Genomic DNA, 116,610 nt, shown 5'->3' with positions numbered 1-116,610 from the left:
CTCTGGGCTGCTGTCGGAACTCACCTTGATAATTTCCTCTTCTCAGAAATATCTTGAAGTGGATGACAATTTGGTCACCTTGTAAGAAAACACACTTAAGACCCAAGGACAAGAAAATGCAGAATAATGGATCAAAAAGTTGTATTCAATGTGGTAGAAAGCTGATACAGCGAGCTTACTAGCAAACAAAGGTGAACGTTAGAGGGACAAGAGAGAATGCTCAGAGGTTAAGAGCACCCAGCCGCTCTTCGCGGAGGCCTCAGGCTGGATTCCCAGCATCCACACGGCAGTCTGCAGCCCTCCGTAACTCCAGTCCCGGGGATGTGACACCCTTGCGTGGCTTCTGTGGGCACTGCACACGTGTCACACATGGCACACAGAGGTGTGCAAAGACATACATGCAGGCAAAACACTCGTTTACATAATATGAACATCTTTGGGGGAAAATGTCAATTTTAGTGTCACTGGAAATAGAGAGAGGTTTACTATCTAAAGATTAAAGTTTCAGTATATATTAAAAAAAAAAAAGGAAATTCTTAAAATACTGAGCCTTAGCCAGGCAGTGGTGGCACATGCCTTTGATTCCAGCACTCAGGAAGCAGAGGCAGGATGGAACCCTCAGTTCCAGCCAGCCTGGTCTACAGAGTGAGCTCCAGGACAGTCAATGCTACACAGAGAAACCCTGACTCCAAAAACAAAACAGAACAAAATTTCTGAGCCTACTGAAAGCCTTCAAATGCTTCAAACACTAGTGAGGAAACAGAAAAAAAGCAACAGCTCCTATATATGATAAAATTCAATTCTTCCAATTGGTCTTTGATTATGCATATGCACGTGCCTCTGTGTGTGAGTATGTTCGTGTAAGTGCAGGGGCCCTCAGAGGCCAGAGCAGGCGAGAGATGCCCCCGGAGCTGGCTGTGATTGGATCCTCTTCCAGCGGCACACTCTCATTAGCCGCTGAGCTGCTGCCGCAGGCCCTAACGAGACTCCTCTGAGGGGCAAAATAGACACGCACTGAGCAATAACAGAGACTGACATCACTGAGGAGCCTTATCTAGCCACCTGTGCTGGGATAGGCCGGTCACCCCACAACCTGAAAGTGGGAAGGCCCCAAGTTTAAGGCTACCCTTGGCTATGTAACAAGATTCTACCTCAAAAAATGGGGTGAAGAGGACAACGCTGGAAAGCCTCCATGGTTGAGAGCCCTTGCTGCTCAGTCACAAGGACTGCAGTTCTGAGCCTGCACCCACATACCAGGCCAGGCAGGAATGCATGCTTGCACCCCAAATACAAGAGGGGTGGAGACAGGAGGATTGCTGTGCTCCAGTCTAGCCGAAGGAAAAAAATGAGAGCCACAGATGCAGAGTGACTCTGACTCAGAAATAAATAAACAAAAATTAGTGGACAACACTGAGGAGGACTGTCTGATATCTTCTGCCCTTCAGATGCACACGCCTGAGCGCACACACACACACACACACACTCACACACACACACACACACACACGCCTGAGCGCACACACACACACACACACACACACACCTGAGCACACACCTGAGCGCGCACACACACACACACACACACACACACACCTGAGCACACACACACACACACACACACACACACACACACCTGAGCACACACACACACACACACACACACACACACACCTGAGCGCACACACACACACACACACACACACACACACACACACTCAAATGTTGTTTAAAGCTGAGGATCTTTTTTTTTTCTTTTTTCTTTTTGAGACAGGATTTCTTCAGGTAGCTCTACCTGTCCTGGAAGTCACCTGGAGCTCACAGATCTGCCTGTCTCTGCTTCCCAAGAGCCACCACATCTGGCCCCTGAAGATCTTTTATCTATTGTCATTTATAAAATTCTGCAACTATCAAACTACAGAATATGTGTTTTCCTCAAACCTGCTTAGAGGACTCATGAAATGTAATCATTGTATCAGGCCATAAATTAAGCTTCAGAAAATGTCAAGGTATAGACATATAGAATTTTTTTCCTTTTTAAGATTATTGTATTTAGGGCCTGGAGAGATGGCCCCACAGTTGAGAGTATGTGTGCTCTTGTAGAGAACCACATTTGCCCATTAAGCAGCTTGCCAGGGCCAATCGCTCCAACTCCAGGGGTCTGGTGCCCTCGTCCACCTCCATAGGACATATTATTATTATATATATGGATATATATTTATACGTATACACACACATAAATAAAAATTAGTAATGTTATGTTCATTGTATAAAATGACAGGGCTCTTTATGGCATTTTTATACATATGTATAATATACTCTGATCAGTCGCCATTACCCTCTATCTTCTGTCTCTTGTCTTCTTTCTATGCCCAGGGGTCCTTCCTCTTCCCAAACAGTCCTTTTACTTTTTTATTTTATATATATATACACACACAAATACACACACAGTCCACATTCAAGAGAAAACATGCAATATATACTTTCTAATTCAGTGCAAACACATTAAGAACAATTTAATAGTGGAATTTAAAAGGTGAATGTATATTCATACATTGGTAGCAGTTAAATTCATTTGTCACATCCTACCCCAGGCTCCCTTTGTATCCTAAGTGACTTTTAGGCTTTGTCTGGTTTACTCTCTGTGCTATGCAGTTCTCTGGGCTTTAGCTAACACTGAAAATAGTCACCGCTCCAAAGTACAAACGTTCCTCCACGCAAGGGCACGTGCCACATCTGACACTCCTCCGTCCTCACAAGCCCTTCTGAGCCACTCATCATCTTGCTTTAGTGAGTTTGCCTTTCCCAGAACATAAGCTGAAACCACACAGCAGCCTGCCCTCCTCTCACTTTCAGGAATATTCATATGTAATGTTCACCCATGTCTCTTTGATGTTTAACAGCGCTTTTTAAATTAATCTATAATTCCATCATTCCCCCATCCCTTTCTTCCCTCCAGTGCTTCCCATGTGCCCCCTTGCTCGCTCTAACATTCATGGCTCTATTTCCTTAGTTGTTACACACACACATACACACACGCACACACACTCGCACCTAAATATATTAATACAATCTACTCGGCCAATACAGTGTTACTTGTATGTGCATGTACATGGTTTCAGGGCTGACCACTGGGTGCTGGATAACCAATTTGGGGGCTCTTCCTCAGGGAAGACCTGTATTTCCCCCAGCTCAGCATTCTTTACTTGCCTGTAGTTCTTTGCGGGCCCCATGAGATTACTCTCTTAGCACACCTATAGGTGTCTTTTACAGAAAACCACAACTGACAGTCAGCGAGGCTCCTGAGCACCCCCTCTCCACTGAACACCCACAGGTCTAGCAGGCAGCGAGGCTCCTGAGCACCCCCTCTCCACTGAACACCCACAGGTCTAGCAGGCAGCGAGGCTCCTGAGCACCCCCTCTCCACTGAACACCCACAGGTCTAGGAGGCAGCGAGGCTCCTGAGCATCCCTCTTCCACTGGACTCAAAAGTCCTGCTGGAAGAACAGGGTCCACCACTCCACCTGCATGCAGGAAATGAGCAGGTGCCACAGCTAAGAACTCACACTTCCTGTGAGGACAGCCTGCTCTTCCCACAGAGTTCCCACAGCGGAACTGGCTCAGGGGCGTTCCTGTCCACACTTGTGCTGAGCGTGCAGCCCCACAGTCACCAGGTGCCATCACACACCCCCTTCCCCGCGCACCCTCGGTCCCGCCTACCTGGAGACAGGGCCACAAGCCGAAGCCAGGACCCACCTGACTGTTGCCCAGACCCAACCATAGCCTTGGAAGCAGAACGCTGAGGGTTCCGTTGGTAGCTGGGGAGACGGTGTCACAATGGGACGGAGAGGGTGGGTTGGCGATGATGAGGGCCAGCTCCTGGCACACAAGTGGCCAGTCTTGGGGCCAGAATTGGCTAAGTGTAACCACATGAACTGGTGTTTTGTATTTGATTGTTAATTTGTTCCCCAATGTCTGCTTGCTGTCTTTTATGAGCAGACACTCTTGTACCCCAAAATGATGTTTGTAACCTTGCCTAAAAACTTATTCATGTTTGACCAATAAAAAGCTGACACACCTGAGCAGGGCGAATGGACAGCATGTCTAAGGTTCAAAGGCTTGGGGGGCCAGAGGAGAAGCACAGGAAGGAGGAGAAGGTGAAGGAGTAAGGAGAAAGCATAGTGTTATGGGAATTAAAAAAAGAATCACATGTGCAGGGAGGAAAGACTCTGAGAATCATGTGGAAAGGAATGGCCCAGATGAAGAATGCAAGCAATTATTTTGGAATTGTGGATGGAAAGTAGTCCAGATAGAAATGGTTAAAGCAGAAGGCATGGGAGGGAGGCTAAGAGATAAGGAGATGGCATAGATGGATTATTTCAGCCCAAGCTGAAATAAGACAAATCTAAAATCTAACAGCTATCTGTGTCTTTTATTGGTTGTAAGAACAGGTTAAATAATATCACCAGAATAATCATAGGGATAATAATAAGCATTATTAGGCCAATATCGTTTATTCTCTACGACAGTTAAGGCAGGAAGGCGAACTGCCACAACGAGGCAAACTGCCTTGTGCCTTTGCCCGAACTGCCTTCTAGACTGACAGCAAATAAAGCCACACTCTACAGCTGTCCTTCTAGCCTTCCCGACCCTATGCCTGGGTTCTGCGCTATACCTCTCTGCCTCTGGGATACCTCCCCATCCGCCAGCTTGAACTGCCTTTGTCTGACCCACCTCCCTCACATTCAGAACCCTCTTCCGCTAGTGGAAACGGGTCCCCAGTCTTTTTTCTTGGAGTAGCAGTGGGGAATCAACACAGGACCAGAAGCCAAGCCAAACCGATCATGGGGAAGCAGGGGATCTAAAGGATCCTGACTCTAGCCCAACGACATGGCTCAAAGATATCCAGCAAGAAGCAGGGATGACAGCAAAGGAGGCTGGGCCCACACTTGCCCAATTTCTCCATCGGCTCATGACACTGGCAAAACTGGTTGAGAAAAATTAGGAGGCAGGACTTAGGAGACAATGCAGCAGGCTAAGGGCTCATCATATAAGCATAGAGGACCCACGTGAAAAGCTGGAAGGGGTGGCTTGTGTTTGCAGAGTCAGGTGGACCCCTGAAGCCAGCTGGCCAGCCTGCCTGCTTTATTGTCACATCTCGGGTTCCAGCGACAGATCCTATCTCATAAAACAAGATGGAGGGGTTGGGGAGATGGCTCAGTTGGTAAGGTGCTGGTCACATAAGCATGAGGACCTGAATTCAAATCTAAAAGCACAGCCCCCTATGCCTGCATTCCGAGCACTACAGGAGTGGGAGGGAGGTTAGAATGAAAACAGGTCCCAGAGGTTCACTGGTCAGTCCAACTATCTGAATCAAAGGGCTTCAGGTTCAGTAAGAGACCACATCTCAAACCAAGGTGGAAAGTGGTTGAAAAGACACCTAATGTTGACCCTGATTCCTGCATGTACAGAGAGAGAGAGAGAGAGAGAGAGAGACAAAAAGAAGACAGAGAAATGACAGTGTTAATGTTAATTTTCATAAAACTATGTTTGCCTCTTAACCTGGCCATTACACAGATACTTGAGACTCTGTTTTATTTGTTTAATAATAAGCTTCACAATATAATAACTGAGCAGTCATCACTCTATTCTTAATCCTTTAAGCTACTTTGGCTTCCTCCCAGTTTACATCCCAGAGATACTTGCACTTTGTATCTTTCCTGCCCCAGCTCCTCTCCAGATGTCTCCTGGACCTCTCCCCTGACTGAATCCCCTACTTCCTCTTCTAACTCCTCCTCCCCTGGCTGGCAGGAAGTACAGCCTTATTCTCTCCCCTGCTCACCCATTGGCTGTCAGCTGTTTTATTGACATGTTAGGAGACAATTAGAAGGCAGTGTTTACACAACATTGAGACAGGAGATTCTCAGAACAAAGATTGCAACCAGATACAGGTGGTACAGAAATCAGCGTTTGAATTACATAATAACTTTCTGCCTACAGGACAGAGACAGACAGTGAGAAGGTGCATGGCTCCAAATGACACCCAAGGCTGACCTCTGGCTTCTACAAATGTGCATAGGAACACATGTGCACCTACATATATACAAACAGACACACACAGAGAGAGAATGAGAATCTGAATTTGCTATTAGATAAAAGCTAGCATCACAAAGAACCGTTCTTACAGCTATTCTTCAGTTCATGGTAGGCTCAAGTCTCCACTTACTGGGGAAGGGACAGAAATCCTCTTGGGGTCTCAGACATAGAACCTTTCTTCTTCACAAGGCCTCCCAGGTGTTCATGGGAAAAGGACCAAGTAACATATAAAGGTAGACCTATCAGAATCACACCTGACTTCTCAATAGAGACTATGAAAGCCAGAAGGGCCTAGGCAGATGTCATGCAGACCCTAAGAGACCACAGATGTCAGCCCAGACTATTATACCCAGTGAAGCTTTCAATCACCATAGATGGAGAAAACAAGATGTTCCATGGGGGGGGGGAACCAATACTTATGCACAAACCCAGCAAGGAGATCTTGCTGCTCTTCCAGAGAACATCAGTTCCCATCCAGCACCTACTTTGGGCAGCTTACGTACATCTGTAACTCTAGCTCAGGGGATCTGATGCGCTCTTCTGCTCTATTCAAGTACAGTATCCACATGCCATGCAATAGACACAAAAGCATCTAGAATAGATGCTATAGTAAGAAAACGAGGTATCTGGACAAGATTCACTCATCTATTCATTATATGCCAGATGCTTTTGAGATCTGGATAGAAAAGGGTTTTCTCCAAAGGATGTCAGCAACTGGGATAGAAGGAGTGGCTGCCATTCACCTAGATAAGTTGTGAAAGAATGGGTACATAATCTGGAGTTACAGAGGTGAGACCAGGGAACAAGAAAGCATGCACACACACAAGAGAGAGATGAGTTTGACAAGTGAAAGGACATGATGGCCAAGAAGGACCACTATGAGAGGCAAGGGACAGAGTCCTGGGAACATGCGGGGTCTGCTGGTGTTAGGCAACAGTTCCCAGGACACAGGTTTACACTTGTGGGAGGAACTGGATGAGCTAAGGCACAGGCTCCTGAGGACCATGTCGAGGTAAAGAAACAGTAATCAAAAGAAGAAGAAGAGGAGGAGGAGGAGGAAGAGGAGGAGGAAGAAGAAACAGTGATCAAAGGACAGGAACGGTGTGGACATGAAAAGCCAAGAATTCAAGATGTATAGTACAGTGATCTTAGTCCCAGAAGTCACCTGAAGACAGCAGACTGCCAGATTTTTGCTTGCCTAAGCAGAGTGTGAGGTTTGGTATCACTCATTTTGTGCAAGTATGTGGGTCGGTGAGAGTAACGTGAATCAAATTCATGGCCTCCTGCATGCTGGGCAAAAGCACCCGTTATAAAATAGGAAGGCTGGGGACCAGATCTGGAAGACCCCTGATGCCAGTGCTTGAGATGGAGATGTTGAACCAGCCCCAGCCAAGAGAACCTCGGCACTGAGTACCAGGATACTGTGTACCAGCTAGTCTCTATTCAACAGCACCCCTAAAGGACAGGTGTGGAATGGCATATGCCAGCCGCCATGATCCCCAAGATTTCTCCCTTCTGTTGTGATCTCATCCTCAAGACACAGAGGAGACCTGAGCTGGGAAGTATCTCCTCTGGGCTCCCAGAAGTCTTAGCTTCTAAACTGCTGGTGGGCAATCACTAATGAGAGCCTAACGGAATGAGCCATAGTACATTTTTAAATGCACACACCAGCTTGTCCCCAGCTACTCACAGTCTGTAAACAAGGGTGGGAGATGGTACACACACTGGCAGACAACACAGAGAACCTCTAAACGAACCCATGAAAGTGCCATGGTAGCAGAGCCACCGCGTGGCTGCTGTCAAATGCAGACTGCTACTGAGCGGGGGCATGCTGGGATATAGCAAGTAGCAGCAGCGAAGTGAAAGGAGCTCTGTTTTCTTCCTCCCCTACTTGGGCAGCAGAGCACAGCGATGTGGAGGAAGAGCTGATCAGTCCCTTCCCCTAGTCAGCCTCACATAAGCAAGGCACAACCTGGCCACTAGCCAGGAAAAAAGGATCTTCAAAGTAAATGCGAAATATTTTTTTTCTTTGTTAGCCTACTCCCACAGTTGGTCTGCCTGCTGCCCTGCTCTGGGTTTGAGCTGAAGTTGTTTGGGAGGGGGGTTGGTTTTGTTTTGTCTTTGTGGAAGTGCAGTATTCCAGACTGAGGGGAACAGTGAGGCCATAACCATGGAGACTGTCAGAGAAGACCAAGGAAGACCCAAGCCCTAACTCAGTCACGCCGCTGGGGTGCAGTCTGTGTGTGAGCGATGTGGAAGAGAGAGGGGACTGTGTCTGATGCTTCCGTCAGCCTCTGCAGGGGCGAGCTTGGGGCTATGGCCAAGGCTGGACGGATCCTGTGTGCTATGCATCCTGATCAAACAAGAAAATGGCGTGGGAAGTCCTCTGTTTTTGATGGGCTGGATCTCAGCGACCACAGTCAGAAGTATGAGCTGCTCACAACAGCCACCCGCATCCTGGACATCTGCTCCGTGGCCTCCATTCCATTTCTCTGGGGTGACGTTTTGAGGGACCTACAGGGGACAGAGGACAGTCAGTGATTGCCCAACACATAGTGCTCAGAACAGCCCAGGACATGACCACTCCCTGCTTAGAGTGGGGGAAATGTGCTCTAAAGCCAGTCAGATCTGTTATGCCAAAGGAGCACCATGGTTCCTAGTAAGCAATGATGGAGAGGCCAGACCCTAGGGAGAAGGCCCTTGATGGGAGGCCCAGCAAGTCCATGCTCACCGTGGGGGGTGCCTCAGCTCGAGGTCCTGGAGGGTGTCCTTCAGGGTCTGGCCCCGTGTCTCAGGCAGCAGAGCACACAGAAGGCCTGCCCCGATGGGGAGGCTGCCAAAGATGAGCATGGGGACCGCCTTGTGGTACTGCTCCAGCAGCATCACCAGCGGCGAGATGATGCCACCGACCCTGGAGAAGATGCTCACCAAGCCCATGCCTGTTTGCCTGGGGAAAGCAGCACACACTGAGCCTCTGGCCACTGAGGAGGCTGCACTCACTCCACAGACGCAGGACCCAGGGCTCTGCCATCTTTGGCCTGGCTGGGTACCTGCTTCCTGGACCAGCAAGCCCTCCCAGTCTCTCTCCTGTCACCTCTGGGAACCCAAACTCCTTTTCCACTTGTGAGTGCTCCTCTCCTGGGCCACGTCTTCACTCTCACTTTTGTCCCACATTCTGGCCCTGACAAGGCCAGGGCATGCCTGTGTTCACATCTGCCCCCAACATCCTGTGCCAGCTTGCTGAGTGGCAGCAGACTGCCAAGGGCCTAGGGTCTGTATGCAGCTCACGGGCTCTCTGGGGCTGGTGGCAGAAGACAGAGGGATTGAGTGATGTGAGATCTCCAGGAAAAAGACCAGAACTCACTCCGACGGCTTTTACCTGATGATGGTGGGGAAGAGCTCAGCAGTGTACACGTAGGATGTGGTGAAGGCAGCAGATGAGGCAAACTTCCCCACCACGGCCAGCACGGTGACCACCATGGGAAGATCTGCAGGAAATGTAGCCAGCCACACACAGGGAAGGACACCCATCACCTCCCTGTCACTCAAAGCCTCACCCTCCACCCCATGCCCCGGGGAAGCCCTTAGTCCTGAAGGGGGTGTGGGCAATGGGCCTAGCCCTGGCAGAGAGGAAGAGGGTGAGAAAAATCCTGGTACCTCCTGGGATGAAGATGACAATGATGCACATGGTACCCGCCAGTGTCAGAGAACCCAACTGGCTCCACTTGCGACCCAGCTTCTCCATCAAGAGGATGCTGGAAAGACGGGCAGGCATTTCCACTGCTCCAAATATCAGCTGTGTCAGGTAAATATCCAGGCCAAAGTCTCCCACTTGGAAGCTGAGGCCATAATATATCAGACTGTCCACAAACCTAGAAAGTACCCAAGTATCCTAGTCACTGCTGAGTGTAGGTCAAGTCACACCCAAAGGAGCACCCTGACTTAATGAGCTCCCCCCAGGAGACACAGGCCCACCTGGGGACAGACCGTCACAGCCACAGCCTCTGTGGACCCCTCCAGTGACACACGGCAGAACGTGAGTGGCCCTCTGGCTGTCCTCATGGAGGGACAAGGCCCTGACTTACCAGACAGCAATGAGAATCAGAGTCACCTTCCTGAGATGAGGGTGTCTGAAGAGATCCAAGGCGTTCCCCGAGGGGCCTGTCTTCTCAGGGACGAGCTAGAGTGAGGGGCAGAGTGAGTGGCAGGGACACAGGCACGGAGACTGGCCTGAGGTGGGGGTGGGCCCGAGCCTGCTTGCAGATACCTGGTTCAGGAGCTCTGGAGGAAGTGGCCGCCTGTTCACAGAGGCTGCCTTCTGGACCAGTTGCTTGGCCTCCTCTGTCCTTCCTTGGGAGAGGAGCCACCTTGGAGATTCTGGCAGAACCCTGTCAGCCACACATGGCTGTGATGCTTGGGGCCTTGAGCTCCGTGCAGCCACCCAGAATTCCAGGCCACACTCAGCCTCCCACCCACAGGCTCTCCTCTGTGCCCAGCACCCTGCCATAGCACTTCCGACTAGGGCGGCCCCGTCCCTGGCAAGGGTCCCCTTACCAGAAGTAGAAGAAGAGCAGGAAGATTGGTGTGGTGCCAATTATCTGAAGGAGTCTCCAGTTGTGGACGCCATAGGCCAGGCCTGCTAATAGCATCAGCCCAAGGGCAAAGCTGCTCTGGGCCAGCACCATGGCTCGTGTTCTCCAGGATGGCCCCACCCACTCTGAAACTGTGAAGACAAAGGCAGAGACTGAGCCCAAATGTCCTTGCTCCTCTTCTGGTGTTTCCTAAATGCCAGCCTCTCAGAGACGTGACTCAGTCTCACCACAGAAAAGTTTGCTGAGGCCTTTTTAGGTGCAATCCCCACCAGTGGTTTCAGGGATCTGACTCTGAGCAAGAAGGCTCCCGGGCCCAGATACTCACGCAGGGCATTGGTGCTTAGTAAATACCCAGCGGCAGCAGTCGCCAAGACAAAGCGCAGGGTCAGGTAGAGCTCAAAGCTGGGCACGAAGGCTGTGGCAAGGCCTGTGCTACCTACCAGAAGCAGCTGCACCAGGAGGGACAGTCTGCGGCCAATCCTGACATAACAGGGAGACAAGTCTGTGAGGAGAAGGGCCTTCCCAGGACTCAATCAAGGGAGACCCAGGCCAGCCTGTCCTGGGGGGTCTGTCAGGGTGAGGAGGTAGGACCTGCCCTGGGAGTCCCATTGGAAGGGAGGCATGAGGACTTATCTTGAGGCCCCCTGGGAAGGCTCCAGGGGATAACTGAGTCAGCACTAACTGCCTGAAATGATGGTAGGTCAGCAGCACATACCAGTCACAGATGGGCCCAAAGATGAGGGCCCCAACGAGGAGTCCAGCCATGAACACCGACTGGGAGGCCCCCTTCAGGCTCTTCCTGTCACACACCAGGTCGAACTGCGGCAGAACATATTCATGTAAGACCAGGTGCAGCATCCAGGGGCAACTTTACCATCCAGGCACCCATGCCTCACACACCGTGTGCCAAGGCAGCTCACAGCAGCACAGTGTACGCGACGTCATCAGAAATAAAAAATGAGCGTTGGGCTATATAATGTTTATTGTCAGCCCCAAGACTGTCACGGCGGTATTCTTTAACCCCCTATCACAAATAATAGGACACAGACACCTGTTAGATTTATAATTACCTTATTTACCTTGGGCCAGGCAGACATTTCACTTACACTGTCTCAGTATCCTCACCATCCATCTCCTAGCCTCCATCCAATGCCTTTACCTTAACCTTCCTCATCTGGACTTTCACCCCTAATCTCATGGTTCTTGCTTGTATTCTTCATCTGGGCTCTTTTAACGCCAATGTGTTTTTTTCTTCACACTAACCCATCGTGGCATCCTCCCTCCTCCTCTCTTCCTGTCCTCTGCCTGTGCCCTGTAATTCTCCTTTCCCCTAAGCCCGGGGAAACTTAGCCATGCCTACCCCATCCTGCCCTACCCAGGTACAGGCTGTTTAATCATCCAAGCAGGTATGTTTTAGGCAGGGTCACAGGACAAGGGTAGGTGTAACCAGATTTTGAGGGCCAGCACTAGGCCAACCCCCAACCACATGTGCTAGTTAAGATCTAGATATCATAGGGAATCTCTGGGTTCTGTCAGATATCACAACTTGCCTAAGAATTCACAATTCAACACAGGGTACACTCTTTTCTCTCCAATGATGTTAGATTTACCCAGTATCTTGTTTGACAGTTGCTTCTGTAAAAAGCAAGTAACATGTGTAATTCTACATGAAACCAAAACTGAGAGCAGCGGGGCCGCACCAGGAGAGACAGTCTGGTGGGACCAGGAAGCGGTGCATCTGCTGTGTGGCAGAGTCCTGTGAGTATGTTTCCGTCTACTGGAACACCTGCTCTTCCTGTTCACTCTTATTTTTCTGTCTCTGTGATAAAAACCATGACTAAAAGCAAGAAGGATTTATTCCGTTTACATATCCAGGTCAGTGAGGAAAGTCAGAGAGGAGCTCAAGGCGGAAGCAGAGGCAGGAACCCCGGAGGGAGGCTGATTACCAGTGTACTCACTGGCTCGTCCTCAGTCTGAGACCATCTGCCCAGGAGCAGGCCCACCCGCCATGGGCTGGGCTCCCCCACACCAATCACCAGCACAGGTCCGGCCGCAGGGTGATCTGCTCTGGGAAATTCCTCAGCTGCGGCTGCCTCTTCCCTGGACTCCACGTTAGAAGCTCACCCGCACACCGTGTACGGGACTCTAGTGGGGGGGGGGGGCAGGGTGTCGTGTAGTGCAGGCTGTGTATTCACTTTGTAAGCAAGATGACCTGCAGCTCCTCGTCCTCCCGCCTCTACCTCCTGAGCGCCGGGATTGTAGGCATGTGTCACAATGCCAAGCTCTTTGTGTATTAATTTCTAAAACAGCTACTTGTTAGGGCAAAAATACCATTAAAATATTTGGATTTAATTACTTAACACCTAGAACTGTTGAGTATTTTTCTGGCATAGAGAAAACCATGTAAAATTATGGATACAGTAAGGATGTAAAATTTGAGAACTTCTGAAAAACTCTAACAGCTGCTTCCTGACAAACAGCCCATTTCCTGTGTAAGCTTCTTGGCCTTTCCCAAGATTTCGCATATGGCTTTCCAGTCAACCTCAAATGCCCACACTTTTATCAGGATTCTTCAGAGTGCTGACACAGGGATTCCAAGTGTGGGAGTGCGCGGGCCCACGTGTCCCTGCATGGAGGGTGACTGCATACGCCGGCCCCACCCTGCCAGGCTGTGGCTCCGAGGGGGAGCTCCGTGTCCTGTATGGAGCAGTCCCGTGCATCAATGCTTAGGTGGGAGCCACCCTGTGGGGGCCCCCTTTCAGCAGCACAACTATACATCTGCACCAGCAGAGTGGAGCCTACCAGAGCATCCGTGTGAGGGACCGGGATGCAGGTGTACACCACCATGCCTGGCTATTTTTTACCCTGTGATTAGATTCACGAGTGTGAACTCTGCAGACAATAATGTGTTACGATGTCAAAAGTGAGACATGCCTGCTGGGTGTTTCTTAAGCGACTCAAGCTGTCAATCACAAAAACCACACATGACGCTGAAGACACTGAAATGAGTTGTCCTTTGCCTTTTCATTAGCAATATCCCAAATTGACCAAAAGCATTCCGTCTGGTTGGAAAGACCTGGTTTAAACTCAGAAGGCAGTAGGCAGAGATGAGACATGTCTACTGCTGTAAGCACGAAATTAAACCAAGCAAAGGCAAAGAGAATGTTCACTGAACTGGGTTAATGAATAAGTGGACTAAAGCCCACTTCTAGCCAGTTGGCCATCGGTTAAACAACTTAGCAAGAAATTAACCAGTACAGGAGTTGCTGTATTCATGCTTCTCAAGGACAACAGTTCATTCTGAAGGACTTGCGGGGTGTGTGGGATGGCGAACTAGCTGCCTGCGTGGAGCAAGGCAGGACAGGCAGCGTACCTGCTGGGCTTCCCATTCTCTCCAGCTTGGGTTTTGTCTAGCAACTAGAGATGGCTTCAGTGTGAGATATCACTTAAAATGAATGAAAATAAACGGGGGCCTGCTGCTGCCAGGCCCCATAGTCAGGGCGGAATAGCCTTGTCTGCCCTGGAGCCTGTTAGCCAATTTGCCTGTGTCTTGGTCTCCATTCGCTCAGAAGTGGGAATAAGGCCAAGCACACTGTGACCTGATGTGATCGGGTCATCAGAACGTGTCTCTACCCTGTGGCTGCTCCACAGAATGCCAGGGCAGTGGCCTGTGGCCACAAGGCTGTTGGGGACGGGTACAGAGCTTTGTGCAGGAAAGGCGAGCCTCACACCCTCCCAAGTCTGGCAGCCTCAGTCCTGGGGACGCTTCCCACTGTTCAGGAGCAGCACCTGAGGCTTGCAGGAAGGGGTGCTCAGTCTCAGGTTCGGGTGCCATGTGACAGACAGCAAGGGATGGAGGGTTCCAACTTGCTATGCCAGTCACGACCCTTCCCGGCTTTTAACAGGTACAGTGAGTGATTCTGCCTTAGACCCATCATAGCGGCCTATAGCACAGGCCGCCACATCTCCCTCCCCTCCCCCTAACCTTTAATAGCCCTCTTGGGTTTCTAGGAGAAAGCTTCAACTCCTTGGCACTTCACCTAAGACCTCTAAGAGCTGGCTCTTTCCTATTTCCCAGACCCTTTTATGCCGGCATGCCTCAACTGTGCTAGGCATTGCATGCCTCCAGACCCTTGAAAAGGGCCCTCTCTTTCTTTCCTTCCCTCCCGTTCAGATAGCTAAGGTCCCTGGACAGTTCACACAGCTGTGGCTCATTGGCCGAGCATCCATCTCTACTTATTGGCCCTGCGGACAGCATGGCCAGCATGTTCCCTTTTTATTGCGATTAGGTACGCAGGTGACGTTGCAAAGGCACACTAAGGAGGGGAACATCCTCAAGGGTGCCCCATCTGTCCTAAAACATGCTCCCTTCCGATTAGCGTGCTTTGAGTTTGCATTTGAATATGAAGCCACGGGTCATGGTGTGGAAGGCATCGCTCAAGGGTGCCCCATCTGTCCTAAAACATGCTCCCTTCCGATTAGCGTGCTTTGAGTTTGCATTTGAATATGAAGCCACGGGTCATGGTGTGGAAGGCATCGCTCAAGGGTGCCCCATCTGTCCTAAAACATGCTCCCTTCCGATTAGCGTGCTTTGAGTTTGCATTTGAATATGAAGCCACGGGTCATGGTGTGGAAGGCATCGCTCAAGGGTGCCCCATCTGTCCTAAAACATGCTCCCTTCCGATTAGCGTGCTTTGAGTTTGCATTTGAATATGAAGCCACGGGTCATGGTGTGGAAGGCATCGCTCAAGGGTGCCCCATCTGTCCTAAAACATGCTCCCTTCCGATTAGCGTGCTTTGAGTTTGCATTTGAATATGAAGCCACGGGTCATGGTGTGGAAGGCATCGCTCAAGGGTGCCCCATCTGTCCTAAAACATGCTCCCTTCCGATTAGCGTGCTTTGAGTTTGCATTTGAATATGAAGCCACGGGTCATGGTGTGGAAGGCATCGCTCAAGGGTGCCCCATCTGTCCTAAAACATGCTCCCTTCCGATTAGCGTGCTTTGAGTTTGCATTTGAATATGAAGCCACGGGTCATGGTGTGGAAGGCATCGCTCAAGGGTGCCCCATCTGTCCTAAAACATGCTCCCTTCCAATTAGTGTGCTTTGAGTTTGCATTTGAATATGAAGCCACGGGTCATGGTGTGGAAGGCATCGCTCAGAGCACCCTTGGGTTGGGAGACAGGGCCCTTCCTTGTACATGGGAGCTCACATCAGGAGTGCTGCTCTGCCACAGAGCTGAGCATTACCACGTGGAACAGGACACAAAGGTGACCAATGGCTACTTTGGTCTGAGGTAGGAGTAGCATGTGAGGTAGCCAAGCACCCAAGGCCTAGCCTGGTTACTGACTAAGGATGAAAAGAGGCCTCAGCATGGCTAATACCACGGTGAAGAAGCCAGGGTCGGAGTCCAATCTGAAACATATAAATGGGCAAGAAAATTCCAGGAAAGTGGAATGCCTTCGTTTGCCTTCTCCTGCTGTGATAAAAACACTTAGGGGACGCTGCAGGGTTTGTCTCAGCTCCCGGGTTATAGTCCATTGTTGGGGGGAGCAAGTCGGGCAGCACTTTGAAGCAGAAAAGGATCAGAGCTGCTTTCTCGCCAGCTCCCGGGCTCTAGCTACCTTTCTTACACAGCTCAGGTCTACCTGCCTAGAGGTGGTATTGTCTACAGTGGGCTGGGCCCTCCTACATCAATTAGCAATTTCCACAAACATGGCCACAGTCCAATCCGACCTGGGCAGTTCCTCAACTAAGGCTTCCTATTCCCAGATGAATCTCATATGTATCAAGTTGACAGTAAAACTAGCCAGGATTTCACTCCTTGTCAATTTAATGCATAAACGCATCACCTGTTAAACTATAACTTTCCTTTCTTATTTGTCGCCAAGATCTTACATCAAAACCACAGTATTAAATACAGTACAACTTTAAAACTCCCACAACTTTAAAAATCCCAGGGTTTTAAAAGTCCAATGTCTCTTTAAAACTCTAAAGTCTCTCAACTATAATTTTTTTTTTAAGTTATATACTTCCTTACTCCCCAAATAGAAGAATAGTAATAATCCAGCAAAGCAAAGCCTAAACCCAACACTATAAAGAACTCAGGATCCAACATCTGGAACTCACTCATGAACTCCTGGGCTCCAAGTGGCTTGGGAAGCCCCTCTTCTCTGGCTCCAACATCCAAAATACACACAGCTGATCTTGTAGGCTCAGGCTGCCTCCACCCCTTATGTGCTGCTATTCTAAGTAGTCATCCTGGCACTGTCAGTATTCTGAGGTGTCCTCTGCAACTGAAGGCTGTCCCCTCACCAATGTCTTCTCTTGGCCTTTCTGCCAGGGCTCCAAATGTATCTCATGGGGCCAAGTGTCAGCTTTGGTCCTGGGCCTCTTCAGTCCTGGGTTCCGCACTGTAAGGAGGCTGAGCTGAACTAAGGGCCTCTCCTGAACTCGCTTTAGGGACTCCAGCACTCCCATGTGGTCTCGGGCTTGAGCTGCTCCTCATGACCCCCTCAATCTTGCATCTCTCATGCCCTCAAAGTCAGAACCACATGGGAGACTCTTACCATCGTCAAGTTCAGTTCCTAGCTGGAGCTGAGGCCACACAGTGCCCACTCCACCCCACCCACCCTGGACCACAGCTTCCCTGTGCTAACTCTGATGGTCTCTGTTGATCATGGCTGATTTTTCAGTCCCAGATGACCAGCATCCATTATCCAGTAAAGCAAAGGTTTCATTTCTACAGTCTTAATCCAACATGTGACACAACCCTAATAGTTTTCCCTTCCCTCTGAAACCTCACAGGCCGCACATCCGCCATCTGTATTTCTCTCAACATTTTTATCTTCCGAGATCCCAAGCCCACTAAGCTCTGAGCACTTGGCTGCTTTTCTACTCAAAGGTCCAACATCTTCCACAATCCCCCAAACAACGCATTCAGGTCCAGCATGGTAACAGTCCTATCACGGCACCAACTCTGCTTGCTCTCGGGCTACCTTCCTCAGACAGCTGGAGCCAACCTGCCTAGAAATGGCTTTTCTCAAAGAGAGCTGGGTCCTCTCACATAAATAAGCAATCCAGAAAATGCCTCCGAGTCGTGTCCACAGCCTGATCTGACCTAGACAACCCCTCGACTATGGTGTCACTATTCCCGGGGACCAGGACACAGACTGTCAAACCAGCTGTTTGGAGCACTGGAACCACCTTCTGACATCCACACAAGAGACAAGTCTCCACGTGAGGGCGCCGTGTTTATGGTCTTCTTCGCATTTCTTTATTGTATGTGTGCGCCTGTTCGTGTGTGCACGTTTGCACTCGCGCGCCATAGCGTGTTTGTGGAGGCCAGAGGACTTCTGGAATTGGTTCTGTCTATCAAGTGGGTTCCAGGAATTGAACTCAAGTCATCAGGCTTGCCAGCAGCACCTTTTCTGCTCAGCCATCTTGCTGGCCCAGTGGTGACTGCTTTCTGACATCTTTGCAGCCAAGCATTGCTGGAGAGTCATAGAATCTTGCTTTTTTTTTTTTTTTTTTTTGGTGTGTGTGTGGGGTGGGGGTTGAGACAGAGTTTCTTTGTGTAGCCCTGGCTGTCCTGAAACTCACTTTGTAGACCAGGCTGGCCTTGAACTCACAGTGCCTGCCACTACCACTCAAACGCTTGGGATACTATTGAACAAGAGGGTGATGAGCAATTGTGGTGGCTGAGTACCTAAAGACAGGAGTATTTCTATATATCATTGTGCTCATTCACAAGTGTAAAAAAAAAAAAAAAAAAAAAAAAAAAAAAAAAAAAAAAAACAGTGTCCAGTTGTTTTCTTGGTTGCGAGGACCCAGACTGACCTCTGGTGGAGAAGCATGTCAAGAAGACACAGAAGGCCATCATGTCAGAGCTGCTGCCTCCAGAGCTGGTGCTGCCAGACCAGTGCTGAGCACACAGAGACCTTCCGAGGCCCATGAAAGGGCCCAGAACGTGCATCTATCCTAAGCGAGCAGGGAAACCTCAGGGGGGAAGAAGAACATCCGGTGGGCGCTGTCATTTAATAACACATGCCATTTAGACTGTGCCTTCTGGCCCACCCATGAGCAGAGCAGTGTTTGATGGACTCATTAAAGTATTGGCCCCCATCCTGCCCCTCCTGTTCCCGAGAGGTTCCGTGTGGTTACCTTTCAAGGAAATCTGCTGGCTCCTAGATGTTGGAAAATGAAGTTAATTTCTAACTTCTTTCACTGATAAACGAAGAAAAGGATTGAACTTTTCAAACACCAAATGTGGGCTGACAAGACAGCTCAGGAGTAAGGACTCTTGCCACCAGACTTGAAGACCTGCGTTCAGCCCTCAAGACTCATGTGGTAGAAGGACAGACCTGGTCCCTTCAAGCTGTTTTCTGACCACACATATGCTTCGACCACCCCCAACACACACACACACACACACTCACATGCACACCCAGCACCTACATGGCAGTTCAAAACTACCTGTAACTCCAGCTCCAGAGACACTGACAACCTCCTCTGGCCTCTACAGGCACCAGGCACGTGAGCAGGCAACACACCCATACATATAAAATAATAATACCTTAAAAACAAAAACATACCAAACTGACTGAGCTCATAATTTCAGCAATGGTTCCCTCTCAGTTTAACGTGGAGTTGGAACCTGACAGTGAGGACGTGGTCCTTCCAAAACCCAGCTGAAGGTTCCCCAAGCTTTGGAGGAAAACTGAGGAATGGTGCTGGATGAGGGGTCTATAGGAGACTCTTGTCTGATTTGGGGCAATGGGTATGCAGGCCTGCCCCCTGAAGGAGCCACCCACTGGCTGGTGAGTGGTAATGGAGGGAACCAGTCAGGGGGACCCCAGATGTCTGTTTAGCACATGGAGAAGCACCAGGCACCTCTATGGGGCTTTCTAGTGTCATAAAAATCATGGCAGGAGTTGTATGAAACCTCTTACTGAAATTGTTGCGGTTTCCAGCTTATAAAAAGATTCAGATAATCTTTCCCTCGTTCCCCAAATTCCAATTTTTAATGATTGGCTGGTGTTAAACCCAGGATTTCTCTCTTGTAAGTTTTAAATTCGCACATTTTTATCAAGAACGTTAAAGGACATACAAAAAGAGGTGCCAACTCTTTGCAAACATACCATCCTGACTCTGAGCCCTTGACCCTCCCTTCTTGAGGCTCCCAGACACACGCCTGCTGCCCTTGGTCAGGCTTTCTTCTGTGTTTGTCTGTAAAGGACTTCGTATTCTCTGTCAGCATTTGGGGGAACATTTGGGAGAATATTCTGGCACCACCAGCCTCAACTCCTTTCTTCAAGAAGGTGGAAGCAAATGGCTCGAGTCCATTGACTCTGTATTTCTATACGAGGGACCCACATGTTTCCTGACCATTGGGATCCTGGAAGATGAAGAACAGGGTACCTCTCTCCTTTGACTGCTCCCCCGCCATTTGGGCTGGATGAAATTACATAATAGCCCAGCACACCCTGTGGACCAAGCTTACAGTCATGCCGGAGCAACCAGGAAGGTCCACTGGCCTTACAGATGCTGCTGTTTGGCCAACGGAACAGAGTAGTTCTGTACAATTACAAACTTTTGAGGGAAGGACAAGGCCAGAACCCAGCACAGGGTGATGCCAGGGAGTCATGGAGAGGCCTAGAACAGGGGTTCTCAATCTGTGGGCCTCAGCCCCTTTAGGAGGAGTCAAATGATGCTTTCACAGGGGTTACATGTCAAATATTTGCATTTCAATTCAGAATGGTAGCACAATTATTGAAGTATCAACAAAAATGATTTTAAACACAGGAGGAAGATTCAGTGATTAGGAGTATCCCTGAGCCACCTAGTTCCCTGGGTGAGGGGGCAGGATGACCAAGTGAGGAGAATCCCAGGCAGGAAGGACACATCCTCAGACCTGGAAGGATTACAGTCCCACCCAAAACGTGAATGTTTCACTTTGGTTAAAACATTGTCTGCAAAGGCTTCGAAAAATGAACTTTTTTTTTTTTTCAAATGTGTGAAGGGAGTGAATGTTTAATCTGTGGGATCGAGATCTGCAATCAGAAAAGTTAAGAGAGTGCCTCAAGAACCCACTCCCTCAGGTCTCTAGACTCTCCATATATGCTCCTCTGCTGACAAGAAAGGCAGGGCGGACAGAGGGGACCCAGCATAGCAGTCCCGGTTCCATGACCAGCTTCCTATATGGCTTGGGCTAAGGAACCTCCAACTCTGTGTGCCTCACTCTTCCCTCCTGGAAAGGGCAGCAGCTGGCACAAGATGCTCTTGGAGGCCCCTGGGACTTGGAGGCAGCTGGAAGAGAAACTGATTTATCTGCTTGCATTTTTAAGAGACTGAGCTAATAGAAGCAAATGTTTGGTTATCCACACAACAGTCACAGGGTCTGAAGTATTCTACAGAATCCCAGATGCAGGGAGAAAAAGACCTAAAAAGCAGCTGAGAAGTAGGAAGCCACGTTGGGCATGGAGGAAGACAGAGCAAAGGACGTGGAAGGAGAAGACGCTAGACAGGAGGAGACCAGTAGGTACTTCTCTGATCAAGAGGCTTGGAAGTCTCTAGACTAGGTTAACTTACAGCCACGCAGACTTGCAGAGGCTCTCTGAAAGATAAAGGGAGCAGTGGGCACAGGTTAAGTGGGGCAAAAATAAAGGCAAGTGGCTGGGCACACGACATAAACTTTTTTTCATAGGTGGTGTGGGTCCAAAGCAAGTACTTTACCCACTGAGCCAGCTCCCAAACTCTTGCTAATTTTTATTCATTCCTTATTTTCAAAGGTATTAAACAACAACAGAAAGAGGTTATGAATCACAGAATACTTCGCATCTGGCCTCTGTGGCCCAGGTCCCGTTTTAATATAACAGAGTTAGATTCAGCTCCCAGACATACCATCTATTGCCTGAACCAGGCTCCCCCCTCCCCTTTTTTTTTCTTCTCTGTAAAAGATTTCCTCTTCTCTGTCAACAGTTCATGGGTATCTTAGTACCAGCATATTCACAAAAGGACAGACAAAATAAAGAAACATTGATGGACAAAGCAAAGCAGAGAAAATGAGAGAATGAGAGATAGGCCAACAAACAGAGGACAGAAAGAAACACAGGATAACCAGGAAATGGGGAAATAGCAACAGATAGCTATGAACAAGCATAAAGACAGAGACAGAGCTACAGAAGGTGATCAAAGGCACGAGGTCAGACACAGGGACTGGCAGAACCACACAAGTGGACACACAGACAGCAGACTATCTTACCTCATTCTTTAGGGACAAAGGCCTGTTCTCAGGGTACTCCCAGCCTGAGTCGCAGGCCTGTGTCTCATTGAAGCGGTGGCTGAGGATGTCTTCCAGGCTGGCACTGTCAGGAGGTGGCCGGAACATGAGGCAGGACTCGGGCCTGCCTGATGTGTCATTGGGTATGCTTATGGCCAGCTGCTCAGCTGCACTCAGGTTTAGAGTGTGGTTCTTGACCCAGGACACTGAACAGTGGTGGGCTTCATCAAGGACCATGAAGACCTGACCAAACACGAAGAACCCAGACAGGAAATTGGGGATGGCCATCAGGATAGTCAACTGTATCTGGAAGCGACCAAAGTCGCCCACTTCAGCCATGACCTGTGCAAACTGAGCCATGTCTGCTTGTCACTCCTTAGTCTAGGAACACCAGGCAGGTCTGAATCCTGGCTTTGGGGCGCTTGTGTCTCTGGGCTGTGGTGACAGCTACATTAATGTTTAACCCAGCCTTGCTGAGCTCTGCGTATCACACCTCTCCTACTAGCTGCAGCCAAGAAGGTGCTACGGTTTGACACTTAAATGCACCCCCCCCCAACAAAGGTCTATCTGTTGAAGGCTTGGTACTCACCTGGTGGTACTGCTGAGAGGCAGTGCAACCTTGAGGAGGTGGGGCTTATCTGAAGGAAGCGGAGGTTGCAGGCATGCCTTTGGAGGAGCTACTGCACCCCCCCCCCATCTTTCTTCATCCTGTACTTCCAGAATACTATCGGGCTGGCAGCCTTGCGCCAACATGCTCTTCTGTCATATTGTCTGCTGTCACCTCCAGATGACAAAAAACAGAGCCTAGAGACCAGGAAGCCTCTGAAACTATGAACCAAAATAAATCTTTTGTCCTTTTAGTGATTGCTGTCAAGTCTGTTGTCACAGTACAGGAATCTTACTAGAGCCAACAGCATTAAGAAGCAGGGTGCTTGTTTGGAATGGGTTTGCTGAGGGTGGTGGGAAGGGCTCGTCTTTCTGTAAGCAGAGCTCTGTGAATGGTTCTAGCAAGGGTACCAAAAACTAGCATGCTGAAAGGAGTGCAGGGTACGGCTGTGCTCACGAGGCTCCTGATGGAAAAGGAGCACTAGGAACCAGACTAGATTCCATGTCTGTCACATTCCAGAAAACAAATACAATGCTGTGTAGATTTAATCTGTGACTTTTTATATTTTAACCTATATTTTATATTTTAGTCTACATTTTTATATTTTAGTCTATATTTTAATCTGTGATTAGTTCTGTGACTCTGTGATGCCGAGTTCAAAGATAATAAATTGATGAATCTGGTAGAGGAAATTTCATGGCTGTAAGTATCTAGGCGATGGCAGAGGTATTTGCTGGCTGCTTTCAAGTAGGTTTACTATTAAAATTAGGAATAAAAACTGGTATAAAGGTCTTAAAAACTTGCCGAATAAAGGGGAACATTTAATGTCGGGCCATGCTTTAAATGGTGTGGTTGGTGAAGAGATTCATGCCATTAAGGAAGCCAGGTTCTTTTCACTGGGAAAATAAGAAAGATGTCTTGAAAGCAGCTTTAAGAATTGGCCTGTCCCACTCCAGGCTCAATGGTAGAAATTTGTAAATTCATTTGAGAGGCTTTGTTTTGAAAAGAGGGTGAGTGTTAGGATGCCCTGCACATGCGGAGCAATCTAAGAAAATGTTTTGTTGGGCTCAGACATTCAAGACGTGAAAGGTTACTTCAGCCACAGTCAACGGAGAGCCAACTACTTCTACAGTTGGTGGCAGAGCTGGCAATCATTTATATGGGGCTGGTTTTGTAGTGATTCAGAATTGAAACGTTACGGGATCATGGGGTCAAGGAAGCCTGTGAGGCCAGACTATGTATTTTGGGGTTGAAGTCTGTTCAGGCAGCTGTTGAATAAACAAGGCTGTAATGTAATGAAGGCTGTAATGGAGAGCCCAGGAATTTAAAAATGGCCAGAACACGAAATGTCAAGGAAAAAGACACACACACACACACACCAAGCACACACACACACACACACACACACACACACACCAAGCACACACACACACACACACACACACACACACACCAAGCACACACACACCAAGCACACACACACACACCAAGCACGCACACACACACCAAGCACACACACACACACACACACACACACCAAGCACACACACACACACACACACCAAGCACATTCATCCTAGATTTTGGTATTGTTAATGTTAAGGCTGTGCAGCAAAGTTACATGTCCGGTTCACAAATCACACCACGTGACCGGTTCACAAATCACACCACGTGACCGGTTCACAAATCACACCACGTGACCGGTTCACAAATCACACCGCGTGACCAGTTCACAAATCACACCGAGTGACCGGTTCACAAACCACACCGCGTGACCGGTTCACAAATCACACCGCGTGACCGGTTCACAAATCACACCGCGTGACTGGTTCACAAATCACACCACGTGACTGGCAGATAAATTAAGGGAAGGGGGAAGGGGTCACAGAGACCATCTCTGGGTAGGACAAGAGAGAGAAGGGGGTGATGCCAGTTCTCTTATAAGGTGACTCAGAGTCTGTGCAGGTGGTTTCAGGTGGTCTGTAGGTGGCCTTATAGATGCCTGATGTCCCATTTGTCAGGTCCCTTGGGGCTGGCAGTAGCGATGCCTGCTTATGCATTTCAACATTCCTCCCTTTTTGTTTTATAAAAAGTGAGGTGCTAGGAAGGGGTGATGGTGGGGAGGGCATAAGGACGACCTTTGCTCTTCAAGCTACTTCCTGCTGATTAGGGGCATTGTCATTCCCAGAGTACAGCTGGTCCCCACCATCAGGGTCGAGTGGAAGGTCATTGTCATCTGGTCCTGTGGGCAGAGGTTGATAATCCTGATTAATGGTTTGGTTAGAGAATTTTTGCATTTGTTGGAGGAAGTTAATAAAGCAGAGCGCAAAAAGCAAAAGCATAAAGACAAACAGAAGAGGTGTGAGGAAGGGCAGAATCCATTTCCATATTAGGTTCTCAAAGGCCTAAGAGCTAGAGGTCTGGACCTGTTCCCTTCACTTTTGTAGATTTGTCTGGAGTTATGGGATTTTGTCTTTTACTATACCCAACTTGTGGACATAAAAACAGCATTTCTCCTGGAGGAAGATGCAAAGGCCACCTTCTTTAGCTGTGAGGAGATCTAATCCAGCTGACTGCTGCCAGCGAGTCGATCTGCCATTGGAGAGTTAGTATTGTCTGAGGTCCTGCTGGAGGTCCTGGATGAACTGGAAAGAAAGCTGATAATACAAAGTTAGTGAGGTGGCTAGTCCTGCTGTCCCGGTCCCAACAGCTGCAGTGATTCCTGCAACAGCCAAGAGGGGCAGGATTTGAACTGCCCTGCTGGGCAGCTATTGAATCCACAACTGGGATTGGTAGGGGACCCTTTTCATTTACCACCCCCAGCTCGGGGAAGAGGAGCACCAGTGTGCGAACTCCTGACCAACCAGCAGGCAGACGATGGTGGACCTGAGTGCCACAAAGAATCAAGGTTTTATTAGCAGTAGGACATTGGGCTTCAGATGAGGTATCAAGGATTACAGTTTCATTACAGTCTAAAGAATTTAGCATTCCTACAGAGTGTGTCCCTGATGCCTTGAAACAGCTTGTCATGACAAAGAGTGATATGAAAAAGGTAGGGGGTTGTGGCAACATCAGAGTCAGGGCAGTTAGTGAATGGTGAAGTAAGGTTACTTGACAGAGTCACCGGAGAAGCTGTCAGCAGTGGTTCTGAGTTGGTCCCAGGTGGGACACACAGCCAGCACACTTTAAAGCAGCCCAGCTGGGTCACATTAAGAAGCTTGTATGCCAAGGTCAGAGTCTGAAGTAGGAGACAAAATGACAGGTTTGTATTATTTAGGAGGGGGGGATGTCAGAGAGGCAATGACCATAGAGGAGTGTTTAATTGCCTTCTCTACTTCTCCCATCCCCAGGGATTGGTAATATAACAGGTGGGATCCTGTAGCTGAATGACCACAGGGGAATGGTGCCTATCGACAGAGGGGTTTTGGACATTGGGGGTCCACTTGAGAGGCTGGTAAAGGAAGCAAAATGTCACAACTGGTAGGTAGGGTAGCTAGGAGGAGGAAAGAGGATGCTGGTGAGCTTGGGGTCAGATGAATGGGTGGAGTAAAGGAGATAGAGGCTCCTACTTTGGCTAAAAAGTCCCTTGCCAGTAAGGGAACTGGACAGGTTGGCATCACTAAAAAGGAAAGAGTCAAGGGATCACCCCTGAAAATTCAATTAAGTGGCAGAGTACAGCAAGGCTGGCAAGGCCCCCTACCCCAACAATAGAGGAACTACAAGGAGAGGTTGGTCCCCAATACTCTGTCAGGACCGAGTAAGTAGCTCTGGTGTCTACAAGGAAGGAGATGGGCTGCATAGATACCATGATAAGTACCCATGGCTCCCTGCTAGTGATGGTAGTAGTCGGGTCAAGGGAACCTGGGCACCTTCAGTCATCTATAGCCAGGCCTAGGATATCAGCCGGAGGGTGATCTGGGAGTGATGTCACTGTATCATGGGAGAAACGGTTGCAGTCAACACCCCAATGTCCCTCTTGGTGGCATTTTGGACATGAGCCCCGGTGCCTTGCAGGGGTTAGGACAAAACCGGGTCCAACGACCTTCTTGACCACATTTGAAACAGACACCCCATAGTCCTTGTGCCTTAGGAGGCAAGGGAGCCTCAGTAGTGGCTGAGGCTAGTTGGATAGCCTTGGCCAGCATTTGGTATTTTTGTCTGCAGGCTTTCTCATCTCTCCCGTGGAACACCTTAAAGGCCAGCGCTAAGACTTCTGCCTGTGGAGTCAGAGGTCCTCTCTCTAAGCATTTAAGCTTAGCTCTGATGTTGGGGTAACTCTGGGAGAAAAAAACAGGTCATCAGAAGTTGCCTATCCTCTGTACTTTCGGAGTCTAGATTAGTATGTTGTAAGAGGCCTTTGTAAGGTGCTCTAGGAATTGAGACACTTTTTCATTCTTGTCCTCAATGACCTCCTAGAGCTTCTCATAATTAACTGGCTTAAGGGCAGCCTTTCAGAGACCAGCCAGGAGGCAGGTCATGAAATGTCTCTAGCTAAAATGCCTTCCAGGGTATTATAATCCCATTGTGGATCCTGGTCAGACACCGCCTCAGCCCCAACCAGGTGTGCTGCATTTGTTTGGTGAACCTCATCTGTATGTGTTCTAGCCTGTTCCCAAACTCGCCTGCACTCCTCAGGTAATAGGTTATTGGTAAGACTCATAGATAGATAGATAGATAGATAGATAGATAGATAGATAGATAGATATCATATCTATATAGCATATATATAAGCTTATATATGCATATATAAGATTGAGTGAGATATTGAAATTCTTTAATGAAAGAAGAAGGATTAGAGGTTTTAGGATCCTAGTCTCTTTTCTACTTGAGAAAGTTCAGTTAATGAGAAGGGAACATGCACCCCAACTAAGCCATCCATCCACACTGGCCACTTTCCTCAAGGGAAGAATTGAGGCTGGTTTATGCTGAGTAGAAGAAGAAGGGGGCTTTGATATAGAGTGAGAGCAGGTAGCAGGGGGCCTAACAACTGTTGATGCCAATGTAGGACAACTAGGACAGCCTGTTTCTGGGGAGTCTCTTTGGCTTCTGGAGAAGCCAAAGAGGAAGAGGGGGAAGCAGAGGAGGAGGAAGAAGCCAGAGGTTGAGAATGGTGAGGTGTAGGTTCATCTGCGGGGTCAAAGGTAGAGAACTCTTGAGGTTGAGACTTTATAGCTAGAAGAAGTTGGGTAGGAAAACAGGAAAAACAGAGAGGGGGTTTAGAGCAGAGAAAAAAGAAAGTTTGAACATAGGATACCTTCTTCCATTTACCAGATCATTGACAGTAATTAAAAAGATCCCACAAAATATTGGGATTTATGTTCCGTTAATCAGCCAATTTGAACCATTATCTAAGGAATATGTAGGCCAAGTTTTATTACAGAGACATATGAGCTTAGAGGCCCTTAACTCAGGCTCCATGAGTAGGGTTTTAAAATTCTCCAGAAGACATCCCAGTGGGGACACTGGAGGAATGGATGAATGGGCAGTTCCCATTGGGAGGGTAGGAGTCAATGACCTGCCAGAGGCATTCCAAAGACAAGGGTTGACTCAGTAGAGTATGGCCTTACCTGATCCAACAGCTCATCAGCGTTGGTCAGAGACCAAGGGCACAGCTGCCTGTAGGAGACACGGTTTGCCTAACGCTAGGATTTTCATAGCGAAACCGAGCATGTAGAAGAGGAAAAAAATATATCACCCAAGGGAAAGAGGAAGCCCAAAATGAAGGTCAGCAAAAAAGATCAACTGTAGCCAGTGAAGACCGTGGTTGGGGGTTCCTTAGTCTCAAAAGGTAGTAGGAAGTTGCCAGATGCTCAAAGGTCAATCTTCCCCTACCAAGAGAGACATTTCTGCTGACCAGTGAGGGGAATTGACCAATCCAGCCAATGTTGCATGCAGGAGAGAGTGATCTGCCAAAAAGTGGGTCATGGGTGGATTTGAAATGAAATAGGTTTCCAGAAGCTCCAGTAGGATGCTGAAGCCAAAGAAACCACCATCCAGTGTGACCGCTGAAAGCACCTCTTCCCGGCCAACACACCAACGTTAGGGTTGTGGAGTTAAATTACACAGCGGGTTCACAAATCATGCCATTCCACTTGTTCCATGTGGGAGGCTTATTAAGGGGAAGGGGTTACAGAGACCATCTCTGAGTAGAGCAAGAGAGGGAGTGATGGTGCCAGTTCTCTTATAAGGTGACCCAGAGCATGCGCAGGTGGTTTCAGGTGGTCCGTAGGTAGCCTCACAGATGCCTAATGTCCCATTTGTCAAGTCTCTCCGAGCTGGCCAAAGATATGCCTGTTTAGGAATCCCAACAGTTCTTCTTATGGATTATCACCTGCCTCATATTTTGTAAACTGTTGGAAGCCACTTTTCTACCAGCTGCTTTGATATTTAAATCTCAGTGAAAAGACTGCTTTTACCAGGCCTTCACTGGAGTCAGTGAAGAATTTCCAAGTCTATCTCCTTTTGTTTGAGACAGCAGGTGGGATAGCTTGTCAAAATCACACCTATTGTTTCACCTCCTTGGGAATTTTACTCATTGTAGTACAGCTGCTTTTACTCTGGCTTAAAAGAAGTCTGAAATAGGGGTTGGAGAGATGGCTCAGAGGTTAAGAACACTCACCGTCCTTTCTAAAGGTCCTGAGTTCAATCCCCAGAAACCACATGGTGGCTAATAACCATCTATAGTAAGATCTGGTGTGTAGGTAGAATGTTGTATAAATAATAAAAACTTAAAAAAAGCAGTCTGAAATAAAGCCAGATGTCTAGTCTCTACTAGAGCCTCTCAGAAATGCCCCATATGTTGTGTGTTGGTTTATTAATTTTAATCCTCACTCCCGACTCAAGAACTGTTCCACTCTGCTGGTGGGCACTGGCAGTAAACATTCTTTCTCCCTCACTTGTTGATTGGTTTAATAAAGATCTGACAGCCAATAGCTAGGCAGGAAAGTGAAGGTGGGGGTTTCTGGGCTGAGAAAGGGTCTCTGAGAGAAGAATCAGATGCAGAAAGATTCACCAGCTGACAGACTTACCTAAGCTGTGAGAGAGAGGTAAAGAGTGAGCCACCCACATGGTGGGATGCAAACCAGGATTATTTGGGTTAATTTGTATGAGCTAGCTGAGAATCTGCCCAGCTATAGTGCCTAAGCTCTTATAAATATGTCTCTGTGTTATTATTTATACCACAGGCAAGTCCAGAAAGTCCGACTATAATCTCCAGTCAGGGAATCCAATATTAGAGTCTGAGAGGATTAGTGTAAAGTGACCTACAAAGTCACCCATTACTATATGTGTATGCTAGAAATAATTGTTGGGAGTTGGTCTGCTGCTTATATTTGGATGCTAATTACGGGCTCTCAAGATCTGATTACTGCCTAGATAAAACCTATCCTTGCTGTATGAACCTGCCTAAGACATTATAACTGACTGGTTGATTAACTGGCCTAAAACCTGGGCAGGGCAGGATGGGGTAGGCATGTCTAAGGTTCCCATGCTTTGGTTTCAAGAGAATCACAAAGACGAACAGGAAGAAAGGAGAAAGAAAGATACTGTGATGGGTTATCGTGGATAAGAAACCATGTGGGCCGGGAGGAAGGACTCCAATAATGCGTGGAGAGACCCATAAGTATACAAGCAAGTATTTTTAAGGTTATGGATGAAAGGTAGCCCAGATAATGACAGTTAAAGAGGATGGCATTGGATGGGGGCTGGGAGGTGGGTGGTGAGGTTATTGAGATGGCGTAGGTAAAATATATGCCCAGCTCAAGGTAAATAAGGTAATTATAAAATCTAACAGGTGTGATAGCAGGTAAAATAATACCACCATGAGAATAAACATTATTGGGTAAATAAAACATTATTTAGCCCAACACCATTTTTTATTCACAACAACAAATAATACCCAGGATCTCATGCATGCTACCTATCTTAGGTCCTGTTCTATTGCTATGAAGACATGCTATGACCAGGGCAACACTATAAAAGAAAGCATTGGGGGCTTGCTTATAGTTTCAAAACATTAGTCCATTATCATCATGACAGGAAGCACGGTAGCAGGCAACCAGGCATGGAGCTAGGTGTCTACATTCTGATCTACAGGCAGGCAGGCAGGCAAGCAGACAGACAGACAGACAGATATGGACAGGCATGGACTTTTGAAAATTCAAAGCCAGCAACATACTTCTTCCAAAGAGGCCACACCTCAACCCTTCCCCAGCAGTTCTACTCCCTGAATATATGAGCCTCTGGGATTGGTCTTATTCAAACCAATACACTAGGTGGAAGTGTCCACTATTAAATAGTGAATCTGTGGTCTGGACTAGGGAACTCCTGCTGGCTGTGTCTGAGATCTGAATCCTGTACCAGCTTCAACAATGACAACCATAGACCTGAGTGGTAGGTGCCCTGCTAGCATGTCCCCAGTGCCTATTCTCTGTCCAATAGCACCCTCCCAAGGACAGGTATGGCTTAGCCCCTTTTGTAATGCTCATTAAGACAAAGACAAGAGAACACTATAGCATTCCTTTCCTAGGGAGACTTGCATAAACATCTATTCACACTATAGATCGCTATGCCCAGAACTGAGAAATGATCTATTCAAATCCGCCTTGATAAACTAATGAGTGTATTGGGTTTACTGACCAAGTCTGTGTAAGGAGTTACTTACAGAAGTGTGGACAGCCTTCAACATTTGCACTGAAAAGTCCAATCCTACATGAATGAGAACCTCCTAAAAGGTGTGTAAACAAACTCCCCACTTGTGTAACCTTTCACATTTCTGTATACTCTAACAATTGCCCAGGCCACACACATCAGGAAAGATTACATAAAATTAGCATGGAGGGAAGAGGCATGCAGATGCTGTGATCTCAGGTCAGCATCTGATGACCTCCTCCAGCTTTTTATTTGTGAGGGTCTCACACTGGGGATCAGAGCTTCTCTGATTTCAATGTAGAAATGGCCATGTCATGCCTGGAGGAAATGATTCACAACATAAGCCTGGCATTACCTTCAGTTGACAACTGATAAAGACAGACCTTTACCTGATAACAGAATGAGGACCAGGACACTTTGAATTACACTTGATTGCGTTCCAGTGGCCTTGGGCAACCCCACCCATCTACTCTGAAACTTCTCACTTGGGCTGCCTCCTCTGCTTTCTATTGTGGGTATCTTCCAATATCCCTGGGTCTCCATTGCAACTCAGGCATCACCTTCACAGGGATCTGTGATGGTCTCAAAGCCACCTTGCAGGGAATATGCTACTTGGTTTCAGCAACATTCTGGAACCTTGCTGCAAGCCTCTGTGATCCACCACTTTTTATCTTTTGTGCTCACAAAATCAGTGCCATGTATATCAGTGGTTCTATGTGGGTCACAACCCTTTTGGGAGTTGGACAATCCTTTCAAGGGTTGTACATCCAGATATCCTGCATATCAGATATTTACATTATGGTTCATAACAGTAGCAATATTCTAGTCATGAAGTAGCAACAAAAAAATAATTCTATGGTTGGGGGCCACCACAACATGTGGCACTGCATCCAAGGGTTGCAGCATTAGGAATGTTGAGAACCACAAGTGTATATGATGCTGCCAAGTCCTGTTTCCAGCTTGAGAATCTGCCAGGCTCCCTTGGATGACAGCTGCAGCTCCCAGTGGCCAATGTAAGAAACCTTATTTAGTTGTTTCTGAATGGGGGTGCTTTCTGCGCATTCAGTTCAGGCTGAATGGTGGAATAGGTGGGACTTATTCTTGCACAGGTGGAATTTATCTTTAAGGGTATCTTTTCTACTATCTCGGTAAAGAGAAAGGGATTCTTTTTAGTGGTGTTAGTTCCTTTAACAGTTAATTATGGTGCTTTGCCTGCACTTTCTTTATCTGTGACTTCAAATTGCTCAGACCACATTCCCAACGTTCACATGCCTCTTATCTTTGCGCACTCTCACACTGTAGACCTGAATGCACAATGGCCTACCACAGCCTGAATAGTGTACAGTCTAGATTCTCTCAAACAAAACAAAACAAAAAACCTCAGTGTTTTGAATTCAGCTTCAACCAATTTCTTGGAAAATAGGATACAGCCAATATTTTTGCCAGAATGTATCATCAAAGGCTTCCAGCCCAATTCCCACTACTGTCCTTGTTTCCCTCTTAAACCTAATAAGCTGAATGAGTCTGACTATATTTCTCTTGGCCTTCTGATCTTACATGTTCCCAACAGAATGGCCGAATAAGCTCTGCTTACAGTATTTTATAGATCCACTGGCCCAAAGATCCAAGCTTATGTACTCTTCTAGCAAACCTTTCCCAAAGGCCTAAGCACCACATGATTGGGTTGATCACGGAAAGCTCTAACCTTTGGTACCAATATTCTCATTGCTGTGACAAAATATCAACAAAGCAAAGGAAGGAAGAAAACATAATTCTGGTTTACAGTTTGAGGGGACAGGCCATCAGTGTGGTCATGGTGGCAAGAAGTAGATGCTTGAACTCCAGTGCTCAGCTCCCTTCATTTATTTTTTTATTTATTTCATCTAGGATCTTAGACAATGGAATAACTGTCCACATTCAGGAAGGGACTTCCCTTCTCAGTTACACTTCTGAAAACACCTTCACAGACACCACCCAGAGATGTTCTTCCATGGTGATGCAAGTCCAGTCAAGTTGACAATGAACATTAAGCATTACAGAATGAAAACACTTCTCCCCAGACATATATAACCTCTAAGAAATGGAAGAGATAATGTCTACAGAGACTCTAAAGGCCAGTCTGGGAATACAGATCATACAACAAAAACAAAAGCAACAGGCCAACCCTTATAATAATATTGTGTCAATAAAGGGTACCTTTAAGTCTTTCACCAGGGATGACAATCACTGTCAAAGGAGGCACACACATAATCACATCACTCAGAGACAGAAATGGCCTCAGCCCTGAAATGCACTATCCTAATCTTGTAGGGTCTCTTTTGATTGGAGGAACATACAGTATGAAACTCCAGATGGTCCTTGTACAAAGCTAAAGAGCACATTTGTACATGACTTTAAAAAAGAACAGGAAGAAATATCCATGACTGGAGGACCAAGGAGGGAACTGCTTCTAGCTCTGCCCCATGTTCTGCTATATGATGCATGTCCTTCCTCTGCGATTCTAACTATGTCACACATAGCCACAAATACAACTCAAACATGGCACTGCGCAGTAACTCAGAGAGGTGAGCAGGGAGGATGGTCCTGTCAAACAGGAACCTGGCTTTGTCCCTCCCTCAAAGCAGGAGCCACTGATGGCCTCTATGTAACCTATTGCTGTACATAACCCAGCTGTGAACAACCACAATCAGAACAAGAAGAACTACCAACAGCAGTGGTAGAGGAAGAACTTTATTTAGCCAGCATTTATTTTTCAGGGAATTTTGCCATTGAGGACCTGCAAAGGAAAAAGGCAGTCAGTAGCTGCCCAGGATATAGTCCCATCATGATTCCCCTTACCATGTGTAGGAGTAAAGTGATTTATAACAATTATCTGTGGAATCAAGGTGGTGTCATGTTGCCTACAGTGAGTTAGCAAGATGGAGTAACGATGATGGGAAAGCCGGACCCTAGGGAGAGGGCCCTTGATGGGAGGCCCAGCAAGTCTGTGCTCACCGTGGATGGCGCCCCAGCTCCAGGTCCTGAAGGGTGTCCTTCAGGGTCTGGCCCTGTGTCTCAGGCAGCAGAGCACACAGAAGGCCTGCCCCGATGGGGAGGCTGCCAAAGATGAGCATGGGGACCGCCTTGTGGTACTGCTCCAGCAGCATCACCAGCGGCGAGATGATGCCGCCAACCCTGGAGAAGATGCTCACCAAGCCCATGCCTGTTTGCCTGGGGAAAGCAGCACACACTGAGCCTCTGGCCACTGAGGAGGCTGCACTCACTCCACAGACGCAGGACCCAGGGCTCTGCCATCTTTGGCCTAGCTGGGTACCTGCTTCCTGGACCAGCAAGCCCTCCCAGTCTCTCTCCTGTCACCTCTGGGAACCCAAACTCCTTTTCCACTTGTGAGTGCTCCTCTCCTGGGCCACGTCTTCACTCTCACTTTTGTCCCACATTCTGGCCCTGACAAGGCCAGGGCATGCCTGTGTTCACATCTGCCCCCAACATCCTGTGCCAGCTTGCTGAGTGGCAGCAGACTGCCAAGGGCCTAGGGTCTGTATGCAGCTCACGGGCTCTCTGGGGCTGGTGGCAGAAGACAGAGGGATTGAGTGATGTGAGATCTCCAGGAAAAAGACCAGAACTCACTCCGACGGCTTTTACCTGATGATGGTGGGGAAGAGCTCAGCAGTGTACACGTAGGATGTGGTGAAGGCAGCAGATGAGGCAAACTTCCCCACCACAGCCAGCACGGTGACCACCATGGGAAGATCTGCAGGAAATGTAGCCAGCCACACACAGGGAAGGACACCCATCACCTCCCTGTCACTCAAAGCCTCACCCTCCACCCCATGCCCCGGGGAAGCCCTTAGTCCTGAAGGGGGTGTGGGCAATGGGCCTAGCCCTGGCAGAGAGGAAGAGGGTGAGAAAAATCCTGGTACCTCCTGGGATGAAGATGACAATGATGCACATGGTACCCGCCAGTGTCAGAGAACCCAACTGGCTCCACTTGCGACCCAGCTTCTCCATCAAGAGGATGCTGGAAAAACGGGCAGGCACTTCCACTGCTCCAAATATTAGCTGTGTCAGGTAAATATCCAGGCCAAAGTCTCCCACTTGGAGGCTGAGGCCATAATACACCAGACTGTCCACAAACCTAGAAAGTACCCAAGTATCCTAGTCACTTCTGAGTGTAGGTCAAGTTACACCCAAAGGAGCACCCTGACTTAATGAGCTCCCCCCAGGAGACACAGGCCCACCTGGGGACAGACTGTCACAGCCACAGCCTCTGTGGACCCCTCCAGTGACACACTGCAGAACGTGAGCGGCCCTCTGGCTGTCCTCATGGAGGGACAAGGCCCTGACTTACCAGACAGCAATGAGAATCAGAGTCACCTTCCTGAGATGAGGGTGTCTGAAGAGATCCAAGGCGTTCCCCGAGGGGCCTGTCTTCTCTGGGACTAGCTAGAGTGAGGGGCAGAGTGAGTGGCAGGGACACAGGCACGGAGACTGGCCTGAGGCGGGGGTGGGCCCGAGCCTGCTTGCAGATACCTGGTTCAGGAGCTCTGGAGGAAGTGGCCGCCTGTTCACAGAGGCTGCCTTCTGGACCAGTTGCTTGGCCTCCTCTGTCCTTCCTTGGGAGAGGAGCCACCTTGGAGATTCTGGCAGAACCCTGTCAGCCACACATGGCTGTGATGCTTGGGGCCTTGAGCTCCGTGCAGCCACCCAGAATTCCAGGCCACACTCAGCCTCCCACCCACAGGCTCTCTCTCCTCTGTGCCCAGCACCCTGCCATAGCACTTCCGACTAGGGCGGCCCCGTCCCTGGCAAGGGTCCCCTTACCAGAAGTAGAAGAAGAGCAGGAAGATTGGTGTGGTGCCGATTATCTGAAGGAGTCTCCAGTTGCGGACGCCATAGGCCAGGCCTGCTAATAGCATCAGCCCAAGGGCAAAGCTGCTCTGGGCCAGCACCATGGCTCGTGTTCTCCAGGATGGCCCCACCCACTCTGAAACTGTGAAGACAAAGGCTGAGACTGGGCCCAAATCTCCTCCCTCTCTGTTTCTATCCATATATCGTGTCAGGTGCTGTGGCTCACTCACAGCATGGGAAGCTGTGCGCCGACCTTCTCAGGTGCAGACGCCTGACGCTATCCCCACAGGCTGCTCAGGGCTCTCCAGCTCAGCTTCCAGACTGCACTGACAGCCTGGGCTCAGGTACTCACCGATGATCATAGTGCTCATCATATACCCAGCCACGGCAGAAGCTGAGATGAAGCACAGGGCCATGTAGAGCTCAAAGCTGGGCATGAAGGCCGTGGCCACACCTACAACACCCGACAGAAGCAGCTGCACCAGGAGGGACAGTCTGCGGCCAATCCTGACATAACAGGGAGACAAGTCTGTGAGGAGAAGGGCCTTCCCAGGACTCAATCAAGGGAGACCCAGGCCAGCCTGTCCTGGGGGGTCTGTCAGGGTGAGGAGGTAGGCCTCCCCTGGGAGTCCCATTGGAAGGGAGGCATGAGGACTTATCTTGAGGCCCCCTGGGAAGGTTCCAGGGGGATAACTGAGTCAGCACTAACTGCCTGAAATGATGGTAGGTCAGCAGCACATACCAGTCACAAATGGGCCCAAAGACGAGGGCCCCAACGAGGAGTCCAGCCATGAACACCGACTGGGAGGTCCTCTTCAAGTTCTTCCTGTCACACACCAGGTCGAACTTAAATGGAAACAGGGTATGTAAGCCTGGGTATAGCAGCCAGCACCATCTTTATCATCTAAACCCCATGGTTCCACACTGCGTACCAAGGCAATCTTGGCACCACAGTGAATTCAGAGTATTTAAAATTTAAAGAAAACATGATACAATCACAAACTCTGACTGACATCATACAGCTGCTAGCCAGAGGCAGGCATGCAGGCATATACCCTATAAAGAAGACAAAAAGCAGTAAACCACAGCAGGCAGGCAATAAGGCAGGTGAAGGAACACAGGAGACAGAGCAAGTCAGGACAGGAAGGAAGGTCATCAGGCAGATCTTATGAAATGGACCATAGCAACAGCAGGTAGGGAAGAGTGGGGAGAAGAATAAAGGCAGGCAGCTAGGCAGACAGGTGGAAGAACAAGCCAAACGATACAAACTAGAGAACATCCAAAAATGACGAGTCACCCAGACAGCAGAGCAGAAAATGACAGGGGCACATGCAATCAGTTGGCATACAGAGCTCAAGGCTGGGCACAAGGCTGTAGCCTGGCCTGTGATGCCCAAGAGGGGCATGGGACCAGGATGACTGGCAATGGTCAGTCATAAAGATAGAGTCAGAGCAAGTATTGACCAAAGGCATAGGGTCAGATGAGTGGACAGACCTGTGAAAGACAAACAACAGACTATCCTACCTCATTCGTTAGGGACAGAGGCCTGTTCTCAGGGTACTCCCAGCCTGAGTCGCAGGCCTGTGTCTCATTGAAGCGGTGGCTGAGGATGTCTTCCAGGCTGGCACTGTCAGGAGGTGGCCGGAACATGAGGCAGGACTCGGGCCTGCCTGATGTGTCATTGGGTATGCTTATGGCCAGCTGCTCAGCTGCACTCAGGTTGAGAGTGTGGTTCTTGACCCAGGACACTGAACAGTGGTGGGCTTCATCAAGGACCATGAAGACCTGACCAAACACGAAGAACGCAGACAGGAAATTGGGGATGGCCATCAGGATGATCACCTGTATCTGGAAGCGACCAAAGTCGCCCACTTCAGCCATGACCTGTGCAAACTGAGCCATGTCTGCTTGTCACTCCTTAGTCTAGGAACACCAGGCAGGTCTGAATCCTGGCTTTGGGGCGCTTGTGTCTCTGGGCTGCGGTGACAGCTACATTAATGTTTAACCCAGCTTTGAGCAGCTACACCTGTCAGATTATATCTTATCTCCCTAGACTGACAAGACAGAATATGGAAAAAATAAAACAGAAACAAAACCATACTCACCTGAGAATGCTCACCGGATGTAACAGACACAGGCATCCCAACAAAAAGGAAGAACAATGTTTCCAGGCCAAGCTCTTAGCACGATGTAGCTGTCAAGCTCAAGATCTTCCCACCATAACATCTTAAAACAACTCCGTAATCTCTAATTCCCTCCCATCACCAAAAATCTCAGATTCTCGGAGTGTCTACCACACCTGGAGGGCCATGAGCGTCTCATCCAGAGACTAAATCTCACCAGACGTGGGAGATATAACAGGTACACAGGAAAAACTCCTTAGTCAATGGTTTTTATCAAGCATTTAATTCCATATGCTACAATACCAAATATAATGGGCCTACTGGGTAACTGTGGCAAGACTGTTATAGGGCTGACCAATTGTGCTCCTTTGGATTTGTGACCTGTTCCACAAAAGGGAATTTATGCCTAGTACTGTAAACATGATCAAAATCCGTGGCTACTAAAGTCTTATGCCTTAGGAAAGACTCTATGAATGTTGTTTTGTTAAATACCTATACTGTAAAACTGACTTCTCAATTCTTATGTTTTTATATTCATGTGTGATACTTACAATCTTGGTCAAAGAAGCTTCTTGTTGTAGAGGGTAGTGGCTAGCTTTGAAACTTACTACCTGTTCAGATTGTTGAGGGTAAGCTCCCTCTGTGAGTGCTCAGCCTCCCAGCAAGGCTCACAGAACATTCCCGAAGAGAGGGCAGAAAGAATGTTAAGAGCTGCAGGTTGGTGTGGAATGCCAACCTCTGGACAGGACACAGCTGCTGCACACATCAACTCCTTGGACCTGTAGTTAGCTGCACATGACCTACAGAAGATCAAGCCAGCTAAAAATGCCAGCATTTATGAAACGGAAACAACCAAAGCATCCATAAAGGAAATGTAGCACATATGTACAACAGAATATTATCCACCATAGAAAATAACAAAACTCTGTTCTTTCCTGACAACATACTTTAAGCTGGAGATCATTATAGTAACTGAACACAGCCAAGCAAAGAAAGACAAATAGCCTAAGAGCTTGTATGTGAACTCTTTAAAATCTTTCTCTCAAGAAGTGAGCATAGAGGAGTGGTTACCAGAGTCCTGGAGCACAGGGAGGGAAGAGATGAGAAAAGGTTAAGCAATGTCATGAGCCATGAGGAAGAAGCTCTGGTTTGCTGCTGTCTCACTCCACATTCCCCCACCCCAAGCTGGGGTGCTAAAGGTAGCTGATGGTTGCTGATGGAAGAGGCATTCTTCTCTGAAGGAGTGACCACTGATAGGCTGGCCATGTTTCTCTGGATGAACTCATAGCCATCCATGCACATATGGGCTCATACATGTGTTAATTGTATTTACTGGGTTTTTGGCTTTTTTTCTAAACAAGGGGCTGGAAAGATGGTCCAGTGGCTAAGAGCACTTCATGTTCTTGCAGAGGACCTAGATTTGACTCCCAGTGCCCACAGCAGCTTGCCAGCATCTGTAACTCCAGTTTCAGGGTATCCAGTGCCCTCTCTGACCTTTACGGGCACCTGGCATGTACATGGTATACATAATACATACATGCACACGAAACACTCATACATATAAAAGTAAATACATCTTTTAAAACTTTAAAATTTACAGCAACAAAATGAAGACATGAAGTTGAAAAGTAGATGTGTTAGGGAAAACTGGAAAATACTAAGCAGAAGGTGGATATGACTAAGGAAAAAAAAAAGAGCCTGCACGAATTCTGCCAAGAGCCCATTCTTGCCTGTGACCTTGATAGTCTTCTTCTGGTCTTATTTTCTTCTGGCAGTAATACTAGCTAATCCCAGAGTAGCACACACATCAGGGGACACATAAAAGACACACCATACCCTTTCTTTTTAGTACCAAAGACAAATCCAGACCATAGAGTGATTACAAGAATGTGTGTTCTGCATTTTCAGTTCTAATCAAGGAAGAAACGGTTAGTGCTTTTACTAGATTGAGAGCAAATACAGGCTATTGTGGTGTATCCCAATCTCCCAAAGTAATCAATGATAACAAGACACAGGGCAAAGTCCCCCGACACTGCGCTTACCCAAGCACGTTGCGTATGTGCCTGCACATGCGGTGCACAGTGTTTATATATTTACAAGAAGGGCTTCTCCTCTTCTGGATCCTCAACCATTCAAGTTCGACAGGAATGTAAGCAGAATATAGGAAATAAGGCAGTGGAGGGTAGCTCCTCGGCGCGGTGACTGCCCTGGCCCGACAGGCTCAGCTCAGGACGGTGGCAAAGCCGGAAACAGCGTGTAGAGAGCACTTTTGGGCTCGCTTGCCATTCACCGGCTCTAGTTGCCCTCCACCTCTGGCCCGCCACCTAGATAGAGTACTCTTACACTGAACTTAAGGTTAAGAGGTGCTTATGCTGCGGCATGATTCACCCCAAATCTGTTTCTCACTCTATTTACCTTTCTGAGTAAAGGGAAAACTTGGGTTCGTCTCTGAAGATTCTTGTACTTATGAATACAGAATGATGCCAAAGGGTCAAGCCAAGCATGGTGGCTTACACCTTAATTCCCAGCACTGAGGAGGGTGAGGCAGGATCGCTGAAAGCAGGAGACCAATCTGGAATAAACAGCGTGCTCCAGGACAGCCTAGGCTATAGAGCGAGACTTTATTGTCTCAAAGACAGAAACTCAGCAGGTAAAGATACTTACCAAGCAGCGTGCCAACCTGAGTTCAATGCCCAGAACCTACATAAAGGTGGGAGAAAACTGACTCTGTAACAGCATCCTGACATGTTTTTGTGTGCATGGAAGCGTGCATATGTACACGCATGAACACATGTGAATCCCTCTCTCTCTCTCACACAAACACACACGTACACTTACCATTACTCTAAGACCCAGAAAGGTAAGTAATGATTGTTTTCTAACCACCAGGCGACTCTTGCATGGCGTAAATATATTCTCCATTTAGAGTGTCAGGAAACTCCCCTGCAAGCATCTGTCTGTAAAGACAGCTCGTGTGTGGAAGGTTAACACTGAGGTCATCCTCTAGCTTCAGCTAAAGCTTTAGACAGATCAAACTTGGCAGCATTTACTTAGATAAGAAAACATTCATGAGCCAGGCAACACCTATACCAGCAGAAGTGCCGAGAGGTCGCCTATATGGGCAAGGTGGTATGTATACACAGGAAAAGGAAAGAATATATAAAAACTTAAATTGTACTGTAACCTTAAATATAAAACTTTATATTCCACATGACACTGGGTTAAAGTTGGATAATTTTGGACACAGAATTTTTTTAAAAATAAAGTCATAACCCATAAAATAGTTGGTAAGTTGGCCTTTATTGAAACTTAAAATACTTCTACTCTATGAAAGACACTGGTAAAGAGGATAAGATTTTAAGCCAGACTAAAAAGGTTGTTAGCCACCCCCCAATTTTTTTTTGTTTTTTGTTTTTGTTTGTTTGTTTGTTTGAGAGAGGGTTTCTCTGTACAGCCTTGCCTGTCCTGGAACTCACTCTGTGGACCAAGTGGGCCTCACAAAGATCTGCCCGCCTGTGCCTCTGACAGTGCTGGGATTACAGGTGTGCACCACTGTGACCAGCTTTTTTTCAAGACAAGATCTTACCATATCTCCAGGCTAGCCTTGACCTCTTGATTATTCTGCCTTCTTGCAACCAAAGTGCTAAGGTTACAGGCATTTACCATAATGTTTTCCTACAAATAACTCTTAAAATTCAGTAAGAAAAGCAGCTGATTAAACATACACAGTTAACCATTTACATAAAAATGGTCTCAAACAGACAGACAATTCTGCAAAGTAACTACCCACCACTTTGATGAAAGTGTCAAGGTCAAAAGAAACAAAGATCAAATGATCCCTAAAGACAATACAGGATTGTGGAACGAGTCCAGAAATGGCACAATACTGGGGCAACTGAGGCTTTCCGAGTCTCTGCGTTAGTCAGTAGTATCCTATCAAGGCTCATGTCCTGATTTTGAGAGATGTGCACAGTTATGAGAGATATTTACATTTAGATAAGACACAAGGCTGATATAGGTGAATCTTTACTACTATTTTTCTAAGTCTGAGCTTACTTCAAAATAAGACTGAGTAGCCATGTCTCTGGAACACACAGAAAACAAGCTGACATGAAGATGCTCAACAGCATATTCATTAGGAGACTACAAATTAAAATAAGGAACTACAGTACATCTAACAGAATAGCCACATTCATGACAGACATCACCATAAGCAGCCAGGAGTGTAGAGCAACAGGAATGTAAAACAGTACAGCAATGGTTTGGCAATTTAAAAAACTACACACACTCTTACGTCAAAACCAAGCAATTATGCTCAATGGCATTTGTCAAATGAGTTGAAAGCATACATCCACACAAAATCCTGCACAGATCTCAGGAGCTTTGTTCTTAACTATCAAGACATGGAAGCACCAATGCTGGCCTTCAGCGGGTGGATAAGCTGTGGTAGAGACCTGGAATTCGGTGCTAAGCAAACAAGCCAGCCAGCTATTATGAAAAGACATGAAAGAACTTTAGATGGACATTACTAAAAAGAAGCCAGTCTGAATAGACTACATACTGTGTGGTGGAAGCTACTTCTACAAAGACCAATGGATCATGTGGGGATGCAAGTCACTGCAAGAGTGCTTGCCCAGCATGCACGAGATCCTAGGTCCAACCCCCATGTCAGTGACAGGAAAAGAACAAATACAATCCACAACTGACAAAGACACTGGTTCTCAAGGATCAGGGAAGAGATGAACAGGCTAGGCAGAACAGTATTTTGGGGGCACAGATGTAGTTTATTAAGTATACCAAAACTTTAATTCTAGTGTGAAATGTTGGGGGCAAAAAGGCTGTTCAAGTAGAAGGAACACATTCTACTTGATTTTGCTGTGAAACTACCCTATTGTCCTAAAAAACAAACTTGGGATAGGAGGAAGGGCTAAGGACCTAGCCTGAGACATGCCACAAAACAGGTAAGCAGAGACCCACCTTAGCCTAACCCTTGCACACAGCATAGGCACATATGAGTGGCTGGCCCCTACTCTGCGTGTACAACACTCAGAGTTCGCTTCTTTAAGCTTTCATCAGCTTCAAGCTACACAGTCCTCTCAAGTTCTACAGCTCTGTGCTCCCAAAGAAACACTGGGACCTACCGCAGGCCTAGCCTTGGCTACTTGTCAGGAAAGATTATGATCAGAAAGATTAGTCAAGAGTAGGTGAGTGGCTTTAAGGGGCCTAGAATTATCAGTGAAACCACACCATTTCAGGACAAGTTCAGCATGGCTCTCACTTTCAAGAGATTAAATCAAGATGTAACAGAGATGCCTCATAGCCCGCCATGTCCACTTTCCTAGGGCAGTGTTCCCTTTTTCCACTTGGGGCATGTGATTCCCCTACTGGAGCACAACAGTTTTAAACTGGTCTACTAAAAGACTTGAAGGTAAGTATGCTTGTTTTGCTGTTTATATGTGCCTTGGCTTCTCTATACTCAGATGATGAGTAAAAGAAGTAATTTCATGTCCTGCTCCCCAGGGCACTTTACCAACTGCTTAAAAAAAAAAAGCATTCATACACCACTAAGGACAATTTATTCTTTATTGATTAAAAATGAAGAAAACATGCAGTAAAATACAAAGTCAAGAGAAGAGAGAAGGTAGCATTTTACATCTTCGTCATCTAGCATCCATCGTAAGGAGGAACTGACATTTACAGGTATACCATTTCTATCCTCCAGATTATTCAGTCTCAGCTGGCTCTATGATTTGGTTCAAAACAGAAAGGGGGGGGGCAAAGAACCCAACTATTCCTTTAATCATTCAGAAAGATCATACATTTCAATATCTTGGCTATATTGGCACACGGTATCTTGGGCTATAGTTAGTCCCTATTCCAGGGACAGGGTATCTTGAGGACCTAGTGACAGAGGTACACCCTGAATCACTGCTCCTGGGTAGGAGGGAGATGGCTCCCTGGGTTCCACAAAGTCCCACCTCGACAGTTTCCACTGACTGTTTTATCTGCCTCACTGCGTAAGCCAGCAGAAGGAATTCACCACACGTCATGCAAAAGTAACACAATCCTGAGTCTTGGTGCCCACCTCCTAGCTCCTAGAAAAGTAACAACGAAGTGAAAAAGAGCCCAGGGCCACTTTTACTGTCATGCCTGTCCCACACAAAAGGTGGGGCAAAGGTCTAGAGAACTGGACAGGAGAGGGGCTGGGCTGCTCCTTACTTCTACCTCCACATCAAAAGCTAGGATGTCCCACATTCCTTCTTGAGCTCCAAAGTGAATTAAGATAAGCTGCTGAAACCAAAACAAATTCTATGGCAAGCCACTGGTCTTGTGCCAAAGATAACACTGCCTATTTTCCATAGCTCAATCCTACCTGTCCTGGCTTTTTCATAACCCTACCTCTAATAAGGGAGTGTTGGGGTGGGGGAGGAAGAAATGTTTTCCCAGCTAACTGATCAATCTTTTTTCTCCCTCCTGGCTTGGTAGGTATCTCCTTTTACCAATCCTGCTGGGACTTTGGACTATCATCTAACCTATTCTCTTAACTCCACTCTCAAATCCATGTTCTCTTCCTCTCCAACATCCCTTTCCCAACATGCCTTTGCACTGATAACAGGTGAAGAAAGTCCTTGACTGAAACTACAGGCTCAGAATGAATGAAACATAAGGTGACACAGTTAGACATAGGGAAAGCTTTCAGGTGTTCCAAGAGAAAATGTGATAGAGCTGATTGCAATGAGCAATGCAAAGTTTTGATCCTTAGAACTGTGTGGGGCTGGAGTAAGGATGGAAACTCACTACGTACCTAATCTTGTTCATCAGACCAACACAGGCAAGTGCAAAGGAATTCTATAAAAGGCAACTAACTAGTCCCTTTCTAGGGGCCCAACAGCCCATCTTTGTGTGTCTCTTTAAGGCCAGACTGACTACTCCATTCTTATATAAAATTTGGTAACTTGGTAGGCTTCTTAGCAATTAGACAAATGCTATTCAACAGTAGGAAAAAAGAAAACCAACCCCACTGATTCACATATTGCATTGAGTGCTCTTTTTTAAACTACAGAATAATTTACATAATTTCTATAGAAAATCAAATTAACACTGTCTACTCACAAAACCTAGAGGTCACGGCACGTGTGGTTTCATGTTCCATCTTGGGTCAGTTCAGCAAATGAAGACCCCCCCCCTCCAAGGAGTCAGTGCAGGAGAGGAGCAGAAGGCAGGCCTCTAGCCTAGTGTGAGTCTCCTTTATTGCTGTAAAATCTCAGCCGTGTACACCCACTTCCTCATGACTTAGAGGCCAGGAAGATCCATCTTAACAGGAGGATCAAAGTTTCCATTTTTCTTCAGTTTAACTTTTTAAAAATTGAAAATACTTTCCTAATGATATGACTCACAAGTTCTTTTTCCTGTTCAAAGACGACCTCTGGCAAGATAAGATTTAAAAGCCATTGCTTGATGGTTTTTTCACACACAATTCAAGGTTCCACTCTGAAGGAGCAGATGGCTGAAGTCTGACTACAGTCAGATGTTTTGCACCAGCTGAAGTTAAGGCTAGCAACCCTTTCTGTAGGGAGCAGTGAAGGGGGTGCCTGAGAACAGCTCAGCAAACACGGAGGAGACACCATGGACAGGACAGACAAGAGTTTAGGCTGCCTCCATCTGAGGCTGTGCTTTTTTCTAACAAAAGGTTGCTAGAATTCACATCAGGTACAAAGAAAAAAACAGTAATTAAATTCTCTGGGCTCCAGCTGAACAATCAACTTTTAATTGCTACTTCAGTGTTATCAAGCTAGCCCAAGATGCTCAAATCCCGGCAGGTGTGGGAGAACAGGCAAGATGAGGATGCCCGACGCAGCTGCTACTGTCCACTTGGGCCATTGCTGTAGTAAGGCAAGAATGAGCTGAGAGACTTCCGCCCTGGGCCTTGAGTTGCACTGCTGCTTCTGCTTCTCAGATGGACGGAGAAAGGGGACTTGGGCAGCACACCTACTAACAGAACTCTCTGAGGGGATGCTGGCCACTGGTGACCCAACTTTTCTTTCCTTGTGGAAAAAGGGTGGGGGTGGAGTGTCAGGGGAAGAATGGCAAGAAGAACACAAAAGAAAAAACTCTAAAGCTCCAAGCCAGGAAGTTTGTTGCTGGGTTCTTTGGCAGTTGTGGGGTCAGGCCAACAGAAGCAACAGAGATATGCATGTGTGGCATCTCCTCAGGCTGACTCTTCCAGGACTGTGATTTAGCTGATGCTGAGCTGGGCAAATCCTATTAGCTTGCCATCATCAGGAATATCGGAGCCTTCAACACCTGATGCCTAAGAAGCAAACAAAAATGACAAGGTGTGACAATTCATAAATAAAATTTCAGGTAGCAATAAAAGTTGATAAAGGGGCCACAGAAAGGAAGGTAGTAGGTGAAAGGTCCCTGGGATACAAACAGAAAAAGGCCACTGTGTTTCTTCCTGAAATGTTGGGGCTGTTGGTACAACTAGAGGCCTGGGTTGTAGCCTTCCGGGAGGGAGAGGATGTGAGGCCACTCAAATTGAGAGTTCAGCCCGGAGTCTTACAAGAGTAAATGAACACAACTCAGCATATTCTAATAGTCTCAGCATCTAGGGAATAGAAAGGCTGGTCTGCAGATGATTAAGAGGGGTAAATACCAGTTTGAAAGTGACAGATCGATTTGACTGAGGTTCTTCCACAATTTTCTGCAAATTAGCTGCCACTGTAATCATACAAACAAAGAAAATTAATTAAGCAGCTACATAAATACATTTTTCAACATTATTTTAAAATCTTAAAAACGGTGGTTAAGAATCTTCCATGTATGCTGGGCAGTGGTATGAACGTCTTTCATCTCACCACTTTGGAGGCAGAGGCAAGAGATCTCATGAGTTTGAGGCCAGCCTGGACTACAGAATGAGTTCCAGGTCATCCAGTGCTACACAGAGAAACCTTGTCTCAAAAAACCAAAACAAAACCAAAAACCAAAACACACACACACAAAAAAAAAAAAAACCAAAAGCAAAACAAACAAACGAAAAAGTCTATGACTCAGAGGCAAGTAAATATAGGTGGTGATCTGTTTCTATTCTACCTGTAAATAAGAATGATTTTCAAAAGGCATATTATAAAACCCTTGTGTGAGATGTGCAGCTGTAAAATTCTAGCACTGCGGAGGCTGAGGCAGGAGATGGATGGTAAGCTCCAGGCCACCTGGGCTGCAGAGCAAGACTCTATCCTCCCAAAAAACAGCAACAAAAGACATAGACTATACAAGACCACAAAGCCTAAACTGGCCATTAGTAAGTGTGTCAGGGCAGAGTGCTGGCATGCCCGACTGACGGCTCTTCCCATTAGTGTTAGCAGCTGTAGCCTGTCTTTCCTTTGATTTTTCTAGGACTCACTCTGTCCTCCTCACTTCTGTGTTCTAAAAGATTAGTTATGCCAAAACATCAGAAATGCAGAGCCATTACCTTACTAACTAAGGACTCTTCCTGCCATTTGGCCTAGTGTCCCAGAGACATCTACCACCACCCAGGGTCTGAGGAGGACAAGATTCTGAGTGTCTGCTCTGGTAAGAAAGTCTCTTTGATATTGTAACTTTAGGGAAGCCAAGACTATTTCAAGAAGCATCAGGTCCGCTTACTGGAAGATGGTTTTCTAGGTGCCGTGTGTACAGGATGACATGAGGGCTAAGGGCACAAAAGAATATGCTTACCTATTACTAAATCCCTTCCATCGACCAGGCCGGCGGAAATGAGCTCCTGAGAGACACCCTCCGCAGTATCTGCAAGGGCAAAGAACATGGCGCTGTGGTGCTTGTTCACATGTCCCTGTAGCTCTCTCAGTCAGCACAGGTGGGAACACTGCCAGAATCAAGCTGGCTACTGACTCTGCAGAATTAAGAAGGCAGGTGGGGTTGTCCCTCACTCTCAAGTGAAGAATTCTCATAGGTCTGGCTAGGGAGCAGAATCTGTATGAACTCCATGGCAAATATCAGCTCAAAGGAAGAGATAACTTGCTAAATTGTACAATGCAGAGTTCACAACCATATCAGAAGTGTGCCCTACAAGTAATAACAAGACATTCCTGTGTCAAGCATAACTCTGAACTTGAGCTCTCTGAGCCTAAAACATATAAAATTCAGTGAATTTGAATAAATTTCTCCAATTCCAAACTTGAGAATATAAAATCTTTTCTGAGAATCATGGAGTTTACTAAAATCATTATCATTATCTGGCAGTTTGTTTTCTTACCTACTCATCCTAGGTGACACAATGTAAGCAATGGATCTAACAGAAACCCAACAGATGAAGCAAACTATCGCAATCTAATTTCATCTTTAGGCTGGGCAAGGTGGCGCACACCTTTAGTCCAAGGCACCCTGGAGGCAGAGGAAGGCAGATCTCTTATGAGTTCAAGGTCAGCCAACATTGCACAGAGACCCTGTCTCAAATAAGCTAACAAACCCAACTAATTTCAACTTTAACTGATTAGTACTGGAGCCTTGCAGAAGGAACAAGAGAATCAATGCCGAGGTGGCGTGCACACAGGTAACTAGCAATTCAGATTCCTGAAGACATTCCTACAAAGTAAAATGCACAGCCTCTGTATATGTGCATTCAGAAAATTAACTGTGGAGCCTGGCAACAGGCATTTGCTGGCCACTCCTCAACGTTGTTAACAAAGGCAAGAAAAAAGAAGCCTTGTCTTAGGGCAAAGTTCACAACTAGAAACAGTATTGTGACAAGGTTCACCTTCCACGGGAGGAGAAAGGAAGCCTGGAGCCGTGTCTGTTTTTTAATATCAGAGAATGATAAAGCAAGGACTCTGGACTCTAAGCTCAGTGCATCTTTGTAACTTATGAACTTACTCTGCCTTCCTCTAACTCTGGAGATCACCCTCTTAAACAGGAGTCGATTCTCCTTAGCCGGCTGTCTTAAGACCTGACTGGGCCCAATAGTGGCATTTACTAACAGGCCTGTGTTCAGTACCATATGTCTTACTACAGGCAGGTTTCCGAATGAAAGTAGTAGGAAATCCATTGCAGTTTTTCTTCATGCATATTTCCCAAGACCTAAGTCAGGAAGCTTTACTATCCTCTAAAAACAAAACTTACCTAAATGACAAAAATTTTATACCTTAATTAAGCAGCAAATTATCTGTCAGTGTGTTTTCAGCCACATTTTTAACACTCACCTCTCCCAGGAGTAAATTCAAATCTAATATCATTTAGCTCTTTTTTGGAATTCCTATGAAAGAAAACAGAATAAGGAAAATAAGAATTTCATTTATGCTTACAGTCTAACTATATATGTATGTATGTGTCTACATATGCACGCATGTATATGTATACATACAGAGAGATGTATGTTTATATGTGTGAATGTATATGATGACTCTGTTCTGACAGATCACTTGTCCTGATGTACTCACTCTACAGGGCTCTGAGCTAACACGGTTAACATTATCCTATCTGCCTTTAAGTATACTATCCCCCACTGATCAACACAAGACTCTTTTGAGGATGCGTGTGCCCATTCCCACCTTTTTCCCACTAAGATGATGCTCTGACCTGAATGAGGCCCATCAAGTTAGTGTGTTGGAAGTCAGTCGTTAGTGCAGCACTGAGAGGCTGCTATGTCACTGCAGTGAGCGGTGAGCTCACAAAGTGAGCTGAGCCTCCCCGTGCTTCCTTGTGCGCGCTTGCCTTTTTGGTAGATGTACACACAGACCCTACAACTCCGTAGACTTCTGGCTTCCACTGTATGAAAGCAATCTCTGGATTTTGTTGTGGTTTTCTTGCTGCTGCTGCTGCTGTTGTTGTTGTTAAGACAAGATCTTATTCTCCATTGCCTATGCTGACTTAGACTCTCAGCAACTCTTCTGCCTCAGCATCCCAAGTGCCAGGGTTATAGGTGTAAGCTATCACACCTGCCAAAACTCTATTATTTATAAATTACTCAATCTTTGGCATTCTGTTTTGATAACAAAAAATGAACTGCAGGGGCTAGAGAGATGGCTCAGAGGTTAACAACACTGGCTGCTCTTCCAGAGGACCTGAGTTCAATTCCCAGCAACCACATGGTGGCTCACAACCATCTATACTGAGATTTGGTGCCCTCTTCTGACGAGCAGGTAACATGCAGACAGAACATTGTATATATAATAAATAAATCTTTAAAAAAATAAAAATAAATGAACTGGAACATATAAAATTCAAAGAAAAATCACAAGTAGTGACTCAAATGCTAAACGATCCCTTTTCATCCTTATTCCCACTCCCACTTGCCCACTATGACAGACGCATAAAGTTAAGTACACGTTATTCCTTCAGTCTCCACAACCCTCCAGAGAACTCAGGTCAGGGTGAAGAGGAAAGCTTTAAAGGTAGGTTTCTGTCTGTTTATGCCTTTTAGTTAACGTGTGTTCTCCTGCATCTAAGTCTATGCACATAGTGCATGCCCAGTGCCTTCTGAACCCAGAAAAGGGTGTCAAATACCCTGGGATTGGAGTTACTGATGGTTGTGAGGCATATGTGAGCACTGGGAGCCCAACCCTGGTCCTCTGCAAGAGCAGCCAGTGCTCTTAGCCACTGAACTATCTCCTCCGCCCCCAAGACAGTTTTACATGGGACTGAAGATGAGCAGGATTTGAACAGGCAGAGAGGGCAGGAAAAAGAATTGGGCCCACACTGGTAACAGTTAATAGATGACTCCAGAAACGCAAATGTGACTGTTGAGGTACAGCTGTGATCAACATTCAATGTGCTTGCTGAGACTATCCATGTTCTCTGCAAGTTCTAGTTAAGGTAGAGAAATCAGAACATAATGTCTACAGCATAGGACAGGTCACTGTGCAACAGGTTTTTTTTCACAAATAATATACTTGAGGAATTCTCACTGAAATTGTGGAATTTAACTGGCGTTCCAATTACAAATACTAATGTAAACTGACTGAAGGTGTTTCCATCATCTCTTCTGCTCATTTAGCTTCAAAGTCTCCATCAATGGGAATAAGAATCCACCTTTCCATCTCTCTAACCCTGAAACAGTGATCATTAAATAATCACTCTCACCAGGCGTTATGGCACACAACTTTAATCCAGCACTTTGAAGGGAGAGCAGATGGATCTCTGTGAGCTAGAGGCCAGCATGTTCTACATGGTAAGTTCCAGAATAGCCAGAGCTACACAGTGAGACCCTGTCTCAAAAACACCAAACAACAAAACAAAACAAAAATAAGCGAAAAAGTCACTGTCAAGATAAAAGAAAGTTTTCACATACAAGCGTCCTCCCTACTTTCCCGACGCACGTCTACTGCTGTAAGACAGGGCTCTCTGGAGTGCTGCACATGTGCTCTGTGCAGTTACGACAGGCCAGGGCACCAAGCACCCATCCATCTGCAACGCAGTTTCAGAAGCAAAGCAACCAAATCTGCTTCTTCAGCACTGCGACATCACTTCACTGCTCCTGTGGCCTCTCTCTCTCACTTTACAGACAGGATAGCCTGGCATTCCTGTGAGGAATTCTAGTACATAGTATTTCAGTGGCAAACGTTAATACTGAAAGAAGGCCTGGCCTATCGCTGAGCTTTTTTTTTTTCCCAATTTATGGAAATTGGAAATTTCTTTCCATTTATGGCTACAAAGAAACACTGCAATACCCAAAGTCATTCTGACAAGAAAATTATAGAATCTTGAAGCAACTACTGGAGAGGGGATAGGGCTGAAACAAAGACCTGCTACCAGTAACGCTTCTTCCTGGGCAATCTGTGTGGGCCTTTCTGTAGACACATCATGACGCTGCAAACATTATCTACAGGCTGTTCACTCACAGCTGTAGAGCATCTACACCCAGAGTCCATGGCGCCCACAAGCCACATCATCAGATTCATCTTCAGAGAAACAGCTAGTGCTGCCACTACAGCCCTAACTGCCATGTTGCTCACTACGAAGCAGCTATGCACAGCAGTCAAGGAACCTGTCAACAGATGGATTCTCAAACTGCTGTTAGTGTTGCTAAGGAAATTACACCTACAAGCAGCAACTCGCGTTGGAAACACACACGATCCTGTGCAGTTATTCTCAGTCCCAATTACAGTATCTACAGAGTACTCAGCAGCAAATGCCCACTTACCTTAACCTTAACACCAGACTGATGGGGATCTTGGTCTCCTGGGACCGTTCTCCTGAAGACTGAGCCTGAAATGCATTGATAGTGTAAGTCACTGTCGGGAACACTGAGCAAGGATAATGGTCATCTAAGAAAGACACTTGACAGTGGTATCCTTTCTCTCTAGCCCAAGCCCTTCTAGTCCCAAAGACGGGGCCTGCTGTAGGAGCATCAACACCAAAGGAACAACAAGAAGCAACTGTCAGCTAGGTCAAACATAGCTGGAAAGTTAATTCCTAAGGAAAGGCCTAGCTGTCACTCCATTCAACCCAGGGTTCCAGGGCCTTTTGTGGTTAAAGTAAATCTTTCTGACATCTGTAAAGTTATCTTTTCTTGCTGGACAACATAGAATCTATTTGTGTATAAAAAAATAATCTTTTCATCAATTTTTCTAAGACACTTGTATTTTTTTCCCATGTAATAGATGAAGGAAGGGAATTCATCACTATGACACACTAGAAGTAGTCAGAGCAGTGGTCTCCAGGTCAGAACACAAGATGAAGATATATTACAATGCAAAAGGAAACATCAGAAACTTCCATTTCTTTTCTCACGTAGCACTTCTGACAATTAACGTAAGGTCACACAATACAAAATAGCAGAGGTTTCCAGAGGGAGCCACAGAGTTATACAGTATGCAGGGAATCACGGGGAAGCCGTTATTACCCAGACACTTCTACCATACTACAATTTAATAACAATTGTGTGTGCTTAATTAAATATTACCTAGTTTAATAAAATCAATTCTCAGAAAACAGACAACTATCTTCAACAGAATAAATCTGAAAACAGAACCTAAAAAAGAAGTATTAATGAGTGTAAGTGAACAAAAGGAAAACAGGTGGCTAACTCTCCAGTCTCCACATAAACTCTCTTAACTCTACTTAGTTTCATTAAACTTAATGATGGTCTAATGAAGAACTGACAATATTTTTTGTACTTGGTATGTTTTCATAACTAACTTATTTTGTTTCTTAAAAACCTGTGTGATTCTTATAGAACTTCTATTTGTACCTGTAAAACTATGAAGACAAAATTTCTCATTTGTTCCAAACCAAAATATCATCTTGAGAGTACACAGGCTACATTACAGTTTTCTCATCTGCCCACAAGGTGACGGACCAAGAAAGCCCAGGCCCCTTTACCTGTGCTGCTTTTGCTGGCTCTGCAGGGGGCAGGAGAGAGACCTGAGCTGGCTGTGCAGGCATCTGGCCAGCGGGCTGAGGTAGATGGGCAGAAATCTGTTCTGGAACTTGGAGCAAAGTGGCCATGGGATCAGCTGCTGAGAAGAGCTGCAGAAGACACAGGAAGTACCGCGTAAGCAGGAGAGGTCTGCGACCTCTGAGCCAGCTCACAGGGCAGCGTTCCACAGTGTAATTACCACTTCTCTGCACTTGTCTGGGCTACACACAGTCAGTCTTTCTAAGCATTGTAAGATGATTTTAGTTTTGTTCTTTTAGAGGAGGGTGTTTTGTTTTACTAAGCAGGCTGGTCTGGAACTTGCTGGGCAGTCAAAGCTAGTCTCACCCCACATCTCTCCTCCGTTTCCCAAGTGTTGGGACTATAGGTGTGTGCCAGCATACGTAGCTTAGCAACTTTTGAGGTATAACCTTTGAAAGAAGAACCTAGCGGGAGGTGAGTGGGTTGTCATGGCTGACCTCTGGAAGAGCGGACTATTCTGACAGAAAGTCGAGAGTCTCTTCTAGCTATGCGGTCTGCTGCATGTGCTTCACACACCATGCAGCCTGCAGCGTCATGCTGCAGTCAGAACCTACAACAGCCACTAGAGAAGCCGCCACCACTCCTGTGAATTCTGTTTTTCAAAATTGTAAGCTAAGAGAAAAGAAACACGGGAGAACAGACAGCATCTTCAACACATGACACCGGGAAAACTGGACTTTCACTTGCAACCCTGCACAAAAATTAGATCAAAGTGTATCAAAGTCTTCAGTTTGAAACCTGAAACACGAAACTTCTAGAAGCACAGATATTTTTTATGTAGCACTGGGGGTGAGACTCAAGACTTCAGGTATGCTGCCATTCATCCTACCAACAAAGCCACAACCTCCACCCAGGCTGAATTTTTCACTGTTCAAAGAACTGACATGGCCACATGTATTGGCAGCTCTGAGAAGAAGTCCCTATGTACTAGAGTGAGGAATAGGAACACATGGCTAGCCTGTGTACGTACGTCATGTATTTAGTAATACATGTAAACTGCACACTATGTCCACTGATTAAGAGAAATGTATGTTTTAAAATCACATACTGTACTCAAAAGAGAACGTGCTCCCAGGAGGAAGAATACACAACACAAGAATGAAATCCCTTCCCTCGGGTATGAAGAATATGAACGGTCCACTTTACAGGATGCTGCTTGGTGGGATTTCCTATCACACTGGTATAGTCAAGTACAAAAAACAGAAAGCAAAGATAACAAATACAGCAAGTTCCTGGACAGATTAAAGCAAAACAATTGCTTTCCACTTCAAGTAGCCCCAAACTAAAACATAATTCAGCAAGCAAAAAAGAATACTGTGAGTCTTTAAGCCATCTTAAAATCTGGCTGGTGCAATGCCTCATTAACATTTAATCACACAGAGAGACGCTGAGAAAACAACAAAGATAGACAGACTGAAAAAACAACATTAAAAAACAAAACAAATGTCTACTTTAACAAGGGCATGATAATCTCTAGTTACATACCTCAGAATTTGATAACGAATCTTTCACTCGGGGAGACTGAAAGAGACACAGAAAAAGATGCTTATTAACTCAGAATGAAAGATTACTTGTGGTAAGTTTCAAGGATTGAATTCTAAGAACTGTAAGAAAAACTGATTGTAAGTCTCTCCATTCCATTCTGATCCATATATTAACTCAAATCTAAGTTTTCTGAAAATAGAAAGCTGTTTTGATATTATTACAGTCTTTGTTCAAGTAGTCCATAATAAACATATCAATATACTTTCTGAATTACAAGTTAACAGCTTCAGCCAGACATGGTGATTCACGCATGTAATCCCAGTACTCAGGAGGCAGAGGCAGGCAGGTCTGTCTCTGTGAGTTTAAGGCTAGCCTAGTCTACAAATTGAGTTCTAGGCCAGCCAGGGGTACATAGTGAGACACATACCCCTACCCCCCATGACAGAACTCATCTCAAACAAAATAGAATAGAACAGAGCAAAACAAGAAGAAAATTTAACAATATTAGTTTTTATAAGCAAATATCCAGACTGCCTGAATTCCCAGAAAGTAGAGGTCATACTCAAAGCAAATTTCTTTCCACTAATCATAAACATATTATGTACCTATGACCACAGGCTAAATCTAAGCCTTTAAGCTAGTCAACATATTTTCAAAATCCCATTGTAAATTTTCTTGCACACCCATACTTGCATAACCATGCTGCGTTATCCACAACAGTTACATGTCCATTAACAGAAAAGTGGATAAAATAAATGTGGTAAGTACCCAATGGAGTTTTATTCAGCCATAAGGAAAAACAAAAGCATGGCGTTTGCAGGGAAATGGGTGAAACTGGAAATCATTAGGCTGAACGGAAACCAGTCCCCTGGGTAGAAATGTGTTGCCTGGATTACTTCCACTGGTGCCTGTGCGTTCAGTGAGTCTAGAAAGAGAAGCAAAGGAACTGAAGAAGGTATCTTACTGCAGAGGGGAGAAAATAATGTGATGCATGTGCTCTGAAACCAGAACAGGGGGTGCTGTAGGGGAAGAAGGAAAACGAGCAAGAAATGAGCTGGAAACAAAGGAACATGAAGAAAGAACATGAACAGGAAGAAAACATTAAGAACAAATTATAAACAGAAATGCATAACAAAACTCACTACTTTGCATACTAATTTTTAAGTTAATTTTAAAAGTTCTCAAGATAAGTTAACTATGAAGTCAAAAGCTAAAAGAGAACTATAACATGGCCCAGGCCCAGCACATCTGTGTATCCGCATGAAGACATCTGAGCCAGGGTACACAGACATGTGTGCTTCCAGGGTTACAGCTGTCACACTTAGAACAGCCAAGACACAGACCTGGGACGAGGTCCATCAACGAACACTTCATTTCCAAGAGATGACTAAAACCCCAGATAATGTTATATTTCTATACATAATCTGGGGTAAGAATGATGAAGAAAGGGAAAAGAAAGACCCCAAGGCTTCTAACAGACACAGACACAGACACACACACACACACACACACACACACACACGGCAGAACACACAAGATATTCAGTCTATACCAATTAAAGAAGTCCACTGTTCCTCAAGATGCTTCTGGGACACAGTTTTATGTTGCAAGGCTTCCAGTTCACAGTCCTTCTGCAGTGTCTAGCCATTAGTACCGTGCAGTTTCTCTCCAGATCAAGACAGTCTTCACCTCTTGACATGTGACATTTTCATATATCCTAAATGTCATCACACTGAACTAGAAAATCCTGTTTGTAGCACTTGTCTTCTTTCTGTTTTAGATCTTCAAGATGTAACAAGAACCACAGACATCTCTAAAGAATGTATCCAGCTAAATAAAACTTACCCTAAGCTGTGAAATTGCTGCTCTGCCCTCCTCACTCTCCTCGTCAAGTTCATCGTCACTCCACTCCCAGCCCCCGTCCTCTGTCTTATGGAGACGGCCGCTGGATCCTGGCACTCTCCGAACCTGAGCAAGGAAAGCCATGTGATTATGGTAGTGGTTTGTATACACAACAGAAACCTCAACCTTATTTCCCATTCCTTCCATCACCTAAATAAAATACTAACTAGATCATTATTATCCTGGTAAGTCCACCCCTAAAAACTCACACCCTCCAACCCTCAATCTGCTCTACCCAATACTTTAATCACAACCTTCTCATACTCTGAATGAACCCCAGCAATATATTTTAGGTTAAGGCTTTGGGGGAAAACAAATCTAACATTTAATATACCAAGACATTTAAAGGGGAAGAAAAGAGGTTTTAAATACACCATAAACAAACCCAAGGTAAAGAATATATTCTGAGCTGGGCATGGTAGAACACACCTGTGATCCCAGTACTCAGAGAGGCAGAGGCAGGTGGATCACTGTGAGTTCGAGACAGCCAGGAAAGCCAAAGGTGCACAGAGAAACACTGTCTCAAAAAACAAAAAAGAATATATTCTTTTTTCAACTTTTTTTTTCTTTTGTTTTTTTAGGTCAAAGTCTTACAGTGTAGCTCTGGCTAACCTGTACCTTGCAGTTCAGACCAGCCAGGCACTGAACTGACACAGATCCACCTGTCTGTCTCCTGAGTGTGGGGATTAAGTTGAAGCTGTACCACCATGCCCAGCTTCAACTTTTTAATCCAAAATTATAAATTATACTTCACAGAGAGTTCAAGAGCCAGGCAAGTGTTGACAGGAAAACCAGTACTCTCTTAACCTCCACTGGACACTGGACAAAGGATGTAGCTCAGTGGTCAAACACTAGCCAAGGATACAAGATGCTAGGACCAGTGCTCAGTACTGGAGGGGAGAGGTTGCAATGGATATTATGTGCTAGCCAAAGTGGTATATGCCCAGTTCTTTTGGGGAGCAGAAGAACAGGCACTCAAAGCCACCATTGGCAATAAGTGAATTAAGAGGGCAGCCTGGACTACATGAGACCCTGACTCAAAAAAACAAGTCCACTATCTTCTTCCTAATTTAATTTTCTTTGGAAGTTTATATGCATCTCTGTAATATGTGTGTTACTGCCTGGTCCCCCACCCCTTTGGGGGGGGCTATTTTAAGAGTATGGAATTTTCTACAACATAGTTGAAAATGTCACTATAAATCAGTGTCCTACTCCCTTCTTAAAGTCTTTCTTAGTAATCTCTTTTCCCTATACTCAGAAGCAGTAACTATTCCAGCACTGCTGCCTTCTTAAAGAAGCTTTAACAGAGCCAAAGGATACTTCCTGATCTCATCACCTCTGGTCTCCTGTAGTTCCTCCAATACTGGCTTGTACATTTATTAAAGCTAACCATTTTTTTTTCAAATTTTAATTATTAACATGTATGAGCGCTTGCCTGAATGTATATCTATGTACCACAAGATGGAGACCAGGGGAGAATCTTAGATTCTCCTAGAACTGGGATAACAGTCATGAGCCACCATGTGCATGCTGGGAATTGAACTAGGTCTTCTGTAAGAACAGATAGTACTCTTAACCAATGAGCCATCTTCACAGTTCCTAAAGGCAGATGTTTTTACCCTTCCTCAATTCCATCTCAAACTAGTTTCATGACATGGTTAGGAAAAGGGTCCAACCTAGACGAACCCAAGCTAGAACTGACCTGAAAACTTCCTCTCCTAGTTTTTGTGGTACAAAAGGTGCCAAGGAAGCTTCTAAGAGAGAAAAGAACTGATAGCCCTACCCAGCTATAACACCCATGAACCACAGCAACAACCTACCCAGTGCTAACACCCATGAACCACAGGAACAACAACATGTCATGGATAACCAGAGGACACACATAATACTGACTTCCATACCTTGGTAGTAAACAGCAGCTCTCTAATTGGACTTAAGGCCTGCTCAACAAGAGGAAAACTATGCCTAGTACTAGCATGGATCTTGGAGAAGAACCCATAATTGCCACTTTTACTAAGCCAACACAATCTCTAACTAACTTGGAATATCTGTCTCTTGCAGAATCTGAAATTCATCTATTTGGCTTGGCTGGGTGACCAATAAGCTTCAGGAATCCATTAGCCTCCCTTCTCCTCCCTCTCCCCAGGCTAGGGTTATAGGTATGCTCGCCCATGACTGGCTGTGAGCTGTGCTCTCATGCGTTTGCAGCAGACACTCTATCCACCGAGCCATCTCCCATTCCCAGCCCCAGAATTTAATTCTGAGGCAGCATCTCACAAAGTAGCCTAGGTTAGCCTCACGCTTTCAATGCTGTTTCAGCCGCCAAAATACTGTATGTGTATGGCTACAGGTGTACGCCATGAAACCCAGCTTGTGTTCACTGATCTTTAAAAAAAAAAAAAAAGAAAGAAAATCACTATAGACACTATAAACAATTTCAATTAGGATTTACTACCACTACAAGCAGAGATGTTTTAAATTGTATTCAAATTATTTGCAAATGTTTCCTGTGTACAAAGAACTAACACAGGCCTATAAGATGGGTCAATGCAGTTAAGCTTTGTTCAAACAGTGTAGAAAGGCTGTCTTGTGTTAGATGGTGACAGATTGCTCAAAGAAGTAAAGTAGGACATGATGGAATAGAAAGTTATGCGAAGGCACCACTGTAGTTTAGGCAGTCAAAGAAAACTATTTTGAGGAAGTGTTACACTAATGGCCTAAAGTAAAGTGGAGCAATACACAGTGTTTTCCCAAATAACCATTCGGACTTTCCCATTTCCCAGACATTAGACTTCAGCCATCTGGGATGAGGCGATTGTGCTCTGAATCCCTTGTGATTCTGGTGGGTGACAGCAGCTGATAAATATGAGGGCAAAGAACAGCAAGTGAAAATAAGAAGGAATCTCTACAAGGGAAGCAGTGTAACTTTAGGTCTAGGGAAGAAAAAGCCAGCTTCTCAGGAACACTTTAGAAGAAAATGGAGATCTGGTCATAACCAGACTTCAGCGTCCCTAGCTGCAGAATTACAAAGCTCTGAAGAGAAGGCAAACTATTGTGCTATTAGTGACTGTTAGTGAGATATAAACTTAGAATATTTAACGTATCCTTATTCTTTGTTAAGGAAAACCTTCTGAATAGTGACAGAAACCTCAAGAAGTAAAATGTATAGTTAGTCAGCTTCTACCAGATGGTCCTGAGTTCCCAGGGAGGCTTCTACTCTAGCATATTCCAGAATGGCCCCAACATCCAGGAAGGCTTCTACTATAGCACAAGGAACAGAGGTCCTTGGTCTTCTCCCCCTAGTCCATCATCAACAAAATCCAAGGGAGATAATTTCCTTCACATATGCTAAGTCTCCCTTACGGGAAGAAGAGTAAGAAAAATGGTTTGGCTTTGTGTATGTGTGTGTGAAATGGCAAGCATGTATATTGTCCAAACCAGGACTTCAATGCATTCCTTAGGTTCAAAGTGTGAGTAAAAGTCTTAGAAACAACACACACAAAACAACGTGCTTTATTTGTCTTGAGCTAGGAGGTAATACAACTTACACCCTAAGCTCTAAGGGCTATGCAAAAACCTTCATCTCACTCTGGATAGCTACAAACAGAGATTCAACAGGAGGTAGAACTACCTCACCAACTGCCATGCAGCCTGCCTTGATATGCTAGGAGACAGCAGAGTATACAGCTGACAGGTTTTTGCTGACTGGACATATCAAATGCTTTAAAATGCTGAAAATTAATAATCTTCATTTCTATTAACAGAATAACATTCACTTAAAAGCACAAAAGAAACAACAAAATCCCTGAAGTCTATTCTAAGCAACCTAAGAAAATTGAATTAAACACCGCCACTTACCTTCTTAGATCTTTCAGAAATGGTAGGCGCTCTCTGTAGTATTTTTTCTTGAAGAAATTCTTTATTCTGGAAAAGAAAAGTTAGTTTTCAGAAAGGCAGTTACCAGAACTTTTTATTGTACTGAAATCTGACACAGAAATGTCAATCACAGTTAATATGTGATAAGTAAACTATTTTGTGAAGAAATGAGAAAATACTTCCATTTTTTTTTCAGCTGTAGACAAACCTTTAGAGGGTACTAGGAACCATTTCCTATGAAAAGGTCGTCTTTGTTGCCTTTCCAAATGCACTAACACACTATGGTCGGGATCTGGGCACTAACCCTGGAAATGGGAGCTCAACTGCTCACAGGCTGCTTCTACAAGAAAGAGAACGCTCGTGTGTATGAGCGGCGTGTGTGCACTCCGCCCAGCACCACCTGTTTGTAAGGTGAAGCCTCTCACCAAGACTGGAGGTCACCACTAAGCCGTTTTGCCAACAGAGAGCTCTGGGATGGGTCTCGCCTCCCAGTTAGGGGCTGTAAGCCAGGTCTCCACACCTCATCTTTTGTTGTGGGTTCAAGGTTAGGTCCTCATGCTCCTCAGAAACAGCTACCTCACTCACCAAAGACTGCATTTATAACACCTTTAGTAATTATCACGTCTCCAAATGGAAGCATCTGAAGTTCAACTTGTAACAGTGAACACAAGTGTGCAACAGAGGAGCACCATATGAATGTACACACTCAAAGCTGGCATGCCCACCTTTGCTTTCTGGAAAAACTTGTGCCTCAACAGTTCTGCTGCTGTTGGTCTAAAAGCAGAAAGGAGAGTTTAGTTTTCAAGCATAATGTGAATTTCCATCTTCAAAAATAAGAAATTATTTCCTGAGCGGCAAACTGAAAACTCAGTATATTCCAGTTTCCTTCACCTGCCAAAAAACAAAATAATCTTGGCATAGCACACTAGGTAGAACAAACCCGCACAGAAAATGCTAATGACTGGCTGGGTGGTGGCGGCGCACACCTTTAATCCCAGCGCTTTTTGAAAGGCAGAGGCAGGCAGATCTCTGAGTTTGAGGCCAGCCTGGTCTAGAGAGTGAGTTCCAGGACAGCCAGGGCTACACAGAGAAGCTACAGAGGCAGGATGGGAGTTGGGGGAAGCATCCTAATGACAATCGTAGACTCTTTGAAAAGTTCATTACAAAATACTGTTTCTAGAAGAGAATTCTTACGAATTTCCAAAATGTTTGCTACTTAGTGATATCATTTTTCAGGGAGCTATACAATAACCATTCAAAAGTTTTAGCAAAGCATAAAAACTCATTTAAACTGGGGGAGGGGAGCAACATTTGGTTCTTGCTACATAGTAGCCCAACAGGATTCAATTTAAGGCAACTACAGATTCTTAGATTTCTCAATTTCCCTTTATGGAAGAAAAAAAAAAAAGGAAAAAATTTAAATTTTCCAAACTTAACCCAAATTCAGTTGAGTTTAGTTATGCATGATCTTGAATGGAGTAAATTCATTATCAACTTTACTAGCTTTTAAAAGAGGATCACTAGCAGGATACAGCTGGGATACAGAATTAACAAAATGTAACTAATAAGAAAAATAAAATTAAAAAAAAAAAAAGAAGATCACTAAGAATAAAGAATTTACTCTTCAAAGACCACACTTAATTTTACCACATACTTACCATGTAATGCTATTTCTCAGAAATTAAGAGGATGAACACTGCTGAGGATGTATGCTTATACAGAACCTTGCACAAGTCTGGTAAGCATTCACCTCTGAGTACAACTCCAGTGTGAACAGTAGCTCTTACACACTGCTATGCACTAGAACATCTGGGAGGTATTTTCAAATACCCACTCTAGGCTTCATCTCACCAAACAGAGCACAGTGTCTGGCAGGAAGACTCAGTACCAGCACTTCACAGGTAACTCCCACTAAACATTAAGCTTGGCAACACCAAAGCTTCAAAGATTAATGCAGATTAGGAAATGAAAAATGGCAACTGTATATAACATGAAATTAAACAGTGGCATTTTTCATTTGGTAAAGATTTCAATGTTTCAATGTCTTCTTTGCCCAGGATAACATCTTACTATTTCTTTCTTCTATGTCCATTTCCTTTTTTCTGAAGTACAACTTTTGGAAGAGTGAAGTCAAAGAATGTAACTACAAAACTCAATTATTACAAAAATAAAAATAAATAAATCTTAACTTCATGTTCATTCTTGAATAAGAATCTGAGCAGCTGGAGAACTGACAGTTACTCTTGCTCAGTGTTCTGAACCAAGTGCTGGCCTCACCCCTGTGAATACAGGAGGCAGCTGTGGACCTGCAGTTCCTCAGCAGGGAATTAATGAGGTCGCCTACAAGGAATGCACAAGCAGGAGAGAAGGTATACTGTTTGGACGTTGGAACACATATTCTTTAATATGTGTATTCAAGGCTTCAGTAGTAGAAAGTCTTTCCATTATTATTATTATTATTATTATTATTATTATTATTATTTTAAGTCAACATTTGCAAGGCTGGCCTCAAACCTGGCTCAAGAGCCACGATGGTCCATAAACTTCTGATCATCCTATCCACACCAAAGTTCTAAAATGATAGGCCTGTGCTAGCACAGGTTTATTTCAGCGGTTACTCGAATATCATTTCTCCATTCTCGTTAGTCTCTCCTTGATAAGTCTAGACATTTGCATGTAAGCATTGGTGTGATTTTGTAAAACAGAGAAATAAAAAATGCTGTCCTGGTAAGATGATTGTGAAAATTAAATGAGATGGCATAACTGCTTTAAAAGTTATGGCAGTAGCTAGTACTTAATCAGTCAACAGCTTGGTTTTTGTTTTTTCATTTTTTTTCCTATTTAATGGAATTGTGTTTTGTGTTATTTGACCTTAACATGCTTAAACAACACTTAATTCTAAGTTTTAAACTGGAATGTATTTTCTATACTTCCCAGAGATTTAAAAATATATGTTTTTGAAACAGTTTTGACTTATGAAAGAGCTGAATAGTATGCAATTCTTTCATATCCTTCACTAGCTCCGTAAAGTTAATTAACATTTTATATGATCAAATTATAATTATCAAGAAACCAAATCATTAATACTAGTACAACCTTTCTAACTAAAAACTACAGATTTTATTCAAATTTCTTTAGTTTCCCACGGTGCCTTCTCTGTCAAAGCACCTGCAACATACCTTGTTAAATTTATTCTCCATGCCCAATTAATCTCTTCTAAAACTTTGCTTGATGCTTTTTTAAAAACTACTGGTCAGGTATGCTATGGCATATACCTAAACGTGGGCCTCTCTACTACTCTCTCATTACAAACTACAATCATGGAGCAGGGTAAAGAAGGCTTTACAAGGCAACGTGCTGTTCTTCTCATCACTTGCGGAGGTTCACTGCGCTGTGGCCTTGATCACTAGGTAGAGAAGGTGCCTACCAGGCTTCCTCACTGTTAAGGTATTTTTCTTCACAATTTACTCAATCAGGAGCAAATCACAGTCCAGCGCACACAAGAAGGCTCTGTGGTTTTACATGTTAACTGGACCTTTCTGTTCTCAAATGCTTGCTTGATTCTTTGGTCATAAACAGTCTTTCCCTAGGGTTTTGATATATGGTTTTCATAAATTTAAAGATTTGTCATCTTTTCCGCTACCACTGCATCACCCCAACTTCTTGAAGAACAGTGCTGCTGTCTGCCCTCCCTGGCTCACAGTACAGCGCCACCATGTGAGCAGCAGCTTGAGATGGCTGCCTGGAGCTTGAGCTGGGCATGCTGGTCCCAGCAGCCCTGGAACCTGGTTTTGCAGGTGTTTTTCACGTGCACTTCTGAGACCCCTGCAGCCCCAACTGTAGGTGCCTGACAACAGTTTCCACGCTGAAGTCCTGAGAGGTGTTGGGTATGCATTCAGTGTGGGGAGTAGAAACTCAGACTCTCAAGTGTGGAAGTGAGGCCACGTAGTGCGGGCAGACCGTGGAGCCCTGGGAGTGGCGGCAGCGCCCATGCCTGGCCACCTCACTGAGAAGACAGGCTCCGGAATGTATGTGGTGTGCACAACACACAGAGGCCAACACTCATGCACAAACTGAAAATAAACAATTTACGAAAAAGGAGGAAGGTGTTTTCTGATGGTCCTATCTCTAGGTAGAAACTCAGCTGAAGATCCCCTCCAGGTAGACCCACAGTCCCAATCCTGAAAGTCACAGCACTGGAGTCAGAAATCCAACCTAGTAGCTCAACGTGAATAGTGTTCCATGGTGGTAGCCACTGGATCAGTTCACATTTCCTCTGTAATTTACAGATTGTTTCTGGATATTTAAGTCTGATGGATTTTTATCTGTTACTTCTAGATATTCGTAAAAAAAAAAAAAAAAAAAAAGGAACCTGTTCTTTTCGTCAGCTAACTTGGTAAAAACAAAGTCATTCCCTATCAGTTTTAGACACTGCTGAGAAACAAAAAAATTCTAAGAACATACACATGAACTTTGCTGCCTGTTTTTCTTACCCTTTCCAATATTTCCAACAGTAAATTCTGAAGCCCCATTACATATACTAGACACATGATCAAGAATGTCAAAATCTTTTTTGTCAACCTTTACAGAAAACAAAATTAAACAACTTTAGTGCTAAGAAACTTAGTGGAATATACAGTCGCCCCGTGGTATCCCGAACTGGTTCCAGGACCCCTTCACCAATACCAGAACCTCTGATGCGCAATCCCTTGTATTTAAATGGGGCAGGATCTGTGCAGAACCCACACAGCCCTGCCGCTCCACCTCCAGCTTCACTAGAGCGGCTGCTATGTGCCAACTCTGTGTTGACAGCTGATACACTGGGTTGCTCAAGGAGGCTGATAAGCTGAGTGCTACCACAGTCTGACCACAGCACTCGATGCACAGGTGGATGAACCTGTGGATGTGGAGACAGCGCATGTGGGACGGTGATGGACACACACAAGAACAGAGAGCGAGATACAGGGGATGCAGCCCCGCGTCAAGGATGGCACACTTCAGACTCAAGTTTAACACTAGGATATGTGTGATGTAAAAACACAAGGTTCCACTCAGGGATCTCCCCTTCAGTGCTGTTCAGCAGCAACTAAATACCCTTTCTTAAGGACCTGCTGCTTAACAATGTCAAAGCCGACAAAGAAACTATTTGAAACTTTGATTCTTAACATCTTTCCAACGTGAAAAGTAAAATTATTTGACATGAAATAGAAATGAGTTATGTTACAGTTCTTTTGTTATTAAATTGAAAATGTCAGTTATAATTTAAGTACAAGCTGGCATTTGACTAGTACAGAATTCGCAAGATATAATTTTACAGTTTTAAGAAATCAATCAAGAAATATCTGGACAACTTAGATATACTATATACTTATAATAACACAGAAGTTAACTCAATCACTTCCAACCTTGTAAAATGGCCTTTATAAATGCTTCCAAAGTTTGTAATTCATTCATTTTTATACACGCAGACTACTGTGCATACATGTGATTTTTTGGGCTTCCCACACAAGTTCATGTGGCCAAAGAAACATATCACATTTATATAATATTTTACCTTTTTTCTGGATCCTTTTGAAGGCACAATGAAATCATTTTTCTAAATGATTTTCCGTATTTTTTCAGCATTTCTTTATCTTGAACACCAGTTTCCAAAGAAGGAGGATCGTTCTGGAGTGTCAGCATTAAAACCTGGAAAAAATTTCAGTACAATATAAGAGTTTCCAATATGAAAAAAGCTTTCTAATATACAAGCAGATTTTAGTTTCTAGAAGCTGACATCTAAAGGCTGGAGAGATGGCCTAGCAGGCAGGTGCTGTGTAAGGATAAGGACCCGAGTTCAATCCTTCAAAGCTTAAATATAAAAAGCTGGGTGTGGCGGTTCGTACACGCAATCCCTGCCTCCCCAGTAAGCACTGACAGCCCCGCTGCTGTCACCAGAGCCTATGAAGAGCAGATGAATGGAGAAGCCAAGGAGGTTGGAAAACAGACACCCAAATGCAGTAAGACTTAGGAAGAGTCCTGTGGTCACAGTCTAGCAGGACGATTGTAGCTCTGAATTCTGTATGCACTCTGTGAACACCTACATAGAAGAGCTCAGTGGCTCTGAACCCAAGGAAACAAAGAGTCTCAATATGGTCATGGCTCTATGTCATGAACATACTTATCCCTTAAATACACATTCAAAAATGGTTTGTCCTGGGTTTGGTCCCAATACAAGCAAAATTGGTTATGTTGGTAATTTTATTGGAAAGATTCTATTTTGCTACAACACAAACACACACAAGTCTAGGAAAACAAATAACTGTAGGTATGACTGGCAAGTGTAAATGGCTCTAAAAGTAATGGGAACTTGAGCTGGAACAACGCTTTGAATATGAGCCTCACCTTCATTGGTGGGTATTTATGGTAAGGAGCTGCCCCTGTGGCCAGTTCGATCGCTGTGATTCCAAAACTCCAGATATCAGCTTTAAAATCATAACCTCGAACCTGAAAGGAATTGGGGTGGGGTGGCGGGAGTTGGACAACAACACACACACAGAGAGAGAGAGAGATGCAAAATTACTTTAACCAGGCTAAAACACTTTTTACAGAAGTTTCTACTATGTCACGAAAAATTAAAGTGCAGATAAACTTTGATGCTTTTTTGGGAGGCGGGGGAGTGGGGGTCTGAGAAGGCTCCCTTTGCAGCCCAGGCTAGCCTTGAATTTTTTATTCTCCTGCCTCAGCCTCCTAAGTACTAGGACTGTAAGTGTATACTACCACAAACTTTAAACCTGTAAACTGGCAACTATTACACTCATTTACAGTCAATTACTAGCAGTGCTTACTAATTCTATATGAAAATACAGAAAACTGTTCATCATAAAGCACTTATAAAAATGCAAAACTATCATTAAGTTTGATATAATTTGAAGGTGCATGCTGTTTACCAAAAACAAGAACAGAACTTTAAAAAAGAAAAAAACAAAAAAAAACTGGAACCAAGATTTTGCATAACCCCGTCTCTTATTTTCCAAATGTTCTATCACATCTTTTTTCTTCTCTCCTTTCTTGTCTTTTTCCCTCCTTGCCTTTTCCTTTTCTCTCCTATCTCACTTATCCTGAGGAATCTTTGTTTTTGTTTTAAGACAAGCTTTCATCACCTAGCCTGACTCCCCTGAAACTCCTCATGCGTCTTCAGTCTCCTGAGTAACAGAATTACAAGTATGTGCTACCACACCTGGGGATGTTAGCATTGTCACTACAATGGAAAGTTATAAAGGAATTGTGGATACTTCTTAAGATCTGAACAGAGTGCCAAATTTCTCAGCATTTCTACTGTCACCATCATATCACAGCTACACATTTTTAATCTTCTGTACTGAGCTACCTAAGTGAAGTTGGTCTCCAAAGTTTGTAGTCCAAGACTTAAATTCGGTGGTAAATACGTGCTGTCCTGCCTTCTGGTACAAAGGGAAGGCCTCTAATGCTTCAAAGGCAAGGTCCCTACAGGGACAATATTCCCTATTTCCACAAGCTTCTCTTCCAGACCAATCAGGGGCAAACCCTGCTTACCTAAGAAGTGGGCTCAGGTACTACCATACCCTCCCCCCAGGAAAACCAATGAAGTCACATATTCTTTCATACAGTCTCCTTACCCCAGCCTTTCTCCATAGCCCATGTTGTTCATTGTGTCCCTGAGTACAGCCTCTTATGACCCTGTGTGGCCTGTAGTGCCCTCCTACAGGCTGTATGGTATTGAGAGTAACCTGAAACCTTGAGAAGTACGACTGGCTTGCATGTGACTCAGGCATTATTTGCAGGTGGCAGCATGGATGAGAACATCCAGGGAATACATGCAGTCAAAAAGAAAAGAACCCAGAAGGTGACCCTGAGAAACATCTTCTTTTGAGACAGGGTCTGGCTATATAGTCCAGGCTGGCTTCAATCTCACGATCCTCCTGTCCAGGACTGTGCTTAGATAACGTGTAGTTCACCACATCCTACTGGGAGACTCAAGAGTAGACACGGGGCCAGGTCTGGTGGCATGCCTTCAGAGGCAGGAGGACTGAGGCCAGCCTGGTTCATAAATCAAGTTCCAGGACAGCCAGGGCTACACCGAGAAACCCTGTCTTGAAAGATAAAACAATACAAATAGATGGCCTAAAAGAGGCCAGAAAAACCACCTGACAAGCCCAAGAAAAATGAAGAAAGTACAATAAGAAGGTAAATAAAGCTGCAGCAGTCAGCAGTTTCAAATGCCACCAGGAAGATGAGACGAGCACCAAGAAATGAGCCCTGAGTTTAAGAGCGTGATCACTGTAATGCGATGAGGCAGATGACAAGAGGCTGCAGTGAACTGTCTGACAGAGAAGAGCCCCTGCAACGAAAACTTTAGTCTGCACTCAAACCTATTTTCACAATGTTTTACTGTCTCCATCCCTGGGTTACAGTCCTGAGCTTCTTGTGTCCCATGGAAAGATCTGCAGCTCTGTTGCTGCTTGCTTCATACTGCAGTTTCCCTTAGATGAAACAGTTCCCTTACCAGTCAACAAAAACATGCATCTCATGCAGCTAACCTGCCATGGTGAGCAAACATAAGCACTAAGGTTTCCTGCTTGGTTTAATAACAAAATCTCGAACCATTTAAGAAAGACAAAACTCACAGTACCTGCTCCATAACTTCCGGTGCCATCCAGCAAGGGGTGCCCACAAACGTCTTTCTCACTTTATTTCTGGTAATATCACCACCAGTTGCTAAAAAAGCACTAACACCAAAATCTGAAACAGAATGCAACAGCACAGGATTTGTTATGGTTTGAATAGGAAATCTCTCCCACAGGCTCAGGAATTTGGGCTGGCTGCCAGCTGATGAGCCCTGGGAAGTGACAGCTTCTCAGAGTTCTATAGAATCAATAAATTAACCCTGTACAGAGTCACAGTGAGAGCATTTGGGGACATGGTGTAGAGGTCGGGCCTACTGGGGGAAACTGGTGAGTGCTCTGGATCCTTCTTGCTGCTCTCAGCTTCCTGACAGTCATGAACAACTTCCTCCTCCTCCCACATGTCCTCACCACGCTGTTATTCTGCCTTGCCTCAGGGTTAGGACCCAAATCAATGGGTCTAGTTAGCCTTGGACTGAAGCCCATGAAATCACAAGCCAAATAAACCCACAGAACCAGAAAAAAATTGGAAGCCACAACTGAAAAAGTATTAATATCCAGATTACATAAAGAATGCCTACATCCAGTGCTAAGGAGTCAGAAGCCAATAAGGGCTGCAAAGTGAGATTTTTTTTATCTCAAAAAAAAAAAAGAAAAAAAAATCCTACAATTTAGCAATAACAAAACCACATTTAAAAGAACAAGCAAAGGATTTCATCTAAGAAAAGCAAATGAACAATACATACATGAAAACATAGCTGATCATTAGACAAATATAATCAAAATCGTGAGATTGATATTAAATTAGATGACTAATAATGGATTTTGTTAAAAAACCAAACCAAACCAAAACAAAAAACCCCTAGAAACTAGGCACGGTGACATACACCTTTAATTCCAGCAGAGGCAAGCTGATCTCTATGAGTTCCAGACCAGTCTGGTCTTTACAGTGAGTTCCAGACTAGCCAGGGCTAGCTATATAGTGAGAAGACCCTGTCTACAAAAACAAACAAACAAACAAAAAAACCCAGAAAATTAGCATTGTTACAGATGTTGATAAACTGAAACCCTTATAAATTGCTGATAGGAATGAAAAAGGGTACAACTGCTACACAATATACGGCAATCCTTTTTTTAAAAAAGCTAATATAAAGCCAGTGTGGTGGCCCACACCTGTAATCCCAGCACTCAGGGAGGCAGAGGCAGGCGGAGCTCTGTGAGTCTGAGGCCAGCCTGGTCTACTAAGTGCTACTGAGTCCAGGACAGCCAAGGCTACACAGAGAAACCCTGTCTCGAAAAGGGGAAAAACAAAAACAAAAACAAAAACAAACAAACAAACAAAAAACCTAATGTAAAATCATCATATGGTCCACCAATATACTCAGAAGAAATAAGCCAGGCATGATTACACATGGCTACAGTCTCTGCTCAGAAGGTGGGAGGGAAGTCAGGAGTTCAAGCTAGCCTGTACTACATAAAAAAAGAAAGAGGAAGAGAGAGAAAGAGGAAGGGAAGAACAGATGGAGAGAAGGAGGAAATAGAGGAAAGGAGAAGAAAGGATAAAAACAGCAGTTGAGATACCTATACATAGTTTAGAGCAACTTTTTTCCAAATAGACAAAAGTAGACACACTCTGATTCACTGATGGACCAATGAATAACTAAAATGTGATGTGTGTGAATCTGTGGGTAGCAGTTTAGGTGCGCAGCATTTCTCACACCACAGAATGGTGTAGGAATGGCTAACAAGGGTTTAGGATGGCTAACAAAGGTCAATTTTCTATTTCACTACAACAAAAAAACTAAAACAAAATTGTTTTAAGTTAGCTACAGAAACACTGCTGGTAAAGCTGGCAGCAGGACGGGTATGGAAAAGGAAGAGAGGCAGCAGAGTTCTTCTCACTGGACAGATGGCCAGACAAAGAGGCACTAGTGTTCACTTTATCTCCCACATGACTTCTTACCGCTCCTGTAGGAGCTATGGCTGTGCTGACTTTCACCCCGTGGTGCGCTGGGACACACGCAACCACAGCTTATTCATACTGTCTACTAGTGAAGGGCGCTGGGAGTGCCTAAGCTCATGATGGCGACGACCGCTGCCCAGGTAAGGGTGAGCCTCTCCGCTCTACACAACAGAAGCCGCTGCCCAAGGTCAGCACATGCACACCTCAACTTCAACAACTCACCATCCAGATCCTATTCCTACCCTCAGAGTAATCAATTTTGTGTTCTTGCTTTACACCCAGCAATTGGTTTGTTGGATGTTTTGGTCAAGCTAATCACTTGGCATTTAATAACTGACTTGTGCTTAAACACTTTGTGTGTTTGCTGTTTATCTTTTCCATATTCGTGTGCAGTGTATGCATGTGTGTGCACATGGGAGGGTGCTCACCTGTGCATGTTTGTGTAGAGACAGGAGACAAATGTTGGGTATAGTTCTCAGTGACTATCTTAATTTGTGTGTGTGTGTGTGTGTCCATCTTATTTTCTGAGACAGTCTCTCACTGAGCTTGAGCTCATGGCTTAGACCAGATTAGCTAGTCAGTGAGCCCCTCAAAGCCTATCTTTGCTCCCCTCCTCCACAGGTTCCAGACATATGCTACTGCATGCAGCTTTTTTCCCCTTTATCAATTCATTATATATACATTCTAAGATTATTCATGCTGCAATTATACTGTGTCTTGTTTTTGGTGAAAAGTGTTTGTTCCTCTTTTAACAAAAAAAAAAAAGTTAATGTTAAAGGGATCAGTTTTATGTAGGAGTTTCATTTGGACCTCAGGACATGCACTCCAACCTTACACCTAAGCTCCAAAGCTGCCGAAGCCTTGCTCCCACTGCACAAATACTTCCTTCCTAAAGGGTGCTGACCCCACGTCATCCTTGTGTTTTTCATTTCGTGTTGCTGTGACTTTTGGAAAAGCAACTCTAGGGGGAGAGGTTTTACCTGGCTCACATTCTAGGTTGTAGCTCACTCACATTAGAAGAAGGCAGGGTGGCAGGAACTTGAAGTAGCTGTCACACTACAGTCACAGTCAAGACCAGCAAGCCACCAAACTATATACTCATGCTAGTGCTCAGCTGACATAAAATGGTGCCAGCCATGTTCAAGGTGAGTCAGCCCACTTCAATTAACCTAATTAAGAAAACCCCTCACATATATCCAGAGGCAACCTTAATCTATACAATTACTCATGGAGACTCCCCTCCCAGGCTCTAGACTGAGTCAAGCTGACAAAACCAATCATCGCAACCCTAGATAAAAGACACTTTACATCACCTCTCCACAGAGCACTAATCCCTGAACACTGCGGATGCCTACCTATTTCTCCTTTAAATAAAAGCACAGGATGTTATGATATCGATATCAGAAGACCCTAATGCAGGTGAGGAGCGGAAAAACAGGAAGCAATGAGTAATGGGCAGGAAAACATCTATAAGCAGTAGATGTCATCTTAAGAGTGTGTGTGAACAGAAAGGAGTCTATGGAACAGGATCCGATACTAAGAAAGCACAAAAGACAAATAAGACAGTCTGCTGGTTTTTATATCAAACTAAACTATGAACTGGGCAGTGGTGCAGTGGTGAAGTCCCTTCCGCACCCCTGGTGCCTACAGTGATGCCAGGCAGGCATGGTAGCCGCTCATGATGAGTGCTCAGGGTGCTCTAATCAAGGCGGCAACCAGTGCACTCACAAATGTGAAAGCACATACTTGCATGCCTTCATGCATCTCTACCTGACACACACACACAAAAGAAAGTATGCTCATCATTACCTGCTATCTGTACAGAGCCGTCTTCTCCGAGAAGAATGTTTCCGGCTTTCACATCTCTTCAAGGAAAAAAACCAACATCAAACATTTGTTCTTCAGAATACCACAACTTAAGCAACTGGTTATTTTATTTATAAAACATTAGCAATATTTAATTAGTTTTACATTAAAGAGTAGAAATAATTTTTAAAAATTTTAGCCATTTATACTATAATTCATACATTAAGCAGAAAATTATAATAAGGAATGTAACTTTTTACACTATCTAGAAAACCTGAGCTGATTAAATCTTCTTGACTGGGATGACAATGGCCAAAGAAAATGACCCTCATCTATCCTCACCTAACCTTACTGCTGAAATAGACTACTTTTTTCTATACAAACTACATGCTAAAAAACAATGGATCACTCTTCCCAGCTCAACCCTCATTTCTTGCTTTCTACCTGATCAAATAATGAATACAATCTTGAAAACAGATACTACTGTGCACCTACCAAATAAAGCAGAACTACTCAGAACTAGGTATACTTTCACTGTTAACTATGTATAACTCCAGTAAAACAGCAATACATGTTTGTTGTCTCAAAAAACCAAACAACACCAAAGACAGTGAAGGCCACCCTGATTCTTGGCACTCAGAATGCAGAGGCAGGTGGAGTTTTGTGATTCTGAGACTAGCCTAGCCTACACAGAGCATTCCACACCAGCCAGACCCTGTCTCAACCATAAAACAAAATCTTGGTGTTGCACAAAGGAGCACACAAAGAGAAAATAACTTAGCAAGTCAATTCATGTAAAAATTGTACCAAAACTCAAACTAGGCCAGCAAGTACTTTCAGCCAAGACGGCCTCCATCCTTCATCCCTGACATAAGTGATGACTGTGCCTCTTTCCACTGTGGAACCAGACTTCACACTCTAACTTGACCGGCTAACTGGTACAAAGAGAAAGAAGGTTCAGGAAACGTGAGTCCTTGCAGGGCTAGATACCTTCAGTGGGAAGAACCTTAACTATCTTTGGAGGAAAAGAGTTTCTTAGAAACCCACCAAAGAAGAGTACAATTCAGCCACCACTTCCCCTGCCTCAGTAACTGGCTGTCCATAATGCCTATCGTTTACTAGAGGGCTATACTTCTCTGCCTATCACCCCACTTCACCACAGACTTCATTCGGATCTGTGGAATAATGCACTGTCCCTTGCAACTGCAGTAATCAACCATTCAATCACCACACAGATTCAATAAAGTACATAGAAGACAACCTACCTGGTATTTTTTCTGGCAAGGAGAGGTGCAGCAAGGGAGGCTGCAAATGAATGCTAACTAAGTGTTGCCTCTACTGCCTACATTCTGTTCCAGATGTAAGTTATAAACTAATATTCTGCAAAGAATGAGAATAATCTAATTATTAATTAGTAGGTTACCAATGAAATTGTACTATCTGTGAATGAACACACAGTTTATAGAGAACCTAAATATGATCTTTATTCTTTTGTTTATTTAGTGTGTTCAGGCTTATTTGTTGTTGGTTTTTTGTCTGAATGTATGTAGGTATACCAAGTGTTTGCCTGGTACCCAGAAAGGTTGGAAGAGGACATTGGAACCCATAGAACTGAAGCTAGAGATGGCTGTGAGTCCCCATGCAGGTGCTGAGAACTGGATCTACGTCCTCTACAAGAATAGCATGTGCTCTTGACCAATGAGCTGCTCTCCAGCCCCTCTGGTCTTTGTTTTGTTTTCAAGAATTTTGCTATGTAACCCAAGCTGATCTCTATCTCTTGATCCTGCTGCCTAAGCAACCCAAATACATGGGGTTACAGGTGTGCATGACATATATGCTAAAGAGGAAGGGGGAGATGTCATATAATGTACCTTTTTTTCTTAAACAGGAGAATTAATACACACATATATACAAATATATTCATATGTGTATACTGACATAAAATATTTCTCAAAGAAATCGTAATAAAATGGGAAGACATGATATTCTTTAGACCAGAGCACTGGGATTTAAGAAAAAGATGTTTCTAAATGCTTTACATAAAAATTGAAAAGAAAATACAACAGTTCCCACATACACTAAGCCTAGTCTCCCATTAGTAACACCTTGCATCAATGTGGTACTTTCGTTAAAATTAGTGAACCAAAATTAAGATATCATTAACTAAAGCCCACAGTGCTAGGTTTCAGGCAATGTATATGTCCAGAAATGAGCTCAGGCTGGGCTACAGAAAAATTTCCAGTGGTTAGATAAAAGCCAACATTCTTCAGAAACTTGTGAAAAAGATTCAGGTCCACCAAAATGAGTCACTTCCCTCGCCTCTGGCAGAAGGGGTATAAGGCTTTCTACTGACATTAACTGTGGTGGCATACAAGTGTCCATCCCTCCGCCCTTTTCACACATACTTGCCACACACTGCAAAGACAGGCACACTGGCCTCCTGGCCCTTCTCACCTCTCTGACTTCTCACTATGCTTGGCCCCAAGACTGTTCCGATCCCTGCTACTCCCATAATTCACACTCTTGCTATTTTCCTTTCTCTTGAAATAGCCCTGGCCATGTCCAGTCTGTTTCTTTTTCTCTCTTCTTTTTCTCTCTACTCTGCACTCTTCCAGATACCTCTGGCTGTTCTCACTCTTACTCACAATAATAACCTGCCCCATCATGGAGTGGCCATTTCAATGGTTTCTTTACTGTGCCCTCACACACACAACTTACTCCAATTCCCTCCTTCTTTAACTGGTGTCTCCTTTAGCTCTGCACAGTGACAGATTCTCAGACTGCCCTTGCTTCTGGTGACCTTGGCACTTGAAGGATAATGGTCAAGTGTTCTTTCTCTACTATGCCCTTCTAATGGAATGTCCGTGACATCTCACGGGATCAGACTGGGGGAAGGTTTTTGAAAGGAAATCATAGAAATGGTATTCTCATGCCATATCAAAGGTACATACACAGTGTCAACGTAAGTTACTCTGATGAAACTAGCTCTTTTCACCACGGAGAACTTTAAACTGCTTTACTTTGTGTGACTCCAGCGTCTAATTGGTTCCATGCTAGCTTGTTCCTCGGCTAAATGAACTTCATTCCTCTGAGCAATGCCTGAGAGCAGGCTGGGAATGTGCTGTAAGGCAAGTCACTATCCCGACAACAGAGTGCTACGCAGGCTCAGCACAGCAGAAAAAAGGCCACTACTTCAGTTAGAAAATCATTTGTGAGATGGGCGCAGTGGTGCATGCCGTAATCCCATCACTCTGTGAGGCAGGTAGAGGCAGATGGATCTCTGTGAGTTTGAGGCCAGCCTGGTCTACAACACGAGTCCAGGACAGGCAAGGCTACACAGAGAAACCCTGTTTTAAAAAACCTTAAAAAAAAAAAAAGTCATTTGAAATTTCCCAGAACTGTACTCAAAGTTAACCTAGAAGCCACTGAGAAACTTCTTTGCATTCACTTTGTAAGTTTAAACAAATGCCTTAACTTCACTTGCAAAGGTAAGTATGATCAATACAGTCCCTATGCATGTAGAAATATATAGTTTATTATTTAGTTTAAAATATAAAATGTAAGCTCAAGGATGTGCTCGATACTACACAGAGACCCAAGTTTGATTCCCAGAACAAGAACAAAAAAATGTGTGTGTGTGTGTGTGTGTGTGTGTGTGTGTATATATATAAAACCTGTTTCCCTCAGAGATATTCCTTAGGAATTTCTGAGGGGTAGGGACTGCTGTTTATAGAATAATCTTGTGGAAGAAAATAGACAAAATCTAAGAGTAGGTCTATTTGGTAAATATTCCCCCTTAAAAATCACCCGCATGGCTAGACATATTTGATAAAACGATCATTTCAGTGCCCGGAATCAACCTTAGAAACATTCATGCTTGAAACACTAAATCATATCAGGTAGGAAAAGTGGGATCCCAGATGATGGTCCAGGATCAGAGCCACTTCAGTCTGTGTGGAGGTTCTACTACAGTAGACCGGCCATTGTGGATGCAATTTCCCAGGAAGAAGCTACATCCCATCCTCAAGTTTCCACAAGGATGATTATCTGATTACAACTTCAAAGACTGGAAAGGTCAGAACGTTGTAGGTCCAGCGCCTAATTAAAATTTATCTTGTGCTATCTTCAGCTCACTTGTTAGTCTGCCCCACCCCCAACCCTCAACCACATTTGATATAACATTTTTGTGACTCTCAGGTGAGACCTTTTGAAATGTACTGACTTAGCAGACCACTAGCTACCCCCAACCAAAACCTAAGCGTTCAGACAGCATCAGAGACTGGAACTTTGCTGTAATCACCTATCGATGTTTTCATCAATGTATTCAAAAGGCGTCTGTCTTGACTTATGGCCTTCTTTGCTCTATTTCAATAAAAACTTAATGAAATTGCTACCTCACTGGAACATGGAATTTGGGCCAGACTAAGTCTGTGTTCCCAGACTACATTCACTTACAATTTGGCTCCAGAATAAACAGTTTCTTATCCCCTCTGAGGCGAGAGCTATTTTGTGTCTATATAATGGTGAGCAGCAAATCTCCAGCCGGAGACACGCAGACTCATTTGACTAGGAGTGGTGGGCAAGTCTACATAGTGGCACTGTGGACAGAAACCACCTTTTGAGGCCATCACGAAAGGACGAACAGAAATAGATACTGAAGACACACGTGCTTCGTCGGCACAAAAGCCTTTGCCAGTACCATGCTTCTGCCAAGGAGAAGGAAGTGCACAAAGAGCAAAGAAGACTTCAAAGGAGCCTGGTCCAAACTGCTGGACTGCACCGCGCCCCCAGCTTCTGAAAAGGTGCATTCTGACATCAACAGCAAGCACAGAAGTCAGCGGCCACTGTGAGTATGATCTCTACTCATCCATCAGACTTCAAATGTTTAAAAAGGTAAAAAACTGTATAAGAGAAGCGGACAGTGACTACACATTAAAAGAAGGGGCCAAGGGAGAAGGGAGTGAAAGAGTACGAGGACAGTCAAAAGAGAAGGAAGGCAGTGAGATAGAGGATGGAAGGATTATTGAAAAGTCTACTAGAAAAAGATTTATGATAGCAGAATAATCTTTAAATTCCACTTTTTTCCAACATTTTTTGTAATTTATTTTTATTTCATGTGCACTGCTATTTTGTCAGTATGTATGTCTGTGTAAGGGTATCAGATCCCTTGGAACTGGAGTTACAGACAATTGTGAGAGCCATGTAGGTGCTGGCAATTGAACCCAGATCCTGAAAGAGCAACCAGTGTTCTCAACCACTGAGCCATCTCTCCAGCACCACAATCTGAATTTAAATTTAAGACAGAATTATTAATCTAAAGGACAGACAAGAAAAAAAATACTAACAGTGCTTTCAGAAATCTAAGACAAAAGTAAACATGTTAACATACATGAAAAAAACAGCCAACAAAAGGAAATATAAAAAAGGAAAAATAATCTATGGGAGGGAGGGAAAGAGGGAGGGAGGAAGGGAAGAAAGGAGGGAGGGAGGGAAAGAGGGAGGGAGGGAGGAAGGAAGGGAGGGAAGGAGGAAGAGGGAGGAAGGGAAAGAAGGAGGGAGGGAGGAAAAGAGGGAGGAAGGGAAAGAAGGAGGGAGGGAGGAAAGGAGGAAGGAAGGAAAGAGGAAGGGAAGGAAAGGAGGGAAGGAGGGAAAGAGGGAGGAAGGGAGGGAGAGAGGGAGGGAAGGGAGGGAGGGAGGAAGGGAGGGAGGGAAAGAGAAAGGAAGAGAAGAAAGGGAGGGAGGGAGATAAAGGGAGAAAGGGAAGGAAGGAGGGAGGGAAGGAAGGAAGGAAGGAAGGAAGGAAGGAAGGAAGGAAGGAAGAAAGGAGGAAGGGAAAGAGGGAGAAAGGGAAAGGGGAAGGAAGGGAAGAAAGGAGGGAGGGAGAGAGGAAGGAAGGAAGGAAGGAAGGAAGGGAGAAATCACACAAACAAAATGATGTGTATATCCAATAGCAGTACAGTATATCTGTTAAAACCCAAACCCAAGAGGGGAGAGAGAAAAACAACTTGTGCAGGGCGTGGGAGTTACGTGGTTAACGCTGACTTAACACTGGACCAGTGATAGTCGTAAGTTAATGAGACATTCAAAGTACTGAATCAACAAACAAAAAATTGTGAGTCAAGAATTCTATAGTCTGCAAAACAATGAAGACACAGGGCTAGAAAGATGGCTCGTGGGTAAGCGTGTGCACTACTCTGGGCAGAAGACCCGAGTTCAGTCATTACACCCACAATCAGGTAGCTCCCAAGTACCTGTAACTCCAGTTCCAGGGAATATACACTGTCTTTCTACACAAGGCGCGAACACAGTGTACAAGCGTAAGTGCAGACACTGTCACACAGACACATAAAACAAATAGGTTTGCTTCGGTTGCAGGACACAGAGAAGTCAAGCTGGGGCTGAGCTGGGAGCCTCCTCCTGCTGGCCTACCTACACAGTGACGGAACATGTATGCAGTGATGGGAGAATGTCAGGGCTAGCTTCAGGTATCAACTTGACACAGAGTGAACTGAGAAAAGAAACTGCAACCCAAGAACTGCTCATGCCTGTGTCTGAGGAACTTTATTACTTCCTAATTGATAAAGGGCGGCTCAGCCAACTGTGGGCAGTGCCACTTAGGCAGGCAGTCTGGGCTACATAAGAAAGCTACCTGAGCAAACCAGTAAGCAGAAGAAGCGAAGTTTAAGCACTGACCTGTAAATGAAATGAGCCCCACCCAACTCCAAGTTGCTTATGGTCACAGTATTTATCAGAGCAACAGAGAGCAAAGTAAAATACAGAAAACAAAACAAAACAAAAAACCAACAGTCTTACTGTCTTACTCAGCTATGAACTCTTGCAACTTCAATGCCAACCTGCCAGGAAAGGTAAGTCACCTGACACAATAATGACATGACTGCTATGAGGGTAAGCAACCACTATCTGCCTGGGTTTGACACCGACTCCACAGGAGGAACTGTGGCTGGTACTATAAGCCTGGCCAAAAGCCCTGAACTGGAAGCCTACTTGCCTAACTGGACATGTCACACTGCCTTCTGAGCATCTGTTTGTACCCACAGCTTAGCGCTCTGAGCCTTAGTCAGAGAAGCTTCGGTATGCAGTGGATTACTGTTAATTCAGACACTCCTAATGGTCAGAAATGCTGAGAATCCATGACTGTGATTCCTGAGACCTAAAAAGGATATTCTTATCACCCTCTCCAGGACTTAGGGAAGATTCAGGAAGATGGGGCAGAAAGAATGTAAGAGCTAGAGTGCTGTCAGACATTATAGTCTAGACATCAGCTTAAACTGCTCTGTCTAGCTACAAAGGCACAATGCACCTGGAATAGAATTGATTCTATTTTAAGGCTAAAAATACATAGCTCTGTGGTAAAATACTTTCACAGCATACACAAGAGCCTGAGTTCAACCCCTAGCACCTCAAATATGAGAGACAAAATTAAATATCATTAAGTTCTTTAGGAAATAGAAAACAAAAACCAATATTCCAAATGCTACCAGTGACTCTGCCCCTTGACAAAAATTAAATTGTCTTGTGTTTTCATTTCCCAACTTTACTACAATACTTAACACTTTGTTTGCTTGTTTGTTCGTTCTTTGACATGGGGCCTTACTATGCAGCCCTGACTGTCCGCAAACTTGCATTAGACCAAGCTGGCCTCAAATTGACAGATATCCACCTGCCTTTGCCTCCGAGTGCTAGTATTAAAGGCATGTACCACTATACCTGGCTTACTTTTTGTTTTGTTTTTAACATTTATCACTTTCTTAATATTTACAGGTTGTATAATTCACACTATAATAAGCAAAACAAACTGAAACTAGTAAAACAAAAAGCACAGGGCTAAGATAAAACAAATTCATAAAGGAAAAAGCTGTCCTCAATGAGACAAAAACACAACCAGCACAACTATAAAGGGAAAGGGGTAGTCCTTTACACACCTGTGAATCTGCCCATTCTTATGGAGGTATTCCAATCCCTCTAAGACTTCTCGAAGGATTGTAGCAATGGTCGGCTCATCCAGAACTCCACTTTTGTGCTCCCCCTTTGCCACAATATGCTTAATAATATCCAGAACAGAACCTGAAAACAGAAAACATAGCCCAATAAAAATTTTAACTCATTCAGTGACTCAGATCTAGTTTAAAATCAAGGCACATCAGAACATTTTGTAAAATTAATTATGTAAGAATGAAAAGAAGAAACAGCAAATATGAGGAAATACAGAAGCTTCAAATTCTAAATTCCAACCTAAAACCGAAAGTAATTAATTAATACCAAATGGTTGTTCCACCAACATATCCTTTAGATCTCTAATGAGAACCTGGAAAGGTTAGTATAAGATTTCTAACCATCTCTGAAGAATCCCTGAGGAAGCACACCAATCAATAACACTCTAGTATAAAGTAACACAAACCAAAGAAGTTTTCAACCCAGATTAGACTGTGTAATCCTGTATAACTAAGAAGGTAAAAACTACAATTGAAATATAAATCAATGCAGAAACCAAGGAAAGTAAAAATCACATTTGTAATTCTTGGTTGTCAACTTGACTACATCTGGAATTAACTAAAACCCCAAATAGAGGGTCACACCTATAGGGAATTTTTGCTTAATTTGAAATAGGAAAATCGACTCCTAATCCAGACCTTTGAGGTGGAAAGGCACACCTCTAATTGGGCCACACCTTCTCCTGGAAGCCTATATAAGGACATGGAAGAAGGAAGCTTCACCCTTTACCTGACATGGAAGAAAGAAGCTTTTGCTCTTTACCTGCCTGAACTTGGCATTGCTAACAACTCCATTCCTTCACTGGCATCAGAGCCTACTTTGTGATTCTGGTATTAGACACCCAGACTTCTGGACTGAACATTTACCGGATACTTGTACCTTCTGTTATAGGCCCCCTTTGTTGGATTAGCTGGACCATAACCTATAAGTCCTTTTTCTATATATAGATTCATTCTCTAATTCTGTTACTCTAGAAAATCCTGACTAATACAGTAATCAAGTAAACGGAAGAGCTAAATTCTAGGATAATAAATACATGAATAAACAGGTACAGCAGTGGAAAATATGGGAATAAAAGTAATTCCCGCTCTCCCTGAAGTAATGCCCAGATGTCTCATCAACTCAGTGCCTCTCAGGATGGAAGATGCTGCTCCGACTAAACAAGGGAGCAGGAGGGAGGAAGCCCTACCCAGCAGTTAAGACCACATAACACTGACAATCAAAACTACTTACAGTCAAAGGTGTGACAAAGACTCATAAAAATACATAGAAATGACCCACTGTCCTCTGCACGTGCACGGTTTACGACATACACACACCCTCTAAAACTTTTCAATTAAGAAAATCATACCACTGGGTCCCACTGAAAATCTACTATACTACATACTCTAATGTAACACACCTGAAAAAGTAACTCCACACACATAAGAAACAGTAAGGTAGGAAGCTGGGTGGTGCAGCTTGTTGGCGGAGTCCCTAGCCTCAATTCCCAAGAACAAGAGAAAACACTGCACTGTTCAACACGAGTGTCTTTGAGCTTCCACTTAAGATCCAATGATGTAATGGTGTGATGTGCTGACTCTTAACTGTGAAAGTGCAGGCAGGGGCTGGAGAGATGCTCAGAGGTTAAGAGCTCTGCTCTTCCAGAGGTCTTGAGTTCAATTCCCAGCAACCACAGGTTGGCTCACAACCACCTATAATGAGATCTGGTGCCCTCTTCTGGCATGCAGACAGAACACTGTATACATAATAAATAAATAAATCTTTAAAAAAATAAAAAAGTGCAGGCAGGAGGACTGGAAGTTAAAGATAATCCTCAGTTGCATAGAGATGAGAAGTGGCCTCAAATGCTGCCTCTCAAACAAAATAATCCCATGACTCAAATAAGCTTGATTTAAAATGCAGCAGCAGCAGCAGAGCTTGACAGTCAAGTTCTGTGCTTGGGAGCCCCAGGAAGGCTTTCAGGCCTCTGCAACAGTCCACAGAGACACCGTGATAGAATACAGGTGTAGAGTCAAGCCAACCTCAGTGAGCGACCATCCTCCAGGCTAAGCAAGAGACCTCGGCCTACATAAAAAATGAACACAAGAGAGAAGTGCAGCGATGTTCTTGGAAAGAAAGCAGACTAGAGAAATCTCAACTTCAGTGCCTGAAGAACAAACACTGAAAGGGATTTCTGTATTGTCTGCCTCCCAGAGACAGGTGAATCACTTGAGTTTAGGGTCTACATAGTGAGTTCCAGACCAGCTAGAGTTACCCAGTGTAATCTAGCCTTAAAAAAAAATAAAAAATAAAGTAATGCCTACCTGGATTTCCAGCACCAATACCATATAAACAGAAGGAGAGGGGAAAGAGAAAGGACTGAGACAGCAGACCTGGCTGCAAGTAAGGTTCTCACAACTCTCTCCTCTGGAAGCCAGCCCACCACCTCTCAGGACTTCCAGCAGGAAACAGGCATTTTATTCTGTCTAGAGACAAGGAGGCAGAGAAGTTCTGAATGCCACACAATACTTCCTAGCACATACGTATAGCACAGCTTTCCATTCCTTGATACTGAAATTTATAAACCTGTAATCCAGAGGGCCTAGGGAGAAGTTCAGTTCTGTTGAGTTTATCAAACACATGTTAAACCCTGAAGCAAAGTAAGCAAATCAATGAACCACATGTTCACTCTTCTGAAAAAGTCAGGCCACAAAAACTAGTTGGTGAGAAAATAAAGTTCCATGTTTGAAACTTTAAGAATTTTTAAAATAAAGACTGGAAATGGGGAAAATTCTGATAGAATCTAAAATCAACACAATGTATTATTTTAACAATTATGCTCAAGCTGTATTCCTAGTGTTCAAGAGCTCAGGCAGGAGCACTGTCCTAAGTTCAAGGACAGCCGGCACTACACAGTGTGTTCCAGCTCAGCCTAGCCTACAATAACATCCTGCCTCAAAACACCCAAACAAACAAACAAAACACACAAAAGAAAAATCAAAACAAAAAAATTAAATGAAAACTACAATTAAATCCTATTATATTATTATCTAGAACTTGTTATAAAATAAGATGCAAGGTGGTGAAGGCCTTTAATTCCACAGTGGGGAGGCAGAGGCAGCAGATTTCTGTGAGTTCAAGGCCAGCCTGGCCTCAAGAGAGCCAGGACCACACACATGTGACACCATGTCTCAGAAAAAAGACATGATACAACATGTTTGCTCACTTTAAGGAGCATCTCGTCTGGCATATCTAAGAAATATGCTGCTTGGGTTAGGGTTTCCACTGCTGTGATAAAACCCCGACGACCTAAGGAGGACACAGTCAGTCTCAGCTCACAACTTTCAAGTCCCACTCCACTGCCGAGGACTTAGGGCAGGAAGCTGGAGGCAGGAGCTGATGCAGAGGAGTTGGTGCTTTCTCATAGCACCCACACAGCTGACTTAAGATACCATTAAACCTGTCAATTATCTCAATCAAATGAACTAATTCACATGTTACTTTCCTTACTCTTATGAAAAGATCCTTATTAAAAACAAAATTAAACTTATTTTAAAACTTAGCACTCTCTCTCCCTCCTTCTGTCCCCCAACCAGGCTGAAGCCAGGGCCTGGCCCATGCTAGACAATCGCTCTACCCTTGAACTATGTCCTCAGCCCTTACTAGCTACTACCACTACTAAGACATTTCTGAGCCACTGAGGTTTAAGAGGGCCCAAAATTTGTTTAGTTCAGTATTCATTATCAGCCAGTAGATGTTGAAATAATTAAAAACTCATCACTATTTATCAGATACTTTACTGGGTCCTCTTAGGAAAAGAGATTCAACATATTTTTATTTCTTAGAATCTGACAAAGATGCTGGGCAGTGGTGGCACACGCCTTTAATCCCAGTACTCAGGAAGCAGAAGCAGGTGGATCTCTGTGAGTTCGAGGCCAAACTGGTCTACAGGGAGAGAGACAAGAGTTTCAGGACAGCCTAGGCTACACAGAGAAACCCTGTCTCAAAAACAAACAAACAAACAAACAAAACCAAACAAAATAACAACAAAAAATTTATGAGAATACTAATAAATACCAACAGTACACAGAGACTCTATCTCCAAATCAATAAAAATTAATTTAAATTAAAAATATAAGGTGTTTTTCTTATTGCTTATCAGAATACAATTCCTTAACGTAAATGTATGTGAGTATGTCTATATGTATATGGGGAATATAGTTCTAGTTTTTTTTAATATTGCATAATATACCTATTTAGTTTAAAGATTTATTTAGTGTAGTAAATAGTATAAGAAAGTAATATTATAAGGAAGTAAATAATAAAAGGAAGATTTTACCTTTCTAAAAAGATGCAGTTTTCTTTTAATATTTAAAACTAGATATTAAGATTATGTTAACTTATAAAAATATATGTGATTATATAAAGAGTTATGAGGAGGATGTATTTTAAAGTATCCTAGTGCTACATTGGAAAAATCAGACACTGACCCAGGAAACCTAAGACCAGGAGAGACAAACAAGTTAAAAGGTGCTTCATCCTTCTCACATCCTGCTGCCTGTGATCATGATCACAGAGAGGAACAGGAATCCTTTAACAAGAGAGCTAATGTGCATAAAGTCACAGAAAAGATGGGCAAGCACACAGGGAGGAGATAAGAGAATTAACTCCCATTCATCATCAATTTTTTTTTCAAAACATGAAAAACTCTGTGTTACAAATTTTTGTAAATCACAAAGAAAGAAAATTATGCTATCGGTGATCAATAACAAAAGATACAGTATTACCTAATGTTCCCATTATCTGTCCACACTGAAAAGAACCATGCTTGGTCACCATCTTGAAAAGTGGTTGGTGTTAGCAACCATCATACGAAACGGGCCTTTAACAAAGCAATCCAGTTTCTCCAGTGTGTAACTAATGGGACTGAAACAAAAAGGTGATTCCAGCTATGCTGAGAGCATCAAACAGCAAGGGCAGGCTCCGGCTACAAGTACGCTTCTACGTGACCCTCCCACGTAGCACAACGGCAGCTGTTTCACCTCTGTGATCTTTTGTCACCCTTTCTGGAACACAGAAAGGCATGCTCATTTAGCAAACAAGTAAAAAAAAAAATTCACAGCTGAAACTTTTCCAATGAGACTCAATTTCTAAAGAAAAAGGTATATTTTATTCTAAAGCCTATGTTTCTCTGAGGAAGTATGACGTGAAATACCATACTAAAACTGCAAATTAAAAAATGTGGATTCTTTCTTCTGCAACTATATACTATACATACTCTTACAAAAAAAACACAGAAACCAAGCAACGTAAGAATGAGAAGGCTACGTGCCTCCACCACAAGTTTGCTACACATTCAAACACAAGCCTTACCAAAATAAATTTTTTAAAAAGATAACTATATTTAGCCCGTGTCTTCAGATAACCATAAAAATTGTTCAATTTATACATGCTAAATGTCCATGTATTTGTGTATATTACATACATTATGCTACAAAAAATATATGTAATTCTAATACTAGGGGAAGCAAGATTTTCTGTGCAAGAGAAAACAGATTCAAGCATAATATTAATATTAAAAGTTTTACAAGTTGATATTATGTCTAAATAGGAAATACTAATGTAAAATTATGATTTATTTGTAATACACACTATTCCCAAGCCCTAACAGCACCGAGGCCACAGCAATGGACACTGCAAGTATCTAAGTTATGCTTAGACAACATTCATATAATACTGGCTGACCCTAGATCTGGGGACAAACAGATGTGACTGTGAACCTGAGAAATTCTGAACATGGCTGGGAGACAGCTCGGCCAGTAAAAAGCAAGCAGGACCTGAGATCAATTCCCAAAACCCACACGGGAGAAAAAAGCTGGATGTGGTGACTCAGTCTCGTAATCCCAGCACGGGGGAGGGAGAGACAGGCAGACCCTGGAATTTGCTGGCCAGCCAGCCTGGACCAGAGGGCAAAGAGTGAGGCAGTGAAAGACCCTGTCTCAAAACAAGGAAGGCGGGGTATCTAAGTAATAAAAATTAAAGTTGCCTTCTTACCTATACATGCATACAACTGCACACAACTGCACACAACTGCACACACACACACACACACACACACACACACACACACACACGCACAGCGTGGCTGGAATCAAAGAACAAGGAACCAGCTATATTTTAAGCTTGCCCCAGACTTGAAATCTTCCTGCCTGAGCCTCCTATATGGTTCCTAGCATGAACCATCATACCCAGCTCAACAACCATTTTTTTAATTATTATTTTAAATTTGTTTTATGAGAGTATTTTACTGGCACTATAAATATGTACTACGTGCATGCCTGGTACCCCTGAAGGTCAGAAAGCACTGGATCCCTGGGAACTGGAGTTAATGGACAGTTATAAGCCACCACAGAGGTGCTAGAAATAGAAATCAGTTCTCTGCAAAAACAACTACTCAGCCATCTCTCTTCAGGCCAGCAGTCAATTCTTAAAATATATTTGAATGTTTATTTGCTACAAGGTGGTCGTGAGTGGACACGGGCTTGAGGATGACCTTGTGGAGCAGTGCTCTTGTCCACCTCTGCACAGGTCCCAGAGGCCCAAACAAGCCACGAGGCTTGCACTTTACAGCGAGTGTTTCACCAGCTAAACCAGCCTGCCCGCCCCCAACCCTGTACTCTGTCTTTTTAATGGGACTACTATACATAAAGAGGCAAGGTTCCTCTTAAAACAAAACACAACAGACAGCTTAGACTCACAGAAGAAACGATGCAATAATAAAAACAACTCCTAGGGCTGGAGAGATGGCTCAGTGGTTAAGAGCACTGCATGTTTTTACAGAGTCCTGAGTTCAATTCCCAGCACCCAGATAGCAGCTCACAACTATCTGTAACTCCAATTCCAGAGAATCTGACATTCTCTCACAGACATACATACAGGCAAAACACCAATGCACATAAAATAAAAATAAATAAATTTTGAAGAATAACTTCTAATAAATTAGCAAGAACTGAATGCTAAAATAATAAAATATAATTTCTATGGGATATAGAAAATAGTGCCAAAGTTGCATCTCACAGATTCCCTGCTAGCTACAAGGAAAAATACTTTCCATAGAAAGAGAGGCTTGGAGTGTCACAACCTAAGGAAACAAAATAAACCTTAGCATTAAAGATATTAGATGGGAAACACTTTGCAATATGCAATGTCCAACATTAAAGATCTAAAAATATTCAACATTAACGATTTAAAAAAATTCATTAACCTGAATTTTCAATCTAATGCTCAGTATGCTAAAAATACAGATTTTGTGTGACATCAAAATGAAGAATCAAATAATTCTACATAAATGGACAAACCCTTTCCATCAGTTTGTATCCTGAAAGGAAGGAGGAGAAACAATGCTAAAGTAAGAGAGATGTCAGAGCACAACAGCCAAATGGAATGTGTGAAATCTATTGCAGCTGAACACTAGCATTTGTCTTATTGAAAGTATATTCTTAATATTGCTTCAGATGCAAAATGTCCACAAAACCCTATCAAGATGAGGAGAATCTGTATTTATTTAACTGTGTAGCTCTGGCTGGCCTGGAACTTGATATGTAGATCAGACTGGCCTTGATCAGCCCAGAGATCTGCCTGCCTGCGCACAGTGCTGGAAAGCTGTGTTAACTTTTCACCTCTGAATGTGGCACTCTGTGTGTGTGCTCACCTCCACTCAGCAGCTTCATGACCAGCCACAGCTCATCCTTCATCACGAAGGACGTGTAGTATGACACGATGTTAGGGTGATGACACTGGCTCATGGCTTGAATTTCTTTCTACAAAGAAAAATACACGGTCACTGATTAAAATCTACCTTATAAATAAGGAAATCCACATCTGGTTGCCCCGGAACCATGTTACAGGCTCTTCTGGGATTCCCAAAGAACTACTCTCTCCATGAAGGGCTAAGTTGGAACCAGGAGTCAGGCCAGGCTGCACGTACCGCTAAGCCCCGCACTTGAGAGGGAGGAAGAAGAGCGCGAGTTAGAGCACAGTCTACCCAGGATACACAGGCCGGATGCTGTCTCAAAAGGCCAGGTGGAGGTAGCACATGCCTTTACTTCCACTTTGTGGTTCCTAGGGGTTAAACTCCACCAGGCTTAGCTCTAAATGCTTTCCCACTCCATCCCCAACTTTTCTATCACTAGATGTATACACCTTTCTTAAACAATAGTTTTTAGATTTATTTTATATGGATGGCTATTGTCTACATGCATGTAGGAGCACATGCACATTCCTGGTGTTGATGGAGGCCAGAAGAAGGCATCAGATCCCCTACACCTGTGCTTACATTCGGTTGTAAGCTGCCATATGGGTGTTGCGTGGGTTCTCTATAAGAGCAAAAACTGTTCTTAGCCATTGAGCTAACTCTCTGGCTGCTCTGTAAACAAGCTATAAAAGAAAAACAAAACAAACAATTCACAGGATGAAAACATTAAATGAAATATACTGTAACTCAGCATTCACCTAGCACACACAGAACCCTAGATCTGACTGCTAAATGCAAAAATAGTAATGAAAAATAAAGAAACATTAAATGAGCCAAGCATGACAGCACATGCCCTTTATCCCAGTAGTCAGGAGACAGAGGCAGGTAGACTCAAGGCCAGCCTGGTCTACATATCAATCTCCAGGATAGCCAGGGCTATAAAGAGAGACTCTGTCCTAAAAACCAAAAAAGTAAATAAAGTTAAGATTTTTTTTTTAATCTGTCTAATTTCCCTTGCTAAGCACCTACTACATTATCATGAGGCAAGGTCTCTCTACATAGCCCTGGCTACCCTGGCTCTCCTACTCACTATATAGCCCACAAAGATTACATGTTTAAACTATACTATTGATCCAAGAATACAAGAAGACATATAAAACAATCCCTGTGGAGTTGGTTTTGTTTGTTTTTGGCCACAGAACACCTTTATGACCATTGTCCTCTCTACACTGGATCCCCAGAACCCACATAAAAGCCTGATGTAGCTCATCCTTGTAATCCCAGTCCTGCGAAGACAGAGGCAGGAGGACCCATGGGGCATGATGACCAGCCAGTCAAGTCAAATTAGCAACCTCCAGGCTCACCTCAAAAAATAAGGTGAAAAGCAATTGATGAAGACACCTAACATTAAATTCTAGCTATATTTGCCCTTGTAGACCCACAAACATGTACAGGCGTACACACACACCAAAATAAACTTTAAAAACAAATTTAAGAGCTGGGCACATACCTGTAATCCCAGCATTTAGGAGGCAGAGGCAGGCAGTGAGTTCAAGGCCAGCCTGGTCTACAGAGTGAGCTACAGGACAACCAAAACTACACAGAGACAAAATTTTTTTAAATAAATAAATAACTTTAAGCTTAGTACTTAGTAGCAGAAGATGGACCTCTGTGAGTCTGAGAGACTAAGGCTTCCCTGGTCTACGTTGAGAGTTCCAGGGTAACCAGGCTACATAGTGAGACCTTGACTCAAAAAAAAAAAAGGTTTTAAAATAAATAAATAGAGGTGGAGGATCCATTCTATCTCTCATCTTAGCTCAGTGTCCATTACACAAACTGACACTCTGCTTTTCTAAGGCATGTGTCTTTTAAGATTCTTGACCCAGGAATCACAAATCCATGGTATTACTTAAAAAAATGGGACCTAAAAAACCACCACATATCTACAGAACAAACAGCCATCGTATAATACCAGAACATGTGCTCAAGGAAGCACCTACAGTCAGTGTTCACTGCACGCACGTTTACTAAACTTGCATGAGCAAACAGAAGGGCACAAAAGTGGGACCAGCCACTCGAGGCAGAGAGCAAGTGCACAAAAACAGCAAAGTCACAAACATGCTAAGAAACGTAAACATTCAGTATAGAACAGTATGTATCAAATGTTAACCTCAGACTAATAAGATTGTATTTTTTTACTTACTTTGATTTTATAAATTTTATAAAACTTACTAATGAAAGTAAGTCACCTTTTCAAAAGGAACTAAAAACGTGTTATTTCTTCTTTTAACATAAAATACAAGAGCATCTCTCTCCAAGTAAAAGTCTGAGCTATACTTACCAGGAGTTCATCCATGCTAGTCTGACACTTCTCAAGGTTTATCCGTTTGATTGCCACCTTCTCCTTTTTGGGGGCACAATACGCTGCTTGGACCACAGCAGTTGCTCCACTCCCTGAAAACAAATGCATAAGAAAGTAAGTACACCTAGAAAAAACAGCATTTCCACTACCACACAGTTTAAGCAGGGAAGAACAAGCCTGCCTGGCCCACAGGAACCTCAGGGCACTAGGGATGGCTCAGCAGGTAAAGGTCCCTCCTGCCACCAAGCTAGACAGCCTAAGTCCAAACCCAAGAACCACATGGTGGGAGGAGAGTACGGATTCCAACAAGATGGCCTCTGACCTCCACATTGGCACCATGGCACTTGTGCACCCACATACACACACACAAACAAATGAATAAAAAATGTAATTCAGGAAAAAAGCCTTGGCTATTTCATGTCTATAGTGCAAAAAAGTTGAAATTCATTAGGATTCTAGTTCTGAAGTATGATAGCACAGAACCATACTCCCTGTTCTTTTCCAAATACAACTAAATACCATAAAAACAACTGAAATCACAAAAGGGCTTTGGAAGGAACAGAAAGGAGACAGACCAGCTAGAGAACTCAGGACTAGATAACCTCATGCTGACTCCACTGCGTTTTCCTTTTCTTGCTCATATTTTCCAGGCTGAAGAGCAGAGGCTGGAACCCCAGAGCCAAGAAAAAAAGGACAGATGCACAGACAAGCCAACAAACTAGAAGAGCTGCCCTTGGCTACAGGTCCATGAAAAGGGCAGCTCAGCACAGGCATAGTAGGTCAAAATATTCCCCAGTCCTCATCCAGGACAAGGACTGACCCAAATGACCTCTGCACCAGCATGGACATGTTCCTCTACACCTTCCACAGCAGCAGGCAGACTCAGCCCTGTCCACACCTACGGCAATGCCAAGCCAAGCAGCCCTCAAAGTACTTAGGGCCAGGACAGGCCCTGCAGACATGGGCCAGGAGCTGGAGCAGTGCCAGAGCAGCATTACAAGAGTCCTGAAACTAAATTACCTTGGGGATTACAGCTCCCAAAAGCAGGACAGAAAGCTATACACGAAGCCTAAACAGGGTAACTACTTGCAAAATACAAGATTAAAATAGGATCCAGAGTCTGCCAATATAATAACCCAAATGCCCAAATATGATCAAAATGACATGATGTGGTAGTAACACACACCTGTAATCCTAGCACTTAGGAAACAGAAGCAGGTGGATCAGTTCACAGTCATCCTTGGCAACACGACAAGGTGGAAATAAGCCTGGGCTACATGAGAATGAGACATGAGATCCCACCTCAACATAATAATAATAAAACAAATTCTCAATGAAGAAACGGGGTGGGAAGGTGTCAGTGGGTAAAAATGCTTGCTGCCAAGCTTGAAAACCTGAGTCCCAGCCACAGTATCCACATGATGGAGAGAAGTGACTCCCAGAAGCATGTGTTGCACACATGTGCATATATGTGCACATGAACACATAAATGTAATAACTTAGAATTGTGCTAGAAACTGAACACAGGGCCTTATGAATACTGAGCATAAGCTCCATCTACAAAGCCCTGTCCTCAGCCCCAGAAGGTTTTTGCTTGTTTTCAGTTTTGACACTTGTCTGAGGGTGACTGACAGCAGCAGCTAAATTGGCCAGGCTACTAATTTACCTACAAAGGTCTGTTTAGCACACCAAATATATCTTCTCTTGATGTGAAGGAAAAAAGACAATGAAATGTGAACCCGGAGTTATTTTTAAAGTACCAAAAGGAACTTTAAAACTAAGATGTATAATAACTGAGAAAAAGCATTTGCTGGGAGCTCAATGACGTATAGACCACAGAGGATAAAATCTAAACTTAGAGACAAGATACTCTATCTGAGCAAAGAAAACGCTGAGGAAAAGCCTTGGCAGCAGGAGGGTAACGGTGAGGACCCACACTCCAGGCAGTGTAGAATATCCCCACCCTGAGACAAAATGCTCTGTTCTCTCAGACTATAAAACATTCCTGTATGTGACAGGTGGGGGCAAGGCTCTGGAGTAGAGCACTTGCTGCTCTTGCGGAGGACCTGGGCCGGTTCTCAGCACCCACTCGGTAGTATATAACCACTCTAACTCTACTCCCACGGAGCCCAAAGTCCTCATGTGATCTCCATGGGCACCAACCGTGCATAAACATACATGCAGGAAAACATCTACACATAAAAAAGTGTTTGTTTGTTTTTTTTTTAAAGAACGACTTGTTAGATACTACCAAATTGAAGATCTAAAGCTAGGCACAGTGGTGCACAACTGTGATGCCAGCACTCAAGAGGCAGAAGCAAAAGATTAAGAGTCTCAGGCAGACTGAGTTACAGTGTCAGTTCCCGGGCAGCCTGAACTATATGAGACCCAGTCCCAAAAACATAAAAAAGAAAAGTACAAATCTTGAGATGGGAAGATTATTTTGAATTATCTGGATGGGCTCAATGCGATTAAAAAAGATCCATGAAGTGAATGAGGGAAGCAGAAGTTCCATTAGACAAGATAATGACAGCAAAGGCTGGAAGTGATAAGCCATGAGCCAAGAAATGAATACTGACACAAGCTTGATACAGGGTAAACTTAAAAAATAAATTAAAAAAGGCTAAGTGAGTGAAGTCCTCCATCAAAGACACAAAATACCGAATTTCCTTTCTATAAGATGTTCAGAACATGTAAATGTGCAGAGAGAAAATAGTGCTTGCCAGGAACTGAGAATAAAGAGTGGAAGTGACTACATCATAAGCTAGTTTACTCCTTCTCTTAGTAACGATTATAAAATAGCCCAAATGCAAAAAAACAATTTACTCAAGTGGACATTTTTAAATGGTAACTTTTAGCCAGGTGTAGTGACACACAGCTTTAATCCCAGCACTCAGGAAGCAGAGGCAGGAGAATCTCTGAAGTCAGCCCATTCTACATAGCCAGTTCAAGAATGCTGTCTCAAAAAAAACCAAAGAAACAAAAACAACAAAAAACCAACAAACAAAAAACTTGATCTTATTTTTTTTAGAATAGTACAACCTTTACTTCCTAATCTAATAATTTTTTACGGAGCACAGAGCAATGCTTCAAGAAAACCACCAAAACCTAGCCACAATGAAGAAGCTGAATGGATAATCTGAAAAGGTTTTGGTTTCCCCCTTCTACCTCGCCCCACTCCCCAAAAGAAGATTCAGGACATTTCTCACGCCCTTTAAGGTTGTAAAAATTAAACTACAAATTTAATCTCATTTACATTCTCTTTGTTATGTCTAAAGAAGCTCCATTTCATTCTAGGCATCCTTCTTGGTGCTCACCAGCCATTTGTCTCTGACTCCAGTGTCTGGAAGAGAAGTTTCCCAGTAACTCTTGACCCAGTGACCCAAACTCAAAAATATACTATCATGACCACCTACTTGTTATGCTAGGGCTAGCTGCTTTTTTTGCTTCTGTAACTTGCTGACACAGATACCGAAAGATTGTTCTGAGTTGCCTTAACCACTTAACTAACTTGGCAGAACAGAACAGATTTAATCTGCTTACAAAGTCTTGGTGTGGTTTTCAACTTTAAGAGTTCTTCCCTGCACCTCTCCTTCATGGCAATCCCAAACTCCTCAGAGATTGTTCATCCTACTAGCAGCTAATCAATAACTTATTGTAACTGGAATGGGTCTATGGTCTTTTCCCGGGTGTTATAAACTCCATAACATTTGGAGGCCCCTGGAAGAGCCCGGACTACAATAACTGCATTCAGTCCATGGTCTTTTCCTAGGGGTCACAAACTCCATAACACTCTTCACCCACCCAACCTCCCTTCCTCCTCTTCCTCCCCTCTCTGGCAGATTACTTGCCCTCTTGACTGACATGGATTATTTTTAAATCTTACCTAAGTGGAATCCTCTCTCCATCAAAAATGAAATGCGCATTTCCAAGTCACTCCTCAAACCTCCCAGCTACAGCAACTACTTGATCCTGCACTAGTACTGGATAACTTATTAACTTGTTTTTCATATCTTGAGTGTAATCTATTTTAGCACTATCTTCACGCACATTCTGTGACTTTCTTCCTACATATTAACACGTCTCCCCTCCTATATATTAACACGTCTTCCCTCCTACAAATTAACATGACTTCCCTCCTACATATTAATACATGACTTCCCTCCTACATATTAACATGTCTTCCTACATATTAACACATCTTCCTACATATTAACATATTTTCCTACATATTAACAGTCTTCCCTCCTACATATTAACACATCTTCCTTCCTACATACTAACATGTCTTCTCTCCCACATATTAACCCACATGATGTCCTCCACCTTTGAAAGCCTGCCTCAAAACTCACCTATTTTCAAGCAGCACCACTGAAGAGACTCAGATTCACACTCTAGCTCCACTACTAGTAACAGAATAAATTTCCTTTTCCCAACCATGTGCCTGGCAGAGAAATACTCAATTAATGATTGCTATTATTCCCTTATTTACTCATTACATAATTTTAGTCATGTAAACTGTTCAGATACATGTGTGTCTCAAGTATTATTTGGCCTAGGGTGACCTTATTAAGGGTCAAAAGTACTTGATCTTTACCAAAACATAGAAGTGCAAATTATCCCTACCAGCTCTCCACCCTTTCCACATTTTAATCACTAGAATGATCACACACTACACATGCTCTTATATAGTGAGCCACAGACGGAAACGCATTAAGCGCTACGGGGGAAGTGCTCCTTAGATTTTCCTCCCCTCCTTCTCTCTTCTCACATTCTTCTCAAATATAAGGCAATTTCAAGAAAATGTTGGCAAGTGAGCAAGAAGAAAAATGCTTTCTGTATTGCATAGTAACTGTACTAATGAAAATAGTCTTCAGCAGACTGCTGAATATAAAACTCAAAATGTTTCCACTATTCTGAAGGAAACCTACCTAGACTCCTTTATAACAAGCATTTACTTTCAGTAGAGTTTAATTTTATTTTTTATTTTATGTGCATTGGCATTTTGCCTGTGTTTATGTCTGGGTGAGGATGTCAGATCTTGGAGTTTCAGACAGTTGTGAGCTGCCATGTGGGTGCTGGGAATTTAACCCAGGTCCTCTGGAAGAACATTCAGTGCTCTTACCCACTGAGCTGTCTCTCCAGCCCAGAGCTTAACTTTAATAAAACGGGTTGGGGAGGCAGCTCCATCCATAACATTTTTGCCACAGAAGCAAGAGATCCTGAGATCAGAAACCCATAACCCACGTAAAAGCTGGACATGGCAGCACATGTCAGTTGTCCTAGTGCTGGGAAAACAAAGACAGGAGGATCTTTGGAATGACTGGCTCACTAGCCTTGCTGGGTCAGTGAGCCCCAGGTTCAGTAAACGACCGGGTCTCAAAAATACAAGGCGCAGAACAATCGAAGGCACCCTACACCTGGCCTTCATATGTCCTACATATGGACACACACACAACACAAAAACTTTTATTTTATTTATTTTACATACGTGGATATTTTGTCTGCATGTATGTCTGTGTACCATGTGTATAAGCCAGAACAGGGCATTAATCCCTTGGGACTAGAGTTAATAGTGATTGTGAGCTGCCATGTGGGTGTTAGGAATCAAATCCATGTCCTCTAGAAGAGCCAATGCTCTTAACCACTGAATCACTTCTCCAGCCCCACTTTATAATAAAACAATAATAATAATAATAATAATAATATACTACAAATCTAAGAGAAGCATAGACAGTTTAAGATGAGGCAAGCACAGCGGTACTGAAATGACTAAGGCAACACCACCCTGTTCTAACTACATTTTGTGTTGGCTGAGACAGTTCTTAGCCCTCTGTACCCTCTCCCCTGTCGTCACATGTGCCTTGGCAACACACTTGAGAATTCCATGGCCTTGACCATGGTCCAGATGTATTAATCAAAATAATTAACGCAAACTAAAATAACCAGAAAAAGATATGTGAAAAAATAAAAAATATAAAAAATATTTGTTATAGCTGAAATAATAACTATGCTTTTCCAGGAATAAACGTTTCAAGACTACTTTTACTTTAAGTTAACTTTAACTTAAATTATGGGTTTTCTGGGGTTTACCTTTAAAAATCTTGGTCACCAAGAGACTTTTCAGAGGCAGAACACCACTATTGGTCTCCTAAGTTCTGTTGTTTATAGGTTTTAATGAAGAAGTATGACATTATTTTTTCAAGTTACATGATGTATGCTTTTATTCATAAGAATAAAACATTTATAAGAAGAAAACATTTCTATTATATTGAAATGAAATAAGCAATTCTAGATCTCTAAGTTTAAAAAACTGTGGTAGACAAAGAAGTTTGATAATTTTGTCGACTGTTCTTGAATTCCACATCAGCTCATGAATATAAGAACATGACAGACAGCTGGGCATGGTACACGCCTGTGATCTCAGCACTCGGGAGGCAGAGGTACAGCAGATCTCTGTGAGTCTGAGGCCAGCCTGGTCTACAGAGTGAGTTCCAGGACAGCCAGGGCTACACAGAGAAACCCTGTCTTAAAAAACAAACAAAAAAAAGTACAGGAGGATCAGGACTACAGCTCACAGCTCAGTGATAAAGCACATGTTTAACACTATGAGGCCCTGAAGCGTTAAGGTATAGGATCAGGATGACAAAGTCTACAAGATTCAGCACTTAGTAAACTGACAAGGAAATCAAGAAGGAAAAAAAAGAAAGAAGTTGGGAATTAAATTGCTGGTTCATGAAGTGCTGGCCTCGAAAGCACAGGCCCTGGCTTGGGGAAGGAAAGACTTCAGAACACAGCTTGGTAGAATCTTTGTCTGGCATAAATATGGTTCTAGGTTGAATGCCCAGCACAGACAAGCTGAGAGTAATTGCTGAGATGAAAATCATGATTTCAAGGCCAGCCAGGGATACATCCTACCTAAAAAAATAAAAAACAGAAATGGCAACAGGGAAATATGAAGAAAATATTGGAACCCGCCTGCATTACTGTTAGTAGGATTACAGAATGACACAGCCAACTTAAGAGAATCTGCTGATCTTCTCAAAATGTCCATTTCCATGTAACCTCCCAACCTGACAAGATTTACTTCACTTGTAATAAAGATTTACTTTATTAAATAAAAGACTTACTTTACTTTACAATTCAGAAGACTCGGCGGCCACCTTCAACTATCCAAAGTCTTATTTCCATACTTTCCTTAGCAGAAACTATAGATGCTTTTCTATGTATAACTTATGAAAAAAGATTATCATATGCATTTTGTGTTACCTTCTCTTGTGGTTTGTCTTTATATGCTCATCTGTCTAATAAGATATAAATAAAACTATCCCAATAGACTCAATGCTCTGCAATTTGCTTTTTAAAAGGCTGAACTTCCCTAGAACCCCTGTACAGATGTAGCCCATGGCAGTTCAGTGTCCAAGTGGGTTATATAGTAATGGGAAGAGGGACTGCCTCTGACATAATCTGATTGGCCTGCTCTTTGATCACCTCCCCCTGAGGAGGGAGCAGCCTTACCAGGCCACAGAAGATGACAATGCAGCCACTTCTGATGAGAACTGATTGTCTAAGATCAGAAAGAAGGAGAGGAGGACCTCCCCTATCAGTGGACTTGGGGAGGGGCATGCATGAAGACAGGGGAGGAAGGGTGGGATCGGGAGGGGAGGAGGGAGGGGCTTATGGGGGGATACAAAATGAATAAAGTGTAATTAATAAAAAAAAAAGGCTGAACTTCCTTCACTAAGCCCTTGAATACAACAGGGCTAAGCAAAGTGACAGTGATTTAGACTCCCTACCAGGTACAAAACCAGACAGAAAACTTAACCCTCTCTTGCTGTCAGTGAGAAGCCACTGTGTGACTTTCGGAAACAGGTAATTGAAAGAACTACCATTTGATGATAAGTCCTTCTAACAAGCATGTTTATCCATACTCACAGATTTTCCCAAAAACAAACATTCAAACATTTCAAAGTTCAAGCGCTGCGGTAATGTAGCAAATAGGCATTCAATACCACTAACTCAGAATAGCTGATAGTGTTTGTTCTTTCATCAGAAAAATGATTACTTCATAGAAAACAGCAACTAATAACAAAATAGAAAAGGATATCCAAAAATCATTCATAATTTTTAACTAGTCTCTAACATTTTGCAAAGTTTGCAATAGGAGGGTTAGAGACAATTTTTAAAGGTATCATTTGAAGCGTAAATTTAATGCAGTAAGTGGCCCTTTGAACCACAAATTTATTCATAGGATTCACCATGGTTGTCTTAGCACACGGGAAGAAAAACATCATTATTTTCGTGTAAACACATAGGTATTAGATAAAAAGTACCCTCTCAAGCCCCTGCCTCAATACTCTTCACTGTCCACAGACTTCACTGTGCTCATCCTCAAGCCCAGGCTTACATTGTGACCTCCTCCACCCATCAGACCCGCCTTTCTTCTATAACTGCAAAGTGAGTGTACATCATACACCAGATGGATCAACTTACAAAGTGGGAAATGAGCTGGTTCAAAAAATACCTTTCAAAAAATAAAATCAATCAACATTTTCAGGAGAGGGAGGGAAGAAACAGAGGACAGTGGAATTCGTGTGAAAGCAGAGACTACTTGGGTGGAGGAAGGACCAGCACAGAGGAAGGGAGCAGACGAGAGTGAGGGGTAGTGTGGTTTGAGTAAGAATGGCTCCCACTGGCTCATATATTTGAGCACTTGACTCCCAGTTGGTGCAACTGTATGGGAAGGATTAGGAGGTGGGGTCTTGTTGAAGTTAAGTGTGTCACTGGGTATGGGCTTTGAGGTTTCAAAAGCTCACAGCATCTCTGCCTCCTGGTTGTTGTCTCAAGATGTTAGCGCTCAGCTACAGATCCAGTACCATGCCTACCCGCCTGCCTGCCTGCCTGCTGCCAAACTCCCGCCATGATGACCACATACCCTAACCTCTAGAACCATGAACCCCCAAACTGAATGTTTTCTTTTATGAGTTGCCTTGCTCATAGTGTTTTGTCACAGCAATAGAACAGTGACTGAGACAGAGGTGGAAGTTGATGAATAGGAACAAAGTATAATGACATATGTATGAAAATGCCATTAAAAAACCATCACTTTGTAAGCTAACTTAAAAATCAGTTTCAAATAGAGAAGAGCTCACACGCATGCACACACGCTTTGCATTTACTAAAGAAACAGGCTAAGCCAGACTGTCATTATGAAAGATGACAAAGGTACTAGGCAGTGGTGGTTCACACTTTTAATCTAGCACTTGGGAGGCAGAGGCAGGCCAGCCCGCTCTACAGAATGAGTTCCAGGACAGCCAAGGCTACACAGTGTATCATCTTGACGGAAGGGGGGAGGCACTATCATCTGAACTATGCAAAGTATTAAAATTCACAATTTTGTAAGGTCATTTAAAAAGTAAAGCCTGCTGTTGAAACTTATGGCCTGAAGAACCAATGGAATGGCTGTTTAAGAATAGCCATTATCACCAAATCACACTGGTCTCTACACACAAGAAGGAAATAAAAACATCCTGCCATATGCATTGCATCATTATTCAAACAGCCTGGCCTTCCAATAAATGAGTCAACATTGGCTCTCCTCATTCTGTGATCTCCCATCTCAGAGGATGGCAACTCCATCTTCCTGAGTCACTCTACCTCCCTTTCTCATGCAGCCAATGCTCTAGCTTCAAAATATGTTATATCCAGAGCCTGACTGTGTCTCATCACCTCCGCTGATACTTCTCTATCTTACAGTATATTTCTTTCAGCCGTGCCTCCTTACAAAACAGCCCAGTTAAATGCAACTCAAGTTAAACCAATGGTCAAAACCTTGAGATGATTTTCAATCTTTCTCAAAGCAAAAGCCAAGTTAAGGCTTGCAAGATAGCTCAATGGGCAAAGCACTTTGCCACTAAGCCTAACAACTTGAGTTCAATCTCCAGAACACAAAGAGTGGGTCTCAAGTTATTTTTCTATTGCTGTGATAAAATACCAGGACCAAGGCAACTTATAAAAAAGAAAGCATTTAATTTGGTTTACAATCATAGATGGTTAGATAGAATCCATAATGGCGGAGTGAAGGAAGAGCTGACAGTTCACGTCTTGCTCTACAGCCAAGAGGCAGAGAGAGAGCTGGGAATCTCAGGAGTCTTTTGAAACCTCAAAGCAAGCTTCCAGTGACACACCCCTTCCAGCAAGGCCACCCCCAGCTCTTCCCAAACAGTTCCACCAACTGGGGACCAAGTATTCAAATATATGAGCCTCTGGGGGCCATTCTCACTCAAACACCACAGTAGAGTAAGAGAACTAATTTATACTAGCTGTCCTCCACTGCCACATGCATGCCCCACACATGCCCCCACCACGCCCACAAACAAACAAGGCTAAATTATACTTCCATGACTTAGACTCTGATGACCAAGGCCTCACATCCCTACCTTTTTTTTTTTTTTTTGGTTTTTCGAGACTGGCTGTCCTAGACTTGGCTTTGCAGACCAGGTGGCCCCAAACTCAGATCCACCTGCTTCCTCCTCCCTGAGTGCTGGGATTACAGGCGTGCAGCACCATGCCCAGCCTAGTCCCACCTTGCCTATTCTCTGCTCTTGCCACCCCTACCTCTTCCATCACATTGGCAAGGCTCTACTCAGTCTTGCTCAGTTCCTGCCAGAACAAACTTTCCTCAATAAGCATAGCAATCACTGCATCACATCCTTCATGTCTTCCCTCAAATGTCACCTTCTAGGCGAATCTTTCCCTAACCTATTTGAACCTGGACCCTCACTTCTTTTTTTTTTTTTGACCCTCACATCTACCTCTAGCAAACTACAATCTTTTCCCTTTTCATCACAGCAGGATCATTAATTCCAGGAGATGAAGGATTTCTGTGTTTGCTTTACCTCTGAACCCAGACCAGTACCTGGTACTGGTGTGCAATAAATACTTGAGCATATTAATCAAACAATGGAATGTTCTTCAAGGAAAGGAATTCCTCACTTGAGACAACACAAAATAGTCCAGTCTTTATGGTACTGACATTACCATGAACTCTGACATTAACTGAGTACTTACTATGCTGAGCAATTTCTTATTTATCTTTTTCTTCCATCTAATCATTGCAACAATCCCATCAGTCAGCTATTTCTGGCCTCACAAAATAATGCAAACAGAACAGTGCAAGCAAAGTTAAGACTTATGCCATGGGCTAGAGAGAGGACCCAGAGATGACACAACCATCTGTAACTCCAATTCCAAAGGATCTGCACACTCCTACACTTACCTCAGTCACTAGGCATACATGGTGCACAGATGTACACACAAACAAAACAAATACACATAGAATCATAGAAATTTTCAAAAGATGTAGGTCATCCAGTTAGCGCAGGGCAAAGCAGGACTGAGAGCCTGAGCTACGTGGTGTGCCAGGACCGTGCTCCTGACTGTGAGTAATTACCTCTTGACATTAACACTGACGTTTATTAACTGCTCACTCTGCGGTAGGTTAAACTATTTACTTGCAATGTCTTATTTAACTATTTTAATTTTAATTATTAAATTTAATTTAATTTAGTTAACAATTTAATTCTTTATCAAGAACACTCTAGGTATGATTCACCTAGTTTTGACCAAAACAACACATTAGCTCTTCTTTACAACTTTCTCTTATTTTATTGAATAATGTACAATTAAAAAGGTTCACTCCCCAGTCCATTCTGCACTGACCAAATCTCACAGTTCAAGTCAGTAAAACAGGAGAAGTAACCAAGGCATGCAGGAAGAAAAGCTCTTTGAAAGGGTGCTAATTCATCTACCAAATCTTTGTCCTTCTGCTACATTCTTCTGGGCTAGGTGCAAGCATGACCCTAGAGGTGAAACAAGTATCACATAATCATGAGAGTGAGTCACAGGCTAAGCAGAAACACATCACTACAGACAGAACATCATGTCTTCACAACTATGGAGGGACCCTCTAGAATCCACATTTGGAAATCACAATTTTAAAGATTCAAATGTGTAGCTACTGGAACTCATAAATATTACAGCAGTGAGGAGAAAGTAAAGAACAAAGCCAGAAAGTTTTTGTCAAAGCTGGGTGAATCTTATCAACCAAAATCAAATCTCAAAACTAGTCTGAAGTGTTCCAGTTTTAACTTTCGTCTGAAGTAACCAGTTATTACTGAGACTCTGAGATATGGCAATAGAAGCACAGCCGTTCCTTGCCAAGGTGGTTTCTGCCAGGCTGGTCTTCGTCTCCGTCACCGCAGTGCAGTGTTACAAACACCATGCGCAGAGCCTTCTACAGGCTTGGTGCCATGTCTAGCATAAATGCTCAATGGACCAAAACTTGAGTGAAACCTGAAATAAGAGAGGGGCATGAGGAGTGGCTCCAGCAAGCTGATACACAGATTCAAGACATTTATTACAGCATTTCAGTTCCAGTCGTGGGGCTGGAGAAATGGCTAGGTGGGCAAAGTGATTAACACGCAATCAGAAGCCCTAGGTTCCGGTACGTACCTATGTAAGAGCTGGAGCGCGTGTGCAGCCCCAGCACAGGGTGGAGGGCCACAGAAGAGACTCAGTGTCCACCTCTGGCCTCCACACAGGCTGCACACAACTGTACACACACATGTACACAGTCCACCAAGCACCTTCCCACACACAAATAGTTTTTAAAGAGTTGAAATCACAGAATTTCATGTTTCGTAACAATATCAGAATCTGAGACATATAAGACAAAGGGGCCAGGCATGGTGGTGAAAGCCTTTTAAAATAGCTCTGGGGAGGCAGAGACAGGTGGTTCTCTGGGTTTGGGACTAGCCTTGTCGACACTGTGAGTTCCAAGACAGACAGGCCTATGTAGAGAGCTTGTCACAAAAAAAAAAAAAGGAAAGACAAAAAAAGGCCAAAGGAATCAGACAATAAGAACTCCTTTAGGGAGCATTTAATACAAGCTGAGTAGTATGCACAACAACTGCTCTCAGTCCAGTGACAGCACCCAGGACAGGTACTATTAGCATCAAAATGTCGGGACATTAAAACCAACTACATGAAATGTACACACAGTCACAAAGCTATTAAGTGGTAAACACAAGCTTAGTCTAATCCCAAATTCCTTATATTTAAAACTGCTTCTACACTTAGCAAATACAGTATAACTAAACTGAAATTCTTTTTTTAAACATTCTATTTTTATTTGTGTGCACACACACTCACAGAGGCCAGAATAAGGTGTCAAATCCCCTGTAGCTGCAGTTACAGACAGTTGTCAGCTACCAAACATGGGTTCTGGGAATTGAACCTGGGTCCTCTGGAATGATAACAAATGCTCTGAACTGCTGAGCCATCTCTCCAGGCATAATATGCTGGAATTTTCTATGTAAACTCAACTAGAAATGAGTTCAAAGTTCCTAAAATGATTAACTGTGAGGCTACTAACACCTTTTACAAATAATCACACAGAAACTTTAAAGCTTGCCAAACCATCTTCAAGATGATAAAAAGTCTTCTGAATTCCAACCTGTGTGGAGAACATGCTTCTAGGTCAGGTTTCTCGTTATTTTACCATAAAGGAGAACAAGAGGCCAATGAGATAGCTCAAAGGGTAAAGATACCTGATGACTTGAGTCTGATCCCCAGAACCAACATGGTAGGAGAGGGAGGAGTCCCTCAAGCTGTTCTCTCATTCTATGTCTCAATGTCTTTAAGTATGAAACAAGGTACTTTACCTTATCTATCACCATACAAAACCTCAAAATGTATCAGAGACTTAGATACAGCAGCTACAGTTACAATACTTAGAACAAAATAGGAAAACATCTCTACGATCTTAGGTTAGTAAAAATGTCTTAAGTATACCTAAACCCAAAGAAAAAATGATAGGAACATAAACTTGGTTAAAACGTAAAACTTTCAGCCAGGTGTGATGATTCAGGCCTGTAACTGCAATGAAGCAGAGGTGGAAATAGAGGCAGAAGGATCACCAGACAGCCTAGGCAAGTTTCAGACCAACCACAACTAAACAGCTAGATCCTGTCTCAAAACAAATTAATTTAAAAAAAATTAATCAAGGAGCTGGAGAGATGGTTCAGTGGTTAAAAGCGCTCATCCAAAGGACCCAGGTTCAACTCCCAGCACCCACATGGCAGCTCACAATTGTCTGTAACGTATTTGACACCTTTACCCTAATGTACATAAAATAAAAATTAAATAATTAAAAAAATGATCAAAATTTCTGAGCCAGCCACACACTTTTAATCCTAGCACTTTGGAAGGAGAGGCAGGAAGATCTTTGATTTCCAGACCAGCTTGATCTATATAGAGATTTTCAGGACAGCCAGAGCTACATGGTGAAATCCCGTCTCAGAAGAAAGAAAATAAATAAATAAGTAAGTAAATAAATAAATAAATAAATAAAGCACTAAGAAAAAAAGGAAAGAAGGAGAGGAGAAAGGGAAAAAGGGAATGGAGAGGAAAAGACAGACAGCCTGGGGTCCAAAAAAGAGCCTTGCCCCAAAAAAATATCAAAGTACAACCCAAGTAAAAGAATTAAAGATAAGCAAGGACATAAAAAGATCTTCACCATCATTATACTGTCCTTAGAGAAGCGCAGTCTAATAGTACTACACACCCACAACAGCTATCACAGAGAGACAGGGCTAGCCCTGTAATCCAGCAGCAAAGCACAAACTTAGCATGTGTGAGGCCCTAGGCTTCTCGCCTGAACACATGTATACATTCACACACACAAAAATACAAACTGCAAATTACTAAGTTGTAGAGAAATGGAAATTCCAGCACAGAGCAGTGGAATGTAAAATGGTGCGGTACTTTGAAACACCATTTTGGTGGTTTACAGAGAAGTTAACCTTACTATTATGACCCTGCAACTCTACTCCCAGGTTTGTACAAAGAAAACAAAACATTTTCCAAATAAGAGCTGATATGAATGCTAATAGCTTTATTCTAAACAGCCAAGGATCAGAAACAACTGAGTAACCATCAACTGGTGTCCAATCCAAAGGAACTATGTATAACTGTTAGTGTGTGCTACAGGACATGGGTGAACCTCAGCAGACATGCAAAGCAAGAGGTGACAAGCACCAAGGAGCACAGATTACATGATTACTCCCATATGAAATGTCCAGGGGGCAAAAGCCATACAGGCAGAAAGTAAAGTTTTGGCTGCCCTGGGCTGGGGTGGAACAGGGAGTTACTGCAAATGGACATGAGGCATCATTTTGGAATGAGAGAAATGTTCTAAAACTGGATTGTGGTGATGACTGAACAACTCTGTAAATCTACTAAAATATTACTTAATTATATTAATTTTATGAGATGCAAATTATACTTCCACAAACTTTTTTAGGGAAGTAAAAATAAGTGTGCTATGTGAAAGAAGCCAAACACCAAAGGTCACATTATTATATGATCCTATTTAGGTAAAATGTTCACAAAAGACAACCTATAGGCAAAAAAAAATTTGTGGTGGCCTGGGACTGGGACCAGGAAGCACCAAAGGATCTCACTTTGGATATATTCCAAAGCTAGAAATATGATGGTTATACAGTAAAAGTACTAAAAGAAAACACAAACACACAATTCGTGGTATTGAGTCAGACACTTTAAGTCAGTTTATTCCAAGATTTATGTTTATTTTTTATTTATGTGTATATGTTTGTAGCTGTTTATTTTGATGTCATGTATGTGCCTGAGGCCAGCAGAGGTCATCAGATCTCCTGGAGCTTCTATTACAGGCAGCTGTGAACCACCTGATCCAGGTGCTAGGAACCAAACTCAGGTCCTCTGGAAGAGCAGTAAATGCTCTTAACTGCTAAACCATCAGATTGTTTTTTAAAAGATTTGGTTTCACACTGGCATTCTTAACCTATGATGAACTGTGGTTCATTCTGTGACTGGGGTGAGAATCCACTCTCAAAAAAACTAAGACTCCCTTCCTATTGCCCACTCAAACATCCTGCTGTATGGTTCTGTTAGTTAGTTAGTGTACTAACTCTTGACAGCCCTTGCAAACCTGAACAGCAGAAGCATCCAGGATGACGACTGCAATCCCTCCTTCCACCCTAGTTAGGCTGCAGAGAACTACGAAAGGTGTGCACTGCACCAGAAAGAAAAACGATGTCACTCTTCCAGAACCCTTGTTTTTCTGACATCATTCTGGAATCTCCCATTTAAACCCTTCATTCAATATGAAGGTAAAGTCCCAAGAAAGGAGCAATCATGAGAGTCTTTGTAAGAGAAAGAGATGTACCTAGATCAACCAGTACATGTCAAAGACCCAACAAGCAGCAAGGACAGACCTATGAAGTGACTAAATATCAACATCCTTTAGGTTTTATTACAAGTCTATGGGGGTGGGAGGGCACTACAAGCTCCTCCTTGCACCATGAGCATCCCAGGAATGGAAGTCAGACCTCAGGCTTGGCAGCAGCCTCCTTCATCTACTAAACCATCTTGCTGCCCAGCTGATACCTTTTAGATAAAACTTAGCCCATGTTCTTGGAAATCAGGAGGCCTGTAAAGTATAAAAGTGAAACTTAGAGAAATGGAGAATAAAGAATTCAAGACCAGCCTCAACTACACAGCAAATTTGTTGCCAGGTTGAGCTACCCGAGAAATGCCTTTAAAAAAAGGGGGTGGGGGGAATGTGGAGATAGCTCACTGTAAAGTGTTCTTACAAGCACAACTCCTTGAGTCTCGATCCCCCAGCACCCATATGTACCTGGGTATTGTCATACCCTGTAATCCTGTAAAGAGCCTGAAAGCCCAATGCTGGGAAGCAGGGACAGGATCTGGAGTCTTACAGTCAGCCTAGCCAAGCGGTGAGCTCCAGATCAACTAATGAGATGATCAAAAAATAAGGTGGAAAGCAAACAAGGAATCTATCCTCAAGCATGCATGCGTGTTTATGAACGCACTCACACATACACACAATTGGTGGGTTGCTTTTTTTTTTTAAACAGTGCAATAAACACTCTTCAGCTAGTCACCTAGTATAAAACTAACTTTAAGACAGGACGCTGCAGTGTAGACAATCTTCCAACACAGTCTGCTCATGTCAGCTGATCAAACCTTTGTATAACTAAATCCATCCCCTTTTGATTTTTTTTGGGGGGGGGAGGAGGAGAAAGAAAGGAGGATGAGACAAGGTTTCTTTGTGTGTAGCCTTGGCCATCCTGGAACTCACTCTATGCAAAACAGGCTGGCCTGGAACTCACGAAGACCCACCAGCCTCTCTCTGCCTCCCGCGGGCTGGGACTACAGGCGCACACTACCACTGTCCCACGGCTTTCTGACTCCTATGGTCACTGGATTACTGCTGCACTACAAATTCTCCCCTCTTCTCTGGGGCCTAAGCATCTACCTCCTCATGACTGCCGTCTCCCTGGAAAGGACAATCCTTGTTTGGTGTCGGGCAACTGCTATTCATTCAGGTCCACTCCACACACCGTAACCAGATTTATGGATCACGCCATGGTCGCTAGTTGAAGCCCTCCAAGGACACTTTAAAATCCAAAATCTTTACATGGCTTCGAACGTCCCTGAGATCCACGTGTGCCTTCTTTCCGGCCCTAAAAGTTATCAAGCACTTTCTCCTGAGTCTTCGTTATTTCCTTATCCCTCAAAGGGAGAAAAGGCGATCTTCCCTCTCCTCACTTTAGGGCTCAATTTACAGATCTTCACCTCAGAAAAACAATTTTCCGTGAAATCACCTAACTCAGCCAAGCCATTCCTTATTAAAGCACCTTGCTCATTCCCTTCCTGCCACCCAGCGAGACCAGTCACAGCTTTTCACTCCATCTAGTTAACGTCTGCCTCCTCGGCCACAGAAGTCGGTTGTAAGAAGCCAGAGCGGCGTCTAACCTGCTCAGCCCCACCCCTGCAAACTAGGACTTCGCGTACACTTGACAGGGTCGGCGAAGCAGGAGTGGACTCCGGCGCGCACAGCCCACGGTCCCAGAGCTGCCTCGGCCAGGCCTGCCGCCCATCCACCCGGATCCTTCTGCACAGGACACATCTGTCTCAGGTACGCCTCTCCCAGCCGAGGGAGCCCCACCCTAGGCGCACGCCTCGCACCAGGCACGGCTCGGGCCCGGAGTCCCCGCACGTCGCCCCTCGGCTCTCACCGATCACCTCCTGCAGCTCGTAGTCGTCCCTGTTGATGGACCAGGGCAGGGCGCTCGAGTCCTCGGACATGACGGCTGCAGCGCCTGGCTCCGCGCTCCCTCACGCGCGGGGCTCTCCGCTCAACTCGCCGCGCGCCTCCCCACGCCCAGCCGCCGACCCCCACAAGCCGCTCGGCCCGGCCCGGCCCTGGGGCGCACAACGCCGGGGCGCGCGGGTCAAGCGCGGCCCCGAGGCAGGGACGCGCGGCTGCGGCCGACCTCGCCTCCTGCGGCCCCGCGTCCCGCGGTCCCGGGCCCAGCCCACGAGCCGGCCTCAGCCTCCGCGGCACCGCGACACAGCTTCTCCTCGGCCCTGCCCCTCCGTCCCGCCCTCCACCCGAACCCCGGGCACGGGCCAAACTTTCCCTTCTCCCTCCACCTGCCGGCACGCAGCGCGCTGACGTCACCACGCCGGGGAGCCCGGGCCCCGGCCCGCCGCCGCCAGCCGCCATCTTGGGTGTGGCTGGACCAGCGGCGAGCGAGGAAGGAGCCGGAGAGAGTGTAAGTTGGTGGAGGGAAGGGGGCGATCGTGGAGGAGTTCACCGAGGGCATCTGAAAGCCAGAAGGGAGCGAACTGCCTCTGCACGAGCAGCCACACTAAGCATGGCGCGCACCGAGCGCCAAGCGGAGGGAGCGGAGCTTCCGGGAGCGGCTGCGGGGCTTCGCCGTCCCCGCTTCACGTTCATTGGCTGGTTTGAGGAAGCGTGAGCAGGGCAACTGGTGTGTGTGGACGCCAGTCACACGCTGGTTCCGCCTCCGGGGACTGGGCCGGCTGTTCCGCCGGAACGCCGGACCCTCTGGGACGCGCCTCCCTGGGGTGACGTCACGGCGTCGCCCTAACTGCCTCGCGACGTGCGAGTCGCCCCCGGGGCGTGGAGAGAAGCCGGGGAGCGCCAGGGAGGGGTGCGCGGACCGCGGCCAACTGGGCTAAAAGGTGTCGGGGGCTCCGGAGTGGAGCCGGAAGCTCAGCCGTGGTGACATTTTTTTCTTTCCGAGGCGGAAGTACTCAGCGCCGCCTCCAGGATCCGGGCGGGAGCGAGTTTTGTCTTCTCTCGGCTTCGGGTGGAGAGAGCCAATTAGCACCTGCCTCCGGGGAGACCTTGGCTGCTGGCTCTGCCCAGCACCGCCTTGACTGCTAAATGGGGTTTTGTCACGCGCCTTGGGGTCATTTCAAGGGCTCTGTCTTTTGTCATCCTCACAGAAAGTTCGGTTTTCTCGGCTTTAGAAGATCGCGTTTTGGGAAAACAGGAGGGAAAATAAAAAACAAACAAACAAAAAACACAACCCGGATAGGGTGGATGCGGAGGTAGGCGCAGCTGAACACCTCAGCGCAGGCCCTACCGAGCAACAGAACACTGCTGAGCTCTCCAGGAGGAAGTCCGCTGAGCACGTCTGGTTGATGGGACTTGTAGAACGCAGGAAGAGGTGCCATTTGGGCCAGACCTCACAGGGCTAAGGTGAGCCAATTCAAGACAAGTATATAAATGTAGGTTTATTGGGAGCACCTCCTGGAGGGTTCGCTGGTCCCAAAGAACAGGCCAGAAGTCACTGTGAGGAGAAAAGGAAAAGTGCGCGGGTGGAGACAGAGAGGGGAGGTAGGCAGAAAAAGGAAAATGCCTGGATTATATAGTTAAGCGGGAGGGGAAGCCCCTGCCCCTGGGCTGGAAAGTTCAGGAACGCCCTATAACATGTACGGATTGAGGGATGCTGGGAGAACATGGGAGGTCAGACCCCGTTTGGTTGAAGTCACCTCAGCTGCATGCCCAGGACTGAAGAACATCAACCGGAAGTGAGAACAGATTAGAATTCTCAAAATGTTTACCAATAGAGCAATAAACGAAAGATGATCTGGAATTTCTGGGCTATGTGAACCACGGACAGACTTTACAATTTTCTTTCATTAAACTGAAATTAAATAAAGAATTTAGGACTGCCTTCTCTCTCTCTTCCCTCTTCCCCCAAGAAAAGGAACTACCTGTGTCTTGGTGAGATGTCAAGATACTGGGCCTAAATTATTGTTAGCTAACACCACTTTACACTCACGAATGTGTTCTCGTTTACCTCCTCCTACGTGCACCTTAGTGGAATAGTAAAGCAGGAACCTGCTCTATAGATCTGCTCATTTTATTTGCCCTGTCCCTGAATTTCTCTCTGGGTTAAAATACCACGATTTTAATGAGCAGGGAAGCAAGAAGAAATTGAGTATTTGGGGCCACACGCTCAAGCTTCAGCCTCTAGAGAATCTTCTGTGTGAATACTGTCTTAACAGTGACCAGGGTACATGTAGTTCCTTTTTTTTTTTTTCTTGTGGAGTGTGCAGTTTTGTAGTGAACAGTGGACAGCTTAAGTGAGTTAAGCAGTTACAAGTCATAGAGCACCACACAGGAAAGATGCATTGTGATAGCAAATAGTTAAGGAGCCAGCTGTGTGAAGTGTGCTTTAAACAGGTAGTTTGAAGTATTTTTGAAACTATTAATATGGTTTTGTTACACTCACACTCCCTTGAAATCACTTAGGGGAGAAGAGGGAAGGAAATGTAGACGGTTTTAGAACCCGATTCTCACATCTAAAATTCACCACATCCCAACCTGGTTTCTTGAGACTATGACATCATTTCCTCAGGAGGAGAATCCTTGTTTTTCCCACACTCTCAAAGACACTCCCATGTTAGTTCAGATCCCTTCCTCCCAAATCTGGCTCCAAGACCAAAACTTGAGAGTGCAAAGTTTATTTAGGGGGTGACCTCAAAGAGGCACCCTGAGGAGTGGAAGAGTTGAGAGAAGGGAAGGATAATTGTTGAAGGGTACATTAATGAGGGGTTAGTGTGTGTGTGATGGGCTTAATTCTGCTTAGTGCAACCTAAAAAACTACAGAACACAGCTGGGCTGGGCAGTGGTGGCACACATCTTTAATTCCAGCATTTAGGAAGTGAGGCAGTTGGATCTCTGAGTCTATAGACCAAACTTTGTCTAGGGGGAGAAAAGGAAGAAACCAGCAAACAAACTACAGAACACATCTCAGAATTGATGTGTTAAGGCACTAGAGACAAGGAAGGGGCTACAGACATGGCTCATGGTAGAGTTCTTACTAGCCCAGAATCCTTGAAGGCCAATCCTCAGGACCACTAGGGAGGAGGGGGAACTATAAACCAGGAACTCTTTGTCCTTATAGTGTTAGCTTTCCAGTACCTCTCCCCAGCCCAGTGCCTGGAAGAGCATGCTTGTAGGGCCAGAAAGCACACGGGCAGTCACCAATGAACTGTTTCATGTACCAAGACTCTTGAGAAGTCAGACCCTGCAATAGGCCCCAGGAACATGACCTCCCACCAAGCATCACTGGACTGAGAAGCCAGATGTGAACCAAAGCAGCTGCCTGTCTTGAGCTTTGCCATTAGCACCTACAGGGTAGAGAGGAAAAGACATATTTCAAGAGAACCATGTCTTGGGTAATCAGCAGGTAGTTATATAGCAACAGTAATTCAAGTTTTATAGGCTTTTCAAATAAAAGAAATGGCTCTTGAAGTCTAGAAATTGGTGGGTAACCCCTGTGAGGAATCTGAACTACTTTTTCCTTTCCAGCAGTAGCAGGGATTGAACCTAGGACTTCATACATCCTGAACCACTGAGCTTTCGCCCCACCCTGCTGGATATATTGCTTTAAAGCATGATTTTGTCTCTGCCATGAGATTTTTTTCTCAGTGCCTCATTCGGAGCAGGGCCACTTACAGACTGCTGTGATCCATCCATCCCATGGAGCCCTTATTATACGTCACATGATATGTGATGTCATCCTTCATATGGTGAGAGACAATAACTGTACCTCACTTAGGTGTGCTTTCTGCTTTGAGTTTGGCATGATACCCTGCAGAAGCGCATGCTAGGTCCGAGGGTTGATTAACTACATGAACTGTGATTGTAGAGGCATGGACATAAGCTGGGAATCTGGAGCCCAGTGAGAAACTGCCATCTGGGTGAGTTCAGATCACGAATGTCCAAAGTGACAGACACTCAGGGCATTCATGGTAGGTGTAAAGGTGATTATAGGGGAGAAATAACCAGTCCATGCCCAGAGTGGAGTCTCAGAGTCAAACTGGGCTCTGAGCTGGAGTATCAGGTTCCAAGCTTGTACCACATCAGCTTAATTAGCTCAGGTTAATTGAGTGCAAATGGGGAGTAAGTGGTTGATGTGGCCAGTTACTAGGTGCTGTCAATATTTCAAGCAGTGTCTGTGATGGGCTTACTAGGTCTTAAAGCCAACTTACTTTATTCCTCTCTTGGCGCCCCTTCTACTTTCAGGAATTCATTCTCCCTTTTCCTCAACTTATATTTATTCTGCTCAAAAATGAACAAATATAAAAACCCACTTCAAGGCTGGGCATGGTGACAGATTCTTGTAATCCCAGAACTTGGGAAGTGGAGACGAGAACAGGGCCACCCTTGGTCAGTAGGTGAGTTCATGGTCAACCAGGGCTAGATGAGACCATCTCAAGAGACAGATAATAAAACAAACCTCATTACGATGTTAATTGTAGCATCATTCTCATGGCTTCTGCTTCTGTTTCTGCCCCCAGATTCCTGTCTTGAGTGTCTGCCTTGGCTGCCGGCCATAATAAACTGTACTCTGTAAAGAAATAATGCCCAAGTTGCTTTTTGACCATTTTAAATCACAGAAGCATATAGCAAGTACCAGGACAGGCTGGCCCGGGCTGATTGGGACACTGGCTTTAAATATATATGTATGTGTATGACTAAAAAAAAGTGATAATTTCACCTTTTTCCAGATAAACAATTTTAATGAGAGAATACTAAATGCTGGCCAGAATGATGGACAGCAGAAACTGCTGTCCTCGGCTAACCTGGAATGTGAGTTGATGGTAAATCTTGGGAAAACAGTTGCTCTGTCCTGGCAAAGTAAAAACCATGACTCCACTGTGCAGTCTACAGCTGAGATAAACTCTCTTGCATATATGTTAAGCAACATATCCAAGAACAGCCACAGCAACATTTTAAAGAATGGGGAAGTAAAGGAAACCACACAAGTTAAATGTGAAACTGTTAAGATGATGGGTACCATATAGCAACAGAAATATACTACAGCCATGTAAAAATAGCTAACAGGATTTGATGAAGGTAGGAACAAAGCAACAGCACCATCAAACAAACAGACAGACAGAGGGGCCTAGGCATAGTGACACAGCCCTTGTCTTAGGTTTCTATTGCTTCCAGGAAACACTATGACCGAAAAGCAGGTTGGGGAGGGAAGGGTTTATTTGGCTTACAGTTCTGTGTCATAGTCCATCACGGAAGGATGTCAGGACAGGAACTCACACAGGGCAGGGACCTGGAGGCAGGAGCTGATGCAGAGACCAGAGTTCTACTTACTGGCTTGTTCCCCATGGCTGGCTCAGCCAGCGTCCTTATAGAGCCCAGGCCCACGAGACCAGGTGTAGCACCACCCACATGGGCTAGGCCTGCCCACACTGATCACAAATTAAGAAAATGCCTTACAGCTGGGTCTCATGGAGCTGTTTCCTCACTAAGGCTCCTTCCTCTCTGATGACTCTAGCTTGTATCAATTTGATGGAAAACCAGGCAATACAGCCCTCTAACACATGTGCTAGGAGGTAGAGGCAGGACAGCCAGAAGTTCAAAGTTTTGACTACACATCGAGTTCAAGGCTAGACTTGTATAAGAAACTCTGTCTTAGATAAAAACAAAATGGGGAGATCCCTGAGAGCCATAGGAGCCTTCCAGTCTTTACCCACTGTTTCTCTCCTCAGGGCCTTCACATTTTCTTGTCCTCTGCAGGATTGCTGTGAGGGGATCATCCCTATACTCCTCAGACTCCTTCCAGGTTCCACTCCCATGACATCATCTCATGAAAACCATAGTCCTTGAAATTGCCCTAACTTTTCCAAATTATTCCTTATCAGACATCTTAGTCATTTCCTTCCCACAACCTACCAAAATCTATTTTTTATTTTTCATTTTTAAAGGCTTACTTTATATGTGTGAGTGTCTTAAAGCCTGCATGTATGTGTGTGCACTGATGCCCACAGAGGCCAGAGGAGGGCATTGAATCCACTGGAGCTATGGATGACTGGGCCCAGTGTGTGCGCTGGAAATCAAACCTGGATCTAAGCACCTGAGCCATGTCTCCAGCCCCGTTTTAGTTGCTATGACCAGATGTCTACCTCGTTAAGCAGAGAGAAGTCTCTGTTGTGATGCCAGCATAGCCCCTTCCCCTGCCATCACGACATCTTTGTAAATGAGCCTGTCAGCAAATACTAGCACATCAGAGGGTGAGGCAACTGATGTCTCCAAGTACACTCATCCCTCTTACTCTCCTGAATACTCAGAGTCCTCCCCCAAAAATTCCATTGGGTGTGCATTTATGTGAGACACTGGGAGCAGTCCATCTAGAGACCTTTCCCCTTGCCCTCCTTGTCATGTCTTTAAGTCTGTTCTTTCCAAATCCCCATGAGTAAAGTCAGATGTGGACAACAGACCTGCAGCAACGCTGACCACTGGAGTCAACCATCCACCATTGGCCTCTCAACACACTCCTTGGGAAGCTGGGTACAACAGCTGCCACCTTTGGGGACTAGGCAGAGTCCTCTCTCAATGAAAGCTGTGCTTTCTTCTTCTCTATTAACTGATAAGGTATGTTCCTTTAAAGGCGAAGGTGGAGACAGAGGCAGTGGGATTGTGGGTAAGAAGAGTTCACTGAGCCTTTGGATAAGCTCAGCACACAACACTTCCATTGCACAATGGGAGCTGGAGGTGCCAGTCCAACTTGATGGATCACTGTACCTAGTACACCCAGCACTGGTGCTCAGGCTGGCTGACTGCCCACACCTGTACCTCAAGTATGACCTTTAGTTTCTTTGGTGACACTGCTTGCTGTGGATTGCCAAGTTGTCACTTTCCAACAGAACATATATGGTCAACTCAATTCCAGAATTGCATCCTTTTTTTTTTAAATTTTTTAATGATAGAAACAAAAATATACCCAAAAGTGAAGCTTCTGGAAAACCCATTTGTTCTTCCCTTTCTGT

General features: G+C 44.4%; 3 protein-coding genes and 1 long non-coding RNA gene across 4 annotated transcripts; all 4 read right to left on the bottom strand.

Moving 5' to 3' along the window:
* Positions 1 to 2,487: 2,487 nt before the first annotated feature.
* Positions 2,488 to 22,387, bottom strand: LOC110555045 (solute carrier family 22 member 13). The gene is made up of 10 exons (XM_060385068.1): positions 21,949 to 22,387; positions 11,401 to 11,504; positions 11,011 to 11,165; positions 10,648 to 10,816; positions 10,361 to 10,481; positions 10,179 to 10,273; positions 9,751 to 9,965; positions 9,473 to 9,581; positions 8,825 to 9,040; positions 2,488 to 8,607 (listed from the first exon to the last, which is right to left on the bottom strand). The coding sequence occupies exons 1-10, from the start codon at positions 22,324 to 22,326 to the stop codon at positions 8,514 to 8,516; spliced, it is 1,656 nt and encodes a 551-aa protein (XP_060241051.1). The 5' UTR covers positions 22,327 to 22,387; the 3' UTR covers positions 2,488 to 8,513.
* An 11,443-nt stretch (positions 22,388 to 33,830) lies between these two features.
* Slc22a13 (solute carrier family 22 member 13) lies at positions 33,831 to 39,293 on the bottom strand. The gene is made up of 10 exons (XM_060385067.1): positions 37,595 to 39,293; positions 36,813 to 36,916; positions 36,423 to 36,577; positions 36,044 to 36,212; positions 35,753 to 35,873; positions 35,571 to 35,665; positions 35,143 to 35,357; positions 34,865 to 34,973; positions 34,217 to 34,432; positions 33,831 to 33,998 (listed from the first exon to the last, which is right to left on the bottom strand). Exons 1-10 carry the CDS (start codon positions 37,970 to 37,972, stop codon positions 33,968 to 33,970), a joined length of 1,593 nt encoding a protein of 530 aa, XP_060241050.1. The 5' UTR covers positions 37,973 to 39,293; the 3' UTR covers positions 33,831 to 33,967.
* A 4,465-nt stretch (positions 39,294 to 43,758) lies between these two features.
* Oxsr1 (oxidative stress responsive kinase 1) lies at positions 43,759 to 109,943 on the bottom strand. The gene is made up of 18 exons (XM_021648029.2): positions 109,515 to 109,943; positions 91,351 to 91,463; positions 88,968 to 89,076; positions 81,205 to 81,346; positions 73,265 to 73,320; positions 69,501 to 69,610; positions 67,235 to 67,336; positions 66,405 to 66,538; positions 61,576 to 61,624; positions 60,833 to 60,898; positions 56,918 to 57,040; positions 55,073 to 55,108; positions 53,512 to 53,658; positions 52,331 to 52,395; positions 49,392 to 49,444; positions 47,911 to 47,979; positions 46,850 to 46,914; positions 43,759 to 46,504 (listed from the first exon to the last, which is right to left on the bottom strand). The coding sequence occupies exons 1-18, from the start codon at positions 109,582 to 109,584 to the stop codon at positions 46,430 to 46,432; spliced, it is 1,584 nt and encodes a 527-aa protein (XP_021503704.1). The 5' UTR covers positions 109,585 to 109,943; the 3' UTR covers positions 43,759 to 46,429.
* Positions 109,944 to 112,250: 2,307 nt separating this feature from the next.
* LOC132654631 (uncharacterized) lies at positions 112,251 to 116,188 on the bottom strand. Its single transcript, XR_009592282.1, has 4 exons — positions 116,062 to 116,188; positions 114,832 to 114,906; positions 114,063 to 114,173; positions 112,251 to 112,950 (listed from the first exon to the last, which is right to left on the bottom strand). It is a non-coding gene; the product is annotated as an uncharacterized LOC132654631 (long non-coding RNA).
* Between the last annotated feature and the right edge of the window lie 422 nt (positions 116,189 to 116,610).

Source organism: Meriones unguiculatus, chromosome 6 (genome assembly GCF_030254825.1).
Source record: "Meriones unguiculatus strain TT.TT164.6M chromosome 6, Bangor_MerUng_6.1, whole genome shotgun sequence".
NCBI lineage: Eukaryota > Metazoa > Chordata > Mammalia > Rodentia > Muridae > Meriones > Meriones unguiculatus.
This window is presented reverse-complemented; position numbering and strand designations above follow the sequence as displayed.

What these genes read in the sequence shown, in the direction of transcription:
- LOC110555045 (XM_060385068.1), bottom strand. Translation starts at nt 22,326, where the DNA reads ATGGCTCAGTTTGCACAGGTCATGGCTGAAGTGGGCGACTTTGGTCGC. An exon ending in ACTAAGCACCAATGCCCTGC is followed by an intron (nt 10,817 to 11,010) that starts GTGAGTATCTGG and finishes TTGTCTTCACAG; the next exon opens with TTTCAGAGTGGGTGGGGCCA. An exon ending in CTGCTCTTCTTCTACTTCTG is followed by an intron (nt 10,482 to 10,647) that starts GTAAGGGGACCC and finishes TGTGGCTGACAG; the next exon opens with GGTTCTGCCAGAATCTCCAA.
- Slc22a13 (XM_060385067.1), bottom strand. Translation starts at nt 37,972, where the DNA reads ATGGCTCAGTTTGCACAGGTCATGGCTGAAGTGGGCGACTTTGGTCGC. An exon ending in CTGCTCTTCTTCTACTTCTG is followed by an intron (nt 35,874 to 36,043) that starts GTAAGGGGACCC and finishes TGTGGCTGACAG; the next exon opens with GGTTCTGCCAGAATCTCCAA. An exon ending in GAGCTGGGGCGCCATCCACG is followed by an intron (nt 33,999 to 34,216) that starts GTGAGCACAGAC and finishes TTTCCTTTGCAG; the next exon opens with GTCCTCAATGGCAAAATTCC.
- Oxsr1 (XM_021648029.2), bottom strand. Translation starts at nt 109,584, where the DNA reads ATGTCCGAGGACTCGAGCGCCCTGCCCTGGTCCATCAACAGGGACGAC. An exon ending in CTAGCATGGATGAACTCCTG is followed by an intron (nt 89,077 to 91,350) that starts GTAAGTATAGCT and finishes TTTTCTTTGTAG; the next exon opens with AAAGAAATTCAAGCCATGAG. An exon ending in CATGAAGCTGCTGAGTGGAG is followed by an intron (nt 81,347 to 88,967) that starts GTGAGCACACAC and finishes TTCTGTTTTCAG; the next exon opens with GTTCTGTTCTGGATATTATT.